This window comes from Adiantum capillus-veneris, chromosome 19 (genome assembly GCF_014529385.1).
Source record: "Adiantum capillus-veneris isolate H3 chromosome 19, ASM1452938v2, whole genome shotgun sequence".
NCBI lineage: Eukaryota > Viridiplantae > Streptophyta > Polypodiopsida > Polypodiales > Pteridaceae > Adiantum > Adiantum capillus-veneris.
Window position 1 is genome coordinate 137,737,698 of NC_140949.1, and position 144,179 is coordinate 137,881,876.

A 144,179-nucleotide genomic window follows, 5' to 3' on the forward strand; every position below is an offset into this window, starting at 1 on the left:
AGAATTGACAAGGCTTAGGTTATCCTTTAATTGTATGCCTTGCATCCATGTAGCATCTTCAAAAGGATAATTCTTAAACTTAATAAGATATCGTCAGATAGTCTTACCGCCTCTTAGTACCTTGTCTTCATGTCGGAGAATGGACTCGGGCAGCAGCACCTCTTCTTGGTCCTCGATCTCAAGTGGGTCTTCAATAGTTGGTTCTTGAGGTGGCTCTCCTTTGTAAGGATTTAATAGGCTCACATGGAAAGCATTGTGTATGAGCCAATGGTTGGGCAACTTAAGTTGATAGGCCATCTCATTGATTGGCCTAAGAATCTGGAAGGGACCATAGTACCTTTTTGCTAACTTAGCATAGTACTTTTGGTGTCCCATAGGATTCTTGTGCGTCGTGTGCCTTAATCGAGCCTTGGGAAATTTGAGTAACACCCAATCATTTTCTTTAAAGGCTTGGGCTCTTCTGTGCTTGTCAGCAGCACCCTTTTGCCTTTGTTGTGAGATAGAGATAGCATCCTTAATCTTTTGGAAAGATTCTTGTAGGTCTCGGCTATACTCATCTGCAGAGCGAAGATCTTCCCGTGTACCTTAAGTAGCAAGGGACTTTTTGATCTTCCCTCAATTACCTCAAAAGGTGCTTTTCCCGTGGAAGTATGTACAGTGTTATTGTAGGCATACTCCACTAACGGTAAGTACTTCTCCCATTGGGATCTTTGATCTACTTCCGTAACATAGGTTTTTAGTAGATCGAGAATTGTTAGGTTAGCTATTTCACTTTGGCCATCCGTTTTCGGGTGATAGGCCAAAGAGAAGTTTAGCCTTGTTCCTAAATTCTCAAAGAGGCCCTTCCAGAAATTACTGGTCATTCTAGGATCTCTATCCGACACTATGGACATTGGCAAGCCATGGTACTTGAAAATTTGTGAAATGAAGAGGGTTGCCATTTGATGGGCTTTGATAGTCCTTTTGACAGGTATAAAATGAGCTTCTTTATTGAACCTGTCTACTATCATCCATATTCCCGTATTCCCATGGATAGACTTAGGTAATCCAAAGATAAAATCCATGGATATGCTCTCCCATGGTGAATTAGGGATTGGCAAGGGTTGAAGCAATCCAGGTTGCTTCCCTCTATCAAATTTTGTCTTTTGGCATACCACACATTTAGAGAAACATACTCTTGTATGTTCGCTTTCATGGTAGGCCAATAGAAATATGTTTCAATTCCATTTAGGGTAGATTGAACCCCTCTATGCCCCTCATAAGGAGGAGCATGAAATTCATACATTACTTTCTCACGTAGTGAGCTAGTAATGCATAGTCTATTTCCATAGATAAGATAACCATCTTGTAAAGTAAATGGTTCCTCTTTCTTCCCTAGTGTAAGGGCTGAAATCACATCCCTAAAATCGGGATCAATAGTATACTCATCTATCATAGAAGATAGATCATTGTGTGTTGCTATGGAAACCTCATTCACTCTCGGCCGTCTTGAGAGTGCATCGGCTACTTGATTATGCTTGCCAGCAATGTGAGAAATATGAAAATGAAATTGCGAAAGGAAATTTTCCCACCTCATTTGTTTGTCGGAGAGCTTGGTCTGCGTCATGAAGTACTTAAGACTTTGGTGATCTGTTTGCAGAATGAAAGGAGTCCCCAATAAACAGTACTTCCATGAGTCTAAGGCATGTAGAACTGCAAGGAGTTCCTTTTCATATATGCCTAGAGCTTGCTCAACAGGGTCGAGCCTTTGACTTTCATAGCCTATGGCATGCCCTTCTTGAAGCAAAACAGCTCCAAGGCAATCACCACAAGCACCACATTGGACCTCAAATGGCTTTGAGAGATCCGGTAGTATAAGCACACGTTGAGAGATAAGCTTTTCTTTAAGCTTTTCAAAAGCATTGTTCTCCTTGGCAGACCATGCGTACCTAACGTTTTTATTTGTTAGGTCATGTAATGGTCTTGCTATTAGTGAGAACTTTTCTACGAAGCGTCTATAGTATGCGCACATACTTATAAAGCTTCTTAACTCATGAAGATTCCTTGGTTTAGGCCATCCTTTTATTACCTCTAACTTTGATGGATCCATTTGGATGCCATCTTGAGAGATAATGTGAAATACTGAATCTCTTGTAAGAAAAAATCACTTTTCTTTCGATTAACATAAAGTTTATTCTCTCTTAGAACTTGAAATATTACATGGAGGTGTCGCTTGTGTTCATCTAATGAATTAGAGTAGATGATGATATCATTAAAGAACACTCCACTAAAGGTTCGGTGAGGCCTAAATAGCTTCTCCATCAAGCGGTTGAATGTGGCTGGTGCATTGGTCAAGCCAAAAGGCATGACAATGTATTCATAAAGACCAAACGTAGTGCGAAGTGCAGTCTTTACAATGTCTTGATCAACTATCCTTATTTGATGATAGCCACTTGTTAGGTCAATCCTACTGAAGTAGGTGGAGCCGTGTAGCTTATCAAATAGGTCTTCTACCTGTGGAACGGGAAACCTATTTTTGATAGTGATCCTATTTAGTGCTCTATAGTCGACACACATACGATATGTGCCGTCTTTCTTTTGCACTAGTAGCACAAGAGAACAAAATGGAGATGAGCTAGGCCTAACCATGCCCTTTTCAACTAACTCATGCACTTGCCGCATAATCTCCTCTTCTTGAGCTTGAGAAACTCTACAAGGAGGTTTGTTAGGTGGTGAAGTTCCTTGAAGAAGTTCAATTGCATGGTCGTCATTACCTCGTTTACGAGGTAGCTCACAAGGGATGTCGTCAATAAAGACATCTTGAAACCCCTTGAGAAAATTGGATAACTCTAATTCCTTTTGGTGGTGTATATTTTCTTTTGCTAAAACATTAGGTTCCTTTTGAGAATCTTTAACAAAAATCATGTACACGGAAATAGAGCTCTTTATTGACTTGTTGAAAGCTTGTGTATGTACAATGGGTATAGTGTTACCCATTTCCTTAGCATCTATATACATATCTTTTTCCCTGAACTTAAAGGAGATTCTCCTTTCAGGGAATTTAACATTGGCAACCATGCGATCAAACCATGGTGCCCCTAGGATTACATCCTCATGCTTGAGAGGAGAGATAAAGAACTCCTCTTTGTCCACATAGCTTTGGACATGGAGCCTCAATTTCTCGATTAAGGGAGTGATTGAAGCTTCTTGCCCCTTGAAATCACCGTCTACGGGAAGGACATCTCCCATCTCGTAGGTTTGTATGCCTAGCTTGGTGGCCAACTCTATAGATATGAAATTATGAGTCGAACTGGGGTCAAAGAGAATAAAAGCATCATGTTCTCTTACCTTTCCCCAAGCATGGCATAGAGGAGATCCTTTGTGGTGAGTTTCCTCCTCGACCAAGGTAGCTCTAGGAGGATCATGGTGGTTGTTCTTTTGGGGACAAGCGCGATACGTATGCCCTTGTTCGCCGCACTTGAAACACCGGTTATCCTTGCGATAACACTCAAGCTCTTCAGGAGAGAGTTTATTTTTGTCTTTATAAAGTCCCTTCTCTTTAGCTTTGTTGGAGTTGCCCTTAGGAGACTTTTGGACATTGTCCTTCCCTTTAGGCTCATTGGAACCCTTGTTTTCAGGGGGCTTAGAATTCCTCTTAAGCCCTGTTTGGAAATTGATTCCAGAGGCCACCATAGTATGATGTATTACCGCCGATATGGTCCGTGGCCTTTGGGAGTTGACATACTCAACCATTTCTTCGGTTAAGCCCGCACAAAATTGCTTCTTTTGCTCTCCAAAATCCAACTTTTTGAAGACAGTGGCTTTGATTTGTAGGTCCCAAAACTTGTCTACATATTTGTGGATGGATTCATAGGGAGAGAGCTTCAAGCTTCACCATTCGGTGAGTACTTTGTCTTTGGCATTGGTGGCCAAAAACTGCTTCATAATGGAAGCTCTTAAAGCTTTCCATGTTCGTGGAGCTTCATCGTTGGCCCGTAGGCTAGACCACCATTGTCTGGTGGACCTTTGAAAGTGCATAGCTACATGGCATAGCTTAGAGGACTCCGTGAAGCCCTCATCTCCGAGCGCTGCATCAAATTGTTGGATAAAGGCCAAGACTTTGTCTGTAGCACCAAAAGTGCCATCATAGGTAAGGAAAGAGATGCTCTTCCCTCCCTCTTTAAATTTCTTGAGCTTGGACGACCTCTTCCACGCGGCATAGGATTTCCTATGGCCTCTTCTTTTTTATGGTTCAAAGGTTGCACCATCACTTTCTTCAGAAGATAAAGAATTTGAGGAAGATGGAGAAGAGGGTGACCTCTTTCTCGCCTTTTTCTTGCCTTGATCTTCGTTGTCTTGACCATCACTTTCTTAAGAGGAAGAGGATGAAGAAGATGGAGAAGAGGGTGTCCTCTTTCTTGCCTTTTGCTTCTCTTGCTTTTTGTCATCCCTCTTTAAAGTATGGTTTGGAGAAGTATACGATGGTCTTCTCCGTTCTGGAGGTGATGGAGAGCGTTTAGCCCGCCGTCTTCGTGGAGCCATCTTCGCCGAGGTGGCGGGAGACTCGCTTCTTTCTCGTTCCTTCAATGGAGGCTCTTGAATTCTCCTTTGAGAAGGAGATGTGTCATCAAGTAGCAAATTTCTAAGCCCTTCATAGGGATTCTCTTCTTCTTCCCGAATCGGTGAGAGACCTCTTTTGGAAGTCTCGCAAGGCGGCTTCCTAGGTGTTCTCTCATCATGGTGGGGAGCTTGGAGAATCCCGTGAGCACAAAGCTACCGTTGCACTTCACTTTGGAGGGATGGATTGCCCATGGCTTGTTGAAGCCTAGAAACAAGATAGTTAACAAGCATCGGGGCATCATTAGTAGCTTGCTCATTAGCAAAATCAAAGTTATCAACATTAATTTCACTCTCTTTACTATTGTCAACCATTCTAGCAACTTTTAGGTGTTAACTTTTTAGGTGTACTTTGGCACTTCAAGCCCTAGTTGCTACTCCTCTTTACCCCTTTAGAAAAATCACTCAAGCTACTATACCCGTGGCTCGAATACCATTAATTGCAAGGAATAGAAGAGAGGTTTATTCAACACCAAAATAGCACCAGCTCCCGTCAAGCTTCTAATAGATCAATAGTGGTAAAGCCATAGGCAAGCCCCGTAGGACTCCACTATTAAGACCATATCTCTCGACGGTGATGCCCCGTTAACTGCACAAAGGTAGGCGCACTGCAAGGCTGAAAAATCCCTATTCTACTTACTCACATGCAATTAATAGTACCAACCATTTATAGCTAGCTTGAGGACCTCCCTTCTTGAGCAAGAAAAGGGAAACCTTGTGCTCTGATACCAATGTAACATTTAATGGCCTAGTAACTTGTGTGTAGCGGAAAATAGCATGAACATAGTGAGCATTTCATTAGAATAGATTCCTAATGAGATTAACAAGAGTGCTTGGGTGGAGAGAGCAACAAAAAGCATAACACCTAGTTAGATAGCATGAACAATACCTCAAAAGAGAGAGAAATTAAGCAATTGACAACAATTGAGGACCGTATTTGCATAGAGCCGGTCCCCCCTTCAAAAGGCTTTGTATTATGGTTTCTCCCATCAAGAGAGACATTTTATAATACAATTTCTTGTGTTCCTTCAATACTAGCTAGTGCAATGAAGATAGAAACTTCATGCACTACGCAAAACACTTGTCAAACACAACATCAATTCCCTCACGGCCTCAGACCCAAGACCTCACACACCGAGACCTCACACACCTTTGAAGATGGTGAGAGCTAGCGGGGTATGAGAGTAGATTGAGAGGAAGAAGGAGTATTCTTACAAGAAAGATGTACATCTCCTCACATAATCACTCATATTAGCATAGCTTAGCTTAGTAATTAGCATGGTAGAGGAGATGAGCATGCATTGAAGCTTGGCTCTTGGTTGGATTTGCATCATAAAGCCAAGAGTTTTTGGTGTAGGCCTTCCTTCTCACAAGCTTGGAGTAGGTGATAAGATTTCCATTAAAGCTTGAGAAGGAGAGAGAGTCTTCTTTACTTCACACATGAGATTGTGTGAGTGTGTGTGTGTGTGTGTGATAATGTCTTGCAACAATCAGCCCCCTCTCTCTCTTGGTCGACCCCTCTTGCTTTTTGCTCTTGCTAGCATCCTATTGGACCTCCCTAGGCTTAGCCAATGACAATTAAGCCGCATAAGTGATAGCCTTCTGACATGTGTCCCCCTTTCCCCTTTTGTGAGAGATTTAGGTAATTTAATAATTCAACTAAACTCTCAGTGGACCCCTTTTCCTCGTGGCCAATAGGAATCAGGCAAGCCATTGGGCTGCTAAATGCTCATTGGTCCCCTTGGGAGACTCTCCAATAGTCTTCTAGAGAGCTTAATTCTTATTGGTTCTTTTACTAAGTGTTTTTAAATTAATTAAACTAGATTTACTCTAGCCTAATTCTCATTAGTCCACCTCCAAGGCCATCCAATAGGATTTGAGTACACCTTGTGGGCATCTGGGCTAGGAAGCTGACATATGTCCCTCTTTCCCCTTGTGTACAAAGGGAGATTGTGTGTGTGTGTGTGTGTGTGTGTGTGTGTGTGTGTGTGTGTGTGTGTGTGTGTGTGTGTGTGTGTGTGTGTGTGTGTGTGTATGTGTGTGTGTATGAATTTCTCTCTCATCCCCTACTTCTTGGGCTCGCCCCCTCCTATGTAGGGCTTGACAAAGACTTTTGGGACACACACAAAGCATCCAATTTTCCCTAAAGTTGACCTTTGGACACAACCTTTGAATTTTGGAACCTTAGCATTTTGGAAGTCTTAATGGGCTGAACCTTAAGGTCTTTTGAGACCATTGTTGCACATAGCTCTTTTGCAAGTGGCCCCCCCTTTGGATCCCTATTTTCCCTCCTTTGGATCCCTACTGTGGCCGGTCTGCTAACTTAACCAATATTCTAGCTTTTTCTCCCCTGGCACTTCCCCATATTAAATGATCAGTTTAACATGAGAAAATCATTTAGGAGAATTAGATATTGATTATTATGACATCAGCCAATTTCAAATGCAGATGTACATGATGTACTTGATGAGAAAGGATTGAAAATGAGCAAGCTAGAGGTATGTCAAAATGGCGGGTGCATACTTTGCGTGACAGTAAATTGGATGCACCTTTTTCTAGGCGTACTCATTTAGGTTCTCGTCATCAATCTTATGCATCAGATTGTTGTGCTTTGACTATTTCCAGTTTATGTGATGTTGGGGAACCTCTGTCTTTTGATAAAGCACAAAATTTAGAAAATTGGATGATTGCCATGCAATTAGAATATGATGCACTTATAGAATTTGACACATGGACTTTATGTGATTTGCCTCCTGGTACAAAGTGGGTTTACAAGTTGAAACCCAAGCCGGATGGTGAGATTGATCGTTACAAGGTGTTGCAAAAGGCTTTGCACAGTAGAAAGGTATAGATTATGAAGAGACTTTTGCTCCCACTTCTTGTATGACTATTATGCAATTTTCTATGTGCATTGGTAGCTCATTTTGGTTGGAATGTACATCAATTAGACATTGTTACTGCTTTCTTGAATGGAGACATTTTTTTAGGAAGTTTATGTAACGCAGCCTCATGGTTTTGTCAAGAAAGGACAAGAGGATAAAGTGTGAAAATATAAGAAAGCTTTGTATGGGTTGAAGCAATCTCCTCGTGCTTGGTATAAGAAAGATGACTGGAAGGTGGGCATGGGAAGTCCTTCTACACCCAGTGCATGCTTTGCAGTGACACATAATATATGTGTGGGTGTGTGTGGGTGTGTGTGTGTGTGGCTACTTTGAAAGCCACCTGGAGATGAGATTTGCCGGATATTGGCTATCAAACGTTTTGTATAAGTACCCCTCCTTTTTTGTATATGAGTTATGCTATGCTACAAAGATATTGCATTGTACATTATTGTATATTGAGTGTGAAACTCTATCTCTCTCTCTCTCTCTCTTTCCTTTTCTCTCTCTCTCTATTGTGTAGTCATGGTTGTTCCAAGTTTCAAACCAACTTAAGTTAATTACCCCTTGAGCTCATTGCACTCATCGTCAATCGACCCGATCCCTACAACTGGTATCAAGGCCCTGACCACTCCTATCCCGCGTGTTCAACCGTCTTTGGAAACAAGGCATCTTGCAAGAAATCGGGATCTTCAAGGTCGACAGAGCAGGCAGTGTAGGCAAAGAACCGAGTTTAATAAATCAAGCTTGAAATCCAGATATTTGTCGGGCAACTCGTTAGGCAAGCCAATGAGAGCTTTTCAGCAAATTGTTTAGCAAGCTTGGAGGATTGCACACCAAGCAAGGCAGGGGAAATTGAAGTTTGGCAAAGTGATTGAAATCGGGCAAAATCCTAGCACTACAAAGTACCAAGCTCACAGGCAATTGAAATGAAACCAAAGTAGAGCAATCGGGCAGCGAGATGGAGAGTTTGAGCAAAGCCTTGTAACGCAAATTGAAGATTTCAGGAGTCGAGATCTGCAAGTTGAAAATCTTGTATATCTTGAAGCATTTCTTGGCAAAAAAAACTCAATAAGATTAAATATTTTGAGGCTAGCATGCTTTTAGATTGTCTTAAAGAGTTCGTAGAGAAATTTGAGAAATCTACCTCTCCCAAGGGATAAATGATGAGATTGAAATCTTTCTAGGTAGTGAACTTATTTCAAAGAGGCCCTACAAAATGTCTCTCCCCAAAGTTATAGAGTTAAAAGAACAACCTTGTCACCTTATTGAGCAAGGGTTCAAGCATAAGTAAAGAAAAATTATTTTATTCGCCATATTAATGAGCTTCGCGATAGATTTCATGGATCCAAATGTTTAGAACCTCCTTAAACTTAACAATTATGGTATGTTTGAGTGTTTTGACTGGCCCTTGGCCCTTGTTGATTTCCCTTGATAGTTTGGTTAGAATCAATTTACCCTCTTGAACTCTTAAAATAGTAATCACTATAGTTTTTTTCTTGAATGGTTCTTTCTATGTCCTATATGGTTGGATCTAATGGTTGTGAAGTTGGAGTCTTAAAGGCTCATGCTTAAGCATTCAAGAAATCCAGCAGATATCTTCTTCTTTAAAGGTGTTTGTCATACCTAGATTTGAATGGGTTTATGTCTTTTTTAGTTTCTTAGCACAAAGATTGCTCTTGAGGAAGGTCTTACCATCAAATTTCATTGGGGTAGTGTCTAGAACTCTTACAATGAGCACATACAAAGTATCAAAGCCATACATGATGGATAATGCATACATTTCCTTACAATTTTGTGCATGCTTATAACCTCTATCATTAGGAAGCGAATGGGGTATAGTAGGGCCTCTTTATTTGGAAGTTTAAGGAAATGATTAAGGATTAATCTAGCTTTGACTAAACCTAAAAGAGTGGAAAAAAAGACCTATGTTGGGCTTATAAAAAAAGACTTTTCTATATTATGGATTTTAAAATAGGAAGTTTTTACCAAAAAGAGAGGTGGATAACTTAATTTTAAACTATATGCTTTGAAAATTTTGAATTGTATTTTTGCCCCCATCTCCTCTCTCTCTCTCTCTTACATTTAAAGTACTTTCTATCACTTGGAGGCTATTAAAGAAGCACTTTTTCAACCCTTCACACTCCGATTTTCCACATTCTCTCTTTGAATTCTCTCTCTAAAATGTAAGCTAACTCTCTCTCTCTCTCTCTCTCTCTCTCTCTCTCTCTCTCTCTCTCTCATATCCAAGTCACTTGCGTCTCCCAATCATTGAAGGGACATTCTTTGTTGCTTAGATCTTATAATATGTGGAGATCTCTTAAGGTTGCATATCAATTCACTCTCCCCACTCTCTCTTCCTTTATTCTCTCTCTCTCTCTCTCTCTCTCTCTCTCTCTCTCTCTCTCTCTCTCTCTCTCCTTGATGCTTCTCTATCTTCATCTCAAGCTTAGAGCAATGGGAAACTCTACTCTACCTATGTGCAACATCATTTCTCTCTCTAGCACAACCATGAGTAGCCATTTGAATTTAAAGGAGTTTAGAGAGCATTCCCTTTCTTTCTTTCCTCCACAACATCATCCAAATCTTCTATCTTTGAGTTTTCTCTGGTTCTTCTCTCCTCCATAGCCAACATCTTGTTGTTGTAGTTGTTGCATTGCGAATCATCATTACACCTTGTCTCTCTAATTAGCTTGATCAAGCATAATCTAAATGTCATTCAATCCACTTCCATTTCAAGAAATTACTAACATACCAAAATAGTATTATCTTAATGCTGATTTGGATCAAGAATATGCAACCATGTAAGTTGGCATATCCAATCCCAATGATGCAGATCAACTACGGACCACTGGGTGCAAAGCAATCAATCTATGGATTGATGGTCATATTTACCCAAGTGATCATATAACCAATGTATCACCACCATTTCAAAATGTGACTAAGCTATATTGTGTTCTGTAGATGATGGAAAAGAAGGCCTTGTAGATGATGGAAAAGAAGGCCTATTTGGCTATTGCAGGAGATTGTATTTTATATTCTTCAATGAAATGGAAGCAAAAAAGAAACTCTTTGTTGCATAATCTTCTCTGTGAGAGAAGATATCAAGGCAACAAAGATAATCTTCAATGAAATGGAAGCAAAAAATAAACTCTTTGTTGCATAATCTTCTCTGTGAGAGAAGTATATCAAGGCAACTCAACAAGTTCAAGAGGAAGTCAATGATAAGTCCTAGCAACTTAATGAAGAAATGGTGAAGTTCACACAAAATTAAGTCAACAAAAGCAGGTGCAAGAGTGATGGTTGGACAACTACATTCAACTCCAACAGAGTGCACATAATATGTGATGTTAAGTCAATCACCTCACATACATTCAAGCAATGTCAATGTTGTCTTTAGGTGGTAGCGCATAAAAGAACCGTATCTGGAAAAACAAGTATAAATAGTGGTGCACGCTTTGACATGTATTCTATAATTTTTGTGTGCTATTGATAAACTTTATTTCAACCTACAAGTATTTGGTGTTCATGATGATAGGAATCTATTTTGATGCTCAAGCAATAGGACATACACTACTACAACACATTGTCAAGCCAAAGGAGCTTGTGGAGCTATTTAATGACCCCATCAAATGCTAGCATTGCCAACTTTTTTCACCACAAATATTTATCTAAATTAAATAACAATGTGTTGCCTTAAGAAATGATGGAGGTATGTGACAATGTGGGAATAGATTTCAAAGCATAGGAAGCCTTTTACAAAGTTATCATGCTAGGACACAGAGCAAAGGGACTATTTAGATTACTACCAATACCTTATAGTGTGAGCCTTGCGAAGACATGTGGCAATAATAGTGTTGCTAGCTTATGATGTCATGCCCATGGAAGACAACATGTCCTTCCACTACAACGAGTTCAATAATGTGTATGTTGACTTAATGAAGCTTCGAGCATCAATGGTCAAGTTTTATGGATTGACACAGAAAGAATGTAACAATAAACTCATTTTTGGTATGAATCTTGATGAGTGTCAGGGTGAAAGACCACCGTCTCAAAAGGGTAAGCAAGATCACCGTCTTAAAAGGGTCAGCATTACCTTGATGAATAGGGCCTTGGTAGTCGTTGATGTTGAGCTACATGCTAATAAGAAGGAAACACATGTTTTGGGATTTAATTGGAGAAGAATATTTGGTGACTAGTAGCTTTTCATCTCCCACATGAGACACATGAGTCCCTCATGGTATTTCAATCACACTCCATTTGTTGAAATACCTTCCTATTGTTAATGTTATTTGGTAACAATAGGAAGGACAAAGATTGAAGGTTTCAAGTTTGGATACTTTTCAAGTTAAATGGCACTTGCAGGAGAACAACATAAATTTGTTTCCCTTACATAAACCTTTTAAAACTTGACTAAATGAACCTTTGGTTTTTCATTAGTCCCTTGTACTAACACGTCTTCACCTTAACTATCATGTGCAAAATGAATGTTTGCTTGATTTTCAGATAACTAGTACATTCCTAAGATGCCATCATAGATCCCTACTAGCAAGGTGCAAAAGTAGAATGATGTGGGGGCTCCTCTGAGTTCAAATTCTACCTTTACAGTTTAGTATTGAGAGAGAACCTCTTTCTCATTTGCTAGTTCTACTACCAATCTCTTGATTGGGTATTGATTTACCCTACCTTTCTCAAGCATTTGGAGAGAGAAAATAATGTGTACTACCACAATCTATTAGTAACTCAAACTTTTGTATCTAGTTGGTTTGTAGTGTTTGGATAACCACATATGGTTGCCAAGATCTACATTTGTCAACTGTGGCAAATAGTGTAGCTCTTTCATCCTCCTCATTAAGGTTGGTCCTCCCATGGTTGTGTAAACTCTTGCTCCTCTTCCTCTTTCTCTGTCACGTCCTTCATATCTACCACATCCTTGGTTGTTTTCTTGATTTATTTGAGGTTGAGAGATGGCTCTTGTGGCATTTTGTTTTGGACATTTGTTTCTATAATGTCCCATCTAATTGCATCAATAGAATTTGATGTTGGGAAAATATTTCCCTAAGGTTGCATAGTAGTTACACCACATCATTGCTTTTCTTGATTAAAATTGTTGCAAATAACTCAACTAAAATTGAATAGAGAGAGACAAGGAGAGTTGACACGGCACTATGGAGTTCCAATCTTAGTTCAGGTGATATTATTGTGGCATCTGATACCTTGTCTCATGGGCTATAGAAACTCAATTCTTATGAACCATACTGTTGTTAAAGTTACTATAGTTCTTTGTGGGAGGGATTCTCTTTGTTGCAAGAGGCTTGGCCTTGAGTAAGGCATCTTGAATTAAGGTAAGGCTTAAAGCTACGTACTAGATGGTCTATTTAGGCCTTGACAAAAGCAAGTAGTCTGTTTCTCCATTTTCATTTAAGGTGCATAGAACCGTCAAGAAACATAATTTATGTAGTACTCCTTTAGAGTAAGTTCTAATTCACATAGAATGAGAAACTTGCTCTTTTTTATGTCATGATGTGCAAGGGGGAGATAACACTCCTTTAGTGCTTGTTTCATCTTCTCCCAGGATGGGCTACTTGTTGGGTTGTCTCTATAATACTATTTCCTCTAGAGTTTGGTATTCCCCATTAATCAAGCACATGCCTAGCATAGCTTGATTTTCCTAGGCTATGAGACTAGAAAGTAGTCATCCATGGCATCAAGTCAAGCTTTAGTGTCTCGCTCTAAGTTGGGTCCCTTTCCCTTAAATTTTGGGAGTTGAACTTGTTTTAGTAAAAGTTTCTTTTCTTGCATAACCTTGTATAGGCTATTCATGGTTTCTTACACACTTCCCACCTTTATTTCTTAACTTTCCGGTAGGGATAGGTCATCCATTTTTTTCTAAGTTTTGGTCACATATCAATCTAGCTTTTTATATGACGACGCATCTAGTGGCTCCAAGATTTTGTCTACTAACACCGATACTCCTGAACTAATTGTTGGCATTTGGCTTGGTTTGGTTTTAACACATTGGATGTTTCTTTTTTCTAGTGTTGTTTCAGTTGCTCTTGATCTTGAGAGATCTCTATTGACATGGTTTCTTGTCTACGCTCTCATTTGGCTTTCATCTTCCCCCTTTTGGCCTTCCAAAATTTACACCGGGTCCTAATGGATTTAACATTCATTTTTGGTGAGTTTATATCAATTGGTTTCTCTTCATTTATCTTTTCAATCATGGCTTCTCAAGATTGGGATCTTGTAACCACATTGATAGGAGCAATTCGTTTTGAATTTGAATCACTTGAACATGGTAGAATACCTATCATGTTCATTGATGGCTTTCCTACTCTACGATGGTTCTTCAAACAATCAAGAATGAGATTTTTTTTACCACATTTAAACAAAATCCAAATATCCTCACTCTTTTTCCTTTGTCTAAGCAATTCCTAGCATAGTGATCACCCACACACCCATAGTGATCACCCCCACGCTCATAGGATAGTCTATTTGTTGAGGTGGTTGTTGTGGTGTGGTGGCTATCCTTCTCTAGGTGGATATGCCTTTAGTTTGTGAGTTGGGTTGGCTATAAATAATAAGGTACTCTCATCCATCAAGTAATGATCTCTATTGTTTAATCCTTGTATGATGGTTGGTTGCATGGCTCAGTGAGACCTACTATGGAGAGTAGGATTCTCCTCCATATGGAGTGGATTCGATGTCTACATCATAAACTTTACTATGCTCTTCATAGTATGTTGAAATCGATACTAAATCTTGAATTTCTTGAGGTTCCATCGGCAAAGTGAATCAAATAGCACCTCAATTTTCATTACAAAGTGGTGGTTGATGCCCTGGGATTGGCTATGAGGCTTCTCAGCCTCTAGCACAATATCATTTTTCCCATTCATATATCTCCATGGTGGTGGATGGTTCATGGGTGGAGGATTGTATGGTCACTCTCTCATAAAATTGTGATTTTAATAGCACTCGTTAATTTTATAGCTCATCCATTTTTGTTCAATCGTACACCATTTTGGTTGTCTTGACATATATAATAACGTAGGTCTTAGCTACATGTAGCACTAGGTGGTACGATGATCGCCTCCACAAATGGGATACTTCCTCTTTTGAGTTTTTCTTAACATTAGGCACTTGTCTAAATACTTGATTCATTATTTTTACTACTTCATCTCGCTGATTTTTCCTATATTGGCTAGCCACTGTACAGTGTTTGTTTTCCTCATTGTAGCTTCACTCGTTGTTGAGCTGGTTTCACTAGTTAAGTGTCAATTTCCTCTGTTACCTCGCCAAAGCTTTGCAATTGTCCACAAGATACAAAGCTTCTTTTTTCACTCCTTCCAAAGAAGAAAATCTCTTCAAATGAAGATCTTTTTTAAGCCTTTGATGAATGACAATACTTATATGTCTTGTTGCAGTAACTCTCGAGGTGAGCATCTTTCTTTTCTCTAAACAGTATTATGCTTGATCCCTTGTTTTAAGAATTCTTTTGCAAATTCCATCACTAGTTTCTCTATCGTGGCAAAGGCTTCTCAATATAGTCGTTCAAACCATGTCAACACTATTTCTTCCAATGTGAATCCAAATCCTTCATACTACTAGATATGGAAATTGCTTAAGAGATACATGTGCATGAGGATCTCTAGATCCATCATACTCTTTACTTATGCATTTAGAAACTTGTGATAGTCTCATCTTTTGCAATTCAGTCATGTATTTAATCATTCCTTGATCTCTCACATAAAGACTTCTCTTCCTATCTTGTGCACTCGTGGAGGTAATCCTGATGGAATTCTATCTATCCCCAAATTTTGGTCCTCTCAACCCCGGTCCAATGGTATATCCTCTATTTGGCTCATAGGATTGAGATTTTGGCTCCCATTGATAGCAGAGTCTAGAGATTTGTGACCATTGATCCTATAGGTTGAGTCCCTGAAACAAGTGTATGTTCCCTAGGCTCATTGAATCCTGTTCTTATCACCTAGCTTTTGATTTGTTGATTAGAAGAGGTTTCTCCTCCAGTTCGTCCTCTACCTTGGCTTTGGTACGTGTCTTTCCCCGGTTATTGACTATGACATGACTCGATACTCAATTTCACACCATCAAAATATTTCTCTTCATTATAGTCCACAATCTCTAGGTCCTTAAATTCGTTGGGCCTATCGTCTCCATTGATAGAATAACGCCCCATCGGGTCTTTGTACATCTTGGCACCTTGCACATTATCCAACAAGTGCTTTGATTGCATGAGCCTTATCTTTGGTTGTCACTAATGGTTCTAATGACATCATCCTTGCGCTTAAAACTCACGTGGGTTGATCTCTCAAACATGATTTTATAAGATTTTTCATATGAAACATCCGACAAACTTCCTTTCAAAATGGTCTCTAATAGCTTTGGATAGTCTTGGTTTATGCTCTCTTTAGTGGATATGGTGCTAAGTTTATCCCTCTGGATTGGATTCCTAAACTAATAAAACCTTCCTAACCTTAGAAACATAAAATCTACAATAAAGGAGAGTACAAAAGCCCAACGTGTTGCCTAGATTTACCAATTTTGATTACCTCTCTCTTGTCATGCAAAATCAATGGAAATCTTTAAGTCTTCAACCTAAAATTCAGTAGCACTCAAAGGTTTTGAGTTCTTTGCTATTTACACTGAGATTTCACCAAAGGTGCAAATTATCGATTTCAAAATTTGAAACACTTTTGAGAGTGGTTGATACACTTTTACTAATCCAAATTCAACTTTGAAAGCACCAATGGATTTCTTATCACTAGAGAAACCTATTTTGTAAGTTGTAAAACTTTGCACCTTTGAACTTACCATAGGAGGTCACGAAGGTACCGGCTTCTTTCATCCTCCCAGTAGCTACCCCTTGTATGCAAGCACTAATGATGCAAATATTTTATCAGTTTTCTATACACCATGAATCATGATCCATGTTCCTAAGAGTTTGCACATGACCTCTAAGTCGTCGATTATTCTCTATGTATAAAAGCTATTTCCATAGTTTTTCTCCAATTTGGGTCTCTCTTGATGCATCAAACCCAATTTTCTTGGTTTGCAATGCAATTTTGATCTACTCTCAAATTTTGGCACTTTCTCTTGACTTTTTAACTTTTTATGATGCTCAATCCCCCTAGCTAGCCTCTCTATGCTAGCTATGTGCTAAGGTCACCTCTCTAGGTACATTTCACTCCAGGGTGCATGGATCACAATCCATGGTCTACAAGATCTGATATCCAGATTTTGGTCATTGGTGGAGAAGATCAAGGGCGTATCATTCCCAAGGTTTTTTCAAATTTGGATATCAAAATTTCAATTTTTCCTTGTAATTTGGTTAGATCTGGCAAATTTCATGATATATTTCCAAATTCATCCTATGATGAGGGTTATAAGATCTTTTTCCAATCAAATGGATGGCCTTGGAATCAGTAAACCATAGGCTTTGAGTGTATAACTAGTTTTTCTAGTTTTTGACTTGAGGTACATAGATCGCGATCCATGTTACTTCTCAGTTTGCAGTGAAATTCTCCAATTTTGCTCTACAAGGCATTTGGAAAGTGTTAACCACCGGTGTCAAGTTCTAGTAGTCATGGGCCGGGCTTGTCGGTCCAACAGGAAAAGGGTAAGAGTGATCGCGGATGAGAGGCGCACTCTAACTGGAACATTCAAGGGTTAGTTGGCTAAGCATGGGCGCCCAAGTGTGAATGGACGAGCTCATATAAAAGTCACCTAAGCCTAAAAATCACTCATTCTCTCATTTGTGCAATTGAAGAGTGCTCTTGCTCCATCTCCGTCTTCTTCTTCATCTCCTTGTGTGTGTGTGTGTATGCATGAGAGAGAGAGAGAGAGAGAGAGAGAGAGAGTGTGTGTGTGTGTGTGTGTGTGTGTGTGATCGAGCATTGTGACGGCACGACAACGGTGAGGCGGTTGAGCGCGGCACGGTGGTAGCTCCTTCTTCACGGCAAGGAATCCTCCATGAGGCAAGCGTAGGGCGGTGAGTGAAAAACCCTTGCTCTCTTGAGCTTGCTAGATTAATCTGGCTATGTGTTTGCAACCATTTGTGGCTCGCACACAGTGTACGGCAAGTCCCTTGCTTTGACATGTGCGACAGATGCGCACATTTTTGGCGCCGCTTTCAAGGAGATGCCCTACACTAAGCTCGAATAGCACTCTATGCTGCTTTGTTGTGCAATTTGAGATGTAGTAAAGGTAGAGAAAGAAGGTGTGTGGCCGTTGAGAAGGATTTGTGAACTTTGTTTTTGCTGTAGTGTATTGTTTTCTGTTAATAAGGTGTTGCAATGTACTGTTTTCTGTTGATAAGGTGTTAGATTTAAGGTATTAGATCTATAATGTTAGATCTGTAAGGTGCAGTAAGTAAATTTGTTAGTTGATTAGTTGTTGTAGTACTGTGTTAAACAGTGTGCAACAGTAGCTCTATTAGTTGCAAGTAGGTAGGTAAGGTGTGTACGCGCGCACGCGACACGGCCGCGGCAACCTTATCCCAAAAAAAAACAAAAAACAAATTAAAAAATTATATAAAAGAAAGGACCGGGATTGGGAACATTCCCCAAGCCCAAGCTCAGGCTCAGGACTCAGTCTCCCTTTGGACTTACTTATTTTAGCCTCGTGCCTAAGTAAAAATCGACCCTTTTGAGGACCATTGGAGCTTTGGGTAACCGAATACTGTGTTGTAAAGCACACCACGACCCCCTCAGCAATACGCTCGTTTTGAGCTATCACACACTCTAATCCAAAAACCGATCTCAAGAAGACATTAAAAAACATCAAAAAACGAGTGAAAATAGGGTGTAAAACACCTAAAAAATCAAGCGGTTAACCTTCGAGGGTATTCACCGACGCTTGTAGGGTGCCAAAGGTACATGCATCTATCACACAGTGTACGGCAAGTCCCTTGCTTTGACACGTGCGACAAATGTGCACATTTTTGGCGCTGCTGCCCCGGGGAGATGACTTGCACTAAGCTCGAACAGCACTCTATGCTGCTTTATGGTGCAATTTGAGATCTAGGAAAGGTAGAGAAAGAAGGTGTGTGGCTGTTGAGAAGGATTTATGAACTTTGTTTCTGCTGCAATGTACTGTTTTCTATTATAAATAAGGTGTTGCAATGTATTGTTTTCTGTGATAAGGTGTTAGATTTAAGGTATTAGATCTATAATGTTCGATCTATAAGGTGCAGTAAGTAGATATGTCAGTTGATTAGTTGTTGTAGTACTGTGTTAAACAGTGTGTAACAGTAGCTCTGTTAGTTGCAAGTAGGTAGGTAAGGTGTGTGTGTGCGTGCGCGTGGGGCGTGGCCGCGGCGACCTTATCCCAAAAAAAAAAAAAAAAAAAAAAAAAATTAAAAGGAAGGACCGGGATCGAGAACATTCTCCAAGCCCAAGCCCAGGCTCAGGCCTCAGTCACCCTTTGGACTTACTTATTTTAGCCTCATGCCTAAGTAAAAATCGACCCTTTTGAGGACCATTGGAGCTTCAGATAATTGAACGTTGTGCTGTAAAGCACACCACAACCCCCTAAGCGATACGCTCGTTTTGAGCTATCACACGCTGTAATCCAAAAACCGATCGTAAAAAGACATTAAAAAACATCAAAAAAACGAGTGAAAACATGGTGCAAAACGCCTAAAAAATCAAGCGGTTAACCTTCAAGGGTATTCGCCGATGCTTGTAGGGTGCCAAAGGCACATGCATCTGTGCTCTGGTCATGTGCTAGAGGCCAAGAAACTAGCGAGCACTTCGAATTACACGAGTTCTCAATACACATCTACCCTTCTAGCGCCACAAGTCTAGAGGAGCGGCAACAGATGGTCTGCAATGTCATCCATAGCATCATCCAATCGGAGAGGCAAAACCGAGGGATTAACATTCCTTCAACGGGACTTATGAGATTCTTGGATACGGGCAAGGTCAGACAACCGACACTATCACATATGGAAACTCCTTCAGTGAGTCCAATGGACCCTTCATATATTGTGTCGCCAGGAGTTTCGATACAGTCTGAACCCACAAATAGTAGTTTTACTTTTTCAAATCTAGCTCATCTGTCTCTCAGAGGCACTACAGCTGCGATACCTACTCCGGTGATGAGTACAAAAAGTACACCTTGGACCTCGTTTGTTAGCATCGCACTACTACCTAGTAGCACATTGCCCCCAACAATACCTACAAGTGTGCATCAAGCCTATGTACCTATCGCACCTCATGCCCATGTAGCTCCCACACCCCCAATTATGCCAAGGGATCACACTCCACAATGGCATTATCCGAGCTCTTATTCAAGTGGGGCCATACCATTTAGAAATAACATGTCTCATCCGACATCGGCTATGCCTAGGGACACACCTATGAACTTTGGACCACCACGTGGTACACCACCATACGAGGTATGGGACTAGGGATTTAATATTTACGTAATTACATCAAATTTTGTGTGATCACAAGGTCTTATTGACACATTTACATGATTACACTAAACATAATCACACAAAACCCAATTAAGGGCAACCTACAAACCCACTAAATTCCCGTCGGGCTTTTCAGTATTCTTGGCGGGCTTGCCGGGGTTAATCAATTTCCCTGCGGGCCCGTCGGGAATACTGAAAAGCTTGGCGGGCTCACAAAATTATATATACACGGGCCCGATCGGGCCCGTTGGGTGTTATTTCGTCTTACTTTCATCTTGAGAGAGAGAGAGAGAGAGAGAGAGAGAGAGAGAGAGAGAGCGCTCATCGACCACCTTTGCAAGTATGTCGAGAGGAGAGAGGAGAGAGGGAGAGAGGGGGGCGTGTGGGAGTGTGCTCTACGTCACAGTGCACGGCAGCAGAGCAGAGTACCTGACCACATGATCCGGGTATGTGTTGTGTGTGTGTGTGTGTGTGTGTGTGTGTGTGTGTGTGTGTGTGTGTGTGTGTGTGTGTGTGTGTGTGTGTGTGTGTGTGCGTTGTGTGGTAGCGTGCCTTTTGTCGTATTGCGCGGCAATAATAAGGTACCTTACCACACAATGGGAGTGTATGTGTAAGCTGTTCTACGGAACAGTGCTTATCACGGAGGCATCACCTCGGTGACACGGGGAAGATGGTGTCCTTGTGGTAAGTATTGGCTTATTGTCTGGGTACTACGTCGGTAACGCGGCGAATCTAGTATCCTTATGGTAAGTCAACTTCCCTTCCCCTTTCCCAAAAACCATATGGGCATCGATCGGTAACCTGGCTATATGATGTTCGTATGCAGGCTATTGTTTTTCCTTAGATTCAAGTGGTACTTAGTCGCTAACGCGGCTAATAGAGTGTCGTTTGTTAGAAGCATCTATTGTTGCATAAATGTGGCGTTCAGGTCGTTAACCCGGCCGTACAAACTTCATATAATTTGTATGTGCATGTGCAGTTAATTTTTTAAGTATTAAGTATATGAAATACTTGGTCGATAACGCGGTTGTGAAGAGTATTTCATATACAAAATGTATGAATTGTTTGATTTTGTTGTTTTTAACTGTCCATTTGAAATTATATACTAGCTGTGGCGTTCAGGTCGTAAACCCGACTGTACAAACGTCATATAATTTGTATGTGCATGTGCAGTTAATTTTTTAAGTATTAAGTATATGAAATACTTGGTCGGTAACGCGGCTGTGAAGAGTATTTCATATACAAAATATATGTATTGTTTGATTTTGTTGTTTTTAACTGTCCATTTGAAATTATATACTAGCTAATCATATTCAAAAGAATACTTTATTCATCAATCATCGCTATTTTAAACGTTCCATTTATATAAATTATATGTAAAAAAGTATTTTCTTTTTGCACACAAATTGCATGTTGAATTCTTTTTTATTCTTTTTAAAGGACTCTCAAGCATTATCGCTATTTTTAATCCTTCATTTACATAAATTCTCTGTAAAAAATCTAAACGCACACAATTTGCATGTTAAATATTCATTTGTATCTTTTTAAAGAGCATCATATATCATCGCTTTTTGATTGCTACATTTACATAAATTCTATGTAAACAAGTGTGTGAACACAATTTGCTAGTCCAATTTATATACTTCCAATGTTTTAAATGTTTTTGAAGTTTTTAAGTCGGTGTGTTCTTTGTTTAAATTAGTATGTGCGCACCGAGAAAAATATAAGCTAAAAATTCAATATATGCTGAAATGTGCCAGACTGTTAACATGTATTGTTTGATCTGAATTAAGTTCTTATAAACCACTTCTTTGAAGTACATTTTACACGTGTAACAGATTGCAATTTTAAGTGAATATTATTTTCAATTTTTATCAATATTTCCTTGCACATTTGTTAAAGTCTTCAAGTGGTGGTTAAGAGTTTACCTGAGATAGTGTGAGAGTGTTATTGTCATTCGCAACCATGAATTTGTATTTGATATGCCGTTTTTTTATTGTCCAGTGCAAATATGACGCCAGATCATTATGTGTGCCATTCGTAAAGAATGTATTTTGGCAATCTCATCATGTGCAGCTGATCGCATACAGTAGATTAGTGAAAGCAATGTCTACATCAAAGACATCACTAGCACTATTTGGGAGAACACAGAGCACAAGTTGCGACTTGAAGGCCAATACAAGTTGTTGCTTCCAGCAGGGATATGAGAATTTGACCCCCACCATAATTTCAGGACAGTGTTGGGCAATATGAAAGTATGTTGCAGAGACTTAAAGAAAGATATCCCACCTGCCTGCGACATGTCAAAATTAGAGCTCTGGGATAAATTGTGGGAAGAACACAAGGTAAAGATGAAGCGTGTGAAAGCACAGGACCAAGCAGCCTTACCCAAGAGATTGAAGATGGCCCAAGATGTGCAAGCACCTTTCGGAGGTCGATCCAATGCCAACGGCACCGGCACAATCATGCGCACTTCTTTGAATGCAAAGTGTGCTCATCTTATCGGCATCCCTCACGAAGCCTTGGTAGAAGGTATGAGGATTGGAGCAGGATCCTTTGGTGTGTGCATATTATACACCATCAAAGGCATCTCATTTTTTCTAGACCACATTACATATGTGGAAAAATGTTACAAAGGAGGGAGTGAGGCAAAATTTGACAGCTTTCAGATAGAGCAAGAAATGCAAAACGCTTCACCCCTCCATTGTAAGGTGCATTGAGTTTACTACAGAAGCTCTTTGGATCACGATATTCCCATACTACAATGGGGGTAAAGTGGGCGACATGATGTGTCGCTTATCGTTCGCTCACGGATTGTTCAGACGACACATGCACAGGCTACAACACGGCTAGAGGTCATTGCCTGTAGCAAATCTTATTGTAAGCGAGATAGACACGGTGCGGATCAAAGCAGTGATCAAGCAGATGCCAGCCATTTGTCATGCCTTAATCGACGGCGTTGCGACTGCCCACTCAGTCGGTATAGTACACAATGACCTGCACCTGTTCAACATAATGTTGGACTTTACTCGCGCCAATAAACCCCGCATCAGCATCATTGATTGGGGTATGATGCTGAGAACACCAGCTAAGCACACAGCAAATAAGTATCTGCATCCAAGCACACAGTCGGATGAAGCAATTTTGAATGCACAGAGAGCAAGGAATGTCGAGATGGCTAAGCGACCGTGGATTGCTCCAGAACTATACGATCCATGGTGCACAGATGCATACACAAAAGCGGGCGACATTTATGCATTGGGCTACCTATTCGACATGCTGGCAGATTTTTGGAGTGCATCCAGAAAAGTTTATTTTCCAAAAGAAGTTTTTCACCACCCGGACGAAGATGTTATGAGGGCTATGCGAATTAAGTAGATTGTTGGATGAAGTTAAAAGAGCGGGACCAAATAAGGAATTCTTCTGACGTGTTGATATTTTTCAAAGAACATTTAAAGACAGACCCTAACCCTGTCCATTGTCCACTTGTTGAACTTGCCCCATCATTTTATCTGATTTAAACATTTCTATGATATACATATGTCTTGTCCAGGGTATTCTTTTTTTTATTGAAGTGTATTATCTGGTTTGAAGTGGTTCACCTATTCAGTCAATTACCTTTAGTCATTTCAAATTTATCATTTAACTATCAATATTTAAAATTTGCCTTGTGGTTCAATTAGTCGCATTTGTTGTGGTTTGATTTAGTGGATTCCGCGTAGTGTCTTAATGAGTGAGAATATATATTTGCCAATGATATTGAATCTTTGTCTATCTATTGACTACAGCTCTAAGAGAAAATGGCCAATGAATAACAAGATATTGGCACCCAATCACTACCTGATGATCAACAACAAGCGGCTGTTAATGCATTTCAGCGCATGAAGTCTCTGGCACACGGCATGTCGGCACAACAAGCGATGCGTACTGCTCGCCGACTCTTAAAGAGCAAATCCAGACCATAAGCAATGAAAAGAGATTAATAGAGAAGTGACAAAGGACGCTCAGATACCCTAGCACAATTAAAAATCTGTTTGATGAGCAAGATGCTGCTTCAGGGCGACACAATTGAGATCGACAAACTATGGACTATCGCGAATATGAAGCATTGTAATTACTCAAAACACATTTGAATACACGGTCTTTTACAATGGTTTTTGACACTTACTCATTCTAGTCTCAAGCTATATTGAATCAATTGGGTTGTTATCTGGTTCTAAGTCTGAGTGTTGTGGTTCTCCTTGTAATTCAACCTCACATCTATTATCAAATTCTCTTCTATTTCATCTATTGTGCATTGAGATACACCAACATTGAACTCTTCTTCATCTTTGTTTTGACAATCATACAACCAGGTTGGCATTTCCTTCTTGTAGCCAGCACTTTTGATGTGATTCAATATCTTTTTGTTGCAAAACATATATACTATTTTTTTGCTCTGTTTGCTAATAGTCTGTTGCGAATAGTACTGTGAACATACTTGTACATACTCCAGTTTCTCTCTGAACTTGAGTTTGTTGCACATTGTGCGAGTACTTTCATTGCAAGGGGACGTAAGGTAGAGTAATGCTCTCCACCATTCATCATCCACCACTTCCATGCAGGTTGCTCTTTTGCCATTACCTGTACATATCATTCACAAAAGGACCTTCTTTTAATCTAGATGCACTCATTTCTTTGATGCAATCAATTTGGTCCTAAACATTGGAGTAGAACGTGTTGACCACGTGATAGAAATCGCTTATCACCTTTGTATTGGATATCAGATCTAAATTCCAATACTCTAGATCGAGCCTGTAAGCAACGCTGTGGAGTGGACTATGAGTACTCTTCCACCTTGCATGAAAATACTTGGAAAAATTTTTCGTTGTTTGCCAGAGAATGGTAATCGCCACTCCTTCTCTACTACAGACTCTTTCAGCTCGTCAGGATTTTCAAGACTCTGTTGGATTGACCACCATGTCATCCACACTTTGTCCAAGTTTGGCACCCTTTGATCAAGATTGCGGATCCCAAATATAACGGGCATCATTACATGGTATGCATCCATTACACTCCTCCACCAAGCAAATTTGTTTACATTGCCACATAGACATATAATTTTATCTTTCACTTTTTCTTTCTGCTCAAGTTGTCATTCATCAAAGGCCGCACAATTGAATGTGTCAATCACATGGCATTTATTACAGAGAAGTGATTCCAAGGTATAAAAGTGTGTGCAGAACCAAGTTTCAGCAGGAAGTTTCAGCATCACTGACATGCGCATCCTATACAAATCGAGCACTTTTTGTCGTTTCAAGATAAATTTCACAACCTGACGTGCTGTATCAATTATTTTGGCGAACCATGTGGTTTCTTCGCTAGTGTACCAATCTTTCAGCACCAAGTTCAAGCTGTGCGTATTACAACCATTGGCAAAAATGTATGGAAAGCACTTCTTTATTAATTTAGTGCCATTTTTACAATTCTTTGCGTTGTCCATGACTACTTGAACGACATGTTCAGTACCAATTTCTTTAATTACATTAATCAAGACCTAAGAAATATATTTGCCACTTTTAATTGCACCAAAACTATCAATCGTCTTTATAAACGTTTCTTCCCTTAGACAAACCAGCATTACAATGATCAGCGGTCTTCTCTGAACATTTGACCAACCACCATCACTCACAATCGTACATCCTGAAAGAAAAATATTCCTAAGTATTATTTTTCCAACATGCTCTTTGACTTCGATGTAACATTTATCCAAGAAAACGTTTCTTATCGTGTGATAAGAAGGAGCTGAAAATCCTGGACCAAACTCACCAATTTTCTTCCAAGCAGCCTTCCAATGATTGCTATCTACCATGACCAAAGCACTTCCAGTAAAGAATATTTCTTTGGCGAGTGCAGTTTGTGCTTCTTCTAGAGACTGCACTCGAAAGCTTTGATGTAATGATTTTTTATGCATTTGACAAAGTCCACCTTCATTGTGACGTTTAAAAGGAACACTACCTGGAATTTCCTCTCCTTGCGCAGATTGTTCTCCAAGGTTAGTTGGCGTCACTACAGGATCTGCGGAGTTAATATTTGGCTCTCGGAACTCTTGACTTGAAGCCACAGAGCTATATATCTGTTGTCTCTTGCCACCCTTTTTGGCGAGCTCTTCTCTCAAACACTTTGCAACTGCAAGTGCCTGAGGATGTTCACATTTCTTACAACTGTTTTTAGCGCTACCCAGAAAATGATCCCTAATACGTGTTGCACCGCCTGATTTTTTTGTGTGACAAAATTTACATTGCCACTCCATATATCGGCCGCATATATTGTGAGCATAATCCCACTCTTTGCCAGGAGCTTTTTTATTCTTTGGCTTTTTCGTACCACTTGTGCCCACATTTTTCTCCATTGCTTTTAAATTAAAACTGAAGGCAAAAGAACAAGATGTTAAGTTTTTGAAACATTTTTCTTATTTTCAATATATATTATAATTTAAAAACCATTCAATATGAAAGTAACCATAATGCACAATATGAGATTTTCAATGCACGCTAGTCAATCCACATATCGATCACCTATATTGTGAGCAACCATACACGTTGCAATGTAGTCTATGCATGGCATAATAACTATAACAATGCTATGAATCTCTCTATGCAATTATTATTATAATGATTATTTATATGTCCACTTTGATTTGCAAACAATAAGACACATCTAATTTCATTTGCTACAAAAAAACAAATGAAAGCAATAAAATATATGATTTGTCATTTCATTTCATGCACTAATAATCTATCGTAATACATAATGCACTCTCTGTATAAACCAATGCATGAACTAATGCAAATAAATCTTCAATATAATCACTCAATTGAGAACTACTTGTACCCAATGAAGGATTGTAGTCCACCCATCCAACCAATTCAATATATAAAAGCTATTTTAACCCAATCAAGGATTATAGCTCTTATATTGTGGAGTGACAAGTGTAAATCAACTCAAAGTACACTAGTACAGGACATTCCACCCTTGACTATCGACTCGTCATTTACATATGCTCATCTTCTAAAATCAATTACATCCCTCATTTGGACCAATGGCTTCTTCGCAATGAGCATGATTCTCCAAGTTTTCAGTTGTTTTGGTTTCGTACCTTTATGTCTGTAAACGAATTAAAATTTTTTAGAAGTGGTTACCGAATTAAGAATCACGTTCGGCCCAAAAAAAAGGACCTGTGACTCTATAACCTTAGGTCAATTCACAAGGAGAAGACTATACCCGGCACTCGGATACACTCCCCAAGGATTTGCCTAGCTAAAAATATTGGGGTTAGCACACTATTTACTATATATAATTACTCCCGTCGAGCTTTTTCATTTTCCCGGCGGGCCCGCCGGGAAAATGAAAAAGCCCGACAGGCCCCGCAGGGAAAAGTGGAAACCTTGGAGGGATAACCGGCTCTATAGGTTTTTGCAGGTCAAAATCAAAGTCACGTTAACAATTAACATGATCACGTGATTTTTTTGTGTAAATACTAGAGTTATTGACGTAATCACCCAATAGTGGTTACGTTAATGAAATGCCTGTATGGGACCCAAGGGACACGCGTATGCCAAGGCCAAGACCAACTCCCATCCCACATGTAGTTCCAGGAGCGCCTGCACCTGCGGCCACTATACTTGCTTATTTAGGAGATTTCGCAGCATTTGCTCAAAGCATCGGTCAATCTATGCTAAGAGTATGTGTAACACGCCTGATAAAGAGCCTAGAAGTAAGGCAGTGCAAATAGCCAAGCTCACACAAAAATTTAGTGGAGTCGGGGATGTGAGAAAGCATATTGAAGTGTTTGAAGAAATATGCAATTCTCTAGGAGAACACAATGACCTGCATAAGAGTAATGCTTTAAGCCTAACCTTAAGTGGCAAGGCTGGGGATTGGTATAGAACCCTAAGAGTGGAAGAAAAAATGATTTACCACTCTTAGGAGACTGTTCTGGAAATAATACATACAAGAGGAAGTGCTTTGGGGTGTAGCCTCAGCTCCAGAAAGCCCAACGATAGGAAGGAGAGTCGATGAGAGACTTTATTAGTCGCTTGAAGCATTTGAATTCTCGTTGTAATCCAAATGAGCACTTCAATAATTATCAATTGCTTGATAGATTCCATTAGAGGTATCACCACTTGGGAAGCAGTCACCACCAATGCGATCCAATTGGAGAATAATTTAATAACTCAAGGAGAAAGAGCGTCTGTTGAGTCTAATTCTACTAGCTCGCAAGCATCGAGGCATCAGTCAATGACCCTAAATCCTATTGCTAAGGAGCCAAAGATATCTAAGATGACTTTAGCAGATCTCACCAAGGCCATTCAAGAGAGTCTTAGAGACAACCGTGCTCCATAAAACAATCATATGTATCCAAGAGAAGGGAGCAACAATGGTGCTCAATATGCTATGGTCCACATAGTACCAGTGAATGCCCTACTTTTAGAATAAAATTCAATGGGAAATGCAATGTCTATGGGAGGTATGGTCATCAAGCTAAGGATTGCCCATAGTATTTAAGCGTGCGATGGCCAATAGACCAACCTTAGCATGGACAAACACACCTCGAGTGCCTACATTGATGTCGGCCACACCTCTTTAACAAACGTCACAACACATGGTCCCTAGGGCCCAAAATGTTTTTCAAACAACACCCTTACCACCTCCAGTGCTAGGACTGCAACCACCACATCCGAAAATCACTAATGTGAATCAAGTGGGTTGTGAGTCATCTATTGCTTGTTTGGAAGGCTATGAGGAAGATATAGACCCTAATATTGCCTATGGGATTGATGCACTTGAAGAAAGTTCACAATACTATATGGAGGACTACTGGGGACAAGTCAAACCTGTCTATCAAGTAGTTGCTCTTGATGTAAGAGGCCAAAATATCAATTACACTGCCAAGAGACCACCTCTTCAATGCTATGAGTTTGGAGGTCCACATTGTGTGGCTGAGTGTCCTATTAGGCTACAAATTGATGTGGCATAGATCATTGTATTGCCCAATGTCCGAATAAAATGCACCGAAGATCACACCATTAAACTTTATTGAGGTTATCGAGGAGCCATCACAAAGTACACTTGTGGTACCAGTAAATGTGCTAACATGATCGATACTCCAAAAACAAAATTATATTCTTGACGAAAGAGACACGGCATCAATTGCCCAATCTCAGAAGAAGAAGAAAACACGAAGGAAGAGATTGCAAAAAGCAGCAAAGTCAGACCCCATTTCAAAGACCAACATAGGGACTGGTGACAACCCCGTATATATGAACGATGATGAAGAGGATTCTGATTCAGGTGAAACCATGGAGACCAAAATAACCACTAAGAAAGAAACCAACAAGGAAGATCATCATGAGCCACAATGGCCAGGATCCAAGAAGAAGATAGGAACTTGTCCAAACCCTACACAGGTGATCGAGCGAGTCAAGCAATTAAGGAGTTTGGTAGAAGATACCCAAAGGGATCTAGAGCCGGCACCTAGGCAGATCTAGATTACAGACATAGTGTTCCTTATGCAACAACAACCTCACAAAGTCCATAGACCCCTTACCATACCTAGTGTCATCCAAGAAGAAAGTGACTTAAAGTCATGGGAAAGTGGACGTACTCACTTCTTGTTGGAAATAATATTTACAAAGGGACTACCTAACCCTATCAAAGAAATGGAGATCCCATCTTCCCCACGTCAAGGGACTGAAGCCCAAAAGGTGCCGTTAAATATTTCCAAATTGATGGATTTCATGGCTTCAGAAGTTAGGACCACCATCATGTCCAGACTATATGGAGACCCTGAGCTATTCTTAGCACTTTGAGCTTTCCTCAATGGAGAACTGAAGGTCGGGCTACCACAATTTGCACATATGGATGGAGCTAGGGAGATTCCAATAGAGGAGGAACACTTAAATCCACAACCCAACCTAGATGAGAACCCTGTTGTAGAAATACATGTTAACAAGTTAGGAAAATACTTTGAGGGCAATGAATCCAATGCAACCATATCAATCCCTACCAAGGGATTAACTGTGAAGGGAATCCTTGATGGTGGCGTTGGGGTTAGAATTGTGACTAAAGACCTCACCTTGGGACCACAACCATCGTAAATATGGCCAATGGGTCTATTGTTAAACCTATTGGAATGCTAGAAGATCTCAAGATCAAGGTCTTTGGACATAAAATAAGAAATACCTTCATTGTTATGGATTTCTCCAAGCACACTACGGCATCCAAGGTGATCTTAGGACGTCCTTTATGAGGGAAGAAAAAATGGTGCATGGCTGGTCTAAAAACCATGTCTACTTGCAGTTCCAAGATTCTGTCATTTGAGTGGATCTTGTAGTAGCTGGTCGAGCACATCCTCTAGGAAACAGGTTTATAATTGATCATAGATCTGACACCACATTTCACTCGGCTCCATTGCAGTATTGTTACACATGTAAAGTGGACACTGATGTTGGGGAAGATTCTCCTTATATGGATGTACTACCTGGGATGACTGAGTCGGACAATGTGGATTGGGTCCACTTAACACCAACCATAGACACTTGGGGAAATAGGGGGACGATCTAGGTAACACTCGAGGGGGATGAAATGCTAGCACTCGTACCCTTAAATATGCTAGAAGCAATGCATATAGCTTCTAATGACCTACAAGATGAACGTTTTAAGATCCAAGCAAGAGGTGAGGCTCGAGAAAGACTACAACATCTTAGATGCCAACGAGAGGCTAATCTCACGAAAGCGTTTTTTTAAAGACACTGATGATGATTCATTAAAATCCGAGCCACCTCTATGATATCCAATTGAACTAAATAGCCTCTATGGGAGAGTACTAATAACGCACTATTGGATACAGGAGCTCAATATAATTTTTTATCCTATGGAATTTGGTATCAACTAGGAAAACCACCCCTATCCACAAGCACCATCCAAGTCAAGGGTGTCAATAAGAAGAAGACCATTGTTTTTGGAATCCTACACACTCCTGTTATTTATGAAAATTGAACCATAGTTCAAAGTTTTTTGTTCATGCCTGTTGGTACTATGGAGGGTAATATACACCTAGGACGCAAAGGATGTCTGCAGTCAAATGTAATATTGATTGGAAAACTGGGAGTATCACGACGCGGAAACCAACTCATGGCCCTACGGCTCAAGGATTAACACATGAAATCTCACCTCTTCATAACTTAAAAAACAAAAAACATATTGCCAATCCAAAAAGTCACAACATCCTTACCAATAGCACAACCCTCTAAAGCTTCAACTTCCATGGCTACGACAAACAATGCTACATCAAAGGCTCCTTGTGATCTGACCAAGGGTACATATCAGTGGGTCCCCAAGGTATCGTTATCGGACCCCCCTATGGTTCAAGTTACTTCACAAAAGAAACCTCGAAGGAAGGCGTCCACTCAGGTTAAGAAGGTGAAAACCAAATCATGTTGGATTCCCAAATAACTATTAGAAGCCCAAGGCTACTATGATGGAAATGATCGTGTCCTTCCCTATCCACTACAAAACCATGTGAGTCAAACCTTGTGATTCCAAAGCCAATGGAAGACCGTGGGAAAAAGATCGCAGTATGCTACAGACCTATTCCAGAGCTAGTTTGGGTTCCAAGGCAAAACCAATCTATTTGTCTTAGCTCAGGAAAGGGGGAGTTCCATGAAGCTTCTAGCTCCTCATGTAATGCATCCATAGAGGTAAATACACAACCTCCACCTCCCATAGGCAGCCTCCATGAAGCTACAAAAGATTCGACATCTCCCATTGTTCAATTGTTATCTGATACACTACTTCAAGTTCGTTCATGGGAGAGTACCTTACCACCCTTGCAACTCGATGAGGCATCCAAGGTAATAGAGAACTATTGGCTAAAATCCTCACCTATTACCAATTGGAATAATTGGTTCCAAAATGTGATGACATCCTTTTAAAGTATGATCTACCCAAGGAAGGGGGGAGTATTCATTCACATCAACCGATTGAATTATTTCCCTCTTACCCTTCTTTCCCTGACCCTTGAGATTTTTGATTAACGGGTTGTATATATATAGATATATAGTAACTAACCACCCTAATTTAAAACAAAACAAAATACAAATTTAAAAAAAAATAGTAAAGATCAAGAACAATTAGCAAACGAGTGTGCACAATACTAGTCTAAATCATTGACCCAAACCTACACATGTCACATCAGATACACTGAAACAGAAACCTATGTCATCGAACACCTAACCATCCTCTATTTTTGTTCACATATATGGCTCATTCTTACGAATGTTCTTTTTACATGTCCCAAGTAATGCATTTATGTTATTCTCATATTTCCTCTGAATGGGATTCGGTTTAAACACTCGCTTGTGAGAGAAATTGTTGAGGAGTTAGAGTCGTTGGTCCGCCTCTTGACTATGACGGATCCCTATTCTATCAAGGAAGTTCGCCCAATTGCCCAAGTTTACCATTTTGCCCAGGTTGAGTATGCACACCTCGTGACATTCCTAATACTATTTTTCACGAAAGAGGACGAAGACGATAACGGTGATTGGACAGACGAGACACACGGCCTTACCGAAGAGGACTACACCTACCTTGATGATGAGGATGGTGGTTTAGCCTTAGAGATACCGACCGGGCTCTCTACCCTCCACTTACTTTGATCTTCATCACTCAAGTGATGGAGGGTAGGTAGGATTAGAACAATAGGAGTGTTTCTGTTTTAGAGTTTAGTGATTAGCAAAGTTCTTTTTTCCCACTAATGTGCCTTTGGAAGGTGGATGTTTGGTGGTGACTATTGTGCAGTTTGTGACTACATAAGGATGCCTTCGAAGGACAACGACAATGGATGTTTACAGGTTACAATAGATGTTCTCCATTATATCAGGTGTACTACTTTCTTTTAACTATGCTTTCCACAGTTACATGTTTGCATCTTGTCATTGAGTTTCTAACAATGCATAAAATTTATGAAGTTGTGAATTGTCAATTTAGATGCTATAATTTTTTCAAAATTCTAGTACCTTGTTCTTCTCTTTGAGTTTGGTCTATTAGTTGGCTTTAAATAGAGGCCTTAGGCTAAACTAGGCCACTTAATTGCTGACTTTAATTCCTAAATAGACTATTAATTGTAGTAACTTTAGTAATGTTTTAAGCTATGAGGATATAGTTCTCTCTAGATTATTCCACCTAAGTGTGACTTGTGTTGTGGAAGTCCATGTGTTAAGCTGGTATTTGAGACCTCGAGTCTCCCGGCTAGTTTATGCTCAAGCTGGTATTTGAGACCTCGAGTCTCCCAGCTGCTAGTATTTGAAACCTCGAGTCCCCAGCTACTTATAGCAACTATGATGACAAAAAAAAAAAGAGAAAGCAAATAGCACAAACTTCCTTGTATTTTATGTTGATCACACTTAAGTGGTATAAGTGACAAGATCACTAGTCTTTAGACCCCGACGAGCATTCCTAGGGTTAACTACTCTTTAGTCGACATTTTTTAATTAATATTGGTCAATCTAGTACTTACTTTAGCCCTATCTCTTTTGTACTTCTCTTAGAGTCAACCTAATAGACCTTAACTCAATTGCATTTCATTCAGGTAATACGCTTGTTCTAGTTGGCAAAGTTACAATTCATGAATTTTTTATTTTTATTTTTGTATTTCCTAGAATATCATGTATACATCTCACTTATTGTACGCCTGCACATGCTGCCTTTGAGCTTTCACAATGTTGTTTTTCTTCTACTAATAACAGGTACTCCTATCGTGGATCCCGATGCTGCACTGTTATAATCCGAGGACAGAATCCACATCAGGAAGGGGGGCATGTTAACCACCGGTGTCCACTTCTAGTAGTCATGGGCCAGGTTTGTCAGTCCTAAAGGAAAAGGGTAAGAGTGATCTTCGATAAGAGACACACTCTAACTGGAATATTCAAGGGTTAGTTGGCTAAGCATGGGTGCCCAAGTGTGAAATGGACGAGCTCATATAAAAGTCACCTAAACTTAAAAATCACTCATTCTCTCATTTGTGCAATTGAGAGTGATCTTGCCCCATCTCCATCTTCTTCTTCATCTCTGTGTGTGTGTGTGTGTGTGTGTGTGTGTGTGTGTGTGTGTGTGTGTGTGTGTGTGTGTGTGTGTGTGCACGCGCACGTGAGAGAGAAAGAGAGAGTGTGTGTAATTGAGCATTGCGACAGCACGGCGGCGGCGAGGCGGTTGAGCGCGGTACGGTGGTAGCTCCCTCTTCTTCGCGGCAAGGAATCCTCCACGAAGGCAAGCATAGGACGGTGAGTGACATACCCTTGCTCTCTTGAGATTGCTAGATTAATATGGTTGTGTGCTTGCAGCCATTTGTGGCTTGCACACAGTGTACGGCAAGTCCCTTTCTTTGACACATGCGACAAATGCGCACAGAAAGTAACCCCTTGATATTTTGCAATTTGGTTTCTATTTTCCCTGTTTACCAACACTTCTTCATATTTCACAGACTCGTGGTCTATTTTGCCCAAATATGGTTTCTAGCTAGTTTTTTGTTGACTTTTTTTGCAGCCCAAAGTGATGGTTTCTTCTATGAACATGAAATGTTAAAGGGGTAAAAAGTATCCAAAGCTAGCATATCTCTCTCTCTCTCTCTCTCTCTCTCTCTCTCTCTCTCTCTCTCTCTCTCTCTCTCTCTCTCTCTCTCTCTCTCTCTCTCTCTCTCTCTCTCTCTCTCTCTCTCTATCTCTACGTGGCACATTTTTGTTCCATGTCAATGCAATGAAATGAACAAAATCTGAAAACACATCTAACAGTGGTGGACAATGATCTAAAAGTAATCAAAAATTTGGCAACTAAAATGCTTTGAATTCATTCAATCACAACACTTTTTGCCACCAAATGATGGATCTAGCCAGTCCTCGACTCCTAAGATCTACCAAGTGGCAAACCCTAGTTTTGCCATATGTTGCTAGTGAGAAATGGGATGGGTTTTACCATGGTTTAGGACAATGGAAATATCCGACAATTGCACCAATGTTATAGCTGATCACCACGATGAATGTTTGTGGCATAGCTTTCTGGCACTAACATAATCTATGTCAATGCGCACACTCACGAGCAATCACAAATCAACACTAGCAATCTATCAACAAGTAAATAGTCAATCCTCGCTCCCGCTAACTACTTGATGGTTTCTCAACCAAATGAGCTCAAAACACTTGAAACTTAAGGAGACGATAGACGGAAACTAATAGAACCTATTTGAACTCTAATTCCTCATTTTTGAGAGGTACATGAATCATGACCCATCATTATGTAGGTCATTGAAATAAGAATAGAAGTGGTCTAACATCATTTCCTAAGGCCTAGGAACAATCTCCTATCAAAAAATTGGTATTATCCCTTGAAAATACATCAAACCAGTAGAGTTAATGTCACACAACATGACACAAAATTCAACCAAACTGACAATGAATACACTCAATAGAAAGAGAAAGAGGAGAGAAACACAATGAACTTGTCAAAATTGAATTTGGATTACCATATAGCAATATGTGATGATTACAAAAGAACTTTGTGTGTTTGCAGCATCTCCCATACATGCTTATCCAAAAACTTCCTTCAAATCTTATTAAAATTGACCTTTCTACCAAGGACTTCTAAAATATGGCATCAAGCTCATGTTCACATGGTAATGCACAATAAAGATAATGAGAGAAAATTACAAAAATACAACTTAGCTAGAAAGCTCTTCAATACCTTTATATATTCTAGATTTAAAAGACAGATTTGGGTTAAACCCGTTTCCAGATCAACATCTGCAAACACTTTGTCTAGCCCATTGGTTGCCCTAGAGGTGGTCCATGTCCCACTATTAACAACGGATTTTTTTTTTCATTGTTATCATCTGGTTCATCCTCTTTATCATGCCTTTGTATTCAGTCATAGGAGGTGTTACTATAGGACCCACTTGTGTGGGTACTACAACTACTATCCTATCACTATTTTTGTCACTCATGGTCTCTTCCTCAGAGTAGATTTCACGATTGTCACCCAATCTAATATGCATGACTCCAGCATGGTATGTTTCACAATGTATAAACTCACATGGAGTTTCTTGTTTTGGAGTCCCTCAAAAAACAAAGAGATAGTATCTCTTGCTCTGTAATTTCTCACTTAAAATATGTAGTCTCATTTTGCTAGCAAAGTCCCTTACTGTCTCTCCCTATTTTTGTTTCAAGATATAAATATATAGTATAGTGTTATACTGAATTGCAATCTTCAAGAAGGATGCTATAAATTTTATAGCAAGATTTTGAAGGTTTGTGACACTATCTGTCCCCAAATTCTGAACCAAGTCAGATCCTCCCCATCTAGTCATTCTAACACTATCTGTCCCCAAATTCTGAACCAAGTCAGATCCTCCCCATCTAGTCATTCTAAAAACCCCATATAGATTTTGGAATTCATAAACTCTTTCAGCCCACAGTACTTGGTTAAAGGTGGCCAAATGACCATATGTGACCCCCATTTACACTATACTTCTTGATCCATTTTTGAGAGTCAATCAGTCTAGCTCTCCTTGCACAATCCACTCCAAGCCTCAAGAAACTACATTTCCCATTCCCAAGTCTTGAAACAATGTATTTTGAACTTGTGACTCCCTTGACCCCTCATTGGTCTGATAGGAAACTTGCCTATTTTGATTGGAGTTCTTATTTCCCCCATTATCCAATCCTTTGGGTAAAATCCCCACTCTTTTCTAGTCTCGTTTGATTTTGAGTAGACCCCTTCATTGTTCATACTCTTAAATGACTTTAGTTTATTGAGGATCTTTTTTTTTTTTTTGGCATCTAATGTATAATCAAGTATCCCCTATAGTAGGTAGTTTGATCAATGTTTGCTAACTCAGACATCATATGAAACTTGTTATTGTACATATATTCAAATCTATATTATGGTAACATAGGAGGCTCCTCCTCCCTAAAGACTTGAATGATCTTTCTCTATTTATATGTATTGGGTTTAGATTTTGTAGCCCTTCAAATTTCAATGGAATCTCCTATCTCCAAATAGCGTACCCCTATGTTCTTGTTGTCTGTTTTGATTCTTTACATAATTCCTAAATTTTCCAAGATATACTCATCAAGTCCCAAAAGAGGAAGTTATTCAATGATAATCTCTACAAGATCTTGAAGTGTTACTACTTGTCCCCATAATTCCACATTGTTGAGACTTTCTATCTTCACGTATCTAGTCCCCTTTGGTCCATAAACGTGTTCCCCTATTTGTTGGTTCTAACTTCTTCCTCGAACATTATATCATTGTCATCAATATCCCATATTCTTCATTAGGGTCTAATTAAATCTGATCCCATGCTCATTCTACGTATGGTGAGTTAAAATATTTTTAAACGTGGTCCCTGCATGGTATCAAGATTGATAACATGGAAGCAATTTGGGAGCTTGTGTTTGAGTAGGTTTCCGCAACTTTTTCATGAACGGTATAGAGTTGGTCACCTTGATTAACACTCTCTTTGGTAGAATCTCACTCTTTGAATCTCTCACAAAACCCAGATTGTCCAGCACACATATGATCTAAAGTCTATAAAGATACGAGAATGGGAATGCAATAAATTCCAACATGGTTTTTTTTGTGTTTACTCTAAGTTACTTAGCTTTTTTACAAAGTTCTTTGCTTCCCAATTTCTTTAGTGAAAACTCTAACATTGCACCAACTCTACAAACACAAAACTTATTTTAGAAAAATTGAAGTAGTAAATGTGAACTTTGTGTGTGATCTTTGATTTGTAAGAAAAATTAGAATTTTTGATTGAAATCTGCAATCTTCTTGACAAGGTTCCAGGAGTTTTTTATATTGACTTCCTTTCCTTTGAGTATTTGGCTCAAACTTGATCCACAAAATGTACACTACTATGAGAGCATAGCTACTATGTCAAAAGCGCCCACTATGAAGAAAAGTTGATAATTGTGATTATTTAATTTTCTTACGATGGAATTTTCAACCACACACACACTTGTTCCCAATGTCAATTCATCAGCTCTGACAAATATAAGTTCAATTTGGAACAGTGTTGAGATGCCATGTTAAGATATATGGTGAGTGAAAGTGCTCAAGGAGGTTTGAAGAAGAAGATAGCCATAGCTACAATTTCACAGAGAGAGAGAGAGAGAGAGAGAGAGAGAGAGAGAGAGAGAGAGAGATAAGTGCACAACTTCAATAAAGTAGAGTCAAATTACAAAATGAAAATAATACCTTAGCACAGGATATGTATAGTATATGCTTTATTTATAAGGCTGGAATAGATCCGGTTGGGATCTTTGGCTTACACTCAGCCATACTAAAAAGGCCTACATATAGGATGATGGTGCACATAATATCTAGGATAGCATGCCACACATGCACTTATCTACCACATTGGCTTCTACAACTAAGAGATGATGCACACTAAGAACCTAGACCGGGCATAGGACGTGCCCACCCAACAATCCTTCCTCCCCTCCGGCATGGACTATAATGAAGTAATCTAGATCGAGACTCAAAGCCACAGAGGCTAGTAGTCACACAAATTGTAGTAGTCACATAGACTAGGGTAGTCACACAGAGTGTAGTATCAACTAATACGGTGTCACATAGACTAAAGAATCCTCCCCTTACACAAAGAAGGTGAAAGACATCCATATCTACAGTACATCAGTAAACTCCCACTAGTAATCAGGGTGGTACAAACATGGAGACAATTCTCCTCCTCTTGATGTTTGTCTTCCTCTTCAAGGTTGACTTTGCCTCTGCCTTTGTCTTTGCTATTGTTGCTCTAATATTGTGGAGTTTTGTTGATGGATGACCTATGATGCCGCATTTTCTACAAAATTTATTCTTGTAGCAACCTTTAGATAAATGCCTTAATTTGCCGGACTCATAACACTTTTTTTAATTTTTCCTAGTTGATGAAGATGCGGTCCTAGATGATGATGCAATGAAAGATCCTCCGTTGTCTAAAGTCTTCTTTGATTTCTTTTTCTCCTCCTCAATTAGTGCATTGATTACATGTTGCAAATTGGATGTAGGATCCTTATATTCTCCTTCTATTCTAGCATCGTAACAATATTGTCAATATTTTTGGCAACAGCACTTAAGAGCACAGCAACCTTATCTTCCTCGCAAATCTGACACTTATGTAGGTTAATTGAGTGATGATACTCATCAGCCGGCTTGAAATATCCTCCCCTGAATTCATTGTAAGTTTGTATAGGTTCCTTTTAAGGCTTATCTTGCTCATTTTTTGCTTGGCACCAAAATTTTCTTCTAAAATGATCCATTCTTGGATGGTGTGGTGCAATTGTCAATGAAATGCATGTAGTTGTCATGCAATGAAGTGATAATTGTGCCAAGAGCCTATTTGTCTTTGGCTTGAATTTGTGCAATCTGAGCTCTGGTCAGTGTGCCTTCAGCTGTGGATGGTTCAGTTGCTTGTGGTTAACAATAGACCACGTGTTTGTGCATAAGGTAACCCTGCAAATTTTTCTGCTAGGTGAGAAGACCTTTGCCATTGAATTTTTCAATTCCATTTTCTCCCATAGTTCCAGTAGAGGGGTCTTAGCAATTAGCAATAAGCTAATGCCAGTGTTTAGCGTCCAAGTGCACTTGAGTAAATTACCCCGTATATGAGATTATCACATGCAGTTCAAGAGTTTCTATGCCATGGATACAAGGATTAGAGAGAGAAAATGAGGAAAATTTCTTTGAAGCTATGCTTATATTTCCTTTAACCTGCCCTGAAGCTTGGAGTTTATGAGGAAAGCTAACTCCTTGAGATCTTCAAAGTTGAATTGTAAATCCATTGAAAGCCTTTCATGAGCTCTTTTGGATCTCTGTTGAGGCTTTGATTGCAAGGAGTGAAGGGTTGTCCGTTGATGGGAAACAATGGGGATAGTCGATGCGTTCGGGAGCTGGCAGCAGATGCAAGTAATTTGAGCACACAAGGGCAATCTAGGCATCCCGATTGCAGTTTGTGTGTGAGGCTCATTGGGCCCACAAAAGGTCAAAGAAGCCCTTGAAATGGGGATGCTCCACACTTTGTATCCAATTCATATCTGACTTTACAACCATACTCCCCCATCACTCTAGCCTAGTTTGTACCCATTTGCATTAATCTACTTATGCTTTTCTATTTTTGTTAGTGTAAATATCTCTTGTATTTAACCTACTAATCACACCACGAAGGGCTCATTGACGTTTCCACCATAATTGCAATTCCCTACATATGGTATCAGAGCCGATGGTTTGCACCTAGGCATACTAATCTCCATTGCTTTAAGTGTTCTTAATAATCCCACTCTCTAATTTATTTGGGCATGAGCATGCTCCACTACCCTTTGGCGATTAGAAGAGGAGGAAGTAGCACTTAAGTGTTGTTTTTGCATTATCTTCAACTTTATTTAATCTTTGAATTTACTGTGTGTTTTGCATAATTACTGCCTTCAATTAGTCTTTTATTGTTGTAAGGTGGCACTAGCGTGTTGTTTTTGCACTATCTTCATCTTTAATTAATTTTTACATTTAGTGCGTTTTTTGCATAATTATGGCCTTCAATTAGTCTTTCCACTCGCACCCTCGCATATCATCAATTGTGTGTGGGAGAAGGTCGCATCGAAAGCAATCCATTGACTATATGTTTACTCTAATCAAGCCTCATATGTGCTTTTAATTGCTCAATTTAGTTTGCATAATTAGTGCAACCTTTTTCTTTTTGGTTTCTCCAACAATAGCTCGAAGGAATTTTGTGTGTGTGTGTGTGTGTGTGTGTGTGTGTGTGTGTGTGTGTGTGTGTGTGTGTGTGTGTGTGTGTGTGTGTGTGTGTGTGTGTGCGTGCATGTGTGCTTGAAAGCATTGAATGCCCAAGGCATTTTTTGGTGGAAGTTAAGATTCAAAGTCCTCAAAAGTAATACGAGGCATGTGGGAAAGGTTTCCATTGTTAGGAGCCAAAGGCATTTTTGGCCCCACATACTCAGTCGAGCGTATGCACCCAAAACGGCCCCATCTATTTGCTTTGATTGTTGCCGCTTCAATGCTTGAAGCTTCTTGCTCGCTACAGCAAGCTAAGCACTTAGCCTCCACCCATTTCCCCAAGGCCTCCACCCATTGTTGGTGCCTTCATCTTCTGCACACACCCAAGACCTTGGTCTCACTGTTGTTGAAAATCGACTACTCTAAAATAATTAGAGAAATCCATGGACAATGAAACAAAGTACAATGATTTTTTTTGTCTAAGTTTCCTCGTCACCCCGGAAACAGAGTCAAATGTTCGCGGCCCTCTTGTAGACTATAGGACAAACTACGAGTGGTAGAGAAAACTTCCAAGGTAATGAGTGTCAAAGAGGACGTGGAGAATTTTGGAAAACTAGTGTGCAGAATAATGGTAGGGGATGTTGGACATGTGGAAAAGCAAGGCCACTTCAAGTGTGACTTTCCACAAATAAGACAACAAAACAATTATGCAAATACTAGCAAGGGTGTAGATGAGCCAGACACATTGTTGGTTGTGTATGTTGAGTAGTCTATTTGAAAATGTATGAAATTATGGTGATAAGGTATGATATGAGGATTTAGGTGCATCAAATCAAATGACGAGCCATGGTGCATGGTTTTTGGACTTGCAAACTTTTAACACTTTTAATTATGTTGAGACTGGGGTTGATACATTGCATCCTATTGCACATACATGGAATGTTCAAAATTGTTGGGATCTAATGTGAAGGAGAATGTGGTTGCAAAAAATACACGTGGAGTGGACCATAAGGGTCACTTCGTTCGAGTCATGCAAACAACCCATGGAATGACCAATTGTAATGGAGGGTTGCAAGTTCATCAAATGTATCAAGGAAAGGAAAGAAAATTTGGATGATGCCCTAAGGATGCCAATTTTGAGTGCAGGTCATGACAGTGATGATTCAAGTGGCTTAGAGCAAAGTCTTGCTAGGGAGTTTGGTATACACTCTCAGAAGAGTCCAAGTGCAAGAAAGATGTAAGCTAAAAATAAGACACCTAGAATTGATCCTAGACCTTGAAGATCCAAGAGACTAAGTATCCTATGCAAAGATTGACTTATTACATTTGGATGGCTTGTCGTTGTGCATTTATCACAAAGATTGTGCAAGACTTAGTCTACTTGTTTTCACAATGCTATTGGAAATCCAAATAAGATCAAGATATGAATAAGGATATGGATACCCTAGATGCTAATGAGACATGAAATTTAGTGTCATTGCTAGAAAAAAATAATGTGATAAGATGTAAATGGGTTTACACGGTGGAACATAACACAAATGTCATGGTGAGCAAGTACAAGGTTAGATTTGTCACAAAAGGTTATGCATAAACTCATGAAATTGATTATGAGGGGAATTTCAACCCTATAGTTAAGATGGCTATCATTATTGTAGTGGCTACTAAAAAAGGTTGGGTTTTGCATCAACTGGATGTGAAGAATGAGTTTTTCTATGATGACTTGTAAGAAGAGGTGTATCTTTTTCCTATTAAAATTATGAGTTTTTTTCTAATTTCCAATTAAAAAAACCTTTTGGAAGTAAAATTCTTCAAAATATAAAAGAATTGAAATACCCTTGCTTTTGAATGCATGGTATACACTAATTTTGTTTTGAGGTACATTCCTTGAGATCCTTTTGCACATACAAGTAATGTGCAATTGTCCTTGATAGATGGAAAAGTGCATTATTTGGCTAACATATTGTATTTGCCCAATATTATAAAGAACATGGTGTCTCTTGGGCAAATAGTTGAGTAGGATTTGTAGGTTATGTTCATTTTAGATGGCCTATATGTGGATAAAGAATAATGGGATGCTCAATGCACAAAGTAAAAAGTGGGTATGCTATTCACTCTTGATGTAGATAGTTGCCATCTTTGCAATAGGGTAAAGGATTGCGACAATGAAAGCTGCCATATTTGCACAAGAGCAAGGATTTGTTGTAGACATTGACATTTGGCATAAGTATTTGGGCATGCAAATGTACAAATGCTAAAAAAAATGCAGAGCAAAGAGCTTGTTACATGTGTGTCAATGTTTTAAAGTCGTTGAAATGCATATGGTTTATGAAGCTTGTGAGTTTGGAAAGTAGGAAAAATTGTCTTTTCCTCATGACAAGCACGTAAGAAAAGATTTGTTTGAGATAGTGCATTCTGATGTATGGGGTTCTCCTAAGATTGAGTCTATCAAGGATGCATATTTTATGTCACTTTCATTGATGACTTACAAGGAAGGTACGCATGTATTTCATGAAGAAGAAAAGTGGTATGTTTACTCACTTTCAAAAGTTCAAAATTATTGTTGAAAAAGAGATTGGAAAGCCTGCACAGTGCCTGAGGTCAGATGGATGGGGACAAAACTTCTCTAGTGAGACTAATTGCTTCATAATATGCAAGTAAATGGTTTTTTTAATATCATTTGAACGCACGTGATATAGATGGTTTCTTATTAAGTGCACCCTCAAAGAATAGGATGTGTTGTGTCACCATAACCACGATTGTCGAGAGTTTGCAGGTCTCCAAACCATTCACCATGGCTAGTCATGTGATTTGATGCACCAAAATTCCACATACCATACATTATCACCACATCTTGATATAGTGACACACAATGTTCCTCATATGTTGCGTAAAAAATAGTCATTTTGGCTCATCTTCACACTAAAAGATATGTCCATTTATGTTATCCTAAACACTTAGACATAACCAATACATGACCTTGCGTCTCTAGTTCTAATATTTGAAGCTTTCAACTATCGAGGATTGTGTCTTCCTGTTCACCTTGAATTTATTCTCAATAACCTTTACCCATCAAGATATTGGTCATTCTAAACATCAAGGCATGAAAGCTGTTGTTGTAAGCTTCTCATTGACGATAGCATTGATTCCATCATTGTCAAACATGTTTGAAGAAAATCACAAAACCTACAAGGGACCAAAAATAGTCTTTATCTATCACAACTTGTGATTATAATATGTTTACATACATCAAATACGCTATTTCACATATTATATAGTGCATCAACCTAGCTATTTGCAACACTAAAATGAGAGATTTGCAGAAGTCAACCTTTGTGTTCCATTCTTGCATGTGAACACACTCTAACTCCAAACGAAAGGCTAAAAATCACCCGAAATGGAAATTTAGCTACAAAGATAACTCAAGAGGGCTCATTAGAATCTCGAACCACATGATCTCCCATAGAAATCATCAAAATTGGAGATTGTTATCGACGCCTCCCAAAAATCGTGGGGTTGGTTGTAGTAAAAAACCATGAAGGAGGAGAATGTGGAAACCCTTACTCTCAATTGCTTCTTCCGCTACTCTTGCTTGCCCCTCACAGCTCCTTAGCTGAAACAAAGCTCTGTTACTATGTAAAGAGATAGAGAAGGAGAGAGCTTGAGCTCTTGCAAGCAAACACGAACACAACCAAGAGAAAACACAATGGATATGGAGGTTGAAATATATTTCTTCTTCTTCTTCACAACTCAAAATGATATTAACATTTACATGTGTTTGATGATGAGGTTTATAACTAGAGTCTTCTTGATATTGATGTAGATCTTTGTGGGATACACGTATCTTCTTGATCTTGATGTAGGTCTTTGCGGGATACATGTATCTACTCAAAATTGTGATAAAGAGGGTGGCATGAGGTCAAATTTTGATAATGGGGTCAATTGTTGAGATACCAAGCTCAAAAAATGGTACGCTTGATGTGTTCTTGCCTACATCTATCATTAATATGAGGTAGTGAAGAGAAGGATCATCACCAATGGTACTATTGTTGGACTTCATCAATTTGGTCTACCTATTAAAAGTGGTGGCCACTTATCTTGCAAAGTTTCACATGAATGTTGTACAGTCTCTTATTATGTTGCATCTTCCACTTATATAGAGGATGCACTAGAGTAATGGTCATGCATGTCATAAGTAGATGATGATGACTCTTGATGCATAGTTGGCTCATCATCACTTGAAATCATGTCACATGTCTTCATATCATATAGAATCCTCTTATTATTTTTCCTATGCATAAAGAGGTCTATTCCTTGTGCCGATCTTGATGTTGTCTCACAGCAATCAACCATGGCCTTCCAAATATAATTGACTATGCTCCACAATTCTTGGCCTAACATGTATGTCCACTACAGTCCTCTTCCCTAATATATTGGAATTACTCTCATTAGCTAGTTTCATTTGTATGAAAGGATATTTATTTCCTGGCTCTTTCCTCTATTGAGGACAATAAGGCAATATATGTCCTCTTCCCCCACCATTGTAACACAATACATAATCCACTTAATTCATTTGAGGCTATTCTCTTTGAATCCACCTTACCTAATGATTTTGGATAGCTTGCAAGCCACTTTAATTTTTTCTTGCCAACCTTTAAATCTCTTGATCTGAACAGTCTCTTGTCCTCTAGCTAGCTCTACTGCCCTTCTAGCTTCCACATGATCGTCTCTTTCTACAAGCATGTCTATGCACAAAGGCTCTACCACATCCTCACTTGGTACATATACATTTATTAGGTGTGCAATGATCTTCCTCTCCTTAGCTGTTATCTTTTGCTTCCTCGCTTTCTTCCTCGGTTGCTCGTTTGCAATTCTAAAAATTTCTTTGAGATACTTGGAACCTTAGTCTCCACTTTTTCCCTCACACTTTCATGTAGAAGACAAATGAGCATTGCATTCTTTGAAAATTTAGGGGGGCGAGGGGGGGGCTTTCTTCAAAAACTCCCAAAATCCTTTTCCAACATGCCTTGAATCTATTCCTATGTGCATTGGCATCCTCATCTTCTCCTTGTTGTAGCTACTCAATTCCTTCCATAAATCTTCAGGGGTGTCTTCCTTCTCAAATTTCTCTCTCAAATATTGGCATACAAACACCCAATTGGGTTCTTGAGCTTTCCTAAGGGTGTCTCCAAATCATTCACATACTTCTCCTTCTAGCAAAACTCTAACCAGTCTTACCTTGAAAGTGTTGTCCTACATGTTTCTCTTGAGTGTTGTCAACTCAATCATGTGTATGACCTTGTCCACATCTTCACTTTTTCCTCCTTTGAAAGCTTCATATCCTTCTCGCACCATAGATCAAGACCTTATCTTCACCTAGTTAGCAACATGTTGATTGAATCCCTGTTAGGAGAGCTTTCCCCTCCTCATTGGGTGCACAAATTTATGTGAAGAATTGGAGGTCTCGCCTTTACAACACCTCCATCACCACAATGAAAAGAGGATAAAGAATTGTACTCTTACAAGGGATGTGATGTTATGTTCATTTCATCCAAAATCCCGAACAATCACCCAACTACTTTCACCTACGTACAACTAAATGCCAATACTAAGAATATAAGTAAATACACTCCCACATGTGAGTTCCTTGAACACACTCAAAACCTAGATGCCACTAGTAAGAATATAACTAAACCCAATCCCATCTATGAGTTCCTTTAACAAATTTCTTGAAACCTCACTAATTTAATACAAAATTAGAGATTCAATGCTAGAAAACTTTAAAAAAACTCCCCATAACTCATATGAGAGCTTTCAAGATAGTATATACTAGAAGCGGTCCCTAAGGCGTTCACCTATATACACAGAAAAGGGACAATATGAATCTCAACAAAGGGAAACTAAGAGCCTTTTTTTATTCAAAATCAAAACTGACGTATACCTCAAAAAAAGAGTGTGCAGAAGATGGGAATTCTTGCTCTTATATCTATACAAAAGTAGGGTTATGTTGCACAAAACCTACCCTCGACTAGCTTCATTGAAGGAAGCTATATGCAACCTCAATTTCTCACGTCAAACAAGATGATAAAGTGAAATTGCAGAGGTCATCACACATGTTCACAACCCTCTTGAGGAGAGGCATGTCCTCAACTCAAGCTACATGGTGCTTGCCTTGCAACATGGGCACCTCTACTACGAAACCCCCACCCTCCATTGCACGTTGTAGTAACATCTACTTCCTCCTTCATAGTTGAAGCCCAAAGCTCAGTCACAACCAAAAACTAAAAATACACCTCTTTATTTTTAGCTTTTTTTGTATTTTGCCCCTTTTTTAGTGCTCACATTTATATGTACAAAAATAAACAAACTATACACTACATGTAGCTATCACCCACGCATAGAGAGACACCTAACATACACTACTTATCCACACTTTGTACAAGCATGGTTTATGTAGCATCACAAAACAATTATGAAATCATCTGGGGAGGCTCACATCATTTCGCAAAAGAAATGTGAAAACGTACACTTGTACCCACCCTGCCTACGCTTCCCCCACACCTTCCCCACCCCAAGCATACTTCCTCCCAAAAAGTTCAAATTTGGTGGAGAGGTCGATAGCGGGGAGGCGCATATGAACACAAGATATACACTCATATGCACACACAACCATTTTACCCAGCTTCCTTCTTGAAACACATCCATTGAGAGAGGGGAAAGGGTGAAAAAGTAAGGCACAAGATGAAGAGGAGAAGCAAAAGGCCTGGATAGGAGGGAGGGTTTGCCAATGGATTCATAATTGTGGAAAAGGGTGGATGAGGGGAGGAGAGGGGAGGTGGTGGGAAGTTCCTCATTGAGGTGTTGGAAAGTTGGTGGTAGAACAAAGCGAAAGAAAGCTTGCTCCAATATCACAGTCCTATAAGTGGAGACTAGGCACATGGCAATAGAAGACTTACTCAGCTTAAGGACGTCTAAATCACTTTTTGGTATGTCTAGGGATTGAAAATTGCAACCTTTGTAGCTCTGTCGCAAAGGAAAAGTCATAAAATACACTCCCATATTCCTAATGAGATATGCATGTTGCTTATATAATTGTAAAAATCTGAACCCAAATTTTTGGTAGTATCCATCGATCTATTATGGGTCTACAATGTACATATACCATGAACAATGTTGTGGGTAATGCTAACACCAGCTTAGTAACACACTTAAACTTTTAGGGAAAATCTGCAAACACAAGGCTAATGTGTTGTTTTGTGCATATTCACGCTTTTCATGGCCAAATCCTCGTGAGACTCAACTAAACACTACAAAAAGTGCATATTCACGCTTTTCTTGGCCGCGAAACACTACAAAAAGTCTCCAAATTCCCAAATAATTTATGGCAATCTTGGGGACCAATAAGGTGTTGCTCTCTCTCTCTCTCTCTCTCTCTCTCTCTCTCTCTCTCTCTCTCTCTCTCTCTCTCTCTCTCCATGTGAAATGCTACATCATTCATAGGTTACAAATTATAAGAACTTTGTGTCGTGTTGTTGCAAGAAAAACCTAGACAACCATTTTGGATTTCATTTGCACTTTACTACCCTTTGGTCTTCCTATAGGTAGAACTTGTACTTGCCAAGATCACTAGAATGTTTGAAAAGCTAATGAACAAATGTCCATAGAAACCGAGTATCCAGCTTACAAATTTCATTCACAATAGGCAAAAATCAAAGTACAAAATATGGTAATCTATTGAAGAATCTCAAAAGAATGAAGCCCATCCTAACTCTTGCATTATAAAATCATTACAATCAAGAATTAGATTTTGTGAAAGTAGATGCCTTGTAACAAGTACATCTCCATATTAAATGGTATAAACACCTCAAAAATCACATCTTCATGGACTTCTCGAATAGGCACCAAGCAATTCACAAATTTACTTCTTATTTACCCTTCTTGATTTCTTATAGCATCTAAACGGATGAAGTGACGCATGTAGTGTCTTACACTTTTCTCTCCCCATTTATCGTGCATCGTTTCAGAGCTTGCATCTGAGCATTACATAATGAATGCTCATCTCAATCCTCATTCAGAATAAAAAAATTGTCAAGTAACATTCATGAGTTACTTAAAATGTCACAGTATGTTCACCAATTGAGATTAATATTATATATCCTTCTAACCTATCTATGGAATGAGGCAAGTATTTCTTTAAAAGAGACTTTAAGGTGATAGTCCTTGTGCTTAACCTAGGCATCTTATCATTGTTTTTTCTTTTCAATCAAGGTTCACATGATAAATTGCATCTACAAAGGATATATTCGTGGAATTGTACCTAGGCCTAGCAAATATGTCCTTCCCTTCAAACAAAAGTACGCTACTTTAGGTAAGGGAGACATGACTACATGAAAGTATTGCAATTGCTACAAACATAGCTTTCTCGAGTCCAAGTGAAGTAGGGAAGCAAATTGCGAGCCACATTGGAAAGAATAAATTTGTTGGGGGGGACGGAGGGATGTAATTTTTGAAGGTTTCAGTGCCCTTCGGAGGCACTATTACCCTTCAGAGAAGGGCTGAGAAAAAAAAGCCTTCAAACGTGGGATTATATCCTTAAAAATCTTAAGTAGCCCTTCTAAATTTAGCTAACTATAGCTTGAGGAAGGGTAGGTTGGAATTCACCCTTCAAATGAATCATTAAAAATGAGGAACTCATCCCACCTTCCTAGTTCACCCATAGCTTACCTTGATTATTAAGAGAAACAGTTTGTTTCAAAGTGTGGCATTTGGTACACCCAAAAAGTGAGCACTTGTCATCTCCTTTAACCCCAAAAGAAAACTTAAACTCTGAGTTCAAAACCTGGTGAGCGTATAGAAATGGCGAATAACAAGTTTTTAGAACAGTGGCTACACAAAGGCAGTGAATGAAAAGAATTAAAGAACTCCATGGTAACAATTACATTCCAAACTTCCTTCTAAAATATGCTTACAAGAGACAGTTGGCTTGCCTTGTTTCTTGCAGAGGCACACCGTTCTGTAGTGCTTGGAGGATTGCCGATGTAGTCATTCGGTATAGTCTACGCATGCATTTTGCATTATGCTCTTCCATTTGCAAGAGTGTTAAAAACTGATTCTTACAAAATGAACCACTTGCACTTACTTCTATGTAATCCAAGATGCACTCTTTTCTCCGATGGTTGCATACTGCGATTATGTCCTTTCACACATCTGTCCTTAGTAGCTTCTTCAGAAAATTCATCTGCTCGATTTCTCCATCAAGCTCTTCCCACTGCACAACACAGCAAATGAAATGCGTTGAAGGAACAAAAGACTGTCAATACAATCGTTATCAATACCCAACGACAAATAAAAGTATCTGCATCACAGTAAATGCAAACAATTATGACTCAGCTTGTTATTAGGTTAGCCCAGCATGCTCTTGCTGCAGAATAAAGAAAGGAGAATGCTCCACATGGCACATTTCACTACCGTTCAAAACAAACGATCACAAGGATAACTCACAACATATAGTCACACCAGCAAACAAACATTCATGCCTTTCTCTACTTGGCATCAGAAAAAGCTTTAAGCCTCTGGACTATATCCCACGACATATTGAAGGAAGCGGGAGCGGTGGGATCTATGGAGAGGAAATTGGGACATGGATTACAAGCCACAGGCGCCTGTCGGAAGTGTCGAAAGGTAAACTAGGGGCTGGAAAAGTATACTCGCGAGGGGTGGGGCGGGTGCATGCTGATGTGGCACTTGTTTAGCTTAGGTGGCATTTTATAAGGGCACAGGGCACTCCCTATTTTTCCTTTTCGTGCCTGTGGCAGCATTATTGGGACCCGATCATCCTCTCTCTCCAGTCAGCAGACGCACTGCCCTAGACCTTCATGCTGTTTTAGGCTCAATTCAGACAAGGAAGAGGTAGAGTGAACGGAAGAGGCGTGCGTCCTCAGTGGCACACATCCGTTGGGCAAAAGACATCAGGCGCTTCTCCAGACCCACCAGAAATGATGCCAAGCTTGCTGGCATGATCCAAAGCATCAAGAAGCTAGTGGACAGCCATATCACCACCATCAACTGGGAAATAGCAACCAAGTTCACCAAGATTGAGGAGGAGTTGGAAGGAGAGAGAAAAGCGAAGGAATCAAGGGAAAAGGAGAGGGCCGCATGGAAGTAAGAGGAGGAGTTCACGCAAAACTCAGGCAATGTAGCAAAAACCACAAAGTTTAGTGCTGTGTATCTGATTGATATAAGCATCCACTATAAAAACCTCCTACGGTAGCTCACAAAAGCGAAGGGATCCCTAGGCCATGCCTCCAAACTCATCCGCATCCACTCTTAACATTCCTTGATGATGTACCCAAAAAGGATGCAAACCTACAGCACACCCATACTATAAGAGAGGCAAGAGGGCCCACTCGTCATCCACCACAAAAGCCAAGGAAAGGTACCATCTCTCTGACCAAACAACTTCCACAAGGCCTCACTAAACTGCTCAAACAAATTTGCTAACTTGTTTGATATCCATAAAGTAGTTGGCCTCAACCATTGTCTGCTCATGTATGGTATACAACCTCCCTTGTCCAAAAGGAGTCCTCATGTAAAACTTGCACTCCAAATCTAATCATGGGAGCTCTCTCTGAATTCAAGGAAAATGTGACATGTTCTTGACAATTGCAGGGAAAACATGTCAACACATAGTGGTCCACTCCTAAAAAGAATCATCTCGCAATCTCCATGGACCAACCGCAAAGAGCTGTGCAAGCAAGATCTCAAATAACTCAACATCTTTCGATGATGCAAAGCCTGTTGAATAGTCAAAATCCTTTGCAAACTGATAAGACTCACTCTCCTGCTCCCCCTCAATAGTACCTACTGAAAAGAGGCAACTGCGACAGAATCTCCAAGAGATTCAAAGTCTGCTAAACCGGCCTACCCTTGGGGCAACTCAGGAAACTCCTGAATTGCCATTGACTACTGCTCTCTCTCTCTCTCTCAGATTTCTTTCAGTCACAGATGAGGAGTTCGAGCAGCCCCCAGAGCATAGCAGCACCAGAGGCATACAGCTTGATCGGGCGATAGAGTTGGGGCGGTCCCGTCGCCCACGAATGAGGGGGCCCTCTCGACATCGACGCAGATTGCCACAAAGGATCCATACCATAGTGGTGCGACATAGGAGCCGACAAAGTGCTTACCTTGGAGGACAATGAACCTCTAATAGCGTTTTGGATACTGATGTATATGTACATGTTGCTTCTACTGTCAGAGAGCTGCATTGTATCAGCTCACCCCTTTGTATGCCCTTTGTATCAGCTTTCACCCCACCCCTACCCACTATTTTCTTTTCAGTTCTTTGTACTTTTTGTACCGAGACCCGGCATTAGATTCACCACATGTAACCTTTTGGTCTCATATGTCATTTTGGCCTTTTGAAGACGTTAATATTACATTTCATTTCATATCTCTCTCTCTCTCTCTCTCTCTCTCTCTCTCTCTCTCACAAGAGCCTGGAGAGTGGGCAACATAAAGAAAAATGGAAGCAGTGGGGAAACCTCAAAAGAAAGACCACTCGTCCTCCGTTTTCCCTCCATGGAAGCAAAGAAGTCCTTGAAGAAAAGACCAACTCTTAAAGAGATGGGCATCTTTCTCAGGGATGATCTCACCCTTTTGCAAATCGCTCATATGCAGGAAGTAATGCCAGAGATAAGAGTGGCAAGGGGAAAAGGCAAGATTGCCTATTACCGAGATGGAAGAGTGGTAATACTAGAGCGACGCTCCACATGACGGTGCGAGACTTATGGGACCACACTCAAAGTGGCTGCATAGAACTGTAATGGATCTATGCGTCTTAATGTGGGTGCTTTTGAGGATAGCTTTACTGGAAGAGACATCATCTTTTACTCTCAGACATAGCAGGCCCCTGGGCAATCCATGCCTCACATCAGTGGAATACAGGTGGGAGACAGCTTACAGACAGGAGACACGCTCAGAGCACAGAGGACGGGGCTCGGGGGGAGTGGCACTGTTATTTAGAGAGGATCTGCAGCCATTGATACATATAGCCAGTAGGGATGAGCAGGCTAGGTACATGTGGGTGAGATTGAAAGCACAGACAGGCAGATATCTCTACATTGCTATTTGCTACTTTCCCCCGAGTACATCAGTCTATGCATCACCCAGAGGACAGTCCCCTTTTTCTATTTTGGATGATGACATATGGGAGTTCTCTAGAGATGGTAACATTATCATTCTAGGGGACTTCAATGCTAGGACTGCCCATCACCAGACAGTGTTTTATGATACTTCAGAGGAGATGTTGAGAGAGCTAGATGTTGTAGAGACGGGCTTGTCCAGACTATCACACGATGTGGAATATACTGAGTATGGGCGACACCTGATAGACAAGGGGACCGCACATGGATTGGCCATCTTGAAGGGCCTACAAAGATTTCCTGCTGCGGGAGGTTTTACATGCTTCCCACACAGACATGGAGCTTCAGAGGAGATGTTGAGAGAGCTAGATGTTGTAGAGACAGGCCTGTACAGACTATCACACGATGTGGAATATACTGAGTATGGGCGACACCTGATAGACAAGGGGACCGCACATGGATTGGCCATCTTGAAGGGCCTACAAAGATTTCCTGTTGTAGGAGGTTTTACATGCTTCCCACACAGACATGGAGCCAGCACAGTGGACTATGTCATGGCACAGCCGAATCTCATCTCTAGTATCCAGGATCTCACAATTGGGCCCAGACCGGTCGGGGTGGCAGTGGATCATGCTCGTGTCAATGACCATCTCCTTCCAGTTCAGTGTAGCACACAGGCCACGGGTAGCAGCCCCTACTCGCTACACCTTCACACGGGAGACGGATTCTCTATACATAGACAGGATCTACAGACGCCTATGCACCGAGGACCTAGGGCGACCTCTGGAGGAGCTAACTACTATACTGACACAGACATTACATGATGCAGCAGCAAAGGCATACCCACACACCTAACATGAGCAGAGACACTGATCAGGGAGCAAGCCTCAGAACAGCTGGTACGATGAGGAGTGCCGCCAGACTAGAGCTAGACTTCAAAGGGAGGTTCTTTTGGGGGACGTCACTCACAGACAGTCACACATTGACTTCTGACGCCTGGTGCGGCGGAAGAAGAGGGCTTTTTTGGCTCGACTCGAGCAGGATCTATACCAACTATTCTTGAGTCAGGACTCGCGCGAGGCGTGGCGGCTCTTTCATGAGCAGTCCCCCCCCCCCCCCCCCCCCCCTGTTGTTACCTCCACAAGGACCTGGGGTCAGTACGCATCATCTTTGTATACAGTACCTGGACAGCCGCCCCTTCCCAACCCCACCCCCGATCCATGCCCACACACATGTGCTTTTTTCACCGCTAAGATGGTGAAGAAAGCCATTGACAGGATGAGGACTGGGAGAGCATACGATCATGATGGCTTAGTCGCTGAGCATTTCATGCATGCCAAAGACCTACTAGCAGAGCTTCTAGCAGTTATCTTTAACCGTGCCATGTGTGAGGGCCTACCGGACACTTGGAGCCTATCTACGATTGTACCTATCTTCAAGTCAGGAGACCCCATGGAGCCCGGGAATTATCGCACTATCATGATTGGACACACATTGGCACGGTTGTATGCATCCATTCTCGAGCAACAGCTAAGTAGATGGGTAGAGAGGAAAGGAATGCGTGCAACTGGGCAGGCAGGGTTCAGGAGAGGCTTCTCTACTCTTGACCATATCTTGACACTCAGGGCCATCATCGAGGAGGGCAAATCTCATGGGAGACGGATCTATTGTAGCTTTGTGGACTTCCGCAAAGCTTTTGACACAGTACCCAGAGCTAGATTGATGCGCAGATTTCAGGAAATGGGAGTACCCACAGAGCTCATTTGGGGGATCATGGCATTGTACAGATCAGTAGTGGGGCATGTACGCACCCCCGAGGGACTTTCTACACCGGTTCACTCCACTATTGGGGTGAAGCAGGGCTGCCCGCTCTCTCCTACTCTTTTCGGTATGTATGTGGATGAGGTTTCTGACTACATTGAGAGCGATGGTGATAGAGGTGCACAGTTGGCAGGGACATGGATTCCACTTTTGTTATATGTTGATGATATAGTGTTGATCTCCGAATCCCCAGAAGGAATGCAACGTCAATTGGATGCTTTGCATAGGTTTGCCCACGAAAGTGGTTTGTCTGTCAACCTTGGTAAAACCAAGGTTATGGTTTTTTATACCACCCCACAGTGGATCAGCAGGTCAGCATCTACATTCACATACGCCCACGAGACTGTGGAGTACACAGATGCTTACACTTACCTTGGAGTGGTTTTTAGCATACCTGCATTCTCACACAGAAGAGCAGCAGAGACCAGACTGACTAGAGCCCACGCAGCATTGGGTAGATTGGAGAAGATGTGTTCGCAGGTTCAGTTTTAGGAGCCCCAGACGAAGGTCTGGCTCTTTGACACTTTGATGGCTTCAGCATTGCTCTATGGAGCTGAGATATGGGGACCTTCATTGGATCACCACGGGAGGCCGGGTCGCACAGATGGATGGGGGAACATGGAGAAACCTCTCGTCTCTATGATCTCGCGGCTCATTAGAGCCAAGGCATCAGTACCACAGGCCATTATCCGAGCAGAGCTAGCGGCCCCCCCACTAGTGGTTGAGGCATTCACCGGATCAGTCTCCTTCATAAACCGCACATGGGAACTTCCTAGAGACAGATATGCTCGCATGCACTATGCACTTGAGTCCTCTCTACAGTTATCCATGCAAGGAGATACAACATGCTGGTATGGGGAGATGGCATCATGGTTTCAGGCGCATGGGTTCAGCATAGACAGGCTGCCACCATTCCAGTACTCATTGGATGCACCATCTCTCACTCTTACACAGTCAGAGATCACCAAGCTCATCCGCCAAGACCTGACCCAGCTAGACACCAGGAGGACATGGATACAGCCAGCACAGGAATTGGGCATGAAGATGGCTTTCTACAGAGACCATCTTCTCCAGCTTACGGAGAAAGGTTTTGTGACGAGACCCAGATACATGGACACCCACTTGTCTCATGGGATACGATGTGCTATTGGCCAGTTACGCACATCTTCTCACCAGCTGCGGATTGAGACTGGGAGATACAACGGAGTACCAGCAAAGGCCAGGACATGCCCCTTGTGTGACATGGAGCCTGAGACAAAGTTGCACTACACATGCCGCTGCCCCGTCTACTACAAGATACGAGGCCGCTTCCATTGCTTGTTCAGAGAGGGTTTTGGACCACTCTCAAGAGTCATGGGATACGAGGATCAGAGATGCCTGGGTTTTGTTCTTGCTCGAGCTGCGCAGACACAGAGATAGCCTGATGAGTGGTGAGTCTAGCCAGTCTCAAAGACAGATCACAGACTTCTTCGGAGCAGACATGGGATAGCCGCAAGAGCCACTCCCACAGCAGAGCTCCCCCTCGTCTCACACCAGAGGCACACTGATCGACCGAGCGACTGAACTGGGGAAATCAAGGCGCCCACAACTGCGGAGGACCACACAGCATCGACAGAGGCTACGTCAGAAGATTCGGAGCACTCTGGCCAGGCATGCACGACCCCGGTCAGACTACTGACCATGAGGAGATTGATGAGATCCGCCAATGATCGATGCTAGATCTCCTATGATTCAACTATCCCAGCAAGCCGCCCATTTTTGCTTTAGTTCACATCGACCAGTCTAAGATCGCATAGTATATATCTTTGTTTTGTACTATTGTTATTTTGTTACTCTGACTTTGTATCAGATCCACCACCTTGTAACTTTCTGGTCTCATAGGTCACTTTGGCCATTTCATTTCATTTCATTTCTCAGGCTGGGGGAGAGAGAGAGAGAGAGAGAGAGAGAGAGAGAGAGAGAGAGAGAGAGAGAGTAGGTCATGCAGGCAGGTTGTGTAGGGCTGTAGAAACGCAGGGAAAGTAGGTCACGCAGCGCTGCATCTCTACAACAGCAAGCGCGTCAGCAGGAGGGCAGAGCTGCAGGTTGCGAGCTTGTGCAGGGTAGAGGAGTGGTGCAACTCATGAGGTCGCACAAGGGCAGAGCAGGTTGCCGGAAACAGGCACACAAGAGCTAGGGTTTTGCAGCCCATTGCTCTCTCCTATACAGCGCAGGAAGATAGGGCTCTTGATGGTGATGGTAGTTATGAGTCTATGATCTGCCCTCGGCCTTTCTGCCTACCCCTTGCTTTCTCTCTCTCAGCCTGATGGCGTGAACTTCTCATGCCCTGTACTCACGCTGCGCGGCATAGGTGGTAACTGGTTGCTGCGCTGAAGCCCCTACTGCTCGTGCACGCTTCAAGCAAGCTTCAAATAGGGTGCGTCGAGCAGCGACTGTGCAGCACGTCCTCGCGGTAGAAGCAAAGGAAGGGAGAACCGCGTAGATTTAGGCCTTGCACGAACAGAAAACAGGGGCCGTTAGGATGGAGGTCATGAGCGCTTCACCAGTTTGCAAGTCCCGTACGAAGGCAACCTTCATGCTTATAAACAAGCGGATAACACAAGTGGAAAGGGAGATGAAGGATGGTGGAAGGAGAAGGCAAACCTTCTTCAAAGGTTCCTCAACGAAGGCACGCAATGGAAGAAAGAGAAAGAGGACCCGCACATAGAGATACAAGCACTTAAGGCGGGTTCACAAGCACTCAAAGAAGAGGTCTCAGCCCTCAAGCGAGAGCTTGCTAATAGAGCAAGCAACGGACTAGAGAAAGGTGAATTCCAGCGCTAGGTGATCGAGGAAATTAAGGTCATCAAGGAACAGGTACGGATGATCAAAGAGGAAGAGAAACAGAATGGAGCAAAGACGTCTTCGTGGATGGATGTAATCACGAAGACACAGAAGAAGGCAGATGAAGCTGAGAAATGGATAGAAGTCGCTAAGAAAGGGAAAGGGAAAGAAACCACATCTATCCCCACTCCTACAATCATCAACATGACTTTAGAAGAAGAGCAGTGAAGGAAGACTAGAGCTCTGCACATACGAATAACCGGTCTAAAAGACCGAGATGATGTGGAAGGGGAAATCCAAGAACTTCTCCGCATGATGGGTAGTGAGGCTACTCATACAAAGGCATGGAGGGTAGGGAAGAAGACACAAGGAAATGGGGAGGATTCAAAGGAAAGAGCTCTAATCATGCGCTTCCCATCCATGGAGACAAAGAAGGCCTTCTTGAAGAAGCGTCCTACACTAAAGAAAACGGGCATATTTCTTGGAGATGACCTCACAATCACACAGCTTGCTCATATGAAAGAAGTTATGCCCAAGATAATGACAGCTCGAGAGAAGGGGAAAGTGGCCTTCTACAGGGATGGACGAGTGGTTATTCTCGGAAGCGTCCCGCATGACGGTGCGAGACCTGTGGGACCGCACTCAGAGTGGCTACATGGAATTGTAATCGATCTTTGCGCCTTGATGTAGGGGCCTTTGAGGATAGTTTCACAGGGAGAGACATCATTTTCTACTCTGAGACGCATTAGGCCCCAGGGCAATCCATGCCCCATGTGAGCGGATACGGATGGGAGACAACTTGTAGACAAGAGACTCGATCCGAGCTTTCAGGAGGAGTGGCAGTCTTATTCAAGGAGGAGCTACAGTCTCTAATACATATAGCCAGGAGGAATGAGCATGCTAGGTACATGTGGGTGAGACTGAAGGCAGAGACAGCCAAATATCTCTACATCGCTATTTGCTATTTCCCTCCTAGTACGTCAGTATATGCATCACCTAGAGGACAGTCCCCCTTCTCTATTTTGGATGATGATATATGGGAGTTTTTCAAAGATGGCGACATTATTATCTTGGGGGATTTGAATGCTAGGGCTGCCCATCACCAAACAATATTTTTATGATACCTCAGAGGAGTTGATGCGAGAGCTTGATATTACAGAAATGGGCCTGTCTAGATTATCACAGGATGAGGAGCACACCGAGTATGGCAGATACTTGATCGATATGGGGACTGCACATGGATTGGCCATTTTGAATGGCCTAAAGAGATTCCCTGCAGCAGCAGGTGGTTTTACATGCTTTCCACATTGGCATAGCGCTAGTACAGTGGATTATGTTATGGCTCCGCCAAGACTCATTCCTTCCTTTCAGGATTTCATGGTAGAAACCGCTAGTTGGGGTCGCAGTCGATCATGCTATCTTGTCATTCACTCATCGTTCTAGTTCAACACAGCTCCATTGGGAGAGGCCTCCACACGTACTCAATATACCTTCACGAAGGAGACGCATCCCGTGTACACTAATGAGATATGTAGGAAGCTATGCACTCAAGAGCAAGGACGATCGCTAGATGAGCTCACCCAGATTCTAACAGAGACGCTCCACGATGCAGCATCAAAGGCATATCCCCACAGCCAGCCTACACGCAGACGATCTGGGAACATGCCTCAGATAGTTGGTATGATAAGGAATGTAGAGAGACGAGGATCAGATTATAGAGAGAGGTGCTCATGGGTACTACTACACACAGACAATCACAGATTATCTTTTGCCGCCTAGTGCGACGAAAGAAGAGGGCTTACCTATCTCAACTAGAGCGTGATCTGTATCAATTGTTTATGAGTCAGGACTCTAGTGAGGCATGGAGGCTTTTCAATGAGCACTCTCCACCGCCAGCCATCACTTCCACAGAGACATGGGGGGAATATGCTACATCTCTCTATATAGCATCGGGGCAGCCACCTTTGTCTGACCCTCCAAAGGCATGCCCAAAAACATGTACTTTCTTTACTTCTAAGAGGGTAAGGAAAGCCATTGATAAGATGAAGACAGGAAGAGCACAGGATCATGATGGTCTGGTAGCAAAGCACTTTATCCATGCCCGAGATATGCTTGCAGAGCCTCTTGCTATGATGTTTAATAGAGCCATGTACGAGGGTTTCCCTAAGACTTGAAGTACGTCCACTATTGTGTCTATCTTCAAGTCGGGAGATCCTATGCTTCCCGGGAATTACCGAACCATCATGGTTGGTCATACTCTGGCTAGGATATATGTTAGGTGCAGCGGAAAGAATGTTTGCGCTTTGCTCAAGATGAGTGCTCCGAACTATGCTCAAGGTTCCTTTTCTTCTTATGGAAGGTAGAGCCTTCCGTTCTTAATGAGAGAGTGCTATGATCACAAACAAAGTGAATGGACACTGTGCGTGCAAGTGTATGAGACTAGAGATAGAGAGAGAAGAGACATACGACACCAGAGACATTGTAAAACCCTCCTCCGAAGGCCCCACTCTCGTCGGCGAGAGTGGTCTACTATCGATTGCACAAAGTGGTACAATGATGATGCATGGAAACTGATACAACTTGGGACTATGCTGATGACGACGACGGGGATGACGACGACGACTTAAGGGCTGAAATCTGCGGTCTTCTATCTGCTGTCCATAAAAACGCTATGGCTGAAAATCTGGGACTGATTCGGGTGGCTGAAAACTGCTGTTTTGGCTGCGTTTTTGAAGGCTGGAAATGATGATCTCTTGCATGCATCTAGGGCTGGATCTGCTATTGTATTGAATGCTGAAAATGCTGAACCATCTGCTGCAGATGAGGCTGAAAATGGAAAACGCTGGCAGATCTGGTAGCGTTAATAAAAACGTTGGGCCTCTAGTTATGCTGGCGATGATAGCAGGGCTGAAAATGCCAAGGCTAGGGAGACTGCAGGCGATACCAAAAACGCTAGGCTTAGGGCTGGAAAACGCCAAGGTTGGGGGTACTGCGGGGTTCTTGCTGAGAAGATGCCTATTGAGCGGGGAGCTCCTGCTGCCTCTTCTGCCATTGAGTGCTAACTTGGGTTTGCTTATATACAAACTTAGCAAAATTGCCCTACCAACTTTTGTTGGGAAGTCACTTAAATTAATAAGTGAAAAATGTCAAAAATAAGGAAAATAGGCTAAAATCACTGGAAAATTCCCCTGACTGATTCTGATGGATTCTGATGGGAATACTGATGATCGTGTTGTGTGCAACCAGAGGATATGCATCTACACTAAGTGACTGGGCATGCAAGGTCTACGGATAGACTCACAAAAGTGTCAGATCACTTCTAATCTAAACTGACTAGACTGACTGAACCCTGATCATGCTGTAGCTTGTCCACCGACACATGGGGTTGGATGTGTCATGTGACATCCCCTCCTTTTCAAATTGAGGTACTGGTACCGAACTGTACGGCGTGGAGGGAGATCGCCAATAACATCCGGAATCCTGGAAGGGATTCTTCGCCGGCCCACTCTGATGTGTGGGTCGTGTGGTACTTGAACTTCATAAAGGTCTGCAACGCTTGCTTCTTTGGGCTACACCGAAAGCGACACAAAGACTTTTGAGTTTCCTTCGATGCTTCAACTTCGTCGAGAGTCATGCTTCTTTCTTCTTTAAGAATCTCCATGGCTGAAAATTTATGGAACCATTTCCAACACAAAACCATGAACATACCCATTCCATGTAAAGTGAATGGAAAAAATCTTGTCTTCGCTAAAGACGGTGTATGCAATGTAGATGAACATAGAGACGGAGTGACAACCCGTTCATCAAACACATGCAAACAATGAGATCGAATCTTTCTCTTATGATCTAGAGCAATCAACTCTGGCAAAACACAATGGACATGCCCACGCTTGGTGCTCATACTTTCATGTGCTCCTTCGGAACTGTGTCATGCCAAGGAAGAGACATGGAATGTGACTTCCTTATATATATACTTTTCAGCTTTTCATGAAAAATCCGCATACATTCGTGCTCATCCATGAGAGAAACGTGCTCAACATACAATATGTCATGCCTAGGAAAAGGGATCACATAAAGACGCTCACTAAAATACAGGAAACGATCACGAATGAAACACTCGAACAATGCGTGCGTACTAATCATGCGAACACATAATACTTCCTGTGAGGGTTCTTTGGATCTAAGCTCGAGAGCCAAGATCGATCCTTCGTGATTGATTGAATCTGCAACGAGGTTAGCTTCGCTATAAAAAGCATCAACTAACACATCATCCTTGTGAACAATCACATCTTCTTCATGCAACTCATCATGCTTGTGAGAAATCACATCTTGATCATGCAAATCATCATGCTGATCATTGTCAATCAAATCATCATGCTGCTCACAATCAGGCAAATCCTGTGTGTCATGCTTTGGAGAAAAAGAGACTGAGAGAGTCTCCTTCTCCTGAATCCTTTCAATCTTGTCCTGCATATTAGCAATGAGAGATGGAAAATGAACAATGTCCTCTCCATGAATGACAATGGGAGAATCACTTTTGGCATTGAGAGTGAAAGTGTTAGCCTCCCAATCAATGAGAGGGTTATTATCACGAAACCATCGAATGCCCAAAATCATATCACATCCTGAGAGAGAAGAAGCAACAAATCTTCTAGTGAAGGCAACATTTTGGAATTGCAAACAACACATCAAGGCACTCCTCCGTGATAAGAGCATCCATACCGGGAAGAAAGCCAGAGACCTCGATAGGAGATCGCGGACTAACTTCGAGACGGCTCTCTCAACAAGAGAGGGACTAATCACATCATGCATACTACCTGGATCAAACAATATGACAAAACGCTGCCCCGACGTACGACCATAACATTTAATGAGAGAATCATCAATGGGAGGGTCATGAGAAACTTGGGACACACTAGTGTTAGCATTAATTGCATTGACAGAGGGAGTGGGTTCTGTGGATTCTTTAGATTCATTCGATTCAAGCTTAGGACATGTTCTTTTTATGTGACCCTTAATGTGACAATGAAAACAACGACCTTCCTTAGAATAAGTGCTTTGCTCTTCCGACGTGATGTATCCTCCTACAATTCCTTGTGTTACCTTTTCATCTGGAGTAAGCTTAGGTTTAGAAATTGTGTTAGCCTTACCCTTAGATTCATTGGAAGAATTCTTTTCTGAGAGACTGTTGGAAGATTGGTTAGAAGAGTTACCGTTATTACCGTTTTGAGAAGTCTGCGAGGTACTTGTGGACGTCTTGTTCTCCTTAGCTTTCCCTTATTGTGCTTCATTTCCTGTGCGAGAGCAATCGCTACCGCCTTGTTGAGATCAATTGGATCGAAGACTTCTACATCAAACTTGATATAGTCGTCTAATTCATAAAGGAATGCCTCTTTGCGTTCATCATCCGACTTGCGTAATTGGGTACCTAGCTGCAAAACACGATTAGAAAAAGACATAACCGGCATACCATTTTGCTTGAGAGCGCGCCAATCGTCCTTCAATCGTGCAAGGTACTGAGGTGCCATAAACCGCGCCTTGAGCTTGTCTTGGAAATCAATCCAATTGAAGGAAAGGGGCGTGAATTCGTCGGCTTCCTCTAGGTGTGCGGCTAGCTGTGCCTCTTGCCATGCGTGGTACCAATTGATGGCATCACCGGCAAGGTACATAGCTGCCGTAAAAACTTTGCTATTTCCTATCTTCTTAGTTGTCGCAAAATAAGCATTAAATTGATGCAACCAAGAATGAACAACCGTTGCATCCATCTTACCGTCATACTTACTGAAAGTCAACTTCTCTGTGACTGGATGGTTGGAATTCGCATCGTGGCTTGCACCACTTGATGAATTCCCACGATTCTTGGGTGGTTCGGATTTCGAGGCAAGTATCTGTCGAATCAATTCTTGAGTTCGTAGTTCTCTTTGAGCCTCTCGCTCGATCTCCAAGGCCGCGCTTCGTGCTGTCGCTTCCTCCTTTCTTAGTTCTTTTCTTTCTTTTCGTACGTTGCGTTCGCGTTCTAAAGCAATGCGATTTCTTCTTGTTGTGCGGCAAGTCTTGCGTTTCTTTCGTCGCGCTCACAGTCCTTAGTTGCTTGTTCTGCGGCAAGTCTTGCGTTTCTTTCGTCGCGCTCACGGTCCTTAGCTTCTTGTTGTGCGGCAATTCTTGCGTTTCTCTCGTCGCGTTCGCAGTCCTTAGATTCTTGTTGTGTGCTTTGCTTGCAAGTTGTGTCAACTCAACTCAATTCGTTTCTTGTTGTTGTGCCATCATGTCCAACATCGACTTGACCACCGCCTCCATAGACGTGAGTCCAACTCGTGGCGTAGATGGCGAAGGGGGAGGGTTCGAAAAATCTCCTGGTGGGGAGACTCCTTCGTCGCCTCTCTCATGCTCATCACCTATATGCGAAGTATCCATTCCGCTTCGGGTGACGACCATGCACTATGATCTTTGGTTCTTAAGTTCACGAGGAACTTGGGTTCTTGAGGGTCTTGAGGTTCTTGAGGTTCTTGAGGTTTTCTTTTGCTTGTAAATCGCGTTTGAGAAGGATCTTCTCTTCACCCGAGTTCTACTCTTTTCCGTGGGCACACCCTCCTTGCGCTCACACTAAGGTTGCTTTTTCCCACCTCACGTCGATTGGCCGGCCGCTAAGTGCATGGTCCGCTCTCAATGAGTGAAAAGAGACACAAGGGGAGGCTGGACAAGCCCTTCTTTCCTGGGATTCCTGTCACTCTTCAAAAACACGATGAGGAATCGACACGCCCAAGCGAACTTGGGTTCATGCGACCGCAACAAGCAAAAAAAATTCTTGTGATTCTTGCGGTTCTTCCCTTGCGTGATACAGAACACTGCCAAAGCTCTGATACCAATGTTAGGTGCAGTGGAATGAATGTTTGCGCTTTGCTCAAGATGAGTGCTCCAAACTATACTCAAGGTTCCTTTTGTTCTTTATGGAAGGTAGAGCCTTCCGTTCTTAATGAGAGAGTGCTATGATCACAAACAAAGTGAACGGACACTGTGCGTGCAAGTGTATGAGACTTAGAGATACCAGAGACATTGTAAAACCCTCCTCCGAAGGCCCCACTCTCGTCGATGAGAGTCGTCTACTATTGATTGCACAAAGTGGTACAATGATGAAACATGGAAACTAATGCAACTTGGGACTATGCCGATGACGACGACGGGGATGACGACGACGACTTAAGGGCTGAAATCTGCGGTCTTCTATCTGCTGTCCATAAAAACGCTATGGCTGAGAATCTGGGACTGATTCGGGTGGCTGAAAAGTTGCGTTTTTGAAGGCTGGAAAATGATGATCTCTTGCATGCATCTAGGGCTGAATCTGCTGCTGTATTGAATGCTGAAAACACTGAACCATCTGCTGCAGATGAGGCTGAAAATGGAAAACGCTGGCAGATATGGTAGCGTTAGTAAAAACGTTGGGCTTCTGGTTATGCTGGCGATGATAGCATGGCTGAAAACGCCAGGGCTAGGGAGACTATGGGCGATACCAAAAACGCTAGGCTTAGGGCTGGAAAACGCCGAGGTTGGGGGTACTGCGGGGTTCTTGTTGAGAAGATGCCTATTGAGCGGGGAGCTCCTGCTGCCTCTTCTGCCATAGGGTGCTAACTTGGGCTTGCTTATATACAAACTTAGCAAAATTGCCCTACCTACTTTTGTTAGGAAGTCACTTAAATTAATAAGTGAAAAATGTCAAAAATAGGGGAAATAGGCTAAAATCACTGGAAAATTCCCCTGACTGATTCTGATGGATTCTGATGGGAATACTGATGATCATGTTGTGTGCAACCAGAGGATATGCATCTACACTAAGTGACTGGGCATGCACGGTCTACGAATAGACTCACAGAAGTGCCAGATCACTTCTAATCTAGACTGACTGGACTGACTGAACCCTGATCATGTTGTAGCTTGTCCACGGACACATAGGGTTGGATGTGGCACGTGACAATATATGCATCAATTCTTGAGCATGAGTTGAGTGGATGGGCAGATAGAGGGGGCATATGGGCAACAGGACAGGCAAGGTTCAGGAGAGGTTTCTCCACTCTTGACCAGATTTTGACACTCAGAGCCATTATTGAGGAGGGTAGACACCATGGCAGGAGGATATATTGTAGCTTTGTGGATTTCCGCATAGCCTTTGATACAGTGCCACGAGCCAGACTCATACGTAGATTGCAAGACATGGGGGTGCCCACAAAGCTGATGTGGGGGATCTTAGCTTTATACAGGACAGTGGTAGGATAGGTACGCACTACTCAAGGCATGTCCGACATGGTTCACTCCACCATTGGGGTGAAGCAGGGTTGTCCCCTATCTCCGACTCTCTTTGGGATATATGTAGATGAGTTTTCAGGTTATGTACAGGCAAAGGGTGATAGAGGTGCTCAGCTTGCAGGGACATGGATTCCGTTGCTATTATATGCTGATGATATTGTGTTGATCTTAGATTCTCCAGAGGGGATACAGCGTCATTTGGATGCATTGCATGTATTTGCACAGGACAGTGGATTATCTGCGAACCTTGGTAAACCCAAGGTAATGGTGTTTAACACCACGGCGCAGTGGGTAAGGATGTCCGCCCCCACTTTTACATATGGTCGAGAGATTGTGGAGTATGCAGATACATACACTTATCTTGGGGTGGTTTTCAGTGGTCCAATATTTTCCCTAAAGCGCGCAGCAGATACGCGATTGACTAGAGCCTATGCAACATTGGGGAGACTTGAGAGGATATGTTCGCAGGTTCAGTTCTAGGAACCTCGGACAAAGCTTTGGCTCTTTGACACTATGGTCACTTCGGCCATGCTATACGGAGTGGAGATATGGGGCCCCTCAGTTGATCATCATAACAGAGCTGGCAGTACTGATGGATGGAGATGTATGGAGAAGCCCTTGGTGTCTATGATTTCTCGAATGATTAGGGCCAAGGCCTCAGTACCACATGACATTATTAGGGCGGAGCTCGCTGCTCCTCCATTGGTAGTGGAGGCACTCACTCGATCAGTTTCATTTATGCATAGCACCTGGGCTCTCCCTACAGACAGATATGCTCGATTAGCACTAGAGTCTTCGCAACAGCTGGCATTGCAAGGAGATAGATCATGTTGGTATGCACAGATGGCATCTTGGTTTCAGTTACATGGCTTTAGTATGGATCGGCTACCCTCATTTCAGTACTCTCTCGATGCAGCTTCCATCTCCCTCACTAGGGTAGAGATTACCAGGCTCATTAAACAGGACTTGCTTCAGCTGGATACGAAGAGGACATGGCTACAACCTACGCATGAGCTAGGTACGAAGATGACTTTCTATAGAGAGCATCTTCTCCAACTCACTGTCAGAGAGCTCCATTGTATCAGCTCACCCTTTGTATTCCCCTTGTATCAGCTTTCACCCCACCCCTACCCACTATTTTCTTTTCAATTCTTTGTACTTTGTACCCAGACCTGGTATTAGATTCACCATGCCTGCACGCACAACACATAAGCACAACAGGCGCGCACGCGCGCACACAAAAGAACACAGACATTCCACACGCGCGCTTAGAAACACCAACCCTCAAGCAAACCCACTCATAACACCCAAACAAGAACCAACAAAACTACACAAACTCGCACAAAAGACCAAAACACACACACACTCTCACAAAAAACCCTCAAACAACACTCTCTCTCAGATAGTCACACTCACGCAAACACACACAACAAAAAACAAACGGCATAAAGAGCAGCAAGTCAGGCCGAACGATTGAAGCTAGGAGGGGAGATGAGAGGTTGAAGGCGAGGTTCATAGAGGGGCAATAGGCACTGACATAGCATGGGGAGCCGCAATGGGGCAGGAGGTGGGTGCAAGTTGCGGCCATGGGGGAGGGTTGCAGCACGTGGAACACTGCGAAGAGGGCCTAGCTACGGCGCGAGCATGGGGCACGACCACCACAGGCAGCAAGAACACAAAGGAATAGAGTCCCGAGAGCACCTCACACACAGTATGAGTCCCGCGGCGAGGAGGTTCGGGGTGAGATAGCGAACAACGGACAGCAAACAGGGCCGAAGAACACCTTGAGGCAGAGGGCGAGGCATGCAGGGTATGACACCTGCAAGAGGAGGTACACAGTGCCTTTCTCTCTCTCTCTCTCTCTCTCTCTCTCTCTCTCTCTCTCTCTCTCTCTCTCTCTCTCTCTCTCTCTCTCTCTCTCTCATTGTAGCTTTGTGGATTTCTGCAAAGTATTTGACATGGTACTGAGAGCTCGATTGATGCGCAGACTACAGGAGATGGGGGTGCCCATAGAGTTGATTTAGGGGATTATGGCTTTGTACAGATCAGTGATGGGACATGTACGCACTCCGGAAGGGGTATCTGATTTAGTTCACTCTACTATTGGAGTGAAAGAGGGCTGCCCATTGTCTCCTACTCTATTTGGTATGTATGTTGATGAGGTGTCTAATTACATTGACAGAGAGGGTGACACAGGTGCCCAGCTGGCAGGGACGTGGATCCCTGTAACAAACTTGGAGTGTGCCAGTCTTTGGGATCAATATCTCTAGGCACAGAACTCCATCGGGCCGTGTCGAATTAATTGTGAACTGTGAACTGTTTTGAAGTGAATCTCTATTGTGTTGCAATAGAATCTTGACTTGGAGTGTCCAAGTTTGTTACAATCCCATTGTTGTTATATGTTGATGATATTGTGTTGATATCTGACTCACCGGAGGGTATGCAGCGACAGTTGGATGCACTACACAGTTTTGCAAAGGATAGTGGATTGTGTGTAAACCTTAGTAAAACCAATGTTATGGTGTTTAACACCACACCACAGTGGATCAAGAGATCAACACCTACTTTCACATATGGTCAAGAGATTGTGGAGTATACAAATGCATACACTTACCTAGGGGTAGTCTTTACTCGGCCGAGATTTTCTTTGAGAAGAGCAGCAGAGACTAGACTGACTAGAGTTTATGCAACTTTGAGAGGATTGGAGAGGATGTGTTCGCAGGTTCAATTCCAAGAACCTAGGACAAAGTTATGGCACTTTGATACTTTGGTTGCCTCTACTATGCTATACGGGGTGCCTTTTGTAGGCCAGGATGGTTGGAGACATATGGAGAGGCCCTTGATATCTATGATCTCTTGGCTGATTAGAGCCAAGGCCTCCGTACCGGATAATATCATTCGAGCGGAGTTAGCTGCCCCCCCATGGAGATTGAGGCGCTTATCAGACCAGTCTCCTTTGTACACAGCCTATGGGATACTACCAGAGATAGATATGCCACGTTGGCCTTAGAGTCCTCCAGACAATTAGCTCTACAGGGGGATACATCATGCTGGTATGCACAGATGACATCATGGTTTCAGACACATGGCTTAACCATGGACAGGCTGCCTCCTTTTTAGTACTCTCTACAAGCACCCTTGATGTCTCTGACATGCGTGGAGATTACTAGACCCATTCGTCAAGATCTGATCCAGCTGGACACGAGGAGGACACGGATAGAGCCGGTACAGGAGTTGGGCACGAAGATGGATTTCTATAGAGAGCATCTTCTCCACCTCACAGGGGATGGGTTTGTGATTCGACCTAGCTATATGGAGACAGATCTTTCTCATAGTTTGCGTTGGGCCATTGGCCGGATACGCACATCCTCACATCATCTCGAGATTGAAACCAGCACATAGCAGGATATGCCGCTTATGTCATCTAGAGCCAGAGACAGAGTTACATTACATATGTCATTGCACAGTGTACTATGAGATACGAGGCCATTTTCATTGTCTATTCAGAGAAGGTTTTGGGCCTCTATCTAGGGTCATGAGTTATGAGGATCAAAGATGTCTTGGACTATATCTATTGAGTTACACAGGCATAGAGACACTTTATTGAGGAGAGTTGGAGAGAGACAGTCCCAGAGACAGATTACAGATTTCTATACACTAGATATTGAACACCCAAAGGAGCAGCCACCATTGCAGAGCTCTGCCCCCACTCGTACTACCACTACTAGCATTCTCATAGAGCATTGGAGCTAGGGAGATCTAGACGGCCGCGATTGAGGAGAGGAGAGAAGCTACACAGTATCGACGGAGACTACAGCAGAGGATTCGAGCCATACTTTACTCAACGTCCAGAGTGCAGATGAGAATGGATCTCTCCCATCTCTCTCTCTCTCTCTCTCTCTCTCTCTCTCTCTCTCTCTCTCCCCCCCCCCCCCCCCCCCCCTCTCATTATACTACCCTTCGTATTAGCTGGCACATACATACAGTCCTAGCTTGTAGTAGTTGTATTTTTTGTTTCAGTTCTTTTTTATTCCAGACATGGTATCAGATTCACTATGTTGTTGTAACAGCTTGGTCTCATAAGTCATTTTGGCCTTTTGAAGACGTTAATATATCATTTCACTTATTTCTCTCTCTCTCTCTCTCTCTCTCTCTCTCTCTCTCTCTCTCTCTCTCTCTCTCTCTCTCTCTCTCTCTCTCTCTCTCTCTCTCTCTCGCACACATCTAACCCCATGTGTACGTGGACAAAGCTATTCCTACTTCTAGGGTTTAGGACAACCTAGGAAGTGTTCTAGCACCTTTGTGAGCCTATGCGCAGGCCGTGCATGTTCAAGCACTTAGAGTAGCTGCATACCCTCTGATTGCACAACCTAGGACCATTAGTGCAAGGTGCAGCAGAATGAATTTTGTATTTTCTCAAGATGAGTGATCCATACTTGCTCAAGGTTCCTTTTAGTTCTGATGGAAGGGAGAGCCTTCCATTCTTTATGGAGAGTGCTATGATCACGAACAAAGTGAGTGGATATTGTGCGTGCAAGTGTATGAGACTAAGAGAAAGAGAGAAGAAAGATACGACACCAGAGACGTTGTAAAACCCTCCTCCGAAGGCCCCAGTCTCGTTGGCGAGAGTGGTCTATGATTGATTGCACAAGGTGGTACAATGATGATGCATGGAAACTGATGCAACTTGGGACTATATCGGTGACGACGACGGGGACGACGACGATGACTTAAAGGCTGAAATCTGCAACCTTCTATCTGCTGAAATCTGCATAACTTGGGGCTGTTTTGGGCGGCTTGAAAAAACGCTGTTGTGCCTGCTGTAAAAACGCTGAATTGCTGCGTTTTTTAATGCTGAAAACGCTGGGCAAAAACGCTAAAATCTGCAGTCCCCTTTGGCTGAAAACGCTGGCTTACTGCAGCCCTTTGATGGTGATGGAAGCGCTATGTGCAAGGGGGAGCGGAGCACCGCGATCCAAATCTGCTGAAAAACGCCAAGCAAGATGTCACGTGACACATCCCAACCCTATGTGTCCGTGGACAAGCTACACCACAGCAGGGTTTAGTCAGTCAAGTCAAGTCTAGATTAGCAGTGATCTGGCACTTTTGTGAGTCTATTCGTAGACCGTGCATGCCCAGTTACTTAGCATAGATGCATATCCTCCGGTTGCACACCGCATGATCATCGGAATTCCCATCAGAATCCATTAGCATCAGTTAGGGGAATTTTCCAATGCATTTACCCTATTTTCCTATTTATTGGGATTTTCACTTATTATTTTTAAGTGACTTTCCAACAAAAGTAGGTAGGGCAATTTTGCTAAGTTAATATATAAGCAAACCCAAGTCAGCAGTTTGTGGCAGAAGAGGCAGCAAGAGCTTCCCGCTCAACAGGCAACTTCTAAGTAGTACCCCCCTCATGACCCCCCATCGCCATACCACCCATTACCTGGCGTTTTTCTCCCTTTCCGTCAAGACCATTGCCTAGCGTTTTCCCCTAGCCTCGACCGCACCATTAGCGGTTGACTTAATGACCCAGATCAGCCATTAGCGTTTTGCTAACGCCAGACATGCTGAGATTTCCAGCGTTTTCAGCCAGGCACTAACGCCAGCAGATCTGCAAACATTCAGCGTTTTGGATCAGCAGCCCCAGCGTTTTTTATCAGCAAATTCAGCAGTGAGAAAACGCAGATTTTCAGCCTTATGCACAGTAGCACATCCCCCCCAAGTTGGTTGCAGATGCTCCCCCATTTTCAGCCATAAAAACGCAGCCAAAACAGTCATTTTCAGCCACCAAAACAGTCCCCGAATTCATCGATTAGAAGATCCCAAATTTCAGCCATCAAATCGTCGTCGTCGTCATCGGCATAGTCCCATTGCATTCGCATTGTACACCTTTGTTCAATCAAAGTAGACCACTCTCGCCAACGAGAGTGGGGCCTTCGGAAGAGGGTTTTACAACCTCTCACGTGTCGTATCTCTTCTCTCTCCTTCTCTCAGTCTCATTCACTTGCACGCACAACCCACTCACTTTGTTCGTGACCATAGCACTCTACAAGATGGAAAGCTCTCTCTTTCCCTAAGAACTAAAAGGAACCTTGAGCAATAAAGATCACTAATCTTGAGAAAATACAACATTCATTCCGCTGCACCTAACCAAGATGGGGGCTGGCGATGGCAAAAACGCTAGGGGTGAAGGGGTGCTTGATGAGTTCTTGCTGAGAGAGAGGGAGTACCTGCTGCCTGAGGCCTATTGTGCTCCTTGCTCATCTGCCAAAGAGTGCTAGCTTTGGTTTGCTTATATATTTTCTTACCCAATTTGCCCTCCCTACTTTTGTTGGGAAGTCACTTAAATTAATAAGTGAAAAATGTCAAAAATAGAGAAAATAGGCTAAATGCACTGGAAAAATCCCCTAACTGATTCTAATGGATTCTGATGGGAATATTGATGATCATGTTGTGTGCAACCAGAGGATATACATCTATGCTAAGTGACTGGGCATGCACGGTCTACGAATAGACTCACAAAAGTGTCAGATCACTTCTAATCTAGACTGACTGGACTTGACGGAAACCCTGTTATGGTGTAGCTTGTCCACGGACACATAGGGTTGGATGTGTCACGTGACAATTAGCATCATGATACAGTACCTAGCATGAGCATTTTCCACCGCATGGTTCCAGTTTCCAACCTCACGTGTGAAACCTATTATAGTCATTTATGTTATAAGTGACCTTTTGACTTTATTATTTATGAGATCGTGGGTTGTTGGGAAGGCTGCTCGACCCATCCTCTTGCAGCTATATAAGAAGACCCTCAAGCGCCTAGAAGAGGCACAAGAAGCACAGAACACATGGAGGGCAGGCACCCGCAAATCTGCAGCACCCTAAGGCCTCTCCAGTGTTTTTCTCAAGACCAATCCCCTAGCGTTTTTGCATCAACAAACAAGCGTTTCCAGTCTCAGCCATAAGCCTCGCGAGTGCCCGCAGCCAGCGTTTGCAGATCCTCGCCAAAGTCCCGTCACGACCAAGATCAGCCTAGCGTTTTCAGTTTCCCGCAGCTACAATCAGCGTTTTGCAATTCTACCTCACATCAGCCAGCGTTTTGCAATTCCAGCCCAGATCAGCCAGCGTTTTGCATTCTCAGCCCTAGCACACTCCGGCGGTTGCAGATCAGCCCCACAGTACCGCCACAGTAGCAAATTCCCAGCAAGATATCTAGCATCGTCGTCGTCGTCGTTGTCAAGTACCACAGCGTCTAGAAGCATTGTACCAGACTTTGTGCAATCTAAAGTAAATACCTCTCTAGCAATAGAGAGGGGGGCCCTTAGGGGGGGTTTTGGACCCCATCTGGTGTCTCTCTCTCTCTCTCTCTCTCTCTCTCTCTCTCTCTCTCTCTCTCTCTCTCTCTCTCTCTCTCTCTCTCTCTCTCTCTCTCAGTTTGCATTATGCTCTCATGTTTTGGTCATTGCACAGTCTCTCATAAAGTCAAGGAAGGCTCTCCCTTTTCGTCAGTAAAAGGAACCTTGAGCACTTTCTGTTCACTCATTTTGAGCCATACACCATCATTCACTTCCGTTGCACATTACATGGGTATCAGAGCTCTTAGAAAGTGTTTGATATCATCACTCAAGGAAAGAACCACAAGAAATTTTTTAAAAAAATTGCTTGTTATGGTCGCACGTAACCCAAGACCACTTGGGTGTTTTTGAAGAGTGGCAGGTAATTCAAGAAAGAAGGGCTTGTCCAGCCTCCCCTCGTTCCTCTTTTCCACTCATTGAGAGCGAACCTTGCACTTAGCGGCAGGCCAATCGACATGAGGTGGGAAAAAGCAACCTTGGTGTGAGCGCAAGGCCGCCAAGGGGTTCACCCGCAGGAAAGAGTCGAGCTTGGGTAAGAGAACAGCCTTCTTAAAAGCAGATTGCAAGCCAAGAACTCAAGAACCTCAAGAACTCAAGAACCCCAAGTACCCAAGAACTCAATGCATGGTCGTCACCTGACGCGGAATGGATACTTTGCATGAAGGTGATGAAAGTGGAGTTGGAGAAGAAGATGTTTCTACATCAAGAGGATTGTTCCCCGATCCTCCCCCATCCCCATCTACGCCACGGATTGCACCAAATCCTATGAAGGCTTTGATCAAGTCGATGATGGAGGTGATGCTACAACAAGAGGTGCAACGCGCAAACCTGGAAGAAAGAAGGGCAGCCATGCAGCGTGAGCGTGAGCGTGAGCGTGAGCGTGAGCGTGAGCGTGAGCGTGCTTGGCGGCCGAAGAATGAAGGGCAACTATGGAGCTCGAGCATGAGCAAGCACGCGAGACTCAACGCATAGCGGCCGAGGAGAAGCGAGCGGCTATGGAGTTAGAGTGAGAGGCGCAGAGAGACCAACGCATGTCCTACAAGTACTCTCCTCAAAGCCCGAGCTACTCAAGGAGGTTGGCGATTCATCAGGTAGCACAGGTAGAGACGCAGATTCCAACAACCCAATCACTAAGAAGTTGACGTTTAGTAAGTTGATGGTAAGATGGATGCTTCTTGATTCATTCTTGGTTGCATCAATTCAATGCTTACTTTGCAACTGCCAAGAAAACAAGTAACAGTATACTATTGATTGTTGCCATGTACCTAGCGGTTGATGCCATTAATTGGTATCAAGCTTGGCAAGAGTCACAGATGGCTGAGCATCTTGAGCATGCCGAAGAAGGTGTACCCCTCTCTTTCAGTTGGGTCGACTTCCAAGACAAGCTCAAGGCTCGCTTCATGCCACCACAGTACCTTGATCGGTTAAAAGAAGATTGGCGTGGTCTTAAGCAAAATGGATCCCCTATTATGTCTATTTCTAACCGTATTTTGCAAATTGGCGTTCAATTGCGTAAGTCGAATGAGGATTGCAAGGAGGCTTTCCTCTTTGGGTTAGACGAGTACATCAAGTTCGATGTGCAAGTTTTCAGCCCTAAGGACTATAATGACGCCGTCACTTAGCACAAGAAATGAAGCACAACAAAGGCAAGCCGAAGGAGAACATGTCGAGTACTTTGCAAGACCAACCGAATGGTGAGCACGGTAAGACCACGGTAAGCATGACATTAATTCTTCTTCTCAATCTTCTTCTGCATCTAGAGCATAGAAGCCTCACAATGATAATAAAGGAAAGGCTAAAACTCTGGACACCCCTATGTTGAAGCCTAATGAAAAATCTGCTAAAGGAATCATAGGAGGTTGGTCAACTCTTGAAGAACGAGCCTAGTGTGCGTCTAGCCTATGGGAAACTCCCCTTTTATGAAGCATGCAAGTAGCTTCAGTTGGAGTCCAAGTTATGCATGGCAAGTTTGTCTTTTATATTGTAAGTATTTACAAAGGATTTCAATATAATCATAGCGTGTCCTTGTTTTATTTTGCTGAGTACCGTGTAGAATTCTCTCTCTCTCTCTCTCTCTCTCTCTCTCTCTCTCTCTCTCTCTCTCTCTCTCTCGTTTCTTTTGTTGCACGCCATGCCTGCAAGACTGCATCCACCATAGCTCTACTGCCTCAACAACTGGTATCAAAGCTTTGGACTGTGTCGCCGAGGCGGGAGCGGCCGCTAGCAAAGGAAAGAGAAGGTGCCGTCACCTGCAGCAATTGAACAAAACCGGCCTCAACCACTTCGCCATGGCTTGCTGGAGATATCTCATCTCTTGACCGCCTGCAAATTCGGCCTTCTCAACCTGCTGCAAGCAACACGATCATCCTCGTCACACGCTGTTCTGCTCGACGTTGCTCCAGAGAAGACGTTTTTTCTAATTTTGTGTTCCCACTTTTAAAGTGGCCACCCATTCAATTTTTTAAAAGCAAGGATTCCCACCCTCGGGTAATCTCTACTCGGTGCTCGATACTCGATTTGCAGCATGAGGCAGGAGGAGAATTGACGAGGAGTGTTCGCAGCATATCAAAAAGCAGCATCTTTAAACGCAGTCAATAGCTTGGTAGCGCAACAACATCTCAAAAGAAATAGTAAATTGCAGTGATGTGGTATTAGCCACGTCCTAAAGCATCAACACTCGTTTTTGTTCTTTGAGGACATATTACTTGCTTCAAAACTGCAAAAATTGATTGGCTTTGAATTCCGCTACAACCCGAATCTTGCCAAACCTTTCAACTTCTAAAGACTTCAACATGGCGTCGAAAACCGATAAATTTAATGGATCCGGCTTCCACACTTGGAAAATTAAAGTAAAGGGATATCTCATGCGAAAAAATCTGTGTAACGTCGTCGAGCCTCTGTCAACTAACGAAGCTGGCACATCGGCTGTAGTTACCAGAGCGTTATCTGCTGAGCAACAACGCAAGGACGAGCAGGCATTAGGTATTATTCTGACCTCTTGAAGATGATTTTATTCATTATCTGGATGATATGCAATCTATAAATGCTGCTTGGATGGAATTAGAGAAAGTGTTTGGTCCTAAAGCCAAATACTCCAAAATGAGCCTTAAAATGGAGTTGTATTCTCTTTCAATGCGTGAAGATGAAAATATTGCGGCTTTAGCTAACAGACTGAAAAGCATCCGCAGCCAGCTAATTTATGTTGAAGCTCCTCTCCCAGATCAAGATCTTATAGTTGTTTTTTTTTAATAGCCTACCTGCAGAATTTCGTCAAATTGTCACTATTTTAAAGGAGAAGGATCCTCTGCCTTCTTTGGATGGTATTGTTAATTCATTGCAGGAAGAAGAGAAACGAATACCACGAATTAGCTCTTTTGTACCAACTGTATATGTAGCTCGTGGTTGCACTTCAACTAGGCCTGCAACTTCAACCAGGCCTACTACCAGCACTAGACCTTGTGCGATATGTGGACGCAGCAATCATCAAACCAAGGATTGTTTCAACAAAAATCCTTGCATCCATTGTGGAAAGACTAATCATCCTTCGGACAAATGCTTTAAGAAGAATAAGCAACAGAGATCAATGTGGTTGAAGATGATGAAGATGGTGAAGCACCTATGCTTCTCGTAGAAAGTGATGTCCTGTAGTTTTTCAATTTGTCTTTATGTTTCCTTTATGTCAGACATTTATCAATAATTGTACAGGTTATAGGCACTGCCACAGAAAAAGTGGTAAGACAACCCTTTGTTGTTTGATCGGGTTCTGGTATGTCTAACACTGATGGTTGTTTGAGGGAAGCACACACACACCTATGCTATAGTCAAGGGGGGGACCTCTACTCATGGTTTTAGGTGATTGGACTCTGCCATCGTCTGTCTATCTCGAGTCCATTGTCAGTGGTTTGGACTTGAGGGGGGGATTGTTGGGTATGCAAGCCCAGTGTACGTCTAACCTGAGGGAAACTCCCCTTTTATGAAGCATGCAAGTAGCTTCAGTTGGAGTCCAAATTATGCATGGCAAGTTTGTCTTTTATATTGTAAGTGTTTACAAAGGATTTCAATACAATAATCATAGAGTGTCCTTGTTTTATTTTACTGAGTACCGTGTCGAATTCTCCCTCTCTCTCTCTCTCTCTCTCTCTCTCTCCTGCTACACGTCATGCCTGCAAGACTGCATCAACCATAGCTCTCCTGCCTCAACAAGCCGAACATGCACAAGACAAAAGATGTTTTGAGTGTTGTTGGGTTAAAGACCTAAATAACCCCTTTTTGTACATTTTTATACTTTGTCCAGGTTCATATTGAACCTGAACAAATATGAACCTGAACACATTTTTTAAAGGTCACTTATAATGAAAGTGGAAAAACCTAAAACTCACTTATTGAGTTTTCCCCAAAAACGTGAGCCCTCTCTCTTCTGCTACCGCTTCCTCTCCTGCTTGCCTTCGCCTCCCCTCTCTACACACACACTGCACTTCCTCGCGTGCTCATTCACTTGCACACACCGCCGTGCGCTCATCAACTGGTATCAGAGCCTCGATTAGGGTTTTCCCCATACCTACAAACGCTGAATTTCAGCCAAGAAGGTCAACTTTCACGTGAGATTTTGGAATTTCGTCACCAAAAGACTCGTCCCCAGACACTAGAGAGCTCCCGGCAACCAAAATTGACCTAAAACAGGCTGAAATTAGGTCAAAAACAGGAAATTACAGGTTATGACAGCAAAATACAGGTTTTGCAAATGATATATTAAGGTGTGGGAATACTTTTGATAAGTCTCCGCTACCCGAAAACACTGAAATTGCCGAAAAACAAGCCCTAAAACAGGTGCTTTAAGCAAATTTCAGATTTGCGCAAGTTTTTGCAAGTGTTTTTATGTTACGATTACATTGGGGAAAGTGCAAATTGATGCAATCTACGTACATTTGACAAATTTTGTCGATGTATGACCATTTGTGGCTCAATTTCATGCAATTTTGATGCTACAAATTGAGGCTTGTGCGCTTACATGCTTCTAAAGGCTGTGTATTAGCCTTATGTATGTCTTCTGAGGCTAAATACAACTAAATTTGTTGTTTTCGAGAACAAATTCGCTCGCTGAAATTTCCTGCGCATAAATTTCAAAAATTGAATTTTGTGCCCAAATCATCCTATTTTGCCCCAAATTGCTCCTGTGACCATTTGGAGCTGTAGTGCACATCTCTGTGAGGCTATACTCCGATTTTTGTGCATTTTCCCAAAAATTCAGTGTATTATCCCTCTTATTTCGTGCAACTATGGCCTCATCTTCTTCGAATGTGAAGAACCTCTTCGAGATTAGGAGGTTCGATGTCACAAGTTTTGATCTTTGGAAAGACCGGATTCAGGGAATCCTATTTCTTAAGGATTGTGAAGGGGCACTTGAACAGGTGAAGCCACAGAATATGACAAATGAAGCATGGGTTAGCATGAACAGGAAGGTCGTTACATACATTAAAATGGCCATGACAGATGAGATCGTCATTGATGTGAAAGGTCTCACGACTGTTTTTGATGTGTGGAAGAAGTTAAAGGGAATGTATGAAAATACGCCTGTCAACCAGGTGCACTTGATGCGAAAACTTGTTGGCATGCAACTAGATGAGTCCAAGAGCGCGGCAGAGCACTTGTCATTGTTCACAGGTACTTTACAGGATTCTGGCTTGCCCCCTTTTCATGATAAGCTGAAAGCTATCTTCTTGCTTATGACCTTACCTGAGTCATGGGAAACTTTGGTGGTTTCGTTGTCAAATAACCCCAATTTGACCTTTGATGGTGTTAGGGGTTCTATCTTGAATAAAGAAATCAGGAGGAAAGCAAGTGGAGAGGGAGGCAGCTCTGCCAACATGGTTAGAGGTAGGACAGAAAAGAAGAATGCTTATGCACAAAGGAGTAAGAGTAAGAGTAAAGAAAGGAGAAATGCAAGCAAAGGCAAGGGTGATGTGACTTGCTATCAATGTGGCAAGAAAGGTCACAAGAAACCAGATTGCAGGTACTATAAAGCTGAGTTAGAAAGGAAAAAGAATGGTGGAAACAAAAAGAAAGAGAAGAAGGAAGTCAAGGCAGATGCACAGGATAGCTCAAAGGACAAAGAGAAGGCCAATGTGGCTTCTAGTGTCGTGATTGAGGAGCTGTCAGATGTAGAGGACATCTGGTGTGCCACTTTGTCAGATGATGATGCTTATGACTTTGATGCCTCTCTAAATGTTCATTCACAGGACATGCAGATCACCAAGAGTGATCTTATTGATGCTTTGTTGACTGTCAATGATGCATTGTCCCAGACTTGGATTGTTAATTCCGGTGCTTCATTTCATGTGACTCCTATCAAGGAGTGTTTCTCTACTTTTGATGCGGGCAAGCGTGGCCATGTATACCTTTGAAACAATCATGCATGTTCCATTGAGGGTATTGGCACTGTGCATCTCTCCATAGATGGCACAAATGAGCTTGTCTTGCATAATGTTCGATATGTGCCAGGAATCAAGAAGAGTCTGCTTTCTGTTGGTCAGATGGATATGCATGGTTATAGCATCTTGTTTGAGAGAGGGTCATGGAAAATGCCTAAAGGCTCAAGGCTGATTGTAAAGGGCACAAAGAAAGGGACACTTTACTACATGCATGGAAAGGCCATATTGGGCAAGTTTATTGCATTGGCTGAAATTAACTCTCACATGGAGTTGTGGCACAAGAGGCTTTGCCATACGAGCCAAAAGGGCCTTTCTAAGCTTTGTACTTTGAACAAGCTTGATGCTAAACGCACAAAGCTTGACTTTTCTAATGAATGTCAATATGGCAAGCAAGTAAAGCGTTCTTATTACTCTGGTGTCTCTCGTAAATCTTGTGTGATTGATCTTGTACATTCTGATGTATGTAGCATGCCTACTAAGTCTATGGGTGGTACATGTTATTTTGTCTCCTTTGTTGGTGATCATTCTAGGAAAATTTGGGTTTATTTGCTTAAGTCTAAGGATGAAGCCTTTGCTGCGTTTAAGAGATTTCATGCATTTGTGACCACCCAAACAGGTAGAAAGCTAAAATGCTTGCGTACAGACAATGGGGGGGGGTACACGAGTGCTGAATTTAACAAGTTTTGTGAAAATTTGGGCATTAAGAAGGAGCTTACTGTACCATACAGTCCCTCTTCTAATGGTGTGGCTGAAAGATTCAATAGGACACTTTGTGAGAGGGTGAGATGCATGCTGTCCACAGTTAATCTCTCTCATGGATTTTGGGGAGAAGCTTTGAAAACTGCAGTGCATATATGCAATCGATCCCCTCACATGTCTTTGAAAGGTGACATCCCTGTGGCAAGCCTGCTTCATATGATCACTTACGCATTTTTAGCTGCAAAGCTTTTGTGCATGTTAGACCTGAGTTGAGGAGTAAACTAGATGCGAAGTCCTAATTTCAGCCTGTTTTAGGTCAATTTCGGTTGCCGGGAACTCTCTAGTGTCCGGGGACGAGTCTTTTAGCAACGAAATTGCAAAATCTCGCGTGAAAGTTGACCTTCCTGGCTGAAATTCAGCATTTGCAGGTTTGGGGCAAACCCTAATGGAGGCTCTGATACCAGTTGATGAGCGCACGGCGGTGTGTGCAAGTGAAAGAGCACACGAGGAAGTGCAGTGTGTGTGCAGAGAGGGGAGGCGAAGGCCAGCAAGAGAGGAAGCGCTAGCAGAAGAGAGAGGGCTCACGTTTTTGGGGAAAAGCTTTGAAAACTGCAGTGCATATATGCAATCCATCCCCTCACATGTCTTTGAAAGGTGACATCCCTGAAGAGGTTTGGTCTGGCAAGCCTGCTTCATATGATCACTTATGCATTTTTGGTTGCGAAGCTTTTGTGCATGTTAGACCTGAGTTGAGGAGTAAACTAGATGCGAAGTCCATTAAAGGCCTCTTCATGGGATATGGTGAAGAAGGTGAAATGGGTTACAGGATTTGGTTACCTCAGCTCAAAATGGTTGTACGCAGCCGGGATGTTGTTTTTAATGAGGCAAGGCTGCTTCAAAACAATTGTGCCTCAAAGCATGACCATAAAAGGGTGAAATTTCAGCATGATCAGCCACCTGTTAGGCCTATTTTTGACCCTCAGGATGCACCACAAATGGCTGAAAATGTAGATGATCCAGTGGTGTTTGAGCCAGATGATGTTGGACAGCAAATTGAGGCTCCTGAAGGGCATTTGCAGCCAAGAAACAATGCTGAAAATGATGTACAGCAGCCCATTGTTGATGATTTTGTAGTGCCACCTAATGTAAACCCATTGCCGGATAATGTGGATCATTGGGTGAGGCGGTCTACTCGTCAAAGACGGCCTGTGAGTCGATATGACCCCTCTTTGCATTACATTATGTTGACAGATGAGGGAGAGCCTCTTACGTATAAAGAGGCAAAGACATGTGAGCACAGCGACAAGTGGGAGCTTGCTATGCAGGAAGAGATTAAAGCTTTGCATGCTAATCATACTTAGGATTTGGTTGAATTGCCCAAAGGAAGGAAGGCTATTCCTAACAAATGGGTGTATAAAATCAAAACTGTTGATGCAAAACCCAAGTATAAGGCAAGGCTTGAGATATGTTCAAACCAAGGGCATAGACTTTCAGGAAGTGTTCTCTCTTGTTGTGAAGATGACCACTTTGCGTGTATTGTTTGCCATTGTGGCTGCTCTTGATTTGGAAATGGAACAAATGGATGTACATACCGCTTTCTTGCATGGTGATGTAGAAGAAGAGCTTTACATGAAGCAACCCGAGAGTTTTGTCATCCCTGGCAAGGAACATTTGGTATGTATGCTCAATAGAAGCTTGTATGGGCTGAAACAATCATGTAGACAGTGGTACAAGAAGTTTGATCGCTTCATGCTTAAACATGGTTACAAAAGAAGCCATGCAGACCATTGTTTGTATACCAAACGTGATGAGGATGGCAACCCGATCATTCTTGTGCTCTATGTAGACGATATGTTGATAGATGCAAAGAAAAGAAGCACTGTAGATGCTCTTAAAGGGCAGCTGAAATCTGCGTTTTCAATGAAAGACCCTGGGGCAACTGAACATATACTTGAAGTGCGTGTTACACGGCAAAGAGACAAGCGCCTATTGTATTTGTCGCAAGAAAAGTACATTGAAAAGGTGCTGGACAGATTTAACATGGCTGAAGCAAAGCCTCTTGGTGTGCCATTACAGCCATATGTTAAAATCTCCAAGGATGATTGTCCCAAGTCAAAGGAAGAAGCCAATGACATGCAAAGTGTGCCTTATGCTTCAGCTTGTGGTTCACTTATGTATGCTATGGTTGCTACTAGGCCTGACATACCCCATGCAGTGGGAGTTGGAGCCGGTTTATGGCTAATCCAGGCAAGTTGCATTGGGATGCAGTGAACTCCATTATGAGGTACTTGAAAGGGACTAAAAACAAATGCCTCTGCTATGGTAAAGGACCAATGGAGTTGAAGGGATTTTGTGACTCTGACATGGCTGGTGATGTGGATACACGGAAATCCACAAGTGGCTATGTATTTACTCTTGCCGGAGGTGTTGTTTCATGGTGTTCTAGATTGCAAAAGATTGTTGCATTGTCTACAACAGAGGCTGAATATATTTCAGCCACTAAGGCTTCCAAAGAAGCTATTTGGTTAGCACGCCTATGCAGTGAGTTTGGTTTGCCTGCCAAGGCACCTATGCTTGGTTGTGATAGCCAGAGTGCCATATGTCTGGCAAAGAACGCCATGTTTCATGCACGCACAAAGCATATTGATGTGCGGTATCACTTCATACGAGAAGTGCTTGAGGATGGCCTTATTACATTGGTTAAGGTCCATAGTACATACATCACAAAATCCAGCCGATGCTCTCACTAAGTGCTTACCCAAAGCACAACATCATCTATGTATAGAGATGGTGGGAGTCACGTAGCTTAAAGGCGCCATTTATGCCTTTAAGTGGGAGGTTGTTGGGTTAAAGGCCTAAATAACCCCTTTTTGTACATTTTTATACTTTGTCCAGGTTCAATATGAACCTGGACACATTTTTTAAAGGTCACTTATAATAAAAGTGGGAAAACCCGAAACTCACTTATTGAGTTTTCCCCAAAAACGTGAGCCCTCTCTCTTCTGCTAGCGCTTCGTCTCCTGCTGGCCTTTGCCTCCCCTCTCTGCACACATTGCACTTCCTCGCGTGCTCTTTCACTTAACACACCACCGCGCGCTCATCAAGTGTCACACTCAAGCAAAATGGTATGCCGGTTATGTCTTTTTCTAATCGTGTTTTGAGCTAGGTACCCAATTACGCAAATCGGATGATGAGCGCAAAGAGGCTTTTCTCTTTGGATTGAACGAGTATATCAAGTACGATGTCGAGGTACTCGATCCAATCGATCTCAACAAAGCGGTAGCGATTGCTCTCGCACAGGAGATGAAGCACAACAAGGGAAAGCCTAAGGAGAACAAGACTTCCACAAGTACCTCGCAGACTTCTAAGAACGGTAAGAATTGTAAGAATGGTAACTCTTCTAACCAATCTTCCAACAGTCTCTCAAAAAAGAATTCTTCCAATGAATCTAAGGGTAAGGCTACCACAATTGCTAAACCTGAGCTTACTCCAGATGAAAAGGTAGCACAAGGGATTGTAGGAGGATACATCACGTCGGAAGAGCAAAGCACTTAGTCTAAGGAAGGTCGTTGTTTTCATTGTCACATTAAGGGTCACATAAAAAGAACATGTCCTAAGCTTGAATCGAATGAATCTAAAGAATCCACACAACCCACTTCCTCTGTCAATGCAATGAATGATAACACGAGTGTGCCACACGTTTCTTCTGACCCTCCCATTGATGATTCTCTCATTAAATGTTATGGTTGTACGTCGGGGCAGCGTTTTGTCATATTGTTTGACCCAGGTAGTATGCATGATGTCATCAGTCCCTCTCTTGTTGAGAGAGCCCGTCTCGAAGTTAGTCCGAGATCTCCCATCGAGGTCTCTGGCTTTGTTCCCGATATGGATGCTCTCATCACGGAGGAGTGCCTTGATGTGTTTTTTGGAATTCAACAAGCTGCCTTCACTAGAAAATTTGTTGTTTCTCCTCTCTCTGGATGTGATATGATTTTGGGCATTCCATGGTTTCGTGATAATAACGCTCTCATGGATTTTGCGGCTAACACTTTAACTCTCAATGCCAACAGTGATTCTCCTATTGTCATTCATGAAGAGGAAATTGTTTATTCTCCATCTCTCATTGCTATATGTACATGTCTTTGTCCATGTATTTAAAGTAAATTTGCCTTTCAGGAAACTTGATGTTGGCCGCCATGCGATTAAACCATCGTGCCCCTAGGATTACATCCTCATGCGAGAGGGGAGAGAGGAAGAAATCCTCTTTGTCCACATAACTTTAGACATCAAGCCTCAATTTCCCAATCAAGGGAGTAACTGGGACTTCTTCTCCCTTGAAAGCATTATCGGCTCGTAGAGGATTTCCCATCTCAAAGGCTTGGATGCCTAGCTTAGTGGCCAACTCCGTGGATATGAAATTGTGAGTAGAGCCATTGTCGAAGAGAATGAAAGCATCATGTTCTCTCACCTTCCCCCAAGCATGGCATAGAGGAGATCCTTTGTGATGAGCATCTTCTTCTTTAACTTCAATTATGGAAGCTCTAGGAGGTTCATTGCGTATGTTCTTCTGTGGGCAAGCAGATAAGCATGCCCTTGCTCCCCACATTTGAAACAACGGTTATCCTTGTGATAACGCTCTAGCTCTTCAGGAGAGAGTTTATATCACAAAGTGATGACGTGGCGGACGGCAGAAACCCTAAAATTCCTGCAAACCCTAAATATTGCCAGAAACCCTAATTTCCGGAAATCGCAGAGGCTGAAATTTTTATTAAAAAAAATGGAAAATGATGAGCGACGCAAATTTCGCTTTTTCTCTACTTAAATGAGAAAGAGAGAGAGAATGCTTTTGCTTTCATGTTTTGACTCTCTGTGAGAGAGAGAGAGCAATTGCTTTTCATTTGAAGCTTTTGGGGCTCTGCTTTTGGGCATCCCTTGTAACCTTTAAATTAGTGGTGAGGGCCTCACTTCTCACGGCATCTGGACGCAGAGTCTGCGAGTGAAACCCTAACCGCTCTTTTGTACTTTGATGATTGATTAATATAAAAAGAAATACCGAAAGGGGCGCCAGTCTTTGGGGCCAATATCTCTAGGCACGGAACTCTGCCAGGCCAGTGCAAATCTATTGTGATCTGTGAATTGTTTTCAAGTGGTTAGTTGGTGCTGTCGCGGTTGATTCTTGACTTGGAGTGTCCAAGTCTGTTACAGTGGTATCAGAGCACGGCTGATTTCTCTTCTACGGGAAATCCGATCCCCGAATTTCTTTTCCGCGGCACCTATGGCTTCAGGCAATGATCAGTCGACTCCTTCTGCATCTGGAGATGCAGGCTGGGATCACAACGAAGATTCAGACAGAGAGTATGGCCCGCCTCGGCCTACTCAGGCGGAGCAAAGAGAGATGGAGCGTCGTCAATTGATTGGCGATGCAACAAAGATGATGCGCAATTTTGCCAACGACCCGAAGATGGCAAAATATATGAACAAGACCTCTTTGGAAGAGGTACAGACGGAGTGGCAGAGAACCACAACACCACTCCCGAAACCCGCTCTCAAGAAACCTTCTGCCTCCAAGAAATATACGGAGAAGGAACTGGAGAACGTGAGTGATGCATGGATTACTCAGCTTTTTGACACGCAAAAGAAAGCCAAAAAGCACGGCAAAAAGCAGAAGAAAGGCACTGACTTCCCAGAATATTTGGGTCGTCGGTCGACATTTGACAAGGCAAAGAAATTGAAGAAGCGCGTCAAGTTTGAAGACCTACCCAGTTCTTCTTCTTCTTCTTCTGATAGTTCTTCTAGCTCCTCGGATTCGAGCGAAGAAGACAGAAAAGGTAAAAAAGCGAAGCAAGAAGCAACGCTTTGGAAAGGGCAAGAGAAAGGCAAAGAAGGCTAAATCTCGCCCAGAGACTGACAGTTCTACTGAGGACTCGTCTACAGACAACTCAGATTCCGATGACGAAAAGTTTTATGCGAACAAGAAGAATTTTTACAAAGCCAACCAGTATGACTTTCTCGAAGATAAAAGCAAGAAAGTCCGAGAGTTTAAGGAAGGTGGCCACTCGATCAAGTTTGATACTTTTCAGGATACTCGGATGCTTCGAAGGCTTTGTCTTTTATACAGCAGTTTGACATCGCTTTCGCGGGAGGACGCTATTCAGAGCACTCCAAGATTCGGAGAGCTGCCTCTTACTTTAAGGGGAATGCTCGTACTTGGTGGTCCACGCTTCTATTAAGCAAGACTGTGCCAGTTACATGGCTGAAATTCAAGAGGCTTTTTATTTCTTCTTGGTTGACTCAAGAGTTTGAGCGAGATATACGAGCTGCTTGGAACCATCTCCGGATGACCAAGAGCGATACAGTGAATTCTTATTGTGAAAGATTCTGGAGCTCTTTTCTACCCGCCTCTTCATTCAAGAAGATCTCGTTCAGAGAACAGATTGAGCGGTTTACCTTGGGTCTACCTACAGAGATCCGAAATCACTGCTTGGAACAGAAGTCGGCTTCTGTTCAGGAGTTGATGAGTCATGCGAAGCGGGGCTTTGCCATTCACTCTGGCAGTCTGACCTACCCCACAGATGAGGCCATGACACAACGAGCCGAACAGACTTCTGGGAATGAAAGTAGAATGAAAAAGAGCAACCCAGAGAAAAAAAAGGTTGCACGACCCAAGCTTACTCCTGAGGAGAGAGCTCGCTTCATCAGAGAGGGGAAGTGCTTTGGATGCGGGGAACATGGACATATTTCCGCAAAGTGCCCTGATAAGGCACAGAAAGAACAGAATGATAAAGACGACGACAGGTCTGAGAGTTCGAGAGCAGCTGAGGAATGTCGAAGAAAAGTCAGATAGAAAAGCAGAACTGGTACCACATGGCGTGGGACCTGCACCGAATCTAATGAATGAAAGTACAAACTTTGCCGCTTTTTTTGGGGCAAAGTGAAGGATCAGGAAGCTCTTTTGAAGGAGCCAAGGCCAACTTCTTTTCACTTGGAATTGGCGGCTCGATTTGGAACTACGCCCGAGAGACTGACGCCACAGGCGGAGGTAGTTCGACTGGCACCCTGATGGGATGTTGCCATTACACCAAGCATTGGCAAACTTCGTTTGCAATGACAGGGGTGTTCAGGGCACGCGAGTGACGTTCTACTCGGGATCCCTTGGTACCACAAGAACTACGCCGTGGTTGACTACCGGGCCGAGAAAGCGACTTTGATAAATGAAGGGCTTAGAGATTGTACTTGATGAACTTCAGTTTCTTACTCATTCTTTTGGAAGAGAACTGAACGATGGATAAAGGTTGAATATGTTTTGACTTGATCAAAAGAACGCCAATATTTTTCTCCACACTCATGCCGATTGCTTTTCAGAGGGCCTGAAGATCAAACCATTGATCTGATACCTAGAAGCACGCCACCGAATCGGCCACCTTATCGTGTGAGCCGAGTACAGAATGAAAAGATTATGAACCCAGTGAAAGACCTCTTGGAAAAGGGTCTTGTCCAGCCTAGTACTTCACCGCATTGCTCTCCAGTGTTGTTGGTTTTCAAGAAAGACGGATCTTGGAGAATGTGCATCGATTATAGCACTCTCAACGAAATCACCATCAAGAACAGATTTCCGATTCCTAGGATCGATGATATACTCGACAGGTTACACGGATCCTCGTGCTTTAGCAGGATTGACTTGAAGAGTGGATATCATCAGATCAGGATAGCGCCAGGAGATGTCTACAAGAAACCTTTTCGGACGACTTTTGGGTTATTTGAGTTTTTGGTGATGCCTTTTGGCTTAACCAATGCTCCTGCGACATTTAACCGGATGATGGATAGGATTTTTCGAGAGTACAGGCTATTTGTTGGCACTTTCTTTGACGACATCATTGTTTTCTCGAAGAATGAGGCAGAACACAGAGATTATCTGCCTCTTTCCGATTGGAACTGCCAGATACTTGGAGGATTCATAATGCATTGCATGTGAGTCTCTTGAAACCTGTTAAGGGTGATGTGCTTGATGATGGGGAGCCTGATGAGCAACCCAAAGTGGAAGAAAACAAGGAGATCCTTGTTTCTGAACAGATTTTGGCACATAATGATACGAAGAAAGGAAAAGTCCGAAGGCGGGTTCTTGGTTAAGTTCAAGAACTTTCCTGCATTTGATGCGAAGTGGATGGAGGAGGAGGACCTAGCAAATACTCCTCGGATTATGAAACTTTACCTCGATGTTTTGGTTTAGCATAGTCTACTCCAAACGGAACCCAGAATTCAGCTTGGCCGGAGATCTGGTGCAGTGGGATGCACAAGAGGGGAGTCACTCCGCTCCCTTGTCAACAGATGCCTCGATTTTGATACTAAAGTCACTGATGTCTCTTTGAGCTTCAGGGATACTGAGAGCTGACAGTATTCTGCTGGATGACTTTATGAAATGGAATTCCTGATTATGATACTGATTTGTTCTTGACTTCTTGTGAGTGCAGGAACTGATAGCCGAAATGACTGCAGCATTTTGGTTTGATTGATCTCGAATAGACATGGTTGCAATAGGGGTTAGTCAATCGGACATCGTTGAGGTCCCGATTGGACCTAGATGTGATTGCTAGCTACATTGCCGATAAATCATGGTCTAAGATCCGAATGAATGTTGAATGTCATGTGATGTCCTGTGATGTCTAGTGATGTCCTGTGATGTCGTGTGATGTGACTGTCAATTTTGTACATGTGCTAGATGTGTGTTCCTAGTACGTAGGTACTAACAGTCAGTGTCTGCTAAGACGGTTTATGGCTTTTGTCGATTTTGTAGGCGTAATCGCGGTCGATTACAATGCTTTCAAGAGGGGGGTATGTCACAAAGTGATGACGTGGCAGACAACAGAAACCCTAATTTCTGCCAAAAACCCTAAAATTCAAGCAAACCCTAATTTTTGCCAAAAACCCTAATTTCCGGAAATCGCGGAGGCTGAAATTTTTTATTTAAAAAAATGGAAAATGATGAGCGACGCAAATTTCGCTTTTTCTCTACTTAAATGAGAAAGAGAGAGAGAATGCTTTTGCTTTCATGTTTTGACTCTCTGTGAGAGAGAGAGAGCAATTGCTTTTGATTTGAAGCGTTTGGGGCTCTGCTTTTGGGCATCCCTTGTAACCTTTAAATTAGTGGTGAGGGCCTCACTTCGCAGGGCATCTGGACGCAGAGTCTGAAAGTGAAACCCTAACCGCTCTTTTGTACTTTGATGATTGATTAATATAAAAAGAAATACCGAAAGGAGCGCCAGTCTTTGGGGCCAATATCTCTAGGCACGGAACTCCGCCGGGCCAGTGCAAATCTATTGTGATCTGTGAATTGTTTTGAAGTGGTTATTTGGTGCTGTCGCGGTTGATTCTTGACTTGGAGTGTCCAAGTCTGTTACAGTTTATTTTTGCCTAAATTTCCCGAGGCTCGATTAAGGCAGACGACGGGCAAGAATCCTACGGGACACCAAAAATACTATGCTAAACTAGCAAAAAGGTACTATGGCCTCTTTCAGATTCTTAAGCCAATCAATGAGACGGCTTATCAGCTCAAGTTGCCCAACCACTGGCTCATACACAATGCTTTTCATGTGAGCATGTTACAACCTTACCAAGGAGAGCCACCCCAAGAAGCAACCATAGAAGACCCACCGGAGATTGAAGACCAAGAAGAGGTACTGCAGCCAGAGTCCATTCTCCGACAAGAAGACAAGGTATTGAGAGGTGGTAAGATTATCCGACGATATCTTATTAAGTTTAAGAATTATCCTTTTGAAGATGCTAGATGGATGCAAAGCATACAATTAAAGGATAACCTAAACCTTGTCAATGCTTACAATGATTCCCTAGAGTAAGCAAATGTAAATATGTTTTAAATGATCAATGTTTTTGTCTTATAAGGCTCTTTTTTTCTTTATTGTGCACAAATGTTAAGAAGTATGCATGCTTAGGATCAAGTTTGCGGAGACGACGTCTCCCAAACACCAAGTAGAGCTTGTCGCTCTACTATGGAAGATTGATAGGACTAATGTGCAGACATGCTTGCGGCAGCTTCGGCTCTCAAGCGCCAAATGGATTAGTCATCCATTGTGGAACGGTGTCGTAGGGTAAAATAGGGATCCTATACCCGCTAAGAAAAGGACTAATGACTATGCTTTATCATCTCTACCTCATAGTCGAGGACGACTATGATTTCAAGAGAGAGGTAATGTCATAATAATTAATATCTAATTCTCCTAAATGATTTTCTCATGTTAAACTGATCATTTAATATGGGGAAGTACCACGGGAGAAAAAGCTAGATTATTAGTAAAGCTAGCAGACTGGTCACGGTAGGGAGCCCACAGTAGGGATCCAAAGGGGTACCATCTACACAAGAGCAATGTGCAATGTGCAATGAATGGGCTCCAAAGACCTTAGGGTTCAGCCATTAAGACTTCCAAAAGGTTAAGTTCCAAAATTTTAAAGTGTAAAGTCCAATGGTCAATTGTAAATGGAATCGGATGCTTTGTGCGTGTGCAAAAGGCCAATAAGCTAGAGGACAAAAGCAAAAACGTTTTGGGAAGATGACAAAGCTTAATAAGGACTAGACACACACACACACAAACACACACACACACACACACACTATACACCTAAGCTTATCCTTTCCACAAAGTAAAGAGGACACATGTCAGGCATGCAAAGAAACCCCCAATTCTTGCATGAATCCTATTGGATGGGCACAGAGGTGGACCAATGAGAAGTTAGCTAGTGTAAACTAAAATTTTATTTTTATAAATGCTAAAAAAATAACCAATAAGAAATAGCCTCTCTAAAAGACTATTGGACAGTCAAAAGGTCCAATGATAATTAAACAGTTTCTAAAATTGCTTAATTCCTATTGGCCAAAGGACTAAAAAGTCCAATAGCAAAGCAGATAATTAAATTAATTATTTGGCATTTACAAAATGGAAAAAAGGATGGACACTTGTCACAAGGCTCTTGACTGGGCCTCTCAAAGGCTATTGGCCAAATTATTTACGGGCTAATAGGAAGCCAGCAAGAGTAAAACTCATACTCAAATACTATATGCTAGGCTTTTCAAGGGCCAATAGGAATGCAGCATGAGTAATTGGCAAGGGGGGTCAACCAAGAGGAGAGAGAGGGCTGTTTTGGAAGGGCATTACACTCACACAATTCATGTGTAGAGCAAGAAAATCATCTCCTTCTCCAAGCTTTTAATGGAAAGCTCATCTTCTTCTCCAAGTTTGAGAATGGAGGCCTACACCAACAACTCTTGGATATGGAATGCAAATCCAACCAAGAGCTAAGCTTCAATGCCATGCTTCTCTCTTCTATTATCTAATTACTAAGCTAAGCAAAGCTACGAGAGTAATTAAGTGAGGAAATACTTCTTTCTCGTAAGAATACTCCTTCTTCTTCTAGATCTACTCTCATACCCCGCTAGCTCTCACCATCTTCGAAAGTGTGTGAGGTCTTGGGTCTGAGACCAATGAGTAACTAATGTTATGTGTTATCACATGTAAGTTTGGTGCATGAAGCTTCCATCTTCATAGCACCGACGAGTTTTGACCAAGGAACACAAAGAATTGTAAAAGTCTCTCTTAATGGGAGAAGTTATAATACAAATGTCTAATGGAGGAGAGACCGGTCCATGTAAATCCGGTCCTCAATAGTTGTCAATTGTTCTATTTCTCTCTTGTTTTCAAGTATTGTTATGCCAAACTAATTAGGTGTTATGCTAATGTTGTTATCTCCAACCAAGCACTCTTGTATGCTCATTAGGAATTTGCTCTTAATGAAATGCTCATTATGTTAAGTTATTTTCTGCTATTAAGTTTGAAGACAAAGAGCGATACAGTGAATTCTTATTGTGAAAGATTCTGGAGCTCTTTTCTACCCGCCTCTTCATTCAAGAAGATCTCGTTCAGAGAACAGATTGAGCAGTTTACCTTGGGTCTACCTACAGAGATCCGAAATCACTGCTTGGAATAGAAGTCAGCTTCTGTTCAGGACTTGATGAGTCATGTGAAGCGGGGCTTTGCCATTCACTCTGGCAGTCTGACCTACCCCACAGATGAGGCCATGACACAACGAGCCGAACAGACTTCTTGTAATGAAAGTAGAATGAAAAAGAGCAACCCAGAGAAAAAAAAGGTTGCACGACCCAAGCTTACTCCTGAGGAGAGAGCTCGCTTCATCAGAGAGGGGAAGTGCTTTGGATGCGGGGAACATGGACATATTTCCGCAAAGTGCCCTGATAAGGCACAGAAAGAACAGAATGATAAAGACGACGACATGTCTGAGAGTTCGAGAGCAGCTGAGGAATGTCGCAGAAAAGGCAGATAGAAAAGCAGAACTGGTACCACATGGCGTGGGACCTGCACCGAATCTAATGAATGAAAGTACAAACTTTGCCGCTTTTTTTGGGGCAAAGTGAAGGATCAGGAAGCTCTTTTGAAGGAGCCAAGGCCAACTTCTTTTCACTTGGAATTGGCGGCTCGATTTGGAACTACGCCCGAGAGACTGACGCCACAGGCGGAGGTAGTTCGACTGGCACTCTGATGGGATGTTGCCATTACACCGAGCATTGGCAAACTTCGTTTGCAATGACAGGGGTGTTCAGGGCACGCGAGTGATGTTCTACTCGGGATCCCTTGGTACCACAAGAACTACGCCGTGGTTGACTACCGGGCCGAGAAAGCGACTTTGATAAATGAAGGGCTTAGAGATTGTACTTGATGAACTTTAGTTTCTTACTCATTCTTTTGGAAGAGAACTGAACGATGGATAAAGGTTGAATATGTTTTGACTTGATCAAAAGAACGCCAATATTTTTCTCCACACTCATGCCGATTGCTTTTCAGAGGGCTTGAAGATCAAACCATTGATCTGATACCTAGAAGCACGCCACCGAATCGGCCACCTTACTGTGTGAGCCGAGTACAGAATGAAAAGATTATGAACCCAGTGAAAGACCTCTTGGAAAAGGGTCTTGTCCAACCTAGTACTTCACCGTATTGCTCTCCAGTGTTGTTGGTTTTCAAGAAAGACGGATCTTGGAGAATGTGCATCGATTATAGCACTCTCAACGAAATCACCATCAAGAACAGAATAGATTTCAGATTCCTAGGATCGATGATATACTCGACAAGTTACAAGGATCCTCGTGCTTCAGCAGGATTGACTTGAAGAGTGGATATCATGAGATCAGGATAGCGCCAGGAGATGTCTACAAGATTGCTTTTCGGACGACTTTTGGGTTATTTGAGTTTTTGGTGATGCCTTTTGGCTTAACCAATGCTCCCGCGACATCTAACCAGATGATGGACAGGATTTTTCGAGAGTACAGGCTATTTGTTGGCACTTTCTTTGACGACATCATTGTTTTCTCCAAGAATGAGGCAGAACAGAGAGATCATCTGCTTCAAGTCTTTCAGGCATTTCGAGATCACATGCTAGTGATTAATGCAAAGAAAAGTGAATTTTTTCCTACTAGAGATACACTTTTTGGGACACATTGTGTCAGCAGCAGGAGTCCAAATGGACCCGGCCAAGATAGAGACTATCCGTGATTGGCCCGATTTGAGGAATGTCCATGAAGTTAGAAGCTTCTTGGGACTGTGTTCGTACTACAGAAGGTTCATACGAAAGTTTGCAGAGGTTGCTTCCCGTTTGCATACCTTGACACAGAAAGGAGTACCTTTTTCGTGGGGACCCACAGAGGTGACTGCCTTTCGGACATTGAAAGAGAAATTGACTACGGGACCTATTTTGACTTTGCCGGACTTGCAGAAGTCATTTGAAGTATATTGTGATGCTTGTTGTCGTAGTCTGGGTGCGGTCTTGATGCAAGAAGGCCATGTCATAGCTTACGACAGCCGTTTGTTCTCTAGGCCGGAGATGATAGTACAGATTTATGAGAAAGAGTTTTTGGCGGTTATCCATGCTCTTGCTCAGTGGCGGCATTACCTACTCGGAGCGGATTTCACTGTCTTTATAGACCATCAGAGTTGGCGCTACTTCTTGTCATAGAAGCAGCTTTCGGAAAAGCATATGCGGTGGACGAACATCTTGTCATAGTTCCACTTCCAGATTGTCCATGTGCAGGGACAAAAGAATGTGGTGGCAGATGCTTTGTCTCAGAAACCGTTGGTTCTGGCTATTTCCGTGATACATCATAGGAGCTTCGAGGATATGGTCGATCAGTATGCCACAGATACAGATTTTGCAGATATTTTCACACGGATACGGGATGGGGAGACAGTAGCGGGATACTCCCTTCGGGAAGGCTACTTGATGAAAAAGACTATGTTGTGCGTTACACAGCCGTTGAGGGAAAAGGTTATGACCGAATGCCACTGTCCACCTTTTACGGGTCACCGCGGCATTGCTACCACCATGAAAGGGGTAGAGAGATACTTCTTTGGGTTGAGACTCAAAAAGGATGTGGAAGAGTTTGTGCGCAGTTGCTCAGTATGCCAGAAGGTCAAGTTTGACAGGCATAAGGCACAGGGATTGTTACAGCCTTTACCCATACCCACCCACCCCTGGGAAAGTATTGCAATAGATTTCATTTTTGATCTCCCGAGAACACAGAAAGATCACGATGATTTCTCGATTACATGGCACGTCTAAGACTATTGTCTCCGACAGAGACCCCAGATTTATGAGTTTGTTTTGGAAGGCAATTTGGGAGAACATTGGCACGCAGTTGCAGTTCTCGTCATCGTTCCACTTGCAGACTAACGGGCAATTTGAGATTGCCAATTTAGTGATTTTAGATTTATTGAAGTCTTGTATCTCGGATCAGAAGACTCAATGGGAAAAGAACTTACCTTTGGTGGAATTTGCCTACAATAACACGATACACTCTTCGACGCGGAAGACGCCATGTGAGATTGTTGAAAGTGCTGCGAAGGTTCCATCCTTCCTGAGCACGAAAGATTAGATATTGGAAGCGGATGAATATTCGCGAGATTTGGATACGGCTTTTGCCAAGGTTCGCGAGACTTTGCAGGAGTCTCCGACAGAAAAAGGCAGCGGATCACCATCGTCGCGACTTGAAACTGAAGGAGGATGATTGGGTGCTCTTACTTTTGAGAAGGCACGCCTACGAAAGAAAAAGGAAAGGAGAGGCTTTTTCCAAAGCTTAGTATGCGATACTACGGACCTTTCCAGATCACTGACAAGATAAATGATGTCTCCTTCCGATTGAAACTGTCAGATACTTGGAGGATTCACAATGCATTGCATGTGAGTCTCTTGAACCCTGTTAAGGGTGATGTGCCTGATGATGGGGAGCCTGATGAGCAACCCGAAGTGGAAGAAAAGGAGAAGATCCTTGTTCCTGAATATATTTTGGCACATAACGATACGAAGAAAGGTAAAGTCCGAAGGCGGTTCTTGGTTAAGTTCAAGAACTTTCCTGCATTTGATGTGAAGTGGATGGAGGAGGACCTAGCAGATACTCCTCGGATTGTGAAACTTTACCTCGATGTTTTGGTTTAGCATAGTCTACTCCAAACGGAACCCAGAAACTCAGCTTGGCCGAAGATCTTGTGTAGTGGGATGCACAAGAGGGGAGTTACTCCGCTCCTTTGTCAACAGATGCCTCGATTTTGATACTAAAGTCATTGATGTCTCTTTGAGCTTCAGGGATACTGAGAGTTGACAATATTCTGGTGGATTACTTTATGAAATGGAATTCCTGATTATGATACTGATTTGTTCTTGAATTCTTGTGAGTGCAGGAACTGATGCCGAAATGACTGCAGCATTTTGGTCTGATTGATCTCGAATAGACATGGTTGCAATAGGGGTTAGTCAATCGGACATTGATGAGGTCCTGATTGGACCTAGATGTGATTGCTAGCTACATTGCCGATAAATCATGGTCTAAGATCCAAATGAATGTTGAATGTCATGTGATGTCCTATGATGTCTGGTGATGTCTGGTGATGTCCTGTGATGTGACTATCGATTTTGTACATGTGCTAGATGTGTGTTTCTAGTACGTAGGTACTAACAGTCAGTGTCTGCTAAGACGGTTTATGGCTTTTGTCGGTTTTGCAGGCATAATCGCGGTCGATTACAATGCTTTCAAGAGGGGGGTATGTCACAAAGTGATGACGTGGCAGACAGCAGAAACCCTAATTTCTGCCAGAAACCCTAATTTCCGAAAATCGCGGAGGCTATTATTATTATTATTTCTTTTTTGGAAAATGAAGAGCGACGCGAATTTTGCTTTTTTTTTATAAAAAAAAGAGAAAAAGACTCTTTAAGAGAGAGAGAGAACTGATGCTTTTGATTTTAAAAGCTTTTGGGGCTCTGCTTTTAGGCATCCCTTGTAACCTTTAAATTAGTGGTGAGGGTCTCACTTCTCAGAGCATCTGGACGCAGAGTCTGAGAGTGAATCCCGACCCACTCTCTTGTACTTTGAATTGATTAATACAAAAAGAAATACCGAAAGGGGCGCCTGTCTTTGGGGCCAATATCTCTAGGCACGGAACTCCGCCGGGCCAGTGCAAATCTATTGTGATCTGTGAATTGTTTTGAAGTGGTTATTTGGTGCTGTCGCGGTTGATTCTTGACTTGGAGTGTCCAAGTCTGTTACACTGGTCACAGTAGGGTGCCCACAGTAGGGATCCAAAGGGGTATTTTCTGCTATTTTCTGGGTAGGTCTTCAAACTTGACGCGCTTCTTCAATTTCTTTGCCTTGTCAAATGTCGACCAACGACCCAAATATCCCGGGAAGTCAGTGCCTTTCTTCTGCTTTTTGCCGTGCTTTTTGGCTTTGTTTTGCGTGTCCAAAAGCTGAGCAATCCGTGCATCAACCACGTTCTGCAGTTCCTTCTCCGTATATTTCTTGGAGGCAAAAGGTTTCTTGAGAGCGGGTTTCGGGAGTAGTGTTGTGGTTCTCTGCCACTCCGTCTGTACCTCTTCCAAAGAGGTCTGGTTCATATATTTTGCCATCTTCGGGTCGTTGGCAAAATTGAGCATCATCTTTGTTGCATCGCCAATCAATTGACGACGCTCCATCTCTCTTTGTTCCGCCTGAGTAGGCCGAGACTGGCCATACTCTCTGTCTGAATCTTCGTTGTGATCCCAGCCCACATCTCCAGATGCAGAGGGAGTCGACTGATCATTGCCTGAAGCCATAGGTGCCGCGGAAAAAAAAAATCAGGGATCGGATTTCCCGTAGAAGAGAAATCGGCCGTGCTCTGATACCACTGTAACAGACTTGGACACTCCAAGTCAAGAATCAACCGCGACAGCACCAAATAACCACTTCAAAACAATTCACAGATCACAATAGATTTGCACTGGCTCGGCGGAGTTCCGTGCCTAGAGATATTGGCCCCAAAGACTGCCGCCCCTTTCGGTATTTCTTTTTGTATTAATCAATTCAAAGTACAAGAGAGTGGGTCGGGATTCACTCTCAGACTCTGCGTCCAGATGCTCTGAGAAGTGAGGCCCTCACCACTAATTTAAAGGTTACAAGGGATGCCCAAAAGCAAAGCCCCAAAAGCTTTTAAAATCAAAAGCATCAGTTCTCTCTCTCTCTTTGAGAGTCTTTTTCTCTTTTTTTTATTAAAAAAAAGCAAAATTCGCGTCGCTCTTCATTTTCCAAAAATAAAAATAAAAAATTTAATAGCCTCCGCGATTTCTGGAAATTAGGGGTTTTGGCAGAAATTAGGGTTTGCAGGAATTTTAGGGTTTCTGGCAGAAATTAGGGTTTCTGCTGTCTGCCATGTCATCACTTTGTGACAACCAGTCTGCTAGCTTTACTAATAATCTAGCTTTTTCTCCCCTGGTACTTTCCCATATTAAATGATCAGTTTAACATGAGAAAATCATTTAGGAGAATTACATATTAGTTATTATGACAGCAGGACAATATTGAAAGGATTCAGGAGAAGGAGACTCTCTCAGTCTCTTTTTCTCCACAGCATGACACACAGAATTTGCATGATTATGAGAAGCATGATGATTTGAATGATAATGATTTGCATGATCAAGAAGTGATTTCTCACAAGCGTGATGATTTGCATGATCAAGATATGATTTCTCACAAGCATGATGAGTTGCATGTAGATGATGTGATTGTTCACAAGGATGATGTGTTAGTGGATGCTTTTTCTAGCGAAGCTAACCTCGTTGTAGATTCGATCAATCACAAAGAACCAATCTTGGCTTTTGAGTCGAGGTCCAAAGAACCCCCATAGGACGATTCGATCATTCAGGAAGAACCGTTCTTGGCTCTCGAACCTAGGTCCAACAAACCCTCACAGGAAGTATTATGTGTTCGTATGATTGATATGCACGCATTGTTCGAATGTTTCATTCATGATCGTTTCTTGTATTTTAGTAAGCATCTTTATGTGATCCCTTTTTCTAGGCATGACATATTGTATGTTGAGCACGTTTCACTGATGGATGAGCACGAATGTATGCGGATTTTTCGTGAAAAGCTGAAAAGTATGTATGTAAGGAAGTCACATTCCATGTCTCTTCCTTGGCATGACACAGAGAAAGATTCGATCTCATTGTTTGCATGTGTTTGATGAACGGGTTGTCACTCCGTCTCTATGTTCATCTACATTGCATACACAATCTTTAGCGAAGACAAGATTTTTTCCACTCACTTTACATGGAATGGGTATGTTCATGGTTTTGTGCTGGAAATGGTTTCAGGAATTTTCAGCCATGGAGATTCTTGAAGAAGAAAGAAGCATGACTCTAGACGAAGTTGAAGCATCGAAGGAGCCACAGAAGACTGTCGCTTTCCGCGCGGCCCAAAGAAGCAAGCGTTGCAGACCTTTATGAAGTTCAAGTACCGCACGACCCACACATCAGAGTGGGCCGGCAAAGAGTCCCTTCCAGGATTCCGGATGCTATTGGCGATCTCCCTCAACGCCATACAGTTCGGTACCAGTCTAGATTAGAAGTGATATGACACTTTTGTGAGTCTATTCATAGACCGTGCGGCGTGCATGCCCAGTCACTTAGTGTAGATGCATATCTTCTGGTTGCACACAGCATGATCATCAGTATTCCCTTTAGAATCCATCAGATTTAGTCATGAGAATTTTCCAGTGCATTTAGCCTATTTTCCCTATTTTTGACATTTTTCACTTATTATTTTTAAGTGACTTCCCAACACAAAAGTAGGTAGGACAATTTTGCTAAGTTAATATATAAGCAAACCCTAGTTAGCACTAAAGGGCAGAAGAGGCAACAGGAGCTTCCGCTCAACAGGCGTCTTCTCAGCAAGAACCCCTCAAGAACCTCATCGCCAGCATCCCCTTCATCTAGCGTTTTTGGTCATAGCCATCAACTACCACAAGTTGGCGATTTCAGCCCTGCTATCCTCGCCGACAATCCAAGACCCTAGCATTTTTACTAACGCTAAAGAACAGCCCCAGCGTTTTCTGTTTTCAGCCTTGCTTGATCGCCATAGACAGTCAGCCCTAGCGTTTTGGTCTTCACCAACACCACCCCCTTGCCTGGCGTTTCCAGTTTCCCATGATCGCCAGCTAGTTCCCAGATTGGCATAGCGTTTTTGCTAAAGCTCCCAGATCTGCCAGCGTTTTTGGTTTCCAGCCCTTGATGCAGCAGATGAGCAGCGTTTTCAGCAGTTAAGATTTGCAGCAGATTCAGCCCTAGTTGGTTGCAGAAGATAGCCATTTTCAGCCCTCGAAAACGCAGCCAAAACAATCATTTTCAGCCACCGAAACAGCCCTGAAATTCAGCAGTAAGAAGACCACAGATTTCAGCCCTAAAGTCGTCATCGTCATCCCCGTCGTCGTCACCGACATAGTCCCAGGTTGCATCAATCCATTGCATCGTCATTGTACCACTTTGTGCAATCAATAAGTAGACCACTCTCGCCGACGAGAGTGGGGCCTTCGGAGGAGGGTTTTACAACGTCTCTGGTGTCGTATCTCTCTTCTCTCTCTATCTCTCAGTCTCATACACTTGCACGCACAGTGTCCATTCACTTTGTTGTGATTAGCACTTTCCATTAAGAATGGAAGGCTCTCCCTTCCACAAGAACTAAAAGGAACCTTGAGCACAGTTCGGAGCACTCATCTTGAGCAAAGTGCAAACAATCATTCCGTTGCACCTAACAAAAAGATAAATGATGTCTCCTTCCGATTGAAACTGCCAGATACTTGGAGGATTCACAATGCATTGCATGTGAGTCTCTTGAAACCTGTTAAGGGTGATGTGTCTGATGATGGGGAGCCTGATGAGCAACCCGAAGTGGAAGAAAACGAGGAGATCCTTGTTCCTGAACAGATTTTGGCACATACGGATACGAAGAAGTCCGAAGGCGGTTCTTGGTTAAGTTTAAGAACTATCCTGCACTTAATGCGAAGTGGATGGAGGAGTAGGACCTAGCAGATACTCCTCGGATCGTGAAACTTTACCTCGATGTTTTGGTTTAGCATAGTCTACTCCAAACGGAACCCAGAAATTCAGCTTGGCCGAAGATCTTGTGCAGTGGGATGCACAAGAAGGGGAGTTACTCCGCTCCTTTGTCAACAGATGCCTTGATATTGATACTAAAGTCAGTGATGTCTCTTTGAGCTTCAGGGATACTCAGAGCTGATAGTATTCTGTTGGATGACTTTATAAAATGGAATTCCTGATAAAGATACTCATTTGTCCTTGACTTCTTTTGAGTGCAGGAATTGATAGACGAAATGACTGCAGCATTTTGGTCTGATTGATCTTGAATAGACATGGTTGCAATAGGGGTTAGTCAATCGGACATCGATGAGGTCCCGATTGGATCTAGATGTGATTGCTAGCTACCTTGCCAATAAATCATGGTCTAAGATCTGAATGAATGTTGAATGTCATGTGATGTCCTGTGATGTCTAGTGATGTCCTGTGATGTCATGTGCTGTGACTGTCGATTTCGTACATGTACTAGATGTGTGTTCCTAGTACGTAGGTACTAACAGTGAGTGTCTGCTAAGATGGCTTATGGCTTCTATCGGTTTTGCAAGCGTAATCGCGGTCGATTACAATGCTTTCAAGAGGGGGTATGTCACAAACTGATGACGTGGCTATCGGCAACAGAAACCCTAATTTCTGCCAGAAACCCTAAAAATCCTGCAAACCCTAATTTTCAGAAAACCCTAATTTCTGGAAACCATAACCCTAGCTGCTGGCTGAAACCCTAAGTGGCTGGAAACCCTAAAAAAGGCTGGCGCCAGTGCCACATGGCAACAGTACAGATTTCCAGATTTTGTGGAGGCTACAAAAAGCAGCTAGCGACGTTCTTTCTTGCAGCTTTTGGCCACGCAAAGATTTGGAGAGAGAGAAAGAGAGTTGAATTGCTTTATTTTGCTCTCATGGAGAGAGGGAGTGAGAGAGAGAAACTGCTTTTAAGCTTTTGGGGCTCTGCTCTTGGGCATCCCTTGTAATCTTTATATGCACGGTTTAGGCTCACTTCTCAGAGCATCTGGACGCAGAGTCTGAGAGAGTGAAACCGTAACCGCTCTCTTGTACTTTGATGATTGATTAATACATAAAGAAATACCGAAAGGGGCGCCAATCTTTGGGGCCAATATCTCTAGGCACGAAACTCCGCCGGGCCAGTGCAAATCTATTGTGATCTGTGAATTGTTTTGAAGTGGTTATTTGGTGTTGTCGCGATTGATTCTTGACTTGGAGTGTCCAAGTCTGCTCTACAGTCTTCTACTAGCTGCTAGATCTTGCTTCTCCTTGGTAGAGCTTCTTCTTCGGTGAAAACTGCAAACTCTCAGACTGATCTGATTTGGGACTTCAAGAGCCCAATGGAGTGTCTTCTTGCAATCTACACAAGGGAGGGATGGGCCAGATATGAGATCTAACCTATGCTGCAAACACGCAGATTTGAGAGGTAGTTGTGCTGTGATCTTCGCTCCAAAACACTAATCTGAGATCTTGCATGGCTGCAGTTCGTTGGCTAATCCTTTTAACGGAAAAACGTAGGCAACTCCTTGCTCTACACAAGCAAGCTGAGAGCCAGCATGAATTGAACAACGCCAAGTAAGGAGGGTGTAGGCACATCCAAGATGGACTGCTACTTTCCTTCTCGGCTACTTCTTCGACTTGTAAGCAAATGGGGCCCAAGGCGTCCCTTTATACCTGTTTCTGGGAAAATAACGACTTGTTGAATCTATTGAGAAAGTCACTGACTTAATCACTTGTGCCAACTTGAGTACAATTGGCAAGGAGCCCCTTGCTATGGCCATGAAAGCACCCCCAAACGGCCTAAAGGCCCTCCCAAAACCACAAGAGCTCTCAAATGATCAACTAGGTTAGCAAAGAGAGATGTAGAGCTAAAGATCTCTTTGACGGTTTCCCACCAAAATGTGCGAATTGGACTGTCAAAAATCTCCTTTTGTCAGAAATATTACGGTACCACATGATCAGTTCGGTTGCTAGTGTCCCACCTATACATTCTTAAAAACCGTCTTACATGCATGCTTTGTCTTGGTAGCCTATCACTACCATAGCATGGAGCTCCAAGCTCAAGGATGCATGTACCAAGGGCACTTGGTAGTCGATGACTTGCCGCTTCATGTACCTGAAAAACTTCTTTGCTTGCCTGAAACAGAACTGCAAAGTAGCACATAGACCTTAGAAGCACAAGATCCTTTAGTATGAACAAGGCCTTCAAAGGACGGAGGCACTGCAGGAGATGTAGAAACGAGAAAGCGAATCAATAGCACCAGCTGGAATTCCTAAAAATAGAGGCTGCCAAACATTTCAGACAGACCAAATCCAATCCGGAATTGTTGCATGCACCAGAAGTGCCAACAAAGCTTTGTATTGTGAAAAAGCTCAGTGTTACTAACTATGTAACATAAAGCAAGCAAGGCCAGTCTTACCACTTCATAGGAAATTGGCAGAACCCTCCAGCCAGCTTCTGATAAAAGCCTTCTTTTTAGGATAGTATGACCCAACGGTAATCCTGATACCAAAAACACAAATCACGGGATTATCGGAAACCTGTTAGATGGTATCTGAAAGCAATAAGACGGTGATTACACCATCATAGTAACCAGTGACCAAAAGGAAAATACAGATTGAGCTCTTTGAGATGGAAGATTCGAGGTAACTTGCCATTGTTGCGAATAAAATGGGATGGGCCATCAATCTCTATAGCGATTTTTTTCTCAGGAAGGGCGAAATCCAACGAGTAGTCTGCCGAAGTGTACTCAGTCACCCAATCTTGACCCATGCTGACAAGAAACCACTTCACATCCTTCTGATACTCAGAGGGTGACCATATTTTGTGTTTCTGAATCTCCCATGCTCGTGCTGCAGCATCCTTTAACAAAACCCTCAAGGTCGAAGTATGGTGAGAATAACCATACTGCAAGCAAAGGTTTACTTGGTGAATCTGAGACAAATGCCATGTGCTGAGACCACGTGTGCTATCGCTTGTGCTGTTAACATTTTGGTCCAAGATAGACTCTAGCATCTGCCATAAGTACTTGAAACTGGGTCTACCCATTTCATCTAGCACAGCATATGACCATCCTAAGTTTGCCAAATGTTCAGGTGAGGCATTGCCAAAGGGGTTGGAATTGCGAGGAGATGATAGTGAAGACAGAAAATGCTTGAAATGTGGAGCATTCCATTTCAAATCACTGAGAGAATCTGATAAAACCTCTTCTGATGACAAGCAAATGCTATCCAAGGCGTCCAAAAGAGGGTCAGCCGGCTGCATTAGCTCAGCATGTGCCCACAAAACTTGAGCAAGCTCTTGAGAACTGAATGCCTCCAAGGTGTCTACAGCATGGCTGCTCAGGCTTGCAAACACGATAGGAGCTGCATGTTGCATAGATGCATACGCACCTAATGTGTTTGCAACATTTTGAGAGTTAAAGTCCGAAGCTTTTGACAATACTGCATTGGCAATAACATCCATTTCTGAAAGATAAAGAGTATTCCCTCCAATTTTGGAGAGAGCCCAAGCGATGTTGGATAAGCCCTGTGCCAAGCAGCCTGCTAGAACTTCCATAGACCTAGCCACAAGTTCGGCCATAAACTTCTTTCTGGCAAAATCAAGCCTATCACCTTTGGGTGTGCCTGATGTCTCCATATGTTTTGCAATCCGATGAAGCGCCGTGGCTGCGTTCAGAGGGGTAAGAAGAGAAGGAAGCCCTAGCAACCTAACCCTCTCCTCTGCGTTTCCCACAATTTCTAAAACTTCTAGCGCAGTCTTTGCCCCCACCAATTGCTTGTTGAAATTCCGCTCCCTTTCAGATCCTTGTTCTGTTGCATGTTCAAATGCCAACAAGAACGCTTTACTTGTCTCCATCCTATCAAGTTCACTGTTGTTGCTCATTCGTGCATCATCGCCACTGGTATTCCATCTACCAAACTCAATTTCGTCACCCAAAGTCAAGTCATCAATGTTGTCAATTCCATCAAGGTCAAAGTCATCATCCGCAGCAGGAGAACCATCAAACAACACATTTGCTCTAACACTCACAGGATCAGCATCATCAGTAGTACTGGTAAAGCTGTCGTCCTGCAACCTTAAAGCCTCTTCCAATTTTTTCAAAGAGATCTTCGACCGCGCATTCCGGAGGCCAGAATTGTCAGGCACTAGATGCTTCTGAGATTTTTCCTTCTTCTTTTTCCTCTTGTTTTTGCCATTGGAGGTGGGCTCGATTTTCTTCTTGAGAGAAATTGCAGCAGCTGGATTTCGGGCTTCCAGGACACGCAAGGCTCGCTGCCGAGCACGTTCTGTCCAGTCTGGCGCTTCTGCTTCAGGTTTTGAGCTGAGAGGCGTTCCATTTGAGATTTCCTTTCGTCGATTAAGTTTTCTTTGGTTGTGGGGTTGCAAATATAACAAGGGGTTCAGCTCACTCAAAAGTTCTGCTTTCCAACCTTCTTCACCATCTTCATCTGTGCTGTCAGCTGATGATTCACCATCTCCGTCCGAATCGTCAGCTGCTTCTGTTGTCTCGACGGTTTCATTCACGAGTCCCCCGCTTCCTTGTATCCTGCCAATGCTTGGAGAGTGCTGGACCTGCAGGGATATGAGGGAGTGGACAAACGAGGGGCTTGGAGCGCGAGGGCATAGGCTGGAAGCACGCAGCGGGAATGCAACAGGTGACGAAGGTGGAAAGGACGGGCCAGCTGCTAGAGTAGCTGCTGAACCCATACCGCATTGCTATGCAATCCTTGGTGGTTTTCGGCATGCATAAGGCCTTAGGCACGGTTCAGACTGCCCGTTGTAACCTGCCCGAGGCGCGTCTCCAAATGCCGGGCCCGGGCGGCTACCTGGTCCGGGACCCACACTCCGGACAAGTTGAACGTCCGCACTTTTGTTAGCAGGGTGAGAGGCTGAGCATTGATCTCTTGACACCACGTTGCATAGGGTTGCGATGTGTCCACGATTGCAAAACTGATTGGTTGTTGCATTGTGCACTCTTTCTGTACATCACCTTTTACATGCAATGTGCACTCTGCACAACTAGATTTCCACCGCATTTGGGGTTGCATCGTGGTACCCATGCAGTATGTACCCACCCTTAGAAAGCGTTCAAATTGCACACAACCGCACGACGTGCAAGAGCATGCGGTAGAAGCGGTGTATTGCCATTCGTCCAAAATGAGAGAGAGAGAGAGAGAGAGAGTTTCCAAACCTATGTAGTGTTTGAACGTCTGTAGCATAGCTTTTTGATATTAACATAATGTCAATATGTAAAGAAACAACTCGGGATGGAGCACGGAGACTTAATGAGAGTGTCACTCACTAAAGTGAACTCCGAGGGCTATTCATACTATGACGGAAGCAAATCAACCACTTCTTAATCAGAAAATCAGTCTTTGTCCGATCTCACTGCTCTAGGTCATCACGTCTTTTCGACATCCAAACGAATTCGGCATGCAACGAAACTTAAGAAGAGGTATTACAACACCTAAGGGTACTAATCCTATCAAGTTTTGCAGCCATCTGAAAAGGTACATAAATCATGATCCATCACAAAAAATGTGTAGAAAACTGAAACAGGACTACACGAAAAGGTCTCTCCTAAACGTAGCAACACTTATCCAAGGTCAAAACATCAAAAAACAACCATTTAAAACCTCAAATCAATGCATTTAGCTCACAAGCAAGACTTCGTGAACCACAACAAGATTGAGAATGATTACACTTACATTGTAGAGCAAGAGACAAGGAACACACAATGTGCTATTCGGAAATGAATTCTGATTACCAGATAAGGAAAAAAGTGGATTACAAATTGTAACAGCAAGAGGCTCTCACAGTAAACGTCCGATACTCCTTCAAGCTAATGATAATGTGTTAGTCAAAAACTAAGGGTTTTGACTTAAGAGTTAAGGGGACTTTCCCGCGGCCATTCGACCACTTATAAGGGGTGTAGACTCAAAGAGGCTAAGAGGGCATGACATAATATATTACAATTGAGAATCCTCTTTAGCTAAATTACACCACTTCTTTCAAAAAATTGAGCGAGTACTACAATGTTTGGTGTACATTCGCCTTTTACATGTTAGTCCACTGTGTCCACCAAACATTCGCCCCTTCCTATTCATTGCGCGTCCTCATGCAATCTGTCTTTGAGTGTCTTCTAGTAGTTGATCGGTCTTTTTTCTAGCATCGCAGTGAGGTTCCTAAACTTTTGCACCCTTGCCTCGATCTCCACTTTTGTCACCAGCTCTCTGAAAGGATTATTGCTGAGAGTGCTCTGATAGGCTATATGTCGGGCTGACAGATCTTTGGTCATGGCATTAAATATGGAGGATTCTACCTCAAAGAATCCGATCATGAACGCCTCCTCGAAAGTCTACATGTAGTGGAAGGGCAGGAACATGATTCTCGCATAGAATCCCATGATGACAATTTTGCTTAGGATTTATGTCTCCATATTCCAACAGATCTCTCTTGTGCCTTCCACAAAAACCTGCCAGAGATGCTTTGCTACCTCTATATCATTGAATGTCGTTATGCAGGTGATTAGCATCTTGGCAATTTCCACGAGCATTTGGCATGCGAGATCTGGGATCTCCTTCATGACCCCTCTGAGCATCTAAACCATATACTTTTCTGACAGAGGGTTGTTATTGCTTGCTTTGTTATGATGAGGTGGTTCAATATTGCCGGTCTTTTGCTTTGTCAAGAGTAAAAGTTGTCCCAAGATTGCCGTCTGTTGATGGGACAGTAAGTTGGGTCGATCCTCAGATGATGAGGAGCATTCCTATGGTATGTTTCATTTGTTGGTCACTGCTCAAACCATTTCTTTTGCCAGAGGGGTTGATTGTCAATGATAGTCTGAATTTGTATCGCGACAATGAAAGGAACATCTCTGTAATCCCCTCTGTTGTTTGGCTCAAGGGCATGTAGCATTTTTTGTTTCCATAATTTGGCCTATTGCCGCATCAGTGGCATGGCAATCATTTCATGCCCATGGTTTTTTACTACTTCATCTGCAGTGATCATGAGCAGGGCAGCCGATTCCAGGACTTTCAGTTCATATTGCAAATATTATATGTGTGAGGGGTCTTTGACTTCTGAGATCCAGTGCTGAATTTCTTCCTTGGCCGAATCCGAGATGGATGTCTATGCTGGATCTTCAGATTCTTACGTTACTTTTCCTGTGCTTGTACTTGGCGTTTGTTTGGTGAGCTTCAAAAGTGGAATGCTCAAATCGTTCTGTTTGCTCAAATTCCACCGGGGCCGTTTGTTCAGGCTTTGCTTGCCCTTAGAGCCTCCAAATCTCCCCGTGCCTTGCCAACTACTTTCTCAAATCTTCAATCACCTCATCTTTGGTTTTCTGCAGTGCTCTATGCCTTGCTGTCATGATTTGTCTGTCATATTTTTCTTGAGCAAGGGCCTCCTTTAGATCTTGGACCTCTTTGTTCGGCGAGGTTGATGTAGTTGTCAAGCTTGAGGAGCTCGGCATCTCCTTCTGCAGGGCTAAAAGCTGGGTCAAAGTCTTGTTGAACACCGCGTGGGACTCTTGCAGCTTTTCACTATGCTCTCTTTCTCTGGCTAGCTCCTCCTCTAGTCCTTGTTGCTCGACTTGCACATTAGTGTTGGCCTCATTAAATTGTTGGACTTCCTTGTAGTAATAGGCCGCATTTTCTTGTTCTCTTTGCAACTCTGATTGGAGTTGTAGCTGAACTTTTTGCAACTCCTCTATCTTGTTTTGTAGCTGCAATGTGCTTTTCACAGCTCTATTCGCCTCTTTCTTGGTGTCTTCCAGCTCTAGTTCGTGCAAGTTGTAGAGAGCTCTTTGGCATTGGAATTGGAGCTTGATATGGCCTAAATGTGTATCAATATTGAATGACCTTATTATTTTTTCTCTTTCCTCTACTACAGCTTGCGAACGAGGCGATCGTGGTTTTTGTTGGCTTCTTTGGCCTTGATCCTATGTTCCAGCCTCTTTCGTCATTCTTTCCTTTGTTTTCACTACTTCAGTAGCAGCTGGAACTGTAGTAGTTTATGGCGGTCATGTCTCTTTTTCTTGATCCAACTTCTCTTGTGACAACACCTTATTTGCCCCTTGTTCTGGAAGGTCTACAGCTTCTTTTTGTTCCAGCCTCTGAAGGCACCTCTTTGTCTTTTGGAGATTCAAAATCATAACCTTGTTGGTCTAGCATGACCTGCTCTCCCTTCTCTTCTTGGTTATCATCTTCTTCCTTAGCCTTCGTAGATTCCTCGGATGATTCAAGATCATCGATGCGTGGCCACTTTGCCTCTTCTCTCTCTTTGCTCCATCTTTCGTTTGAGCTCATTTTGAATCCGTTGCCGCATGTCGCTTGCAATATTCAGATTCTCCTCCGCTTCCTGTCTTTTACGCTCTTTGATCCGTTCAAGAGCTATTGTCTGCCTACGTAGTAAAGGGACGTCTTCTTCTTCCTCTTTCTCTTTTTCATCATCCGCTTTTGTTCCCTTATTTCTTTTCTCTTTGTGCTTTTGTTGTCGAATTCTTTCTCTTTGCACATGTGCTTCTTCCATTGTTCTTCTGGCTTGAGTAAATGGGATGGCCTCTGCCACCCGGCCTGTTCTCTTTTTCAATCTTGTATATCTCATGGAAAACTCACTCCCATGCTCCTCGTCTAAAGACTGGTATTCTAAAGGGGTATCTCTTTCCTTAGACCCCGCTTCCTCACTATTCGGAGCATCCGACTCTGTCTTCTCACTATCAGTGTCCGTTCTTGTTGCGCTCTACCTTGTTTGTTTAACCTCTGGTTTTGGCCTTGTGGATGGTCCAACTACAGGTTTTACTGCTCTTCTGGATTTGTGGAGCATATCTATTTGTGCTTCTACGGGTGATAGGTCAGCAATCATTCCCAATGCTTGGTAGGTGATTCGAGTTAGCACTGGTCCAGCATTCATGTAGGTCTTGCACTTTTGGCTCCCCTTAAGATTTGCTTCTACTATGTTGTCGAGGAGGTAGTTGCCAAAGTCACAGCTGACCACTCTTCTTTTTGCTAAGCCCATTGCCATTACTAATGCCATGTACAACAACGGTTCAGTGTATCTTGGTGGCTTATGTACTTTGAACTGTTGCGATATGAGGCAATTCTGTTTCTGAGTAGATCAAATCATGATATGTCAGCTTGTGTCCTCTTACTTCAGAAAGGCTTTGTCATTATCTATTGCTTTTGTCTTTTGCAATAGATTGCGTGTCCCTTGCTGCAAATGGAGAGCTTCATTAATTATTTATGCGGTGATTTTAACTTTGACTGTCGCTCCATCTTTGTCCGTCAGGGTGGCTTCCTCATTGTATTGACTAGAGCTTATGAGTTCATGAGCCCTTCTGAAATCCGTTCCCCATGGCTGTAGTCGTAGAAAGCTGTCCAATTGAAGGCACCTGGCCCCTGCTTGCACTTCTGACTTTTGCTGTAGCATCCACAATTTCCTTGGAAAGATGGTGGTCTTTACTATCTCTCCATCTGCTGCTTGAAAACTTCCGATGAACATATTTGCCAGTATTTCTTTGAGCACATGTTCGGTGATATGGGCCTTCTCATTCAAGGATATATATGTGATCTCATATGGTGGTGCTCCCCACTCCCTTTGTGCTTTCCTTTGAGGCATCCTGAGGTCAGTTTCAAACTGGAAACAATAATTAACAATTAATCAAAAACTATCGAAAAGTTGAATAAAATGTAAACTTTGACCATAAAATGAAAAATGAGCATAACTATGTCAAAACTACCCAAATTTGGATCGTGATCCATGTTGGGAAGCATTTTGCAATTCAAACTAGGGGAGGTTGTTCTTGGGCATATGGGGATGCTATTGTACAATTTTCTCTAGTTTTAGGGTTTGGGGAACATGGATCGCAATCCATGTTGTGCAACATAATGAAGATTTGATGATACCAACTGGCAGGGTTCATCAAGATGGTGCCTTGGTCCAAAAATTTTGGGATTTGGATCATTGGTTTGGTACTTAGGTCAACTTTTGGAAATAATCCTCATACTTAGAGAAATTTGGCATTTTGATGTGGATTTTGGAATCCAATTGACTTGAAACTTCATGGCTATGCTTTGTTGAATATACTGGGCTAGAGTTTGATGTGGATTTTGGAATCAAATTGACTTGAAACTTCATGGCTAGGCTTTGTTGAATATACTGGGCCAGATGGTATGAATTTTTCTTTGGTTGGGCAAAAAGGTACATGGATCGCGATCCATGTTGGGAGGAATTTTGATCCAGCCTCTTGCGCACATGTTCCTATAGGTCTTCTTAGCACACTGGTGAAATATTTTCAAATTTGAACATGTTTTTCATGTGCTTACTCAATTTCCCAGTTTATGGCCATTTTTTTCCATCTTGACCATATTGGGTTTTTGGAACCACTTTTGGGCACATCCTTTGACTGATATCTCTTATTGCCTTGATTTTGGATGATTTGTTTGAAAATGCCTAGCTCCCCACCAACTTTCACCAGATTATGAATTCATCTGAAGGGGAAAATTGATCCAGGCAATTTGCACAACTTTGCAGGTACCCTTTTGCTTTGCTTTGACCCTAATTACACCTTTAAGTTACATCTCCTTGATGATTGTCTTTCATTTTCTTCCGGACTCCTTTCTGTTTCAGTTGGCTTTGGTATAAAGTCCTAACAAGTTTCAATTGCTACTCTGTCCAGTGGGGAAGCTTCATACTCTTCTCCTAACCCTGCTCCAGGTATAAGACTCTGAAAAACTCTTAAAGGAAAAGAAAAGAAAAATAAATGATGCTAATATATACAAAAATGATGATCTTGCTGCATTTTCCCCCCTTCCTAGAGTGAGTCATCCGAGATGGACATGTGTCAGAGTGCATGGGAACGAAGTATGTGTCTATGCATAGCCATATATTGTGGCTCTATGATGCGAATCGAGGATATGCATGTGTTAACAAAATGTTGTGCAAGATATGGGTTCTGAACAATAAGTTCAGTGGTCTTTGATGGTGAGGTTATGTTGAAGCTACGTGGTCCGAACAGAAGTACTTGTAGAAGACGAGCCCTTGTTTGACAATGGCCTCTAGAAGTTGTGTCCCTACCTTGTCTTGTGATTCAAGGCTCTGTTTTGGTTGCCAATGAAATTTCTTGGATGTGGTCTTCATGGTCGAGGCATCCGATGAGTGAGGCAATTTTGGTTTCATACCCACTTGACTTCGTTTGGTTGTCAATGTTGAGATTGGAGTGGCCTAGGTTGCTTGACAAACGCCTTGGGCAGTTTGTCGAGGTCGATTCTGTTGATGCATTGTGGATGGACTTGTATTTCCATGTCGTTTGGGTATCCATAATTTCTTCGGATTGGTTTGCATAATGGATTTTTTTACCCAGATTTTCTTGACCACCGTTTGAGAACATCGTTGGATTGGATCAGGTGTTGATTGGAGAGGTTCCCATACATAGTCTGTCGGTACAAAGGGTGTGGCAAAAGATTGTTCATCTTGCCTGAGCTGCAAAGTATTATCATGCCAGTTTGGTGTGGCTTGGCTTATCCTCTAAGTCCTTATCCTCTACCACGTGAAACTGATGAGGATAAACCGCTCCATCAACAATTATTGGTAAATTTACATGTCCGAGATTGTCCATTGTGCCTTTGTTTGCCACTTTGAACCCCGTAGTATTTGGCGTTAGAGATTCCTTTGTTAATTTCCTGAAAGTGGAGGTTGACAACATTTGCTCTTGCCCAAGTGTCCACTAATGCACGCTCGGTGGTGCCATCAGCAAGCTGCAGCATAATGCATAAATTCATGCCACCTAACCATGTAGCCCCGTTTGTAAGGATGCTATTGACGGGGAGTTCATACAATTGTTCTGTTGGGCCATTCTCTGAAGGTTTTCCTGTGCCTTCCGCTTTAATATTTTGATTTTGGCTTCTTGCTGTGCCTGTTCCCGAACGTCATGGGCTCGACTTCTGCGCTAATCTGCGACATGTATTGTTTGGAGTTCTTCTGGTGTCAGTGGAAGAAGATATTTCTTTACTCTATAGCCACTCATCCAATTAGGCATCTCCTCTCCTGCCAATGTTGCAAGCTTGATGGCGCCATTTTGTGATATATCACGTATTACAAAAGGCCCCATCCCTCGCTTTTTGAGTTTTTTGGCGTGTTGTTTAAAGGTATATATTAAAACGTAATCCCTTTTTTGGAACTTCTTACTAATCACATGTTGATCATGGAAAGCTTTCATTTGTCTTTTCTGAGCATATATCCCTGCTAGCACCCTTACTCTATTTTCATCCAATTGCTCCAGGGTGTCTAGGCTCTCCGACAGCTTGTGTCCCGTCCATCCTAATTGTGTTGCAACTCGTAGAGTTTTATTTTAAGAATTCCATGGGTAGAATTGTATTAATCCCAAACACAAGGTTAAAAGGAGTCTTCCCGATGGAAGTTTTAAAAGCTACTCTATAAGCCCATGATGCAGTATGTAGCTTTTGGTCCCAATCATTTCTTGAGTCACTAACTATTTTGGTGAGCATCGTGCATAAGATTTTGTTGGTGCTCTCGGCTTTTTCGTTAGCTTGTGGGTGATAGGGTGCTGATTTGCGATGGATCACCATGAATTCGTCAAGTAAGTTTCCAATGACGTTGTTCAGAAAGTGTGTTCCCCTATCGCTCACTATTTCAATAGATAGACCATATATCGTAAAGATATGTTTGAGAAGGAACTCAGTCGTAGTCCGTGCATCATTTTTTTGTGTTGCCTTCGCTTTCGCCCATTTAGTCATGTAATCGATTCCTACTATGATGTATTGTGCGTGCAACCTATATCCAGGAGGTATGATGGGGGCCAATAATGTCGATGCCCCATTTGGCAAAAGTGTGTACCCCCATCATTGGCCATAATGGCATTTCATCTCTCCGTAGGGGTGGTTTTGTGCATTGACAGTCATCACATCATTTGACATAGACCTCTGCATCCCAAAACCAAGGTTGTTCACCATGTGCCTGAGTGAAGTACTAGCTTTGTCGTTTTATCAGCAGAGAAATGTCCCCCTGGCTGGCCCGAGGGTGCTTGTTCTATGATAGAGAAATATTCGCTTTTCGTAGCACACAATCATAGTTGTTCATCCTTTCCTCGTCTATACAGTTGGTTTGTGATTAGCAGATAATGTTTTGCTTCTTCTTCTACAATTCGCATTCTTGCCTTGCCCCATCCCTGTGGGAAGGTCTTGTTTCTTAAGTACTCAGTTATATGAGTACTCCATTTGGGTACTTGTGCTACTCGAAACACGGTGGCATGTTCCACTGGAGGTTGTTTTGTACAGATATCACATGATTTTACATAAGTATGGACGCTGTGTTCCATGTTTTGCCAGTAGACTCCTAGTCTCTTTAGCCTTTGGTATGTTTGCATTTCCCCATTGTGAAACCCTGTATGTTGTATATGGGCGTGTTTGAGGTAGTATTCATATTCTTTGGCTGTACACATAGTCTCAAAATCCCATCCTTACCGTGCTTGTACATCGTCGTGCTAAAAGTTGGAGATTTCTTGTTTGATGTATGATTGACAGTTGTCTTTCTACCTGTAATGATCCCATTGTGAGTAGAGGGATGACCTCTTCACTCCACCTCGAAACCATTTCAATGTTAAATAGATACAAATCTCGAAGATCATCATCGATACCTTCAGGTGCTTCCCCATGGAACAGTCTTGAAAGATGATATGCTCGTGTGTGTGTGTGTGTGTGTAGTCTCCTTTTTTACGACTATTGTGAAGTCAAACTCAAGCAATAGTATAAACCAGCGAACAATCCTTCCACCTGTGTTGCAAAGTTTGTTTACCAAATATAACAGTGCTTGGTGATCTACGAAGAAAACAAACTTGTTTGCAAGAAGGTAGTGTCTAAATATTTTGACAACATATATCATTTTTGGACCTTCTCTTTCCATTTTTTCTCCGCATTGTTTAGCTGCCAAGTAGAGTAGCAAATGGGAAAATCCATTTTCTTCTCTGCTTGTTGGGCTAATATGCATCCTATGGCATAGGGTGATGCGTCAACATGAACGTGAAAGATCTTGCTCCAGTCAGAGGCTTGCAAAATTGGAGCAAAAAATTATTTGCTACTTCAGTTTGTGAAAATCCTGCTCACATTCTTTTGTCCATTCAAACTTAGCGATGAGGGCATAAAATGGCTTATCTATTACAACATACATGTATATGAAGCACATGTAGTACCCACATGTGCCATAAATGCCTGCACTTCTTTCATTTTCGTTGGTCTCGGTAGTGCGACAATTATTTATATCTTTTCTTGATCAGTGAAAATCCCATTTTTGGACAAATTGGGCCCAAAATTTTACCTTGTCTTATCATGAAGACACGTTTTTCAGGGTTTAAGCAAATACGATAAGTTCTGCACTTTTCAAAGACTTTTCCTAGATATGTTATGTGATCACTTTTCAGGTGAGAATGAACACAAAGATCATCCATGTATATCTCTAAAAATATTCCTTGAATACATGATTTATTAGTCTCTGAAACGCGGCAGGTGCATTGGTTAGGCCGAAAGGCATTACCATGTATGCAAATATACCCCACTCTGTTGCAAAAGTTTTCTTATGCTGATCTTCTGCTTTGATGGTTAACTAGTTGTAGCCGGATAACCCATCTAAAAACCTATAGGCCTCTTTCCCAGCTACTCTCTCAATAACATGATTTGTTATTGGTAGTGGATAGTTGTCCCTGATGGTGGTAGCATGTACATGTTTGAGGTTTAAATAGACATGCAATTTGCCATTCTTTTTTGGTACTACCACAATCGGGGATACCCAATCGGTGTGTTCAATCTTGTAGATAAACTTCGCATCCTTCAATTTGTTTATCTCTTCCTTAATTTTCTTGGCAAAAGTCTTATTGTATGTGTAAGGACGTTGTCTGGCATCACTTTGAAGGGCTATCGTGTGCTGACAGATCTCTGGATCTATCCCCTTTAGATCTTTGTATGACCAAGAAAACACATCTTTATACCGTCTGAGTGTATCTGTCAGAAGTCACTCTTCTTCTTGGTGAGGTCTGTGGCAATGTGTGCCAGTTTAGGTTCCTCTCCTGGTCTACTAAGTTTATGCATTTGGCTTTTTCAGGCCCATCATATGAAGTTCCAAGCTCTTTTGGGTTTTGTTTGGGTTTCTGCACCACAATTTTCTATCTTGAATAGTGTACTTCTTATAGTGGGAAGGTGCATCAAATTTATCATCGTTTGATTCCTCATCGGTTTCCAATTATGTTGTCCAAACTTCCTTCAAAGCTCGTTTCAATTCATTGTACTTGTTTTGTGCTCGGTTTTGGACAACTTTGTTGCTTTTTCGAAAATACTCTCCGTTAGTGGTTTTTGTTTGTCCCTCTTTTAATTTTTGTTTTGTTTGAGCCAGGTTTCATGTACCTCTTCGATATCCCATCTTTAAGGCGATCGGTTGCTTCAACCAACCTTAAGTACTATGTTTTGTCGGTTAATAGAGGTACTTAATATTATTTCGTCTTGTTTCATTTGTTCATGTGTTTATTCCGATATCTACGCTGTCTTCGAGGATTTTGATTTGGAAAATCATAGTAGATCACTCGTTGATCCTTCTGTTTGATGTTTTGATTCGAGCTACTAGAAAGCTCGTCGTCTGCGTTGTCCTCTAACAGCTTATCGGTGGAGTCCTAGAATGCTTCTTCATCCATTTGGTCAAGGTCCCTTAGTGAGATCTCATCCACTATGCCTCGACAATCCACTGTACCATTTTGAGCTGAAATGGTCTGCCTAATATGACATCAAAATTGCTGCTCTCATCGAAATTCATAATGGTGAACGTGTGTTCATATGCAATTCTGTAAGAGGCTACCACAATGTGCTCCAAAATACCAATAGGTCTTTCCAGATACCCATCTGCTAATTGAAGTTTGATCCTAGTTTTTGGAGAGTAGGTTTTCTCCATTTTTCCCACATTGCTTTGATGGCTATGGCTATTCCGGCTCCACTATCCATATTGCTATTGACTTTACGTCTTTGTACTCCACGAGGAGGGTGCTATTTCCTTCGTCTGCTTCACTATAATCTCCTACCTTGTTCACTGGCACTGGCTCATGTTTAGCATGTTTCAAGTTTTGCGTATTCAATGTTTTTGAAGAAGTATTTGGTGGCGGAATTACCAGCCCTATTCTCTCTAAAAAAAATTCCCACCTCTATTCAAAGATGAGGTCTTATATGCAGTAACTCTGATAGAGTTACCGTACAACGGATTGGGGATGACATCAGTTCATGAAGAGTTTTGGTATCCTTCATCTTAGGATTAGCTTTCCATTGAGTTGGTACTTTCTTTACCTCTAATCTGGTTTCATGGTTGCCAATAAATGAAGCTAAAGTCTTCAATGACTGAGGTTTGTTGTCTTCTGATATCTCCGTACCTGCATCACCATACAATGATCGGATATCATTTGGGTAGAGCTCATGCTCGAGGTGGATCTCCGTGATCGGTGTTGACCGAAGCGTTGCGCTTCCATCTTTTCTGTTTTTGATATGTTCCCACAAATCCTGTGGCCATTGTTCTTCGAACTTTGGAGTTGGCTAAAGTGCTTGCGAATACATTCCATATGTCGTATTGGCTACTATCCTCGTAATTAAGGGCGTTTTCTTTACAGAATCTATTTGGTCTCCATCTCCGATTCCACGCTCCTCTAACTCTTGAATTTTTTCACGGATTAACACCTCAATTTTGGGAGCAGTTGGAACTGGTGGTTCCATAAGCGCTTGAGCGGCTTGGATGAGCTCCTTGCACAATTTTAACCTCTCTTTTTCATACCGCGGGTGAAGCTATGTTAGCCACCTATCCTCCTGGGTTTGGTTAGGCTTTAACCTAACATCGTAAGCTTTTAAGATCACATCCAAGGGTTCAAAGACCTTTTTCACCAAGACAAATCCTCCCAACGGTATTGTCGATTGCTTTGCTACATTGCCTTTTCCCTATGGCCTTTTCCCTACATTGCCCAATGATCATCACCACATTCATAGCATGGTCCTACAGGTGGTGGAGAAGCTTGTGGGGCTCCCATTGGTTGTCCTGTTCTAGGAGGATATCCCGTAGGTTTGTAGTTCTGGTTTTCCATGAACATAAGCATATTTTCATCGACCAAGTAATGGCTTTTGGTTGGTTGATCTATTTATGAGGGCTCTGGCATCTCTTTCGGGACCATCCATGGAATTTGTCCGTCTGAAGCGTATGCATTCCCGTCAAACCCCCTCTCATAGGTATTGTCTAAATCTTCTCGGTATGAAACTACCTAGACCATACTCTGATTAGAAGGTATTTCTATAGGTTGCGAAATCCTTACCATGGCCCTGTTTTACTGGGGTAAAGGAGGTTGATGCACCAACATAGGTTAAGGTTTTTCTTGCCCTTGGATTGCATTGTTTGGCCCAACTTGGTATCTTAGAGAGGGTAGAAACTGCTTCCCTCCATGTGGCCCGTATTGTTTCTCTCAAACATGGTTTCTATTATAGAAACATTTGTGGGTTTCATGGTTTGTCCATTTTTGTTCAGTAGCACACCACTTTAGTGCACGCGATACGTTTACTCCTGGCCTCTATTGAAGGTTGCACCACTGAGTTGGGTGATCTCCTCTACAAGTGTCACATTTTTGGGTCGGCGGTTGTCATGTGTTTGGGTTCGTCCTATTTCCTTGATTTATCCTTCTGATTACTTCTTTGATCATTCGATCAACGTTTGGCACAGTTGGGTTTTGCCCGCCCAATTTCACCGTGGACTCACTAGTGGTTGAAGAGGTGCTACTCATCCCTTGGTCTATGTCTTCTGTCACCTCTCCATATGCCTTGCAATTGTCTACCAGATACAACGCCTCTTTCATGACCTGCTCAAAAGTAACACATGCCTTTAAGTGCAAGTCTTTTTTTAGAGTGTCATTTTGTAATCCTTCTATGAAAAGGATTCGAAGTGAGGCTTCCTTCACCTTTTCCTTCTTCTTTTGTCTACATGCATAGATCTGGGAGACGTTATTATGTTTAACTCCTCTTTGAGAATTCCTTAGCGAATTCTCGGAGAAGTTGCTCAATACTTGGGAATTCCAAACTGTTTAAGGTCAAAGCATTTCCTTCTAAAGTCAACCCAAACCTTCATATAGACTATGAAAATCAGTTACTTGTTCCGTCCTCAACACTTGTTTGAAGATCGAAACATGGGCATATGGATCTCCCGATCCACTATACTTTTTGGGTACACATTTTGCCACTTGAGATGGTCGCATGCGTTTAGACTCCGCAACCATTTTCACCACTCCTGGTCTCCTGGTGTGGTCTCAATAGGTTCATAATCTCCCCTTGGCACTATAATTGGTATCATATCCGCTATACGTTCATCAAGTCGATCTCGTGTAATAGTCGGAGGGATTCTAGTGGTGTAAGTCATGTCAGGTGCCGCACTCTCCCTGTGTGTGTGTTTATAGAAGCCCTAAATCCCATTGATTCCATAGGCTCTGTGTTTGAAAATTGTTCACGTCCAAAAGAATCTTCCACTCTAGTTCTTACTGGACTTACATGCCCAGTGTTTGGTCACATGTGAGTAGACATGGCTTTCACTTCTTCTGGATTTACATAGTATTGGTGGAGTGGTCCCCCAAAATATATATATTGTTCTAACTCCTTACGATCCATAAGAGAGTATTTTTTGCCATACTTGTCCATTATGACCACCTGAATACTTCTCCCCTCTCTTTAAGTAAAAACGTATAGTTTTTTGCGGTCAGCCAGTTCCTTGATGTGGGGTTCATCACATCTATAATAGAGTGTTTGTTCTCCATTATTGAATTTATATAACCCCACGTAAGTGTTGTCTGTATTAAGCTGCTCCGTCTCATTGGTGTGCTTGAGCATTACGTTTTGCTTATCCATTTTGGGTGGATCGTCTACTAGCTCTTCATCTACCTTGTCCTTGGTGCCAATCATCCCCCATTTGTCCACAATAAAGGGGTTGTGAACCACTAAGTACATCATTCCCTCTCTGTCAAAATATCTATCCCCGTCATAATCCAAATCTACAAGGTCTCTGAACTCACTTGGCTTATTTTCCAACTTAACACAATAGCGGTCCATTCCATCCTGTAATGTAAATGGCCTATGAATTTTGAGAATAGCGGAATTAAGAGAATTAGAGTGAGCATTTTTATGAGATTACTTTGAGAACGTAGAGGGTGAACTTAATTGATGGTAGCAACATAAACATAGTACTTAATTAACTTGGCATGAAAATTACTTTTGCAAGAGAGAGAGTATTAGAGAACATGACAATAGATGAGGACCGGATTTACTTGGAGCCGGTCCCCCCTCCAAAAGGCGTTTGTATTATAGATTCTCCCATCAATACAATCTTTGTGTTCCTTGTGACCTTGGTGATGCTATGAGATGGAAAGCTTCATGCATCATAAGCTTAACATAAACTTTGCAAAAAGCATTAACTATCCCAAGCCTCGGTTCCAAGGCCTCAAACACCTTCGAAGGTGGAGAGAGCTAGCGGGGAATGAGGGAGAAGAGGAGAAAGAAACATTCCATAGGAGAAAGAAATAGTTCCTCATTTATCATCACTCTTCTTGCTTGGCATAGCATACTACCATAGTAATGAAGATGAAGAAGATGGAAAGCTTAAGCATTGAAGCATGGCTCTTGGTTAGATTTGCATTCCATAGCCAAGAGTGTTGGTGTAGACTCTCCACTTCTCAACAAACTTGGAGAAGGAGAGGGAGCGCTTACATTTTGTACTCCATACAATGAGAGAATGAGTGTGTGTGGGAGAGTATAGCCCCCCTCTCATGCTTGGTCTACACCTCTCTCTCTCTCTCTCTCTCTCTCTCTCTCTCTCTCTCATTATTTTATTATTTCATTTGGACATGTGTCCTCTTTTTCCTCTTTGAGAGAAAGAACTTAATTATTTATTTTTATGTATCGAAATTCTCATTGGACCCCTTTAAAACCTATCCAGTAGCATTCAAACACATCATGAGGGCCACATGTGGAGGATCATTTGAACATATGTCTTTTATGCTTATTAAAACATTTGGTTGAATTGAATACTTCAAAGACTTAGTCAATCAAGCATAGCACATTTATATCTCTTGAGATTTATCGTATGATTGAATACTTCAAGAACTGTAGTCTTTTAAGCATGTGAGAAAGACCTCAAGCTTTTGGGTAAAGTTCCCACTAACACTTAGCAAGCCAACAAGCACCTCCTGCTTGGGTAGGATTCCCACCTCAAGGTCAGCCCTAGCTTGCATAAGGTCAAAGGACTTTTGAACACTAACTTTTGGAGGTCTTTAATGAAGCTAACCCTACGGTCTTCAAGCTCCATTAGGTAGTATTGCTCTGTAACATACCATCTCTCATTTGGACCCCTTTTACCCTTGGCCCCGTGTTGAGACAAATTCATAAACACAAGTCTATATTCTAACCCTTGTTGCTATTTATTCTCCCACATTAAATGATCAGTTTAATACGAGAAAATCATTTGGGTTGGTTAGATATTAGATTTTATGACATTACCTCTCTCTTGAAATCATAGTCGTCCTTCACTATGAGGTAGAAGAGATAAAGTCTTAGTCATTAATCTATGTTTCTTAGCGGGTATAGGATCCCTTTTTACCCTGTGACATCATTCCAGAATGGATGACTAGTCCATTTGGTGCTTGGGAGACGTAGCTGCCGCAAGCATGTCTGCTCTTTAGTCCATATCATACACCCAAGGTAGAGTGACAAATTCTACTTGGTGTTTGAGTGACATCGTCATCACAAACATGATTCTAAGCATGCATACTATTTAAATTTGTGCACAAAAGAGGATTATTCTTATAAGACAAAAACATTGTTCATTAAGAAAGCATTTACATTTGGTTACTCTAGTTCAACATTGTAAGCATTGACAAGGTTCATACTATCCTTCAACTGTATTCCTTGCATCCATTTAGCATCTTCAAATGGATACTTTTTTAACTTAATAAGATACCGTCGGATAATCTTACCATGCCGTAGTACCTTATCTTCATGCCAAAGGATAGCTTCAAATTGTAGCACCTCTTCTTGGTCTTCGGTTTCTGGAGGGTCTTCATTAATTGGTTCTATTGGTGGCTCTCCTTTGTAGGGCTTAAGTAGGCTCACATGAAAAGAATTTGTGTATGAGCCAATGGTTGGGCAACTTGAGTTGATAATCCATGTCATTGATTGGCTTCAAGATTTGAAAAGGACCATAATATCTTTTTGCTCATTTAGCATAGTACTTTTGATGGCCCGTAGGATTTTTGCACATCGTTTGCATCAATCGAGCCTTGGGAAACTTAAGTAAGACCCAATCATTTTCTTTGAATGTTAAGGACCTTCTGTGCTTGTCAGCAGCAGATTTTTGCCTTTGTTGAGAGATGAATATAGCCTCCTTAACCTTTTGAAAAGATTCTTGTAGGTCACGGCTATACTCATCAGCAACAAAGATCTTCCCATGTACTTTAAGTAGCACGGGACTTTTAGATCTTTCCTCTATGATCTCAAAAGGTGCTTTTCCTGTAGTAGTATGGACAATATTATTGTACGCATACTCTACAAGGGGTAAGTCATTCTCTCATTGTGATAGTCAATCTACTTCTGTAACATAAGTCTTTAGTAGATTGAGTATCGTAAGATTGGCTATCTCAATTTGGCCATCCGTTTGTGGGTGGTACGCCAAAGATAAATTCAATCTTGTACCTAAATTTTTAAAGAGACCTTTCCCAAACTTGCTGGTCATTCTAGGATCTCTATCTGACATGATGGATATTGGTAATCCATGGTGTTTGAAATCTAAGATATGAAGATGGTTGCCATTCGGTGTGCCTTAATAGTCTTTTTGATAGGAATAAAGTGTGCTTGCTTGCTAAACCTGTCGACTGTTGTCCATATTCTCGTATTCCCATGGATAGACTTGGATAATCCAAAGATAAAATCCATGGATATACTCTCCCATGGTGAATTAGGGATGGGCAATTGCTGGAGTAATCCAGGTTTCTTTCCTCTAACATATTTAGTCTTTTGGCATACCACACATTTTGAAACATACTCTTGTATTGTCCACTTTCATGGTAGGCCAATAGAAATACACCCTACTCCTCGAAGAGTAGGTTGAATGCCTCTATGCCCCACATAGGGAGGACTTGACTTTCTCACGAAGAGAGTGGGTAATACATAGCCTATTGCCATGGAGAAGATAACCATCCTGCAAGGTGAATGGTTTCTCTTTCTTTCCCAAAGCAAGGGCTGACATTATGTCTTTAAAGTCAGGGTCAATAGCATACTCATCTAGCACAGAAGATAGATCATTGTAAGTTGCTATAGACACAGCATTAACTTTTGGTCGTCATGATAGTGCATCGGCAACTTTATTGTGCTTACTAGCAATGTGAGCAATATGAAAATTAAATTGCGATAGAAAATTTTTCCACCTCACTTGTTTGTCAGAAATCTTTGTTTGCATCATGAAGTACTTGAGACTTTGATGGTCTGCTCGTAAAATGAATGGAGTCCCCAATAAATAGTGCTTCCATGTGTCTAGGACATGTAGAACAACTAAAAGCTCTTTCTCATAAATGCCCAAGACTTGTTCATACTTATTGAGCCTTCGGCTCTCATATGCTATGGCATGCCCTTCTGCAAGCAAAACTGCTCCAAGGCAATCACCACAAGCATCATTGGACCTCAAATGGCTTTGAGAGATCCAGAAGCATGAGGACTTGTTGAGAGGTGTTAACCCTCACGGCTCACGGACACCATATTGTTGGGGTATAGGCGTCTGTGCCTTGCCCGGCCGCCCAGAGTCTGGGCGCCCACTGACTTGTATACCTTATACATAGCATAAGTGTATAGGGGACTGCTCACTCTTTTGAGTCTCCCCACCCACATCGTGTGTGTGTCTCCTTCTCTCTCTCTCTCTCTCACTCTCCGTCTGTGGTGCTCCCCGATCCCCTTCAATTGGTATCAGAGGTTTGGCTTCGCGACAGATGGAGTGCTACAGAGAAGTGAACTTTCGGCTATGGTGAGCTCGCTTTCGGTGGAAGCTTGAGATCGGTGAGCAAACACCAGATCTGTGCTCATGGAAGCTTGAGGCGAATTCCCAAGCTTGAGGGAAGAGTGTATTGCAAGTGTGTATGGTTATTTGCAGCCATACTTGCAGGAAGAATGCAGATTTTCATTTCCGCATGTCATTTTTCGGGCCCCAAAAACAGTGTTTTTTTGCATAACTTTTGCATACGAAATGCGATTTATGCAAGGTTAAGGTGTAACCAGAGGTTTTGGCATGCTCCGGACGCAATGGTGATGTCCATTTGAGTTGATTTTGACCTCTGAAATTTCTGCAACAGTAGCAAGTTTTTGCTGCGTTTTTGGGTCGAAAACAATGTTTTTGGCATATTTTGCACACTCGGACTCGGATACATGTGATCCAGGAGTCTACCTCGGGGTTTTGGCATGCTCCGAACGCGCTCGTCATATCAGAATTTTAAAATTCTGAACGTTGAATTTTCTGCAGCAGCAGTTGTTTATTATGTGTCGAGGATTCCACACATGGCTTGCTCTCAGATGTGAGAGTGATATTTGCTGCAAGTTTCCTCACAGATGGGAGGATACGATGTATGCTTATGTGCTGAGCAGTAGATCTTGTGAGCAAGTGCAGAGGTTGGTTATGGATGACATGTATGATCACCTGTGGTACTCTTTGTGAGTATTTGTTGGACAGAGGTTTGCAGAGCTTATGCATGTATATTGAGTGTATTTTGATGCGCATTGATTGCTCATTGTATTGAGCTTGCAGGACAATGGTTATTTTGTGTTGATAGCCATTGTGCGTCAAAACTCTGGCGAAATTTTCCCAGGAGTTTTATGCGTATCATTTATGCGATCTAGGTAGAGATTGCGGGTTGCACTCAGCATTTGCGTGCGGTGTTCTCTGCAGGTGGGAGATTTGTGCGTGTGTATGCATCGATTCCGATCGATACCGCACATTGTGGGCTTGGTGATTAGCTCACGGGTTTGACAGGCGTACAGTTATCTTGGCACACTCACAGGAGTGAGTATTGTGATGTATGCTTGTGTGGCTACGAGCTAGGTAGTCGGATTCGAGCACTAATGGCTTGAGGTTTTTCAGGAGGTTTCAACTACAGGTTTACAAGTTTACAGGCAAGTTTGAGGTCTTATTTGGGCGCTAATTTTCAGCCATTGTTTCCTCTTTGCAGGTGTCCATGTATGGCTCAGTTGTAGGCTGATTTGGGACACATTTGTGACTTGTTTATGCAGCTGTTTAAGAGCTGAATTTTGGGGCTGATTTGCAACCATATCTTACAGCCATATTTGCAGACTTTTGTTGATGCGATTCGAGCCAGTTTAGGGCTGATTTGGTTGACATTTGCTACTCATTGTTGGTTGCTCTTTTGCGAGCATTATGGCTGATTTTTCATTTGACTTCCAGCGTTATGGTCTAACACAGTTTGATGGTGCAGATTTTGTTGCTTGGAAGGAGCATATGCTTGTTGCATTGGCGGATTTGGGGCAGGATAAACCCTTGTGTGGTTTATCGGCGAAGCCCAAGTCTATGCGTGATGATGATTGGCAGGATCTTGATGAGTTAGCAATGTCTACGATTCGTTTGCATCTGGTTGAGTCTGTTGACTGGCAGGTCTCGAGGGAGACTACAACTGATGCTTTATGGCAGAGTTTACATGCTATGTACGCGACATCCATGTCTACAGGGAAGTCTAGTCCCACTTCTATGTCCATGAGAGAGATTGATCCCACACGCAAGTCTCGACGGCATAGAGACTTGACATGTTGGCATTGTGCACATAGAGGGCACATTAGGCGTCGATGTTTCAGGCGTTTGAGACAACGGAGGCGACATATGTGTGATGCAGATTTGGGCATGACAGATGCTAGTGAGATCAGTACGGTGGTTACTGAGTATGCTTGTGACGGCGATGTCACATTTACATCTAGCTTGTCTTCAGACGATCTTATGTCTACGGATTGCATATCGGATTGCGCATTGTCTTCACATTGGTTACTAGATTCAGATGCTACTTTCCATGTCACGTCACATCGTGAGTGGTTTAGCACATTTTCTAGTGGGAGACTTGGTTGTGTGCACATGGCTGATGGTGTTGTGTATGACATTGAGGGTGCAGGAGACGTATGTTTGTCCTTGCCCATTGGTATGAGATTTACCCTGCGTCATGTGCGTTATGTGCCAGATCTGAGACGGGATTTGATCTCAGTCAGACAGTTACGGGATAGTGGATGTCGGGTATCGCTGCTTGAGCAATCTTTTGCGTTGCATTTGGGTTCGCTAGTGATTGCGAGAGGTGCCAGGAGTGGTACAGGTTACCCATTGCATGTGGATCACGCGAGAGACGGTGTTGTCTCTGTGATCATGCAGCCAGGTAGAGAGCGAGAGAGCAGGCGAGTCTCTTTTGCTTGTGGGTTGTAGGATGCTTTGCATGGAGTGCAGAGTAGTGAGCTCGTTGTGTACACAGTTGGGGCACGACTTGAGCAGTCACACAGAGAGTTGACAGAGTCAGACATGCATGCTTTGCTAGTGACTGAGCAAAGCAGAGAGTCAGTTGTGTGAGATACTTCTATGCAGGATAGACAGGTAGAGTGGTCTTGCTCTAGTGAGTCACGACAGGAGGACGTTGTGCAAGAGTCTATGCATACGGAGTTAGAGCATGAGAGCTCTCGTGAGTCACAGCAGATTGAGTGGTCATGTTTGCAGTGGATGATTGCAGAGGAGGCTGAGATGTCAGCGATTATGCAGTCATTCCTTTCTATGCTCGATAGTGAGCATGGGGATATAGTTGTGCAGGATATGTCTTCCAGCAGACACCTAGAGCAGCTGGTTTGCTCTGAGGTTGCACGACAGTTTGATGCGTCTTTTGTGGACAGTCAGGAGATGCATGTGGCTGACACGCCTTGTCAGTCAGAGATGCCTATTGCCAGCGATATATATGTTGATGCATGCCCTGTAGAGCTAGCAGGGCCCGCTAGCATTGCATCGGCATTCGGTGGTCTCATGTATGAGATGTTGATCTTGAGATCGGATATCGCAGCTGCAGTGGGAGCATTTGCAGTTGGGGTTGTCAGTCGTTTGTTGACTGATGATGGCATAGTGCACGAGGGAGATATGCAGGTATTGCGTACATACTTGCAGTACGTGTGCGGTACGTCTGGTGGTGTATGGACTTACACGGGAGAAGGACAGTCGGATGCACACAATCACAGCCAGCCAGTGGGCATAGGTTGAGAGCGGTTTTCTCTCACCTTTTGTAGTCTTTAGACTAGGTTCCCTTGCTTAAAGGCACAATCGCCTTTAAGTGGGAGGTTGTTGGGGTATAGGCGTCTGTGCCTTGCCCGACCGCCCAGAGTCTGGGCGCCCACTGACTTGTATACCTTATACATAGCATAAGTGTATAGGGGGCTGCTCACTCTTTTGAGTCTCCCCACCCACATCATGTGTGTGTCTCCTTCTCTCTCTCTCACTCTCCGTCTGTGGTGCTCCCCGATCCCCTTCGCACAGAGTTTGGGCGCCCACTGACTTGTATACCTTATACATAGCATAAGTGTATAGGGGGCTGCTCACTCTTTTGAGTCTCCCCACCCACATCGTGTGTGTGTCTCCTTCTCTCTCTCTCACTCTCCGTCTGTGGTGCTCCCCGATCCCCTTCACATATCACCTACGACGGACGTTGTATTATTTACTTGGTAGAGTCAGGTACCGAGTTTGTCGGTCCAATAGGAAAAGGGTAAGAGTGATCGCCGATGAGAGGCGCACTCTAACTGGAACATTCAAGGGATTAGTTGGCTAAGCATGGGCGCCCAAGTGTGAATGGGGTGAGCTCATATAAAAGTCAACTAAACCTAAAATTCACTCATTCTCTCATTTGTGCAATTGAAGAGTGCTCTTGCTCCATCTCCATCTTCTTCTTCATCTCCTTGTGTGTGTGTGTGTGTATGCGTGAGAGAGAGAGGGAGAGAGAGAGAGAGAGAGAGAGAGAGAGTGTGTGCGATCGAGCATTGCAACGACGGCATGGCGGAGGCGAAGGGGTTGAGCACGGTGAAGCGGCGGCTCCTTCTTCTTCGCGGCGAGGAATCCTCCATGAAGCAAGCTTAGAGCGGTGAGTGACACACCGTCGCCTTCTTTCAGCTTACTATTTTAGGCTTGTTGTGTGCTTGGAGCCATTTGTGGCTCGCACACAGTATATCGGCAAGTTCCTTGCAATGACACGTGCGACATACGCGCACATTTTTGGCGCCGCTGCAGGGGAATGCCGTGCATTAAGCTCGAGTAGCACTCTGTGCTTCTTTTGTGGTGCAATTTCTATTGTAGGAAAGGTAAGGAAGGAGGGTGTGTGTGTTGAGAAGAGGGATTTGGTGTTATACTGTGTGTTTTTTTTGTTAATGGAGTTTTCAAAGGTACTGTGTTTATTCTCTGTGTATTAAGATTGTTAGTTTTCTGTGTACAGTAAGTAGGAAGTAGATCTATGAGAGCTAATAGAGTGTGTTAGTGTGTAACAGTAGGTGTATTAGTTAGAAGTAGGTAGATAGAGTGTGTGTGTGCTCTCGCGTAGGCCGTGGCGACCTTATTCTTTTATTAAAAAAATAAAAGTAAAAAAAAAATAAAGATAGGACCGGGATCGGGAATATCTCCCAGACCCAAGCTTAAACCCAAGCCCAAGCTGACGCTCAGGCCTAGGCCTCAGTTGCCTTTTAAAAAAACGAATTTTAGCTTCACACGTAGCTAAAAATCGATTTTTTTGAGGACCAACGGAACTTCAGATGCCCAAAAATTGTGTTGTAAAGCACACAACGACCCTCTAAGTGATACGCTCATTTCGAGCTATCACACACTTTAATCAAAAAAATATAACATTAAAAAAAACATTAAAAACGTAAAAACACGAGGAAAAACGGACGTTGAAAAAAGGTAAGCGGTTAACCTTCGAGGTTATTCGCCGACGTTTGTAGGGTGTCAAAGGCACATGCATCTGCACTCTGGTCGTGTGCTAGAGACGGAGCGACTAGAGAGAATTTCGACTTACGCGAGTTCTCATTATCCACCTAGTTTAGGTTCTGGACCCTCGGCGGGGACCCAAGGTAGTACAAACCAAGACCCGAACATAACGGCTAGAGACTCTTCCTCTGACCACGACGTCATGGAGGGTTTCCCAATGCCTAATCCCGATAGCTCGAGCCAAGACATGTATGCCATGGGCCCTCGGTCCGGGCTGAGTGTGCTTAGCCGCCTGAAAGAAACCTTTAGTAGAGCCACTCGCTCCGAACATGGAGCTAATGATGTAAATGAGGGGGGTGGAGAAGTAAATTCTCCATTCGTGACAAACGTAGACCCTATACCGTTAGAGAATGTGCACGTGAATACTTCATTCACTGCACCTCCTAACTCTTCAGAGTTATTTCCCTCCGAGGTCATATTACCCGATGGTAGAAGCCTTGCCGAAGTGCAAGAGCTTGACCGATATATCCTTGCAGCGAGGGAAAAGGAAGTGGAGAGCTTACGCAAGGCAGAGCAACGAAGAGAGTTAAAAGCAAAAGCTCCTATGTCAATATCCTTGCTAAGAGAGCAATCAAGTGCTCCTGATTTAGCAGCTGCTAAGGGCCAACCCCTAGAAAGCAACATTGCATCTAGCTCAAAGGACACCCCTAGCACCTCAATCCTAGATGGAGTGTTCTTAAATGAGAACTGGGAGTACGAATTACAAACAGAGACTCTGACCGACTGTTAAGGCGGTTACGCCGCTAGCGGAAGCTAAATAGCGAGAACTCAACCAACAACAGAATTTGTCAGACGAGGACGGAGCTTGACCCGCAGGCGCATGGAAACAACTAGGTGGGTGTCAAATCACCTACTCGACCTTCTAATGACAATCACTACTAAGGAAATCAAATCTAAGTTCTAAAATACGCAAGTGACTGAAATCCGTACTACGAATGAATGCTATACGAAACAGGATCTAGAATCATTGAATCGATCTCAAACTCAAGGGGAAGTCTATACACTAGGTAAGAACAACACCCTAAAGACTTGAACTGCAAAATCAACCTATAACCACTCCGTGCGGTAAACGCGTATGAAGACAGGTCGAAAAATACAGGTGACCGAAACTTGACCCCGATGGTACTAATGTGTAGCTCTACTCGTTGTGGTTCTATAGATGTGCTGCACGCTCTATTCCGACACACGAGTTGGAAGAAAACTCACACCGAAGCTCGTAGGAACTTACCACACGTAGAAGCCGATAGCGCGCACTCTTGGTATCTGTGCGTAGCTCTCACCGTTGCTAACACAATGGTGGTGTCGCTTCTCCAATGGCGGCCCCGTAGCTCGCGTAGCAAGGAGATAAGACTCTCTCTCTCTCTCTCTCTCAGACACAGTCACGGCGCTCAAAAACTCACTTTGATTAATAATTGAATCCTCCCTTTAGGTTACAAAACTTTGGCTTATATACCTCAGCCTTGGAGGTGAGAACATCTCTAATTATTTACATCAACAGGTGAAATTACTTCGGGATTACAAGCTGGAAACTCAATTGAGTCCCGTTACTTAATGAATGGCTCAAATCAAAATTAATGTCGGAAAGACATTTATTACAATCAATGGTTACAAAATGATGGGTGTGAGCAAAAATGCGGGTGTGATCCTCTGCTGGCTCAACACTCCCCCCCTCCGCGTTCATGTCATCCCTGACATGACTTTTAGGCTTGATCAATAGAGTCCTGTCGTCTTGAGCATCTGCAAATGTGATTCGTAGCGTAGGTTGCCGATGGTCAAAGTTGGGCCGAATATTTTGCTTTCGTGAGTGAAAAAGCCGGTGTAGAAAGCTTCTTCGAATGTTTGCATGTGGAAGCTAGGTAAAAACATAATTCTTTGGTACAAGAGATGTAACACCTTTGGTGATGGTTGCAATGAAAGATCATACATCATATCCGTCACTGTGTCGGCCGTCGATAGTAGACTCGAGGTCGTGGCTTTATCTGGCGCGAACACTTCAATGCATGCTAAGAGAGTCCTGCAGATTTTCTTTAGCATCTGACACGAAAGGTCAGGAGAGCCAGTAAAGAGTTTGATGGTGCCCGTTAGGGTTTTCACCATGTAGGCTTTACCTATTCTCTCTCCTGCCTTTGGCCCTGGCATCCTTGGGTAATTAAGCCAATTTGGCTTCTTTTCTGCAATCCTGCCATGCTCTTTCCAGCTTCTGACTCTTGGCACCGGGCAGAAGGTTGCATCCTCCCGAATCTCCTTTGGAGCCTCTACCAAGTAGATGAGGTAGGCTGGGTATTTGTTCAGCCAACCTTTCCTCCATCTAGGTTGAATCTACAATCCTCTTTGATTGTTCATCCTTTGTGATGTCGCCTTCGTAAAGAGCGACATACTGCTCCTCCTCTATTCTCTTTTTCGTCTTTATCACTTCAAATTTCATCAGAGGGAAAGGCAGGCTGGGTTGCATCCACTCTTCATGGAGCACTTTTGTGTCTAAACCTTGAAGTCTAATGGAGATGAGGAGTCTCCTTTCCCATTCCATTTCCGCCTTGGCACTTTCCTCTGTTGACTTTTCTATTTGGTCCTGGAGCCTTTGTTCTTCTTCTTCAGAGATTCCTGAAGTCGAGGCCACTTTTTGAACTGGGGCTGGATCTTCAATTGTGGTTGCCTCTCCAGTTTCAGGTAGCTCTATGGCTGCTCCCCCTGCTTCTTCTTGTGGTGGCTCTGTTTCTCTTCTTTGTTGCTCTTGGAGGTCTTGGAGCTGTTTGCGGAGGGCCTCATTTTCTGTCCTTAGTGTTTGGTTTTCTGATGTGAGCCTCTCCTCTGCAGCCAATGATCCCTCCGCCATGTGCAATCTTTGCACTTGCTCTAACCTTAGCTCTCTTTGCAAACTTCTGACCTGATCTTCCAGAGCTGGTACGAGGGCTCCCTCTTGTTCTGTTCCTGCTCTGCTAGCTCTAGGGGTGGTCCTGAGTCTCGTGATTGTCCTTTCTTGAAGTTCGACTCTTTCCCTTAGCTCAATGAGCTCATCCTTGGCTGCCTCCAGCTCATCTTCTATTCTCTCCTTTGCTTCCTGTGAACTTGTTACCTCTCTTGAAGCTTCGGCTAGTTGGAGTATCAAGCCGTCTCTCTCGTTTTCTGCGTCGTAGAGTGATGCTTTATGACTTTCAGATTCAGTCATAGCATTCTCTAACTTCTTCTGCAACTCTGCTTCCTTTTGTTTTGCTGTCTCAAGTGCTACTTCCTTTGCTCTGGATCTTTCTTTAATCTTGCTGAGCAGTTCATGCACCATGTGCATGTCTTTTTCATCTTCATCTGTCAACTTGACAGCTCTTTCTGCCACCACCTCCAATGGCTTCGGCTCGTCCATTTTCTCTTTACTCTCCATTGTACCCTTTGTCTTTTCCTTCGTCCCTTTCCGATCATCTTGTTTTCGTAGGAATATCCCATAAACTACCTCCAGGGCCTCCTCTTCACTGTATCCGATCGCTACCAGATCCTCATAATCATCTTTCTTTTGCTGAACTGGATCTATCTCCTTTTCCTTGGTCCCGGCCTCCGACTTTTCCATAACTTCTGTTTCTATTTCTATTGTGGTTTCCTCCACAATAATTTCCATCTTCTTCGGGCTTGGTACAACAGTAAAAGAGGGCTGATTGTCCTCAGTCATCTTGGCTTTCCCTTTGTTTGCTTGCCCGTCTTTCTCTCGAAGTTCAGTAGACTCATCTACTTCCTTCTTCTCCTTGTCGTCCTTTTTCAGCTCAGCTTTTAAAAGCTGTACTTCCTCTTCAGTATAAGGCTCGACAGGTTGCTGCTCCAGTATGGCCTCCGACTCCTCATAAGCTCTAATATATTGATCATATTGATCAACATGTGGCTTGGTTGAGCTGGTTCCGACTTTACTGGGGTCTGGCACCCACATTTCTTCGAAGTCCCCCTTTAGAGCTCTTTCCACTCTAAATTGCTCTACCAGCCTTTCCATTCTTGCGGCTTTTTGACTTTTGGTTTGCTTGGGATCGGCCTTCTTCTTCGCTTTCTTCTTGAGCGGCTCGTCCACGGCCTCTTCAGGTTCTGAAACTATTTCTAGTTTTCGGCGTGCTCTTGTGGACGCCCTCTTGGATACTTCTTGCTGTTCTTCCTCCTCATCGGCTTCTCTAAGCCACTCATTCTGGGAGGGAACCCGTGGCCCTTGATCCCTAGCTCCAATAGCTTCATAAGCTATTCTTGTTAGGATTTCTCCTCCTCCTATGTACTTTGGCTTCTGGTTGTGCATGGCGATTACTTGCTCGTGGATGTATTGAGCATAATTCACCTCTTTTAGCACGTTGCTCTTCAGTGCCCATGTGATGGTTGTCGCAATGGCATGGGGTGGTGTAGTATACTTCTGCGGTCTTTTACTGCACACATGGATAAACTGGTTGTATAATCGGCAAAGGGTTGCCGCTCGTTGATCTGCCATATCTCCGTAGGTTGTATTTTGTTTCTTTGATCCATAGACCTCTATGGCCTCCCTTCTTTCTCTGACAGAACTCCCTTTGTTGTGCAGCTTCAATGCATCTGCAATGAGCTGTGGAGTGATCTGTACTTCAACTGTTTCTCCATCCATGGCTGTCAACGTGGCTTTCCCATCCTTCTGAATGGATGTTGCCAACTCATACACTCTTCTTGTGTCTACACCTGATGGTCTCGAGGTGAAGAACCTGTGTAAGTCAGCCTTTTCCAGGTATCTGCTTATGTTCTCTGATCTGCTATAATCCACTAATTCTCGTGGGATCATAGGTACATCGACCGATTGCCCTTGAGGATCTCTGAAAGTCCCCTGGTAGATCTTTATTCCCTCTTTTTCTAGTACTGCTTCCTCCACCCAAGTCTTGGTTGGCTTGAGGGTTTCTGTTGGAATATCAAAAGGTTCTGCTTCTGCAAGAGCATCCTTGATGGTTGGTCTTTTTCTCTTAGTTGCCGATGACTTAGCGGAATCCATGGATCCTGTAACTCCAATTACATAAGTTAGCGTCTTTTTAGTACTGAAAGCCGAAATGAAGCTTTTAACTATTCAAATGACTTGAAAATTGAAACATGAGCTATTCAGGGCCTAAGGATGCAATGTAGGTGAAAAAATATGCAAACTGGGCTCAAAAACATGCTTGAGACATCATACGCGTATGATGTCTTTTGTGTCAGAATGACTTCATATTGGTTGTGCTTGTAGCTGATAGTGTATACATGAGTATCATATGCTTGGATTTGAGTTTGGATCCCATTCGGTCAAGTTTTGGCTAGTTTACTCCAGGTCAGGCTCTTGGCAAAATTTTGAAAGGGAATTGGATTTTATGATCCAAATTGGGTAAAACTTGGTGGATTACTTTCAAATGGCATGTAGAACACTTCTGTTTGGTGGTTGAAGCCCTGAGGTGCCAAAATCACATAGTGAGACATTATACGCGTATGATGTCTTTTAGTGCATTTTTGGACCAATTTTCTCTATAAGCTTGGTTTTGGCTTTAGATAGGCTTATTCAGTGGATTTATCAAGTTTGGATAGAATTTGGACTAAAAATGGCTATGGAGACATCATACGCGTATGATGTCTTTTTTCATCAATTTTTCATGGGATTGGTTCTGTGGACTCTCCATGTGCTAGTGAAGGACTGTTTATACTCAAATCTTGGTTTGGACTTGAATATGTTGGATTTGGAACAAAAATAGGCTTTGTATGAAGGATTTTCTCTTAATTGGGCTAATGGGGTGATCCACTTGACCAAATGGTTCCAAACTTCATATGTAGCATGTATTAGATATATATAATGGATGTATGATGACAAATGAGCATTTTTGGCTCTGTAAGTGCAAATAGACATCATACGCGTATGATGTCTTTTGTGTCAAAATGGTGCTTTTTGGTTCCAGATAGCTTGTAGATGTGTTAATCAACAATCCTACAAAGTTTCAATGAGTTTGGAGTTATTTTGACAAAATTAGGACCAAAAATCAATTTTATGGCCTACTTTGCGTCTTTTTGGTTTTCCTTGGGTTTTCTAACTCCAATTCTCATGATACTTGGTTCATAGGATGTGATTAACATGTGGAATGAGGCTATGCACTCAAATGTTGAAATGAATGTGAAAATCATGCTGTGAGACATCATACGCGTATGATGTCTTTTCTTGAAATGTTGGTCTTTTTGTGCAAAGAATGCTTTGTGCTAGTGCCCTAAGCCCTGCTAACTAGTTTTCAACTTAAAAAGTCATCAGTTTAGCTAAAAAGCCCCCTTATAGGCATTTCAGTCTCCGAAGTCGTCTTTTTGCCTTGGAGTTGAATTTCTTCAACTTTTCTTCTTGAGAGTTGCATTTCCAGCTCATTGGATATGTTGTGAAGCCATCCAGCTGGTTGGACTTGACTTTGGCTCCCCGTTCTCCATCTTTCTCCATTTGGTTGCCCAAAGGCGTCTTTTTCACCATCGGTAAGTGAATCAGCTTTCTTTTGGGTTTTGCTTGCAAACATAAGTCATCCATGTATAGTTGAAACTACTGGTGAAGTTTCATGTCATTTGGTCGTCAATTTTAGCCGTTATGCCAAAATGACGCTTTGTGTGTCCGCAGCCGAATCGGTTGTTCCGACCTACTTTTGGTGATCCAAACCCGGAGATACTCCATGGTTGCATTGCCCTCGATGTTGTTAAGCTTCCTGAGAAGTTTTGTGTCGTTCCGACAACTTTTTTCTGTTTGCCTCTTGCAGGCTCTGTTGACCTAGGGTTTTTCCAGTCGTTCTTTCTCGAGCTTTGAGTGCTAGAAACTCATCTTCTATGTTAGGGTAACCCACCTCTAAGTTCTTGCAAGGTTTGGTTAGGCGGTTGTGCCCCTACCTAGCGTTCTTCCCCATTCCCCGTCTGCTCTTGTTTCTTGGTTTTGGTGAGTTTTCGCGACAAAAGTTAACGATAAGCATCAAAAGCTTATGGCAACGAGTCTACCTCTCATGTTTGGTGTCCTCTGAGCTCTCGTAGCAGTCGTAGAAGGCGGTAGAAGGTCGGATGCTCCTGTGTGCTCTTTGCTCTCTCCAAGAAGGTAATAGTGGAAATGAGCTTGATAGTGAAGTGAAAAATACTTAACTTCGGGCTTCCCGGATCACTTGTTACCAAATTTGACATGTGCTCCTATCTCGTCGTGAAATGCACTTTAGGATTTGAAATTTCTCAATTTGGACTCCGTTTGACCGGTTTCTGAGAAATCTGTCCACTTTGCCAAAATTCTGTCATTTCGGGCTTTCCGCAACTTTTTCAGAATTGTACCCCATTTTTGCCATGGGTTGCCCTTGTCATTAGGATCATCACCGTCTATTCTTTTCTTTTTTCCGATCTCATTTCACCTGCTTTTTTTTTTCTTTTTTTTTTATTAAGAAAATCATAAAAAATAAGGAAAATAGCAAATTGAAGCCAAAAAATTCCAAACATACACAATAAATAGCTGGTAACCCTGTGTATATGAATATACACTTCTTTGTGATTTTTGGACTTGGATTACCACTTTTTTCCACTTTTTAGCTCCAAAAACACTCTTATTTAGTGATATTTACACATCTAGAGACCCAAATTCATCATTTGATCTCTTCTTGTTGCAAAACAAGGTATATAAGGGCATAAATATTATCAATATCCGCAATCAAACATAAAAAATTACAAAATCATGTAAGACACTGCCCTTGTAATATAATTTTTGTTTTTCTTTGTTTTTTCCGCTTGTAGCTGCTTTGTAGCTCCTGTATACCTCCCCCCCTCCTAGTCTGAGTCCTCCCGGACGACTATGAAGTGTTTGTGGGTGAAGCATTGTAGTTGTTTTGGTCATAAGTTCCCAATGCTATTGTAGAGCGACGATACAATATTCTTTCCAAAAAAGCTGCTCTTTGTTTGATTGAAGGATTGGTGGTCGGGTTTTGGGTTGGTTTTGGCACTTCGGTAGTAGAACCAGTAGATGGATTCTTCATTACCTTGTTGTCTTTTTTCACAATCCAAATCTGCTTCCGCTTTGCTTGTGCTTGCCACAAACTCTTTGCGACCCAAACCTGCTTTGTTCTGTGTGTTGATTTCCTCGCCTTGAAATACCTAGGAGTTTCCGTTGATTGTATTGAAGGGAGTTCCTGTTTACAAATCTTTGGGATCCAAATTTGCTTGCTGTAGCTTTGTGCCGTCATGAACTTCTTTGGAATCCAGATCTGTTTCACTGTCCTTGATTGTCGGGGATCACTCTGTTGTCTGGTATTGAAGACTCTGTTTGTTTTTTCTGGCACCACCTTTTTTGGTCTCCATACCAACGTTGACTCCGTTTTTTTCCAAGGTTGAGCTGTTATATTATTGCTTGTCTTCCTTATCCGCTGTTGAGAATTCCTCGTCGAAGAGTAGTCCGGTTGTATAGAAACTTTTGGTTGCCATTGCTTCTTCTTTTTCTCTGGTTGTTGTTCATCTTTGTCTTTGGATTCGTCCTTTGGAGTTGGCTCTTCTCCTTTGGTGAACTTAACTGATTGACTTTCACCTTCGTATTTGATAAGCACTGATTTAGAACTCCAGTCAATCATTGCATTGTATTGCTTCTGCCATGGTTGTCCTAGCAATAATGGATGTTGTGTAGCTTGGTCTTCAACCACGTAAAACATATGAGGATACACATATTGGTTAATCTGTATATGTAAAACTGTGCATCCGACAGTTTTGATTGAATTCTCAGAGTAACTTTTTAACTCTTGCTTGGCAGTTTGTAGTTTAGTGTCATTTGTCAATTGTCTATACAAACTGAGTGACAGTAGGTTAGCTTGAGCTCCTGAATCCAATAGTGCTCTGGCTTTGATTTGGTTGGTTCCTACTTTGCATTCAATGATGGGTTCTTCTTTGTCATTTCCCATTTCTGTTATACTAACTGCGTTTATTCGTATTGCTCCTTCATTGCGCTATTTCTGACGCAGTAGTCTTCTTTTCTCCATTCTTTCCTTCGCCTCGGCTTGCGCTTCCTCCTCAATCTTTTTCTTTTTCTGGACACGCAGCTTTTCTTTATGTATTTTGAGAAGGATGTCTTGTGTTAGCGGCAACAGATACTTTTTCACTCTGCATCCACTAATCCAATTGGGCATTTCTTCTCCGTCTAATGTAGCAAGCTTGACGGCTCCACTTGGTGATAGATCTTTAATCACCAGAGGTCCCATCCCTCGCTTTTTAAGCTTTTTAGCATGCTGTTTCAGAGTGTAAACTAGGACATAGTCCCCAACTTTAAACTCTTTAGTCCGCACATGCTTATCAAAAAATTCCTTTTGTCGCCTTTTTTGAGCGTAGATGGAAGCTACTGCTTTTAGGCGAAGCTCATCTAGCTTTTCCAGGTCATCTATTCTATCAGAGAGCTCGTGCCCTGTCCACTCTAGATCCTTAGCCACCCTTAAGGTTGAAATCAAGAATTCTATTGGCAAGATAGCATTTAGCCCAAAAACCATGTTATATGGGGTCGTTCCTATTGATGTTTTATATGCTACCCTATATGCCCATAATGTTGAATGCAACTTCTGGTCCCAGTCAGTTCTCGACTCAGATACAATCTTCGTAAGGACCGTGCATATGGTTTTGTTTGTTGCTTCAGCTTGTCCGTTTGCTTGTGGATGATACGGGGCTGATTTCCTATGGATTACCATGAATTCATCTAGAAGGATCTCTATCACTTCATTTATGAAATGTGTGCCTCGATCACTCACAATTTCTATTGGCAATCCATATCGTACAAAGACGTATTCATATAGAAATTGTGCCGTGGTCCTGGCATCTGCTTTTTGAGTTGCCTTTGCTTCGACCCACTTTGTTAGATAGTCTGTAGCCACAATAATGTATTGTGCATGAGTCTTATATGCAGGAGGTGAAATGGGTCCGACATAATCAATCCCCCATTTTGCAAAAGCTCTTGCCCCCATCATTGGTCTAAGCGGCATATCATCTCTTTTAAGTGGTACTTTGGTCCGCTGACAGTCATCACACCGTTTAACGTATTCCTCAGCGTCCATATGTAATGTTGGCCACCATATTCCTGCGGCTAAGACAAGTTTTGCTGTCTTATCACCTGAGAAATGGCCTCCACCTACTCCTCCATGAGCTTGCTCCAGGATTATCACATACTCAGACTCTGATGCGCAAATCCTAAGCTGGTTGTCTTTACCTCTCTTATAGAGTTGATCTCCTATTAAAGCGTAATCTCTAGCTTCTGTCTCTACAGATTTCTGACGAGCTTTTGACGTTCCTTCTGGGAAAGTTCTATTTGTGAGATATTCAACAATATACTGACTCCATTCTGGAGCGATCATTATCTGATATAATGTTGAATACTCGGCTGGCGGTTTTGATGAACATACAATACATACTGTGACATATTCATGTACGCTTTCTTTCATTCCTGGCCAATAGACTCCCAATTGTAACAAATTCCTATATGTGTTCCTTCTTGAACAATGAAATGCACATTCCTGAACATGTGCTTCGCACAGATATATATTATATTCCTCAGGATTGATGCATAGTCGTAAAACATGATCATTTCCCAATTGATACAACCTTCCTGCAATCAATTGAAGATTCTTGGATTGCTGAATAGCAATATGTTTCAGGTTGTATTCTCTTCTATCGAACTCTCCTCCATAGGTTAATAGGTCAACGACATTTTGAGACCACTTAGGTATCATTTCTATGTTGAACAAGTACGCGTCTGGCATGTCGTCATCTACTCCTATAGGGTCTTCTCCATTCGTCAATCGCGAAAGATGATCAGCTCTAAGATGTGTTTTTCCTTTCTTTACTACTACCGTGAAGTCGAATTCCAGTAAGATAATGAACCATCTCACTATTCTCCCGGTATTGCATGGTTTATTCACTAGGTAGAGCAAGGCTTGGTGATCCGTAAAAAACACAAACTTGTTGGCTAGAAGATAATGCCGAAATTTCTTCACAGCATATATCATTCCTAATCCCTCTCGCTCTGTTGTGGTGTAATTCTTCTCTGCATGGTTGAGCTGTCGACTGGCGTAACAGATAGGAAAATCCATGTTTCCTTCTTCTGGCTGAGCCAGAATGCATCCTATTGCATATGCAGAAGCATCTATGTGCACATGGAATATCTTCTCCCAATCTGGTGATTTCAAGACTGGAGCAGTAATGAGTGCCTCTTTCAATTTCTTGAATGATTCCTCACACTCCTCTGTCCATTCAAAGTTCACTATTAGCCTGTAAAGTGGTTGGCCTATTATAGCGTACATGTAAATGAATCGTCTATAATATCCGCAATGTCCCATAAAGCTCTGTACTTGTTTCGCATTGGTTGGTCTAGGCATATCCACTATAACTTTTATCTTCTCTAAATCCGTGGATATTCCGTTTTGTGAGACAATATGTCCCAGAATTCTGCCCTGTCGGACCATAAACACACATTTCTCAGGATTGAGACAAATGCGATATGTCCTACATTTCTCAAATACTTTTCTTAGGTGTTCTAGATGCTCATCTCTCAGTAGAGAATGTACACATAAGTCATCCATGTATATTTCGAGAAACAACCTTAAGTATTCTTTGAAAGCATGCGTCATCAGCCTCTGGAAGGTTGCGGGAGCATTGGTTAGACCAAAAGGCATAACCCGATAAGCATAAATTCCCCACTCCGTTGCAAAAGCTGTTTTATGTTGATCTTCCAGTGCTATGGCTAGCTGGTTATATCCTGAAAAACCATCAAGAAAGGAGTATGCTGTTTTCCCTGATACACGCTCTAGAACATGATCAGTTATCGGCAGGGGATAATTGTCCCTGATTGTTGCAGCATTCACTTTCTTTAAGTTGACACACACTCGGAGTTTTCCGTTCTTCTTAGGTACTACCACAATCGGAGATACCCAATCAGTGTGTTCAATCTCGTATATGAATTCAGCTTCCATTAGCTTATCTATCTCTTCCTTGATTCGCTTAGCAAAAGTATCATTATATGTGTATGGTCTCTGTCTGCTAGGCTTTGCGTCTTGTTTCAGTGGGATTGAGTGTTGGCATATCGATGGGTCAACTCCCTTTAAGTCCTTATAAGACCATGCAAACACATCCCTATACTCTCTGAGAAGACTCAAAAGTCTCTCTTCCTCGCTTGGAGACAAATCTGTGGCTATGTACACCGGTCTAGGCGTCTCACCTGGAGCTGCTAAATCAACTTTTTTTGCATCCTCCGGTCCGTCATAAGATTCGTTCTCCTTCCTCTCTCGAATAGGTGGGGTTAATATCACCTTCCTATCCTCTATTGTGAATTTCCTATAGTGAGAGGGAACATCCATGTTTTCCTTGATTTTGGCGTTTTGTCCTCTCCACTCTCAATTTCTGTCGTCCAAACTTCTTTCAGAGTTTTCTTGAGCTCTCTGTACTTGTTTCTACGTTCTAGCTTGGACTCCGTGTGTTCTCTGTTGCGCTTGTTCTTTTCTGATTTTTCTGTTTCAGTTTTCGTTCCATTCTTTTGAACTTGATTTCTTGAGCCTCTTTTGTCTTTTCGTAAGCTCTTTTGATCACTGCCTCTCATTCTTCAGAAATCTTATCCTTAACACAATCTTCAGCCTTTACTAGCATTAGGAATTGATTTTTTCCTCTTATTCTAGGCATCGGATTGGTTCTAACCCCTTTTGTTTTTTTCTTTGCTCTATAGTGTTTCTGGCGTTGTTTAGTTTGGTTCGGAAAATCATAAAATCGGACATCCGTTATAGTTTCTTCGTTTCCGCTTGAATTGTCCGTTGACTCGTTGTCTGCTTCATTTCCCCACTCTGGATGATTGGGAATGTCGTGAAACACCTCTTCTTCATCTTCCTTTTCCAGTGTATCGTTCTTTTCAGTTTCTTTTTCGAGCACAGTTCTCAACATGAAATACGGAACCACGTCGTACCCGTCCTTGTCGCAAAATTTCGTTGTGGGACCATCCGGAATTGCACAAACATCTAGGGTTGCTAGAATGTGTGTCCATTCTAATGGTTCAAACGTGTCCTCTGGAAAGGGTTCTCCTACGTAAGTTTCGTCTTCGATAGCCCTTTCTAAAACACATTCTTCTCGTTTCAGACTTCCACATTTCGAAGCTCCACACATCCATAACTCCTTGGGTTTACCTAACCAAGCTGGAAATTCGAATCCCGCCAAAGTAGCTGAATCAAACTCCTCTACCGGTGTTCGGTTCACATCTTTGTAGCTATGGTCTTTCAGGTTCACACGTGTAGTGGTTTCCATATTTCTCAAGTATATGTGATCGTAGCCCAAATCTTGGACCATTTTCAATTGTCTCATGAATGGTCTTCCCAGTATGATATCATAGTTATTCTCCTTGCCAAAATCGACAATAGCAAAAGTATGTTCGTATTCAATGCCGCAAGAAGTCACTACAACTTTCTCTAATAACCCCATAGGTTTCTCCATGTGTCCATTTGCTAATTGGAGTTTCAACCTAGTCTTCCTTATTGCTGGTTTCCCCCATTTTTTCCAGATTTCTTTTGTAGCAATGGCTACCCCAGCTCCGCTGTCTAGTATTGCCATTGTGTTCACTCCTTGGAATTCAACTGGTAAGGTTGTATTCCCCTCTTCACCTTCGCAATACTCTCCGACCTTGTTTAAGGGTACAGGCTTAGCGTTCTTTTGTGGCTTGCTCAGCTCCTCAATGCTCTCTTGCAATCTCGATGTTGGATCTTTTATCCCGAATTTCTCCAAGCATTTTCCTACAGTGGTCCACATATGTGGTCTTAGCCTCAAAAGCTCAGCTAGAGTGATAGTGCATGTCACTGGTGTTGACAAAATCTCTATCAATCCTTGCGAGTCCATGACTTTTTCTGATGAGATTTTTCGTGAGGGAAGTGCTCTAATCTCGGATTTTGCTTCATACTCTCCTAAGTATGAAGGTAAGGTTTTCAGTGAATGAGGTTTGCTCTCCATTGTTCTAACAGAGCCCCCATCTCCCCAGTAAGATTGCAGATCCAAGTCTACTTGAGATCCTGCCTCAAATTCCACTATGGGAGGATTCCTGATGTCCTTTTCCCAATTTGTCTGATTAGCTTGGCAACTTAGCTCGTTTGCAAAGTTTGCCTCTCTCACTTGTTTCCAAAATTCATTGTAATCCTCATCTTTTCCGTAAATCCTCTGTATGACTGGATGAAAACTCTCTATCTCCTGATCGGTTGTGTTCAATACTATGCGGTCATCCTTTTGTGTATTTTCAGGCTTTTGTGCACTGGGAGTCTGTTTAGCTACCCGTGAAACGATAGTCTCTTGCTGAATTGGGTTTTCCTTTCCACAATTCATTGTTTCTTTTGGTGGTTCTAATAAGGCTTGTGCAGTCTCGATCATTCTCTGGCACATTTCAAGTCTCTGCTTTTCCAATTCTGCGTTTGGGTATGTCATCCACCTCTGTTCTTGTGTTTGGTTGTTCTTTAACCTAGCTTCGTAAGCTCTTAGCAGTGCGTCCAATGGTTCGTGTACTTTGTCGACTAGCACTGATCCCCCTGAGCTTAAGCTCGTTGTTTCTTTGATACACTTTTGTTTCGTTCTTTCAGGGCTCATCTCTCGTTTCCCGTTTTGACTCTCAAGTTTTTCTAATCTAGCTTTAGTTTGCTTTAGTTCCTCAGCTAGAATAGCGTCTTCACGTTCTTTTCTCAACTTCATGCGTGCTTTTCTAGCTTTCCATGTGTTTTTCTGACTCCGCGGTCCTTGACTAACCACTTCAGTCGCCAACTTTCCATTCTCAGGTTCTCTAGTGGTTTTCTTAGCTTGAGCTCTAGTAACAACTTGCGTTGGTATCAGAGTTTCATTTTCAGACCCACTGCTGGTAGGAATAGTTTCTAACATATTCAATGTCGTCTTTTGCACTTTGTTTGGATTCTTTGAACAATCCTCAATGAAGTGAGTAACCCCACACTCAGTGCAATAAGCGTTAATTCGAATGATTTCCGTATGTGGGCAAACATTCATCAGATGGTCACCTCAACACTTGTAACAAGGTCCTAGTGCTGGTCTTGGTCCCATTTGATTCGTCCTTTGTGGATAGGATGGTCTCTGTCCTACTAACCCTCCATGAGCTATGAACATCAAGGTTCTTGCATCCATATTGTATCTCTCTCCATCAAAAGCACTTGTAATTGTTGGTATTCCAACATTCCCCATCATGCCCCATGGTTCTGGTTGTTTTGGTTCTTCTGGTGGGTAATACACTGTCGGAGACATGTGTGCACCCGATTCTTCATAATAGGCTTGAACAGGCACTAAGGCTTGTTCTTCCTGATTCTCTAAGGTTGGTGCATACCTAATGCCCACT

The 144,179-nt window shown here is 42.5% G+C and overlaps 1 protein-coding gene across 1 annotated transcript; it reads right to left on the reverse strand.

Annotated features, from left to right (window-relative positions):
- Window positions 1-49,587: 49,587 nt before the first annotated feature.
- On the reverse strand, window positions 49,588-105,535 carry RAP (RAP domain-containing protein). The gene is made up of 3 exons (XM_086491319.1): window positions 103,432-105,535; window positions 103,197-103,279; window positions 49,588-50,002 (listed from the first exon to the last, which is right to left on the reverse strand). Exons 1-3 carry the CDS (start codon window positions 105,485-105,487, stop codon window positions 49,934-49,936), a joined length of 2,208 nt encoding a protein of 735 aa, XP_086347445.1. The 5' UTR covers window positions 105,488-105,535; the 3' UTR covers window positions 49,588-49,933.
- Window positions 105,536-144,179: the final 38,644 nt, after the last annotated feature.

Bases quoted from the DNA above. Each gene is read 5' to 3' on its own strand.
- RAP (XM_086491319.1), bottom strand. From the start codon at position 105,487: ATGGGTTCAGCAGCTACTCTAGCAGCTGGCCCGTCCTTTCCACCTTCG. The intron at 103,280-103,431 runs GCAAGTTACCTC...TTTTGGTATCAG, and splicing joins CCATTTTATTCGCAACAATG to GATTACCGTTGGGTCATACT. The intron at 50,003-103,196 runs GTAAGACTGGCC...TGTGTTGTGCAG, and splicing joins TGCCAATTTCCTATGAAGTG to TGGGAAGAGCTTGATGGAGA.